Consider the following 109,008-nt stretch of genomic DNA (forward strand, 5'->3'; position numbering starts at 1 on the left):
CAATATATCCATTGGTGATCTAAATCATATATTTCTAGAATGTTCTCTGAACTCTCAGTCTTCTTCAATTCTGTATCAAGAACTAATTAATCACGAGTGTCCCTTGCCACTAAATATTACAGCTCTCCTTTCTTCCTCAGATAAAGCGGTACTAGATTCCATCATTAATTTTATCAGAAATTCAAAAATAGCGGTATAGTTTAGAAATAGACAATATGAAATCATTTAATGTAATTAAGAATTTACATGTTTTGTGGCAAATAGATTTTGTCTGATGCCAGGATCTCTCACACACACACACAAAGAAAAGAAAAGAAAAGAAAAGAAAAGAAAAGAAAAGAAAAGAAAAGAAAAGAAAAGAAAAGAAAAGAAAAGAAAAGAAAAGAAAAGAAAAGAAAAGAAAAGAAAAGAAAAGAAAAGAAAAGAAAAGAAAAGAAAAGAAAAGAAAAGAAAAGAAAAGAAAAGAAAAGAAAAGAAAAGAAAAGAAAAGAAAAGAAAAGAAAAGAAAAGAAAAGAAAAGAAAAGAAAAGAAAAGAAAAGAAAAGAAAAGAAAAGAAAAGAAAAGAAAAGAAAAGAAAAGAAAAGAAAAGAAAAGAAAAGAAATGAAAAGAAAAGAAAAGAAAATAAAAGAAAAGAAAAGAAAAGAAAAGAAAAGAAGAGCGGAATCAACACATAACCAAGATGTGTGAATCAAGGATAGTAAGAATAGCCTGGAACAAGTCACCGTTAGGCAAAAGAAGTATAGGACGCCCAAGGAAAAAACGAAAAGACAATTTAGGGACAGAATAAAAGGCCCCGTTGAAAAAAACAGGCAGTACTGCCTATATAAAAGCAAAAAAAGAAGGAGAAAAAGAAGATGTTACAAACTATGATATTTAACATAACTGGGTTCTCTCCCAAAAACACCCGTATCATATCGAAATTTAAACCCTTTAAACTTCACACACCTTTTTTATCCACCCCGTATGCATCTAAATTGTTCACCGGGATACACATATGTTTATCAGTAAGATACAGTTGTGGTATACCTTTATCTGATATCATAACAATACATTCATACATAGCTGTACTATAAACTACAAAAAGAAGTATTGAACGTAACCGCACGAAAGAAAGTTCTAATTATTACGATAAATTTTTGGAATTACTTTTCAGAGTATCTACGAAATGTATTTTAAATATTCTGAAATCATTGGTTAAGTTAATAGTTTTGTACCAAATAATTAAAGGTGAGTGAATTAACATTACTAAAACTGTTATTTTTGTATATAATGTAACTATAATAAAAACTGTACTTACATAACTGTATATTTGAGGGGCTTAAAGCAAAACGCAATAAATCCAGAGTTGCAGCTTTTTTTAAATTCTTATACCTGGTTGCACCAACAGTTCTTAAGCTTAAGAAAAGAATAAGATAAAAATTAATATAATATAATATAATAAGAATCTCTTATAGCCCAGTAAATGAACGGGAAATACGGCGATACCGTGTAGTTTTCAGGGGCAACTCCGAATTGCATGAAAATTTGGATTTAGGTTCTACTTACCCTCCACTTCAAAGTTGAAATTGTGCCGTTGGTTGCTTTTACTTGTGGGGTGGCAGTCACCCCTTCTCGGGGGTGAAAAAACATACGTTCGATAATACCGGAAGTGGATAAATTGATTGATTTTAAGCAACTTTCGTTTTATAAAGTTTTTTATGTAAGTCAATACTTTTTGAGTTATTTGCGATTGAACATGTTTATTTTTCAACAAAAAAAACTACGTTTTCAGACGGTTTTTCGCAAATAAATCAAAAAGAAAATATTTTATCGAAAAAAAATCTTTAGAAAAAGTATAGCTTATAAAAAACCGGAAAAAATGGTGTATCAGTAAAGTCTATCAATCGAGTAAAAACAAAGTTGTAGCTCATGAAAAATGCGTTCTTATTCATCTAATTCCAAATCGAATATTTCAAGGTAAAATCACTGCAAAATTAAGCACTTTTCAAAAAAAACTATTTAAACTTTTTTAGTGTTTAAGAAAAGCTTTATTTTAATTGTTTAAAAAAAGTTTCTAGCATTAAAAATGAGCGAGTTACGCTCAAAATAAAGTTGGCCCCGTTTTTTTTTTGTAAAAAAGTCATATAAGTCTCCCCATGTTTAGCTCCCTAAAATGAAATTAATCGTTAGCGCTTTACAACCAATTTACTTACTTATCTATTTTTTATATGATCCTTCGCCGGTAAAGTGCTTATTTCTGAAAGGGGTATAGTTGAAAAAACTTGAATGGGTCACTAATCACGAGTGCATGCAAATTTTGAACAGCGAACAGTGATATCTGAACCAATTTTGTCTTATGGAAAAACAAAATTAAACTAGCATATTTATAATACCAAAACCTACATTTTTTTATTCTATAAGATTTTTCTTATCACTAATACTTTTTAAGTTATTTTGAAAAAAGGAAATTTTTCAAAAATTTTTAGAAAATTTTTTTACCATAAAACCAAATTTTTTCAAAAGTAAACACTTCATTCAAACCAATCAAACTTACACATATATAAACAATACACATACACTTAAAGTAAATGGTAAAGCGGTAACGATTAATTTTATTTAGGTTGCTAAATATAGGGAGATTTTTACCATTTTTTGGGAAAAAAAGGGACCAACTTGTTTTTGCAGTGTAACTCGTTTATTTTTGATGCTAGAAACTTTATTAAAAAGCAAATGTGAAGCTTTTTTAAACACTTTAAAAATATTAATCAGCTTTTCCCGAAAAGTGCTTAATTTTTCGGTGATTTCACGTTGAATTATTCGATTTCGAATTAGACGAATAAGAACGTATTTTTTATGAGTTACAACTTAGCTTTTACTCAATTTATAGACTTTACTGAAACAAAATTTTTTTTGTTTTTTTTTTATAAGCTACACTTTTACTAAGAATACTTTTTTCGATCAAATATTTACTTTTTGAGTTATATGTGAAGAACCGTCTGAAAAGTTAGTTTTTTTGTCAAAAAATCAACATTTTTAATTGCGAATAACTCTAAAAGTATTGGCTTACATAAGAAACTTCATAGAACAAAAGTTGCTTATAATCTGCCAATTTATCCATTTCCGGGCTTATTTTAAACACATGTTTTTACCCCCCGAGAAGGGTTCACTGTCACCCCCCCCTTAAGTAAAAGCAACCAACGTCACAAATTTAACTTTAAAATGGAGGGTAAGTAGAACCTAAATCCAAATTTTCATGCAATTCGCAGTTGCCCCTGAAAATTATACTCCAAAACGGTCATTTATTGGGCTATTAGAGCAGCTGAAGATAGAGACCAATGGAGAAACATTGTTAGGAATATTGGAAGAAATCACGATCCTCAGTAATGGGGAAACAACAAGAGAGAGAAAGAGAGAGAGAGAGAGAGAGAGAGAGAGAGAGAGAGAGAGAGAGAATGAGAATATTATAATATAAAATAGATACAATTGGTGATAAGGTAAGAATCGAAAATTATGGTACAACGTAAGTGATACGCAAGGCGGCCCTATCTATAAGTTGAGCTGGGCTAAACTGGTGCTTGAGAATTGTTGGTGCAACCAGGCATTAGTGTGTCATATCTGTGCATGCTTTTTGTTAGATTTTTTGCCTTTTTCAATAGGTTTATGTTGCTTTCTTTTTTTATTATTTTCCATTTTCAAATGCTCTTCGGTCCTGGCCTGCCGCTTAGTCGTAGGCCTGTTTAAAATCAATAAAAAGCATATGTAAACCTAGATTTTGTTCATACTTTTTGTTTGGTAATTATTTTAATATAAAAATTTGACTGGTTGTTGTTCTTCTCTGTTTGAAATCAGCCTGGTATTCTCTTATTATCTCTGTTTCATAGGTTTTTATTCTAGTTCTTATAATTTTTGCCAATACCTTATATACTACTTCAAAGAGTGCGATTCCTCTGTAATTTTCACACAGTTTTACCCCATTTCTTGTCTCTTCTTCTTCTTCGTGCGGCTAGGATTACTCCTGTTTATCTGCCTCTTATTCTCTTTCGGTTGTTGTTGACTACATTTTCTTTCCACCTTTTCGGCGGCCTTCCAACGGGTCTTCTGCTATACATCTTGTTGTTTTTACAGATATTCGCTAATCTATCTGGTCCCATTCGGTTTACATGTTCGTTCCAGTTTTTTTTTCTTGTTTTTATCCACCTGTTAATATTTTGAATTTTTTGTCTTTGTCTGTCTCTTATTGAGTTGCCTGCTACTGATCTTAATCCTTTCATTTCGATATTGTTGATTTGTTTTTTCGTCTTTTTTTATCGGTCCTTGTCTCCATTGCATATGTTAGGATTTTCTCTTACTGTTGTATTGTATACTTTTATTTTGCGTTCCGTGGTCAGATATTTGTTTCGCCATATGGTTTCTCGGAGGTAACCATTTACTCTTGCTGCTTTTGCTGCTTGCCTTGTGGTCTCTGTTCTTATATTCCTGTCACTAGTGTTTTCTACTCCTAGGTAACTGAATTTTATTACTTGTTCTACAATTTTGCCGTATATTTCTAGTTTGCATTTACGCGGCTCTTTACTGATAACTATACATTTAGTTTTTTTCTACTGATATTCTCATATTAAGTTTGATTGCTGTGATATTGAAGGTGTGGAGATGCCTTTGTAGGTCATCCTCGTTACCAGCAATTAGTACTGCATCATCGGCATAGCATAATATCGTGATTTTATGTGCTCCCATGTAGTATCCATACTTCGTGAATTATTTGATTCGTCACCATATTGAATAACAATAGACTGAGCGAGTCTCATTGGCGCATTCCTGCTTTTATTTCTATGTAGTCTGTTTCTCCTGTTGACATTATAACTCTGGTCTTGTTGTTCTTGTTAATTTCATTAATTATTATCCTTATTATCTGATGGTCCATTTGTTCAGCTTGTAATAAATTTAAGATGTCATTTCGCCTCACCCAGTCAAGAGCAATTTTAAATCTACAAAGCACATGTATGCTGGTTTTCCATATTCAATATACTTTTCTATTATTTGTCTGATAATAAAAATTGCGTCTATTGTGCTGCGGATCTTCCGCAAGCCTTGTTGTTCATCTGCCATGTTCGCTTTTTCCTCGATTTTATCTTTACATTTCATTACATTTCTTGTGGATTAGAAGAATTATGAATAAAATATTAAATTCGGAACGATAACAAAACACATTTATGCGTACAAAAGTAAACTTCCTTAAACTAAAAAATTTTCATTTGTGCATAAATACATACATTTAGTTATCTAGTTGTTTTCGGCTTATTAAATTTAAATTATCATTACATGCAGCAATTACAATGAAGTCAACAATAGTTATTTTCCTAACAAGTGCAGAAAGTCATGCTTTTCCGCACGCTACTGCAGTTTGCCAAACGACGCGAAGCGGAAGTTCGGCAAGCAGTCGAGTGCGGAAAAGAGACTTTCTGCAAGCGTTAGGAACAATATCTTTTCTACGAGTCTTTAAAATATGACCACATCTTAATCAACTAATCTAATTAATATGATTATTTCATTCATAGGAGATTCTGACCAATAGAAAGCTACAGAAATCTAAATTATATCGATAATTTTTGATAATTTCCCGTCGTCAAATATATTACGTCAGATGCCCTTCGTTGCTACGAAAAAATACATTCAGTGACATTAATGACAATTAATGTTTTAAAAATTATAAAAGTGATGACTTTCAAGCGTCAAATTAATATTTATAGCAACTGTGTGTTTAATTGTACTAATTTGTACTTACATAAATAAATTACAATAAAATTTTGGTGTTGAACAGTTTTATTCATGAAATAATCGCAACAAATTGCACTCGATCTCTAAAATTAATATAGAATTTTAGAGCTCTTGTGCAATTATTAGTGAAAATACATACACAAATTATTTCTTTGACAAGGTTTTCAAAACCAAAATTTCAGCATAATTGGTTATCATGACGACGATCTTGGTTTCCATGACGACGATTCAAAACCACTCTTATTGTCTACCAATTTGACTTTCAATATTATGTCAAAATTATTTTATTTCATCGAATTCTCGCGTTAATTTTTTAAAACATGAACACAATAAGATATATTTGAAATAAATTAGTAAATAATATCTAAATATTAGTTTATTGCATGTATTATAATTACTTTAAGGCCATATTAACATATCTAAATTAACACGCGTGCGGAAAAGTAAAACGCGTGCGGAAAAGTAAAACGCGTGCGGAAAAGTAAAACTTTCTAAACTAAAATGCGTGCGCGAAAGTAGACATTTTTGCACGCTCGTAGAAAAAATAATTTCTGAAATATTATTTTGCACATACATAGGTACCATATTTAGCCAGAGTCGCCAAAAATTTTGTGAAATTTACTTCTGTAGTTTTTAGTACAGTGTGATTTTTACAAGCTTTTGGGCATATTCAACGAGGTTTTTATTTGATTCAGAGTTAGACAACCATCTCCAGATAGCTATTTCTGCCTCTCAAGCGTTATCAATGGAGCTATGCAGTCACAACTCTGAACCAAACACCAACAGACTACCTTATTTAAGGGAAATTACCGCGAATGCAATAATTCCACCTTTGAGACGCAAATCAGCGACATCTCTCGTAAAACGAGAAAGACGAAAAGTCTCAGATACAAAGTTTACTGCAATTAAACAATTAAAATAATTGAAATAAAAATAATAAACAATATTTTAAATCTAAGACTTTTCGTTAAAAGAAACTGCTTTCTGGCTGCATCCTCAATCTCCGGCTTTTACAATTTATAAGCACGGAGACGACGAATATAGAAGAAAGCTGAAAGGACAGGGTCACGCATCTACTTTCTTTTCGTCTAGAAAAAGGGTCTAAAGACAGTTTCAACAGTTTTCGGCCCTTTTCCTAGACGAAAAGAAAGTAGATACGTGACCGTGTCCTATATGCTTTCTTCTATATTCATCGCCTCCGTGCTTATAAGTTGTAAGAGCCGGAGATTCAGGATGCAGACAGAAAGCAGTTTCTTTTAACGAAAAGTCTTAGATTTAAAATATTGTTTATTATTTTTCCACCTACCTCTACCGAAAGTATACTTTTCCGGACCTGATTGTAGGGAGCAAAGTTGTACTTTTCCTCCCTAGGGAGGAAAAGTAAAAGTGACGTCATGGTATTTCATTCATGAAATATAACTTATTGACGCCCTGTACAATATCTATTTTCTATTACGTAAGTATCTATACATTTTAACGTTTATTTATAAAACAGCCTGTATTTTGTAGAATGGTAAAAAACAGTAAATTGTTATTTGGATTTAACAATGTTTACATTAATAATTTGACTTATATTTGACAGTTATATTGTACCTACTTGTTAGTTTTAGTTCTAATAAATGTTGTTGGCTAGTTACATAAATAAATTAATAAAAATGAAAAATTGACTTGTTATTTGAGGAAGATGGAAAAACCATATGTGTAACATGGGATTAAAGTGCCTTTTCCTCCCTTAAATGCCTCCCTACGCGTCGGGCAGTAAACTTCATTCTCGGGAGGAAATGTAGCACTTTCCTCCCTTGTTATACAAATAGCTATTTCTTTCAATTATTTTAATTGTTTAATTGTAGTGAACTTTGTATCTGAGACTTTTCGTCTTCCTCATTTTAAAACTATTTATCGGCTTTTCTTGTTCTTCTTGATATGCCTATTTGTGACGAATCTTGGTGATCATCATGGCAATCTTTTTATATTTATAGCAACGCGGAAAAGCTTCACAGATGTGTTAAATCTGGTTCTGATGTTCTTTAACCAGAATGTTCTTTTTCTTTCTGGACTTCGCGTTCCAAATATTTAACCTTGCAAGATGGGTTTGTGGGAAAGCATATCTGGATTCATTTGGCATAATGTGTCCGAAGTACTGTAACTTTCTAGATTTGATGGTGATCAGTACCTCTTGGTTCTTCTTCATTTTTTGAAGACCCCCTCATTTGTGACTCAGTCAGTCCCTGGGATTTTAAGTAGTCTTTTATAAAGCCACATCTCAAATGCTTTCTATCCACGATTTAACACCATAAAAAAGGACAGAGAATACGTAGCGTCGCAGTGTTCTTACTTTTGTAGCAAGAGAGAGATTGCTATAAAACTAAGGTTGGTATAGCTAAATAGCCCCAAAATCAAACAGTAGTTAGATTTAATATGAAATTTAAATTATTTTGTAAAGATAATAAGACTTAAAGCCGTTGAACCTGGATAACTTTCAGGAAACCTGAGATTTCTGTACTCTGAAATTGTGTCCCGTACTCTGTGGTCTACATTCGTCTGCCAACTGAGTCTGAGTTCACTGAGGATGGACTGATATGTCCGAAACTGTTCTGAACGACTAATGTAATCCATTTAAATATTTTAGAATTTTAAATTGTGGATTAAATTATACCAATGATATAAAGGAGTTTTTAATTCATGTTAAAAGTTATTTAACTATATGTATGATATACAGCCCACTCCCAGGGACTATCCAGTTTTAATTTATGTTTTAGTAACACTTTTTTTATCAGGAAAAAATCTGTATTACAAACTTTTTTATTTTTATTTTTAGATCTTCAGAAAAATTTATGTGGGGTATTACTCAGTATGCTTCTCTACCGACATGGCCGTCTGTTGTTATGCACGTTTGTAGCAATACTATTTGTAACAGCTAGCATGATGCTAATTTCTTTTAACTATACCAACAGTTATCTAATTAAAAAATTTGAGTCCATATGTACGCTAAATTCGTTTATAAAAACAGCAGAACTCGTAGAAACTACTATTAAAACGACAAGTTCAACTACCATTAAAACTACAACTTCAGCTTCTCCAGAGAATCATATTCATTGTTATCGAGAAAACGTAGAATCTCTACCTGATATCTCAGACTTTAATCCAAGACCAGGAAAATCTATATTCTTCCATGAAACATCGTGCCACTCATTTGACCACGGCAAAATAGTCATTAATTCACGACAAGCCTGTGCTGTGGAAAGTGCAGCCAAGATGAATCCAGATCTTGATGTATATTTACTGTATGCTTCGCCAGGGATATTTAGATTTGAAGGAGATGAATCAGATCATTTTTTAAGAAGTTTATTAAGTTATAAAAATGTTCATATTCTACATTTGAATTACGAAAACTACGTTAAAGGTTCGCCAGTGGAGACATTGTGGACTTCCGGAAAGATTGAGAAATCTAAGTATGTTGTGTCACATGCAAGTGACGTATTGAGGTAAGATATTACTTTCTTATTGTCATAAAAAACGAATAAGCTGTAAACTTGTATCTCCCTATTTCTCCGCTGAAACATCCTCCCTCTTTCTCTCTGTCTTTCTCTATCTTTCTCCCTGTCTTTCTCTCTCTTTCTCTCTCTTTCTATATCATTCTCTCTCTTTCCTTCACTCTTTCTCTCCCTCTTCCCTACAAATGTATGGAGACGGTGCTCAGCCACAGGGCAGTCGCAGACTTGTACTGCCTATATTTCCATAGCGCACTCCAGGCTGGTGCCGCGTACTCCAGATTGAACATTTCCATCAAACACCATTCCATCTCTCTTTCTCGAGTCAGCTTTTAAGGTAGTGTTGCCCAAAATCGGTCTTGGTCTTGCAGTCTTGGTCTTGTTCTTGCGTTTTAGCAAGACCAAGATCAAGACCAAGACCGCCTTATTTTAGCAAGACCAAGACCAAGACTGACCGTGCAAGACTTGAGCAAGAACAAGACTAAGCCTGCGAGACTCTTTCGTCTTGCAGTTTGAGTGTCGTTTTATGGAATAATACAGGGTGTAACAAAAATACAGGTCATAAATTTAATCACATATTCTTGGACCAAAAATAGTTCGATTGAACCTAACTTACCTCAGTACAAATGTATGGTATATGCTTAGAGACTATGAGATACAAAAAAAATATGTAACAAAAATTTGGAAAATTGGATTTATTCGCATTATGAACAATACGAGAACATACATACATACCGAATTTAAAATATGAACACGTATTTATTGGATACGTACTCAGAGGTCATAATAAATTATTATACAATGTAAAAATAAAATATTTCATTCTTTCCTAATATCAGACGACGCCTTCGCTCCGAAATTAATTACAATTGAGCAATTGTCTAGATTTTGAGAATAGCAACCTTTCATAGAATAATCTTCTTGTGTTGTGTGTATAATAATATCGCATTGAAACTGAAGTATGTCGCCTATAAGGTGATAAAAATGTAATACGAATACCATATCCAATATCCACTGTTACAGTTACGGACAACCACTCAAATGTTTTTCCTTATTCATATCGTAAAGACTAAACGTCTACTTATAAACGGTTTGCAAGGTGTGCAATTAGATATTAGATCAATCGGCCAAACAAAATTTTTTGCTGAAAAAGCACTAGATAAGATAATACCTGGCTACCCTGTATAGTCCATTCGCGCACGGTAAAATGTTACAAAACCTTAAAATTTCAAAAAAAAAGAGATATTTGTTATTATATTATAAAAAGAGATATTGGCCGATGTGTGATTTTGCCATTGTTTTTTATTGTTAATGAAGAACTTATGAGAGGATGGGCGATGAGCATTAAAAACTAAAAAACAATGTTTTTTAAAGTGAAATAAACAAACTACTTATCGACAACTGATAAATAAAGTTTAAACTTCAGTTTAGGCACTTCGAGATTTCGAAAATAATATTTTTTACTTGTGTTTTTGAGCCATGAAAATCGTCATTTTTCAATTTTTTTCAGTTTTAAATTGTTTATAACTCGGAAACGAATAACTTTAGACAAAAACTACAAAAGACCTTTTTTGTTCCATATGATTCAAAGAACCTAAAATAAGTCAACCAGGGCTGAAACAATTGATTTTTATAATTTGTTTAATTTTTTTTAAATAAATATAGAAATAACTCAGAAATTACGGCATTTCGGTATAGGAAATATTACATGAAAATTAATTAGTAGTTATTATATGGTTCAAAAGGCAAAAATATACAGGGTGTTCTATTCGAAATACGAAAGTTCATTATATTTTCAAAAAAACGCAAGATCTGGCAACAATCTGTAATTACCACTATAATATCGGCCGCATTAGGAGACCATTAAGAAACATACTGACTACCGTGGGACATGGTAGATAGCCCAGTTAGTTAGAGTATAGGCAGGGATAGTTTAGTTAGATCGTGGGTTAAAACCCACCTTAATTTTCATTTTGCCTTTGATTGATAATTTGAAAACACAATAGTATATATGAGATTGTGAATACAATCTTAGAGTTGGGCTGTATGAGGATTTACTGGTTCAAATTTAAGTGGGAGAATAAGGTATAAGGTTTTATACAGACAATATTAATATGTGTATAAAGTCTTACCAAACTGTGAGGCCTTGTCTGGAACACTGAAGCCGGTCACATACGAGTTGATTGTTTCCGTACCACGTGCCTCGCGTTTTGACCGTTGCGAAATCGTGTATGGCGTCACTCCCGAATTACTGTTTATGATTACTGTTCGTGCACGTAACTTAAAACGTACTGCTATTTCGTTTCAGCCCAAAAGAAAGGCTGAGAAGGCCGAGAGGAGGTTGGCTCACCCTACGGTGGTGTCGGAGAAGAAAGTTACTTCTTGATCGTAGAACGGCTAATGAGATAGAGGATGATTTCTCCTGTCCCGAATCCAAAATTGTCTGTCGTCTGTCTGTAGGGGTTGAGGAGAGAGGGTAAAAATAGGAGATATGGAACAGGGCTGGCTTGAGACTTATTTAAATTAAGGGTTATAATAAGAGATTTAATGCAGTAAAAAATATAAAAATTATTTCTTGCATGTGAAAATTGAACACTTGCTATGATATCAATGTAGTCTGCATACGCTAGTATTTTTACCCTCCTATTAATAATGGCCCTCTTGTTGTTATTCCAGATTCTCTCATAGCATTCTCTAGGACTATGTTGAATAGAAGACACGATAGGCTATCTGTCGAAGACATGTATGTGCTTGGAAAATTCTTGATATTCCAATCTGCACTCTAACCTTACACTCGACTGTTGAGAGGGTTGCTTTCACCAACCTCACTACATGTATTGGGATATTGAATTCTACCTTGGCTTTAAATAATGCGCTTTCTGTCTATACTGTCGGAGGCACATATATAATCCTCAAACAAACAAAAAAATAGCTCACACAACGAAAAACAGGAAGATCTCAGAACCAAGAGATGAGATAACTCAATATCTGGATCTTCCCATTAGGTCTTCTCAAACTGGATCTTCCAGTTAAAAAAATCGACTTTTTTAGAGGGTTTTTTGAGAATACTTCGAAAAATATGCATTTAATAAAAAAAAATGTGGTTATTAAAATTATATCTTTTGGTAACACAAACCAAATTCTTTTCCTATAATATCTTTAAGACCAATACAAACCGAGATAAGGCATGTTAAAAGTTATCTTTTTTCGTCAAATGCATAATTTGGAATATTCAAAGCCAAATAATGGGAAAAATTTGCATTTTTTCGAGGAAAACTTAAATAATATTTTTTCAAGTATACCATTATACCTTTCAAAAAAAATAATAAAAAGTTTCTAGCGTAAAATTTAGCGACTTATAATAAAAAAAATGTCGGTACCTGATTTTCTCTACGAAAAAATCAGTGAAAACAACCCCCTAACTACCTTCATAATTCAAAATTGGTAACCTTTTTGTAGTTCCTTTTATATTTATATTATCAATACACTCAAGGAGTTTGACCTATTTAAAATGCCTAATTTTGAAAAAATTGGAGTTTAAAGAAAAATTGATTTTTTGCAATTTGGTATTTTTCACCATTTACTTCAAAATATCTCCGAAAATACTGAAGATATGAAAAAAATTATAAATTACTAAATTGTAGCTTTTTTAATGGCTAAAATTTCTCTGTACATAGATTTTCATTACAGTCAATGGTTAGCCAGATATAGCTGTTTAAATCCTCTATTTACCAGCAAACACGCCCTTATTCGAGCCCTTTAAACCCGCCCCAAAACTAAGGGATCTTACGGAATTTAATTTACACAGTCTTATAGCTCTTTAAAAATCCTACAAAATTATTTTTAAAGAAACTTTTTATCGCCAAAAATATATAGAATATTTTTCGAGGAATTCTCAAAAACCCTCTAAAAAAGTCGATTTATTCGTCGAAAAACTGTTATTTTCAAGCGCGAATAACTCGAAAAATATTAGTTTTACGAAGAAGATGTAAAAAACATTTTTTTCTTAGAATCATTTTTTCCATCGAATTCCATGGTTAAAATGTAATAAAAAATTCCCACCCCCGAGATGGGGTGGCAACCACCCCCAAGGTTTTAGTGTATGATACCGGCATAATATAGAAAATGATCCTTGGACTATTCCCTACCTCCTGTGAAAGTTTCAAGTAAATCTATGCTGGACGAAAAAATGATTCATTTCCTCAATCGACTATTGGGGCCGACCGACCGGCTCTGTCGCGTCATACAGCTGACCGACTATAATAACTTTTATTTATATTTAATTTAGAATGTGTGTACTGATTTTCAGCCTTAGTAAATGGATTTAATTACCTTCGTGGGAAAGCAACTTTGATACCCTCTCAGTAACCCCTGTTCTACGTTTCGCTTGACCGACCGCAGTATGTTTCTCTACACTCTACACACTCACAGTAATCAACTGTGAAAAATCTAGCTTTAGTAAATTCAAAGAGATTTTTCAGCGCTGCCTCTTGTCTATAAGCTAAACTATTGCTCCCTGCTTCTAATTCCTGCCTAAAGTTTTTAGGAAATAATGAAAAGTGTTTTTTTCAGGTATCTAACACTGTGGAAATATGGTGGTATTTATTTGGATTTGGATGTGGTAGTGATAAAATCCTTACAGGATCTACCGTTGAATTATGCAGGTCTACAGAGTCCGAACGAAGTAGCAGCAGGTGTTGTCAGCTTTGAAGCCGATGGTTTTGGACATAGTTTGGCTGATAATTGCGTGAATAGATTAAAAAATAAATTCAATGGTCAAGTTTGGGGAAGTAATGGACCAGTTATAGTTTCTTCGTAAGTAGAAAAATGTACAGATCTGTTTGTATAGTGGTTATATGTTTAAATATACAGGGACAAAATACAGTCGAAATACAGGTAACAAAAATGCAGGTCATAAATTAAATCAGATATTCCGGGACCACAAATATAGGCTATTGATTATATTCAAAATAAGATAGCTAAAAGGAACTACAACGTTAACGGGGTTTTATTATTTCATATGGTCAATGGACATCTATATATGAAAAAACCGCGGAGTGCTACCATTTAAAGGGGTGCGTTTTTGAGAAATGGGTGAATTAGTCCCTGGGCACAGGTTACATTAGGGTGAGTTCTATGCACTTTTGGTATAAACATACCTACATAAAAATTGTTCCTGGTTAAATTTCCTATCTAAATATCGCTTTTTAAAGTCAATGATACTTTTTTTTACAAAAATATATTCAAAAGAAAAAGCACAAAGAAACCCAAAAGAAAGAAATTTTGTTTTTTGTCCCATAACTTTTGTCCACGAGGATATAGGTATAGACATTGCTTTACAGAAAAAAAATCTACATATTTCTTCTTTAAAATGTTGTGTAGTAGAGGTAATTAGGATTTATAGTTTTCGAAATATGATTTTTCAAAGTTCGCCACTCACAGCAATTTTGGGCAATTTTCCTTGTAATTTCGCAAATATTGTTCTGTAACTTTTTTCCACGTAACTTTAGGTATATGAAATGGTACACGTAATAGAAATAGAAATCAATTAGCTTTAAAATGGTCTACTGTCTAACGTTGTACGACTTTTTTTTAAAGAGATTATGGTTTTTCAAAGTTTTATACTTTTAACGATTTTTTATAATATAATATAAAAATAAAATTATATTATTATATGATATATTGTATATTATATATTATTATATTATATATAGTATATATAATATAATATTATGTTATATAATATATAATACCTAATATAAAAAAAATATTATTTTTTACATTTTTTACGATTATTTTTGAAATTTCTCATTATAACTTTTTTTTTCTTGTACATTAATATACTATATATTGCTGAATAAAGAGGGCTTACTTTCTGTTCTTTAAAATGGTGTATCATCTATATTTAAATAATGGAAACCGAGTGATTCTTTGATATTTTTTTACCTGTATTATTTAAAATTATTTCTTTTACAAAAATTACATAAACATTAGTCTTAGAAAACATCACTTTAGTTAAAATTATTTAAACGTTGACATTTAAAAAATTTCAAAATCAAAGACCATCTCTTCGTTAGCATTAGCTTCAATATCTTCCTCTGACACCTCAGTTATCTTAGAGTCCCACAATTAGTACCCATTCACATGCACCCTTTGCAGAATATTGAAAAACTAATTCCTATCTTCCTACAACCGCAGTTTTTTGTACATCCTTTGGTACATTTACATGCTATTTTTTCAAGCAAAGCTTGTGGTGCAGGAGCTTTGACAGTAAATATTGGAATTAATCCATATTTTGAAGTTTGCCCGGCCGAGTCAAGTGGATCCAAAGTATTACCTATAAAAAATAAGATTCAATCATAACACACAATCACATAAAAAAGTTATAAGGAGAAATTTAAAAAATAATCCTAAAATCAAAAATCGTTGCAAGTACTTATTACATTTTGAAAAAGCATATCTTATTCAAAAATAATCCTAGAATTTTTTATAATACACCATTTTAAAGTAAACAGAATAAGCTTTAGTTTTTTATTATATAATATATACCTAAATGTAGAAGAAAAAAAGTTATAATGGGAAATTTAAAAAATAATCGTAAAAAATATAAAAACTTGTTAAAAGTATAAAATCTTGAAAAAGATAACCTCTTTAAAAGAAGTCGTACAACATTATACAGTAGAACATTTTAAAGGTAATTGATTTCCATTCCTTTTACGTGTACCATTGCATATGCCTAAAGTTGCGTAGAAAAAAGTTACAGAAAAATATTTGCGAAAAAACAAGGAAAATTGCCCAAAATTGCTGTGAGTGGCGAACTTTGAAAAATCATATTGCGAAAACTGTAAATCCTAACGACCTCTACTAAGCATCATTTTAAAGAGAAAATATGTAAGTTTTTTTTCTGTGAAGCAATGTCTATACCTATATCCCCGTGGACAAAAGTTATGGGACAAAAAACAAAATTTCTTTCTTTTGGGTTTCTTTGGGCTTTTTCTTTTGAATATATTTTTGTAAAAAAAAGTATCTTTGACTTTAAAAAGTTATATTTAGATAGGAAATTTAACCAGGTACAATTTTTATGTAGACGTGTTTGTACCAAAAGTGCATAGAACTCACCCTAATGTAACCTGTGCCCAGGGACTAATTCACCCATTTCTCAAAAACGCACCCCTTTAAATGGTAGCATATCCGCGCACCATATGAAGTAATAAAACCCCGTTAACGTTGTAGTTCCTTTCTATAGTACATAATCAATAGCCTAATAGTTCAATTGAAACTAACTTACCTTAGTACAAATGTGCACATAAAAAAAGTTACAGCCCTATGAAGTTACAAAATGAAAATCGATTTTTTCCAATCTATCGAAAACTATTAGAGATTTTTTATTGAAAATGGACATGTGGCAGTCTTCTGGGAGAAACATCTTAAAGAAAAATAACAGTGAAATTTGTACACCACATCAAAATTTTATGGCGTTTCGTTCCTTTAAACCCCCCAAACTTTTGTGTACGTTCTAGTTAAATTACCATTGTGGTACCATTAGTTAAACACAATGTTTATAAAACTTTTTGCTTCTAATATTCTTTCGATAAGCCAGTTTTTATCGAAATGCATCTTCGTTTTCAATATGTTTACATAAAAATTTGACGGGGGGTGTTCTTCCTTTAAACCCCCCAAATGTTTGTATACTTTCCAATTAAACTAATATTGTGGTACCATTAGTTAAACACATTGTTTTAATATTTTTGCTTCTTAGTATTTTTTCGATAACCCACCTTTTATCGAGATGTGGCTTATTTTTTAATATGTTTCAAAATATACCTAAAAATGTAAATTAATTTTTCAGATTATTATTAACAGGTCTCTATAATTGTACTTAACACGTTCAGTGCCACATGTATCCAACATGGATACACGCGTCACACTAATTTAGTGGCCGCGTGTATTCAATGTGGATGCACATGTATTTTTGTATTTTGAGCCGTGCACACACCGTCTGTCTAAATATCTTTATGGGTGCTTGTAAGTAGTTGCCTACGAAATCCAAAACTCTGGTTGGACTGCAGGTACTGAGATGATTTTTGCCTAGACATATTTTGAAACAAAATAAAGGGAAATGAAACAATTTATTTATTTTATACAGAAAAAAAATGTATATAATAAAACATTTGTGGGTTAAAAAACAAATTAAAAGATAGTATTTTTCGATAAAGTGAACGAAATGAAACTGTTTCTAGATACATAAAATCGTGTAGCCGGATACATGTGGCGGCGTGTATCCAATGCGGATACATACTAAAAATGACGTCATGTAACAATCAAATCATGTTCTTACAGGTTTTTTTTAAACTAGCATATTAAGACCATGTTTTATATTTGTTTTCTTCATTTTGACAACTTCAGCCTGTGGAACCCTATTTTTGTGTTACCATCGTGGCACTCAATGTGTTAACCATTATATACAAACATGTGGTGGATTCGACAAATATTTCAAATATCTCCATAAACACTGGCTTATCGAAAAAGTACTAAGAGGCAAAAAAGTTTTAAAAACATTGGATTTAACTAGTGGTAACACAACAATAATTTAATTGGAACGTACACAAAAGTTTGGAGGGGAGTTTAAGGGAACAAAACCCATTTTTATGGGGTGCACAAATTTCACTATTGTATATTTTTTAAGATGTTCCTGCCATAAGAATGTTACATGTCCATTTTTAATAAAGTATCTATAATAGTTTTTGATGTATTGGAAAAATCGATTTTCATTTTGTAACTTTTTTATGTGCATATGTATACTAAATAAGGTAAGTTAGGTTCAATGCAAGTATTTTTGGTCCCAGAATACGTGAAGAGTACAGGGGAAAAACAAGGAATGTCACATTTTATACATATTGAGATAAACACCAAAAAATGTTTAATTCTTATGATATCTACAAACTACTTAGGATAATCTTAGCAGAATTCTAGCAATTATTGGTATATAATCTTAATATAATATTAATCTATATTAAGTTATTAATTTAATAATGCACCAAAAAACTGCTAACATTCCTTATTTTTGTCCAGTGGCGTGCGGAAAATCCTGGTCCTTCGCCTGGATACAAATCTTAAATAATTTATATAAACTGATCTTTCTGGTTATTGTTCTGAATCGATAGTCTAGTCGACAGTACTCAGTTATTGCTACCCCATGGCGAGAAAAGCCAAAATTCATGAAAAAGTGATATTATTTGTTTTTCCCCTGTACTCTTCATGTGATTTAATTTACGACCTGTATTTTTGTTACACCCTGTATATTCTAGATATTATGTTTTGTCCTAGTTGTAACCCTTTTTCTTCAGACCTCTGCTGAATTCTGAATTCAGTAGACCTCTAAAGAATTCAGAACTCTTCCTCCATCTGAGACCGGTCACGGTCTCAACTTTCTTAGTATACTATACAGGGTGTTTCATTAATAATTGTCAATATAGTAACTGGAGAAACCTTAGCACAAAATACGAAGATTTAACCTAAAACACTTAAATAAAATGTGGTTCCTTTCTAAAAGCTACAATCCGTAAAAGTTTCAAGTTTCTACATTGTAAAAAAAAAGAGAATTTAAGCATTTTCCATTAAAATCGTTTTTTTTTTATTTAAACAATTAATAAATATAAAAAAAAAATTAATGACTATTCGTGTATTGTTCCCGCGAATACATATGCTTGCAAATTTTCATTCATTTGCATTGAAGAAAAGTCAGTCAAATTAACGTCTAAAGATTTGATGCAAACTATTGAACTAAAGAAAAGCGTTTAAAAATTATTTGTAGCCAGTACTTTAAAACTATTTTACATATCCTTATCATACTTGGCAGAAAATGTAGGTACTGTACACCCTACTAAACTAAGATAAATAAACGTTTCTAGCTACTACCAGAGGCGTACTACAGGGGATAGTGGCTGGTTGACCCTTCCCAAATTCTACGCCACTGACGAAATTGCTATTTTAGTGTAATTTTTGATTTTGCAATACTTTTTATGTAGATAATATACTCTTCATTCGTAACGATAAAATGATTAGTTTTCGAGATATTTGAAATTAAAAATGAAGCGACACAATACACTGATCAAAATAACCGTGTCGTTTCATTTTTCACTTCAAAGATCTCGAAATCTAATGACTTTATCGTTACGAATGAAGAGTATATTATTTCATAGAAAATATTGGAGAATCGAAAAAATTGAACTAAAATATCAATTTCGCCAGTGGCGTAGAATTTAGAAAGGGTCAACCATTCACTTTCCCCCGTTGTGCGCCTCTAGTAATAGCCAGAAACGTTTGTTGGACATAATTTAGTAGTTTGTACAGTACCTATACTTCCTGTCAAGTATGAAAAGGATACGTCGAATAGTTTTAAAATGCTGAGCAAAAATAGTTTTTAAAGTTTTAGATAAAACACCCTGTAACTCAATAAGGAACCACATTTTATTTAAGTGTTTTAGGTTAAATCTTCGTATTTTGTGCTAAGGTTTCGCCAGTTACTATATGGACAATTATTAATGAAACATCCTGTATACGTATATACAGGGTGTCCAGAAACTCTAGCTCCCTTAGGAAGCATTTTAGGACTAGGTGAAATGGGTTAAATTGTCTTAAAATTATCTGAGGAATCCCCTGTCTTCGTTTGTCGTTAGAGATTCCTGGACACCCTGTATATCTAACACTGTTAATCCATTATTTCTAAATAATAAAATGAAAACCTTGGTTCAACAAGACAGAAAGGAAATTATTGACTTCTGAACTAATATCAGAAACTTCAAATAAGGTTATTATTTATTTTAAAACTATGATTCTTTCCCTACGAAATTTTTAAAAAGAAAATCTATTTTTTTTTTAGAGTAATGAAGGAAAGCTGCAATGTAACAATAGCATCCGAAATGCTAACGAAAAATTGTACTGGACTTACAATGTATCCAATGGAGACATTTTACCCCATACCTTACTCGCTGTGGCGGAAATATTTTAGGGAAGAGGATTTTAATGAAGTTATCAACAAAACAAAAAATACTTACGTATTGCATACGTGGAACAAGCTCAGTGAAGGTGAAAGAATACCTCTTAATAAAAACCCGGCCTATTTGCATTTTGCTAAATTGCGTTGTCCAAAGGTTGTTGAGGCTTGTAAGACATATTTTTAATGAGTTGATATGCTGGTGTGTGAAGTTTTCCTGAGATTTTATCATTTACGAATCTGGATGGGACACGATCTTGGTGATCTAATTTGGTATTACTAATTTATTTATTACTGTCTTGATCTATCTATATTAAGGTTTTTACGGCTGTCGCCGCCTTCCTTCTTTCAGCCAACGTTTTCAGTCCTTTCTGTTCTGCTATTCTCCGTCTCTAAGGTCTCATCTTTCCATGGCCTCATCCACTTCATCCCTCGATGATCTTCGGGGTATATCTCTTCTTTCGGGGTATATCTCTTCTTCTCTTTCCTATTGGGATCCAATCCGAAATCTTTGATATCCACCTTGTACGACCTGCTCTTCTCACATGCCCATACCAAATTAAACGTTTTTCTTCGATGTAGCTGAATGTCTTGTTCTACTACCAATCTTCGTTTTATCTACTCATTTCTAATACGATCTATTCTTGTCACTCTACAGCTTCTTCTCATGAACTCTATTGTGATGGTACACGACGACCCTCGCGGAATTTTTCTAAATTATTTGTTATAAAAATAAGGTCATAATATTATAATTGCAATTTGTATAATTTACTACCATAGTAGCAAAGTTCAAAGTATTGAACTCTCTTTGAAAGACTGCAAAGAAAGCACACGTCATTTTTAATGTACGTATAGTACCTCACCATATATGGTCATACAAATTGGCACTGTTTTGAACTATAACAGATATAAATAGGAAGGTCGAGTACCTGAGACATCGTTGTTGTCGTTGCACTCTCTAGCGCGTAGTCAGGGGATATAGTTACCGAGAAATGGGTTATCCCCGACCTATCTCAAGGTCAACGTAATGTCCACTTAATTATATAAAGAATAAAGTTTCTGTAAAAAGTTTAAGTTTGTTTGTTCGGGGTAGTGTCTTCGTCTAGCAACCCCCAACTTAACATGGCGATCCTGCCTTGAGTTAAAGAATGGAGTTTTCTGGTTCGCATATAGATTGCGGTATACAGCTCTACACTTAAGATGGGAAACAACCAGAACAAAGAAAAAGAGGAACAGATCTTTATAAACCAAACAGGCAACAGCGGAGGTGTGACAGCTGAAACCGGCGAAAACGAGAAGCTATCAATCCCTGGAATTTTGGGAATTGTGTCGTTCAGCCTGGCCCTAATCATCGTTGGATGGATACTGTATCGACGATGGAAGAAGAAGCTTCGACGCCACATCCGACAGAAAATATCTAAGTCGATGAAGATGCTGAGGTTAGACGTCCAGAATCTAGGACCAGACGCATAGACACATGTGCCCATATTCGTGAGTAATTTTTCTTTTTATACAATACAGTTTAACTACTTATGAAGTAAGTTTGATGACTACTTTTTTTTTAATTTTCATATTGAAATTTTGATTTTTTTAATTTTCTTACTAATTTACTGACATTTTAAATATTGACGGTTATCCAATATTATTGATCCTTTTATTTTACTTACATTTATGTTTTATTGTAATATTTTATATGCTATATTTTGTTATATTTGATATACTTAACGGCAATGATAAGCTTTACGAAGTAATTGCAACTTCGAGACACTACGCCATATACAATTGAGTAACGTAGTCAGGCCAAGCCGAATTTATGTTTGAGGAAAGATTTCAACGTATTCTGGAAGATATAATTATATTAAATAGGAATCTCACAAACGACACCATAGAACGAAGGAAAAATAAGCTAATCACAAAAAAATGGGTGGAAAAACTCAGGACTGTCACGAAACAGTTTAGGACGGTGCATAAAGTATACAAAGTTGACAGCTGTAAGGCAGCTGTGTTGACATCACAAAGGAGGCCAGAGAAAAACTAACACAGAAAAAACACAGCAGAAAATAAGTATATGATGCCAAAACGAGTAAAATAACTTATAAACCAGGAGATAAGGTATTAATAAAAAACGAGCCAAACTCAAAACTTAACTCTTTGTTTTCGGGTCCATATACCGTAATTAAAGATGAAATACCTAACGTAATTATTGAGAAAAAGGGTAATCAAGTAGTCATACATAAGAATAACGTTAAGCTGTATGATATTTAAAAAGAATAAGTACTGACAAGTGTTATAGTGTAAAAGTGTAATAATAGCCCACCATAAGACTTTTACTAGTACTTAAGAGTCAGTGTAAAATTTACATATCTCATTTTTTTCTTATCGGGTAGTAATTAATATTAAGGTGATTTATGAACTTAAAAATTATTGTATGTTTGCTTAATTTTGTTATAAAGGAGAGACGTCAGTCAATATAAATAATATAAAATAGAGATGAAAGGAAATTGTTGCTGAAATTTCCTTTCATCTTCTCCCCGCCCAGAGAGATGTGATTGTACACGACAACCCTCAAGGAATTTTCCTAATTTATTGGTTATAAAAATAAGTTCATAATATTATAATTGCAATTTGTATAATTTATTACGATAGTAGCAAAGTTCAAAGCATTGAACTCATTTGAAAGACTGCAAAGAAAGCACACGTCATTCTTAATGTACGTATAGTACCTCACCATATGGTCATACATATTGGCACTGTTTTTAACTATAACAGATATAAATAGGAAAGTCGAGTACCTGAGACGTCGTTGTTGTCGTTGCACTTTCTAGCGCGTAGTCAGGGGATATAGTTACCGAGAAATGGGTTATCCCCGACCTATCTCAAAGTCAACGTAATGTCCATTTAATTATATAAAGAATAAAGTTTTTGTAAAAAGTTTAAGTTTGTTTGTTTGGGGTAGTGTCTTCGTTTAGCAACCCCCAACTTCACACTATTTCAGTTGCTGTAATTTTGGACCTGTTTTGTTTGTTTATTGCCCAATTCTCTGATCCATAGGTCATTACACTACGTACCAAGGTGTTATATATTCTGTTGTTTGTATTGCTGGTTATCTGTCTATGCCACAGTACCCCGTTCATTTGTTTAATACATGTTCTTGTCTGTGCTAATCTGCTGGTTACCTCTTGCTCGGTAGTTCCATTCTTTGAGAGTATAAATCCTAAGTATTTGAATTTTTCAGTGCCGTTAATTTCCCTACCATTAGTAGGTTATTTAAAGGTAATATATTGCAAAACCTCTAAATTTTAAAGAACTGCTTGGATTGACATGAAATTTGGCATACACATGGCAATAAGTCAAAGAAAATAAGTGATATTGTGCCAATGTGTGGTTTTGCCCTAGGGGTGAGTTTCACCCCCTTTTGGGGGTGAAAAATATATGTTCCAAATAAGTCAGGAGATGGATAAAATGACTAATTCTAAGCAACTTTTGTTCTATAAAGTTTTTCACCAAGTTAATATTTTTCGAGTTATTTGCGAGTGAATATGTTAATTTTTTTACAAAATAACCACGTTTTCAGACGGTTTTTCGCAAATAGCTCAAAAAGTAAATATTTGGTCGAAAAATATTCTTATCAAAAATATAGCACGTAAAAAAGTGAAAAACATGGTGTATATATTAAGTGACTATACCTAGTAGAAGCAGAGTTATAGCTAATGAAAAATAGGTTCATATTCGTCAAATTCCAAATCGAATATTTTAACGTGCCATAACCAAAAAACGAAGCACTTTTTTGGGCAAAACTCATTTTAACTTTTTAATGTGTTTAAAAAATGCTTATTTTTGTTTTTTAAAAAAAATTTTTAGCGTCAAAAGTAAACAAGTTGCGCTCAAAATAAAGTTGGTCCCTTTTCTTTGGTAAGATATCGGGAAAGTCACCCCCTAATTAGCATTTTAAATGAACTTAATTGTTACCACCTCAAAAGTTTTTTACTCGCGTATACTATATTCATAATATGATCTGTTTCATCGGTTGAAAGTCCTTATTTTTGAAAGAGCTGTAGTTAAAAGGGCTTGAACGAATCACTTATCACGAGTGTATGCAAATTTAGAAACACCGAATCTTAACCAATTTTTGTCTTACAGAAAAACAAAAAAATACAAAATATTCAGAAAAGTAGAGCCGATTTTTTTTATTGTTTAAGATTTTTGGTATCTCTAACAATTTTTAAGTTATTTTTAAAAAAAGCATTTTTTTCAAAATTAAAATTTTCAAAAATTTTACTTTAAAACTAAATTTTTTCAAAAATAAGCACTTTGAATCGATGAAACTTACAGATAATATAAACACAACATAAGTAAAGTAACTTATGAAGCGGTAACGATTAATTTCATTTAAGTTGCTAATTGGTGGGTGATCTTTTTGATTTTTTTTGCCAAAACAAAAGGTACCAACTTTATTTTGAGAGTAACTTGGTTACATTTGATGCTAGAAAAATTTTTTTATAAAAACAGAAATAAAGCTTTTTTTAAACACTTGTAAAAAGTTGTAATGTGTTTTCCCCAAAAATGCTTCATTATTTGAATATTTCACATTGAATTATTCTATTTGGAATTTTTCGAATATGAACCTATTTTTAATTAGCTATAACTCTGCTTTTGATAGGTATAGGGACCTAATATATGCACCGTTTTTTTCACTTTTTTATTTGCTATAGTTTTGGTAAGAATACTTTTTTCGACAAAATGCCTACGTTTATAGTTATTTGCGAAAAACCGTCTAAAAACGTGGTTATTTTGTTGAAAAATGAACATATAACTCTGCTTTTGATAGGTATAGGGACCTAATATATACCTACACCGTTTTTTTCACTTTTTTATATGCTATAGTTTTGGTAAGAATATTTTTTTCGACAAAATGCCTACGTTTAGAGTTATTTGCGAAAAACTGTCTAAAAACGTGGTTATTTTGTTGAAAAATGAACATATTCACTTGCAAATAACTCGAAAAGTATTGATTTGGTGAAAAAACTCTATAGAACAAAAGTTGCTTAAAACAAGTCAGTTTATCCATTTCGGCACTTATCTTGGACATATATTTTTTCACCCCCGAGATGGGGCGAAACTCACCCCTAGGGCAAAAGTACACATCGGCACCATATCACCTTTTTTCTTTGACATGTTAGCTATGCATATGCCAAATGTCATGTCAATCCAAGTGGTTCTTTAAAATTTACAGCAAAAACCGTGAAAGAATGTACTACATCGTATATTTCCAAGTTTCTCACTGGTTCTTGTTCTGTTGTTAAGTATTCGGTCTTCTCTAGGTTTATCTTCCAGTCCATTTTTTGTGTATTCCTCTTCTAATTTTCGGAGCATATAGGACAGATCGTCTTCATCTTGAGCCGTTACCACTTGGCCATCTGCAAAACTTAATGTGTACAAGAAGTTGTCCCGGATTGGTATTTCCATCCCTTCACATTTCCTTTTCCATGGTTTTAATATTTGTTTCAGGATTATCTTGAACAACGTCGGAGATGTAGAGCATCCCTGCAATAATCCTTTTATGGTCTTAAGTTCGTTGGAGTATTTATTGCCGGTTTTAACTCTTACCCTGTTGTTGTTGTAAAGGTTTTTTACGGCTTCTATTAACTTCTGAGTTATTCCGATTTCCTTTATCGTGTTCCATAATTGTTTTCTGGGAGCCGTGTCATATGTCTTTTTTAAATCGATAAATTCCATGTGTACTGGTCTATTTTTGCCATTTTTTCTCAATTATATGTTAAAGTGCATATAATATATGCACCACATATATAATATATGTGGTCTACCTTCCCGCCGTGAATCCCGCCTGATTTTCGACTCTTATTGGAGTCATCATCGGAGAGGCCTAGGCCTGCTGCTCTGTACTCGAAGTGACCAACCATGAAAGCTTATCCACACATTGCAGCTGACGTGTATGGATTAGGTGACTAGCGTCATCTGGCAATTAAAAGGTAAAGTTTTCAATCCTAATAGCAACATTAATAATATTGAAAAATATTAAAAACATTACTAAAAGATTATTAAATTGAAAACTTATTGGTCCATTTCCCTGGTGACACCTTAAAGGCTTCTAAATTTGCAAGCCAAATGGATGCTGCAGTAAAGACAAAAGGAAGGAATTCTAAACGTTGCAATTCACAACCCCCGTCTGCAGCTTGGTAAAGTTCCAACGGAACCTTTACCTTTTTTCTTAATAGTAGTCTTCCCACTCTTTTTCTGATACGTATTGTATTTGGACCTTTTCGTTGTTATTTTTCCTTAAAGATTTCAGTATTTTCCAAGGTTCCGATTTCCTTTTTCCTCCTATGTATTGTTCAATTTGTGCACATGTTCCTTCCCATTCTTCATTATTTTCTTTTGACATTCTTCGTTTTACTTCTCTGTTTTTCTCTTTGTACTTCTGTATGTCTTCTGGGGATCTGTCGGAAGAGCCATCAGCTCACAAGTTTTTGAATTTTTTCTGGAATCTGTATGATTTAAATTAGTCGGATTGTTCAATTGGCTTAGTGTACATTTTATTTAAAATATTTTATCTAGAATTCTGGAGCCTTGTACCAGCTTCTTCCAGGCTAAGTGGATTGAACAAGGCATTACCAGAAATTAGATAACTTACATTAGGTAACTTCACGTCTTATACCACTGCGAAAACGTACGCAGAGTCCACTGCAGGCGACCACTCAAGGATGTGAAAGTTTGAGCTAGATGAAGAGATTTAACGATGAAGGGAAGTACAATAGATCTGTAAAAGTTGTATATATATTTAAAAAATATATATAATATATATATAAACAATCTAGTTTTTTTCAAATGCTGAATATCCGAAAAATTACGCACGAAGTAATTTTCATAAAAAAAGGTTTTCTAATAAAAATCATAGAAAAAAGGGACTTACGAATGATAACAAACCTTTACTGGAATCAAAGAGCACAAATTGTAACGAACCCAATCCAGAAATTTAAATCAGGAGAGGAGTTAGGCAGGGATGTTATATGTCTCCATTACTAATTACTATTTAATGTTTATAGTGAAGCCATTTTTGATGAAGCATTACTATCTCAAAGTGAAAAAATAATAATTAACGGAAGATTTGTTAACAACATACGATATGCAGATGATAGGCAGATAAGATAAACATCCATTTAAGAAATGTACCGATAGAAAGACCTTGGATTAGAACTGAGAATAAGGGCTTTTAGTACGGGATCCGAATAGGAGGACGAAATGTACCCATCTGCTTGCCGGATAAAACATTTTTTTATTAAATTTCATACATAGACAAATATTTCTAGCTTAGGTTGCCTATCAAAATCGTGGCATAGCTATCCTTAAGGGGGCCGTAGGGGTTGAAATCAACATTTTAAGCACAGTTTTATGAACTTTTTTTGAAAGTATGAGAGAATAATTTTATTTTTAAATTAAATAAACATATTAAGTATAATTCAAAGAATATTCAAAAAAAAATCAAGAAAAAATATTGAAAAATAAGCTAACGATGGCAGATTTTTAAAGACACCTCAAAAAACAATGAATTTTGCGGTGGACATCATAATTGATCATTGGATCATGGTAGACAGAAAATTCAAAAATATTTTATTAGCTTATGAGTTTCTCGAGGTAACGCTGTCAAGTTTCTTTTAGTTTTATTGATCTTTGACTTTTTAGTATCACTCAGAAGTGAAAGCAACGAAATTTTTACAGAAAAAAGGGTGAAAATCAACATATTTATTATTGTTAAACAAAATATAAGTGTAAAACAAAAAATATCTCGACAGTGTTACCTCAAGGAATATATAAAGAAAATATGTACAAAATTCCAGGTGAGTTGGTCAAGTAGTTATTGAGCTACAATGTATACAGGCTTTAAAAAAACAGTTTTGAGAAAAACGCTTTTAAAGTATTGTAAACTTTTATTTTCAGTTTTTTTTTGTCTGCCAAATCGTAAAGTGATGCACACCGAAATATGGTTTGGAATCGCGGGGTAATTTACAAAAGAAAATGAGAACAGCTGTTGACCGTTTCTCACTACGCTCAAGCACGCTGGCGCGAAGATGCTGCAAAGCGAGTCGAAGGTAGGGAGATAGTGTTGAATATCCCTACTCGCTTTGCAGCAGGTTCGCGTCAGCACGCTTTAATAATAAACAACGGTCAACAGCTGTTCTCATTTTCTTTTGTAAATTACTCCGCGATTCAAAAAAATATTCCGGTGTGCATAATTTTACGATTTGACAGACAAACCGCAAATGAAACAGAAATTAAAAATAAAAGTTGATAATACTTTAAACGCTTTTTCCTCAAAACTGCTTTTTTCAAAGTAACTCAAAACTACTTGACCGACCCACCTGGAATTTTGTAAATATTTTCTTTAGACATTCCTTGAGGTAACGCTGTCGATATATTTTTTGTTTTATGCTTATTTTTTATTTAACAATAATAAATATGTTGATTTTCGCCCTTTTTTGTGCAAAAAATTTCGTTGTTTTGATTTCTGAGTGATACCAAAAAGTCAAAAATCGTTATAACTAAAAAACTCGACAGATTTATCTCGATAACCATATAAGCTAATAAAATATTTTTGAATTTTTTGGTTACCATGACCCAATGATAAGTTCGAATGTCCACCGCAAAATCCATTTTTTTTTTGAGGTCTCTTTAAAAATTTGCCACCGTTGGCTTATTTTTCAATATTTTTACTTAAATTTTTTTTGAGTATTCTTTGAATTATACTGAATACGCTTATTTAATTTAAAAATAAAATTATTTTTATCATGCTTTCAAAAAAAATTCACAAAAATGTGCTTGAAATGTTGATTTCAAACCCTACGGCCCCCCCTTAGGGATAGCTGGTCGTGTTTGTCTATGTATGAAATTTAATAAAAAAAAATGTTTTATCCGGCAAGCAGATGGGTACATTTCGTCCTCCTATTCGGATCTTAGACTATTTGAGATGCTACGTGTTTCCGATACTGCAAATGTGGAATTGAAAGCTGGACATTGAAGCAAGAACACATAAATAAGCTACAGTTCTTTGCAATGCCGTGTTACAGGAGGATGTTTAAAATAGCATGGACACAGAACAAAACTAACACGGAAGTTTTGCGAGAAATGAGTAATGAATACAAAATAATGAACACAATAAAAATAAGAAAGTTACAATATCTAGAACACGTAATGAGGGAACAGCGATATGAAATGCTAATGCATTCTTCTATACATGGTGTCCAGAAACTCTCCCGACAAACGAAGACCGGAGATTCTTCAGATAATTTTAAGACAATTTAACCCAATTCATATAGTGCGAAAATGCTTCCTGAGGGAGCTAGAGCTCTTTAAAGATGGCGTCTTGGAATTAGTTTTTCTTAAATATCTCCAGAACGCTTCTATTTAGAAAACCGAAAACTGGTACGATTATTTATCTTCCACAAATAAATCGATTCCATCAATTACGAATTTTTATTACCGGTCATAGGTGCCCGTTTTGGGTAGGGGAACGGGTATTTTATCGCATAACTTTTATGTCTTTAAGTTCTAAGCATTTTTGATACAGAATTATTAAATTGTGAGGTATTATAGTACTAAAAGGTACTCTTACTTTAAGTCGGTAGAATGCACCGTTTTCTAGAAAAATCGATTTGAAAATTTTTCGTTTATTGAATTTAAAAAAAAAATTGAATTTTTTTCAAAAAAAGACGGTGTATTTTACCGACTAAAAGCAAGAGTAACTTTTAATACTAGAATACCTCATAATTAATGAGGTGACATCATAAAGTGTCAAAAATGCTTAAAAATTAAAGACAAAAATTATTAATATATATTAATAATTATATTGGCACAATGGGCACAGACCAACCTGGTTGAATTGGCAAGTACCTAGCATCTTCGAGCAGGGAACCATGGCACCCTTTTAGCATGTGTTCCACTTTATCTATCAACATCGACTTGTAGTCATAACATTTTAATATATTACATTATGTAAACCATATACGATGATGTTAACACTATTTACAGTGTGCTAGTTTCAAAATACTCGGCAGGATGCACTGAAGATGTTCTGATTAGAACGAAAACGTTCTGCAATCCATGACATTTTATAGTTTTAAATAAACGATTTTATACCAGAATACATCTCGAAGTTTTTACTTCTGTATTGGTTTTTTAAACTATGGTATACAGCCAACTATTGGGATTTTCCCATTGATTTTTTAACAATACAATACTTGGGCCATGTGTTGAGAGGGGAGAGATATGAACTACTTCAAGATCATATTGGAAGGTAAAGTACAGGGCAAAAGATCAGTAGAAAGACGCCAGAACTCGTGGCTGAAAGACCTGAAAAGATGGTTTGCCGCTCAATTGTCATATGGATCGCCAACATTCGAAAGGAGACGGCGCAATAAGAAGACAGTGGCGTACTGAACATGGCTCCGCGGGTTCCGCGAAACCAGGGCGCGGGCACCGCAGGGGCCCGCTCAAACATGCTTTTTGATTCTTTTTATTTCTAATTTGATGGGGACATTTTGAACTACACAAGTAAAAACTAGAAAATAGAACTGCTTAATAAATTTTTATTTTTGCGTAATTACTTATAAATAGAGCCTGGATTATATGCAAAAATGCAAGTGCATAAACATGCAGCATATTTTTGTGAGTTTCTTTATAAATGCATATGCTATTCATATTTACTTGATTAAGGCCATATTGCGGCATGTTTTGACGTATTGGAAAATACTGCATAAATAAAATAGTTTCCTATATACAGTGCTAGTCAAAAGTCCGTACCCCCCCTCGTATCTTTTGAACGGTTATACTTATAATAGTGAAATTTGGAGGGAGGAAATAAACGGATGTAGGCGTCTTAACTAGTCATGGCAGGTGACGTAATAGTGACAGATGACGTTGCAGCGCCACCATGACAGATAATTTTAAATAGGACCTTATGGCAAGTGATACCTCGTTTGAAAGGTATTGAAAATACCTATTCAGTCATACTAATTTTTTTGGATATAAATTGATTTTGATTTTAATGAATAAATGAAATAAATATAAAATTGTAGTTTCGCATTTAATTAATAAAAATTCAAATGTCCGCCTATGGTTTTTTTTGTTAAAAAAGTTCACGTTTTTCAGTTCTCTAATAGTTTTTACGTCAACGTCAACCCTTTTGACAAGTAATCATAGGCGGAGGTTTGAATTTTTATTAATTAAATGCGAAACTACAATTTTCTATTATTTCATTTATTCATCAAAATTAGCTTAAACTCAAACAAAATTAGTATGACTGAATAGGTATTTTCAATACCTTTCAAACGAGGTATCACTTGCCATAAGGTCTCATTTAAAAGTATCTGTTATGGTGGCGCTGCAACGTCATCTGTCATTATTACGTCACCTGTCATAACTAGTTAAGACGCCTAAATGCGTTTATTTCCTCCCTCCAAATTTCACTATTATAAGTATAACCGTTCAAAAGATACGAGGGGGGGTACGGACTTTTGACTAGCACTGTATATTTAGATAATACTTTCTTAAAATTATTCATAGCAGGTATATTCTTGGGGTAACTACTAAATAACTTTATTACTTTATTTCAAGTATCTATCTACTAAATGGCTTTATTATAAATTTTATTGTTTGGGAAAACCCATCTGAAACTGTTTATCAGTAGAATAGGGCCAACAGGTAGCTAGGTATAGTATATTCGATTTTAAATCCTCTTTACGGCAAAAGGTCCTTTAAATGTCAACAAATTTTTAGTGAGAATTCTGTTTAGAATGAAGTGTCCTATATAAAATCGAATTTTGACATATGTAATTGTAAATTCTATTACAAAACTAGAGATTCAAAGATACAAAAATAGAAGGAGAACCTCAGAGATAGCATTTGCAAATAATAATATCAAATATGTCAAAGAAAGAATAATAAATCTTGCAGGGTCAGTTGTCTTGTAAGGTTCTAGGAGGTGGCAAACGCTGTCGTAGTCTTCTGCCAACTATGTCCCAGAAATGTTCGATTGGGTTAAGATCTGGACTATGCGGTGGCCAACTCAAAATCCGAAGATTTACCTGTTGTAAATTTTCGGTTACAGTTCGTGCAAAGTCAGGTCTTGCAGTATCGTGCATTAGCAAAAAATTGTTACCAATATAAGAAGCCGATAGCATGGTAGCTAAGTTCTTCGCTATGTAAGGTGACTGCTTGAAGGCACTCATTGCGGGTCAAATTGCTTGTAGCGCGTTCCATTTCCACCAAACAACAAAAAAAATTACGGACATAAATATTAAATCTACTAATTTTTACAACAAACCAGACACTTTTTGACTGTTAACAATTTGACATTTATCAAATTGTTAATTTATCATAGCCTACTTTGGGCTTGCTTATTAAACTAAGAAAAAATAAGGATTTATTGACGAAAAACATGGCTAGTTCTTAAAATACCTAACTTTTTTATTTTTCAATAAAAGCGAATGAATTAAAAAACAAAATGTTAAGAAAACGTGAAGCTATAGTTGGGTTTTAATGTTAGTATTTTATAAATGCTAGAATTCTCCACAGGGTGTTGCGAATTTTGAGAAAAAAAACACCATTTTGATTTATACGCCCGATATACAATGACGATTCACCTGTCTAGCAACAGTATTATTACAGCGATATGGTTAAAAAAATAACTCTATAACATATCAAAATCACTTAAATCGGACAACTTTAGGAAAAACGAGACATCAAAAAGTCCCATTTTTAAGGTGGTGCGTTAATTTTGCTACTGTGTATGATTTTACTGTGTATGTACCGTGACACATAAATGATGATTTTTTATATTTAATGTTTATTAAAAATTTTTGATATACGTGTGTTTTCATTGGACGGGAGGGGCAGCATCCCAACTGGAACCAGGGCCCGCGGATCTATGAGTACGCTACTGGAAGAAGATTTTTTTAAAAGCTGTCTGTTTCTGAAATATGTAATGAATTGATTCCATACTTTTGCATCATACTGTATATTATCTACAGTTCTCCAGGATACACAAACTTTTATAAGTCCGATACCAATTTGCTAAACCTTTATCTGATGTCGTAAAAGTACATGCTTATTTGTATTATAAACTTCATAACGAAGTAGTGTGGGTAACCGCACGAAATAAAGTTTTAGTTTTAATTGTTACGATGAGTTCTTAGAATTAGTTTTCAGAATACGAATTTTTTTAATATTCTGAAATCATATAATAAGTTAAGGTAATAGTTTTTTACCGAACAATTGGAGGGTGAGTAATTAACATTATTAGAACTGTCATTTTTCTGTAGGTATAAATACAGTGCTTTTCAGATAAAACTATCCACCTTAAATAACTTTTGAACCACTGATTTTTAGACAAGACGCAAAAACAAGTCAAATAATACTTAAAGGAGAGATTTAAATATGGCATTATGCCATATTTAAATGGAAAAGGCACCCTCTTACCCCCCCGTATCATCTCTTAATTTTTTTTTTAATTTCTTCAACCTTCTTTTAATTGATATTTGGATTCTTCTCTTTGTACTGATTTCACAAATGTATAACACTTGATGCTTAAAGTGATTAGTTTATGAGAAAAATAAATACAAAGGCAAGAAAACTGGATTGAATAAAAATTATGTTTTAATAATTTTATAACATTTATAATGAACATTTCACTACCAAAAATTTTAACAATAATTATTCAAAATTTTAACAATAATTATTCAAAATTTCAAAAGTCATTTTGAATAATTATTGTTAAAATTTTTGGTAGTGAAAAAATGTTCATTCTAAATGTTTGTACCTATCTAATAAAATTGTTAAATAGTATACTGTGCAACAAGTGAGAAAAAGACATATTTCTCACAAGCGCAAAAGTTTGTTGGCACGAGCTGAGGCACGAGGCGACGCGACGGCCGCAAATCAAGCGAGGGAGAAATATGTCATTTTCTCATGTGTTGTACACTGTACTTTTTTATGGATGCGGTTTTGTCAAGAGTTCAAACTTAAGTTCAAAATTAAATAATTTAGGTGCTTTTAGGTATATTATATGCCTAAATTGAAACACAATACATATCTATACATGTAGGTATTTAATATTCTTAAAATGTATGTACAGTCGGACAAATGAAAGAATACCCATGAACGAACATATAAAACACGCGGTATTTTCCTGTCACCGTGTCACGAAGAAAATTGCCCAACGCAAGTACATGTAATAATAATTATTACATGTACTTGCGCTGGCCAATTTTTTGTATGACACGGTGACAGGGAAATAAAGCGTGTTTAATATGTTCGTTCTTGGGTATTCTTTCATTTTTCCTACTGTATGTTATTTATTTAAAATTCTAATTAACAGTTATTTTTAAACAGTTTTGAAAGGTTATTCCTGGTAAGATTTGCTTCAACACATTTTTTGGCAGGATTAATTGGATTGAGATGTTTTAGAATCACTTTCGAGGGAGATCTTTCAGATTGGTTTCAGATCTTTCAGATATTGTTCCTTGGGAATTGGGAAAATATGAAGATATGAAGGTTTATTTAGAGAAAATGCAGTAAGAGGTAAACCAGATTGCTGAGAAGACACAGAAAATTGAAAAGGTGGAAGATAATTTCGAAAATGGATAAAATTCGATATGGAAAAAATGGAAGAAAAATTGAAGGAGATAGGAAAATGTCAAAAAGGAGGAGACCGTCGGGAAGAAGTTGTATACAGCTCTAATGAGAGCAGAATCCAATTTGGCGGGGATATTAGAAAGCAACATGCAGCACCTTTCATTAAAATCTTCAAAAACAAATTCCAACATATTATGCAGAACTTCGAAAACTGCAAGAAAATTATAAGAAGTCATCTAAAAGACAGAGCTGCTTTGTAGCTTATGACTTCATGGAGAGATTTTGAGACAAATTTTTTATAATGGTGCAATAAAACAGGTTAAAGTCAATCATTGTATTTGTTAGAATTAATATGCCTATTACAATCGGGCAACTTGAAGTAGAACTTGACTGAAAGTACTTTAAAAAGTTTATTTGACCTCGTTACAATCTATGCACGGCCAACCAAACAGGGGCCCTATTGGCCGGGGGCCCTGGGGCATGCCCCAATGGTAGTTACGGCCCTGCTGCTGCTCTGAATAAACCTGTTAAGAAACATACATAAGGAATTTGGGATAATTAAAGAGAAACAAGTCAAAAAAAAGGAATTTTGGTACCATTATTTTTAAAAAAGATAATAATAATAAAACATGAAGAGTAACTAAGTAGGGAACAAAAATAAAAAGAGAATTATGGATAAAATATTGGCCTTACAACGACACGTACTGTATGTTAAACAAATATAGTATAAAAATAAACTTCCTTAAACCAAATAATTATTATTTTTGCGTAAATAAATGCATTTAGTTATCCAATTTTTTTCGACTTATCTTGACATGCAACAATTACAATAAACTCATCAACAACATTATTTCTGACAGTGTTTTCCATAATCATATCATATTTAGTCAGAGTCAGCAAAGATCTTGTGATTAAAATTATCTTTGCAGTTTTCACTACAGCGTGATTTTTATAATAAAAAAAAAATACGTTTTGAACGTAATCCGTTTACTTCATGTTAATTTTATTTTTATAATACTTTAGCTGCTTAAAGAGAGATGATTCTTTTTAAAACTGTTTATCGGCTATTACTGATGGAAATTAATGTTAAAAAAATACTGACAATATGTTAAACAATCTACATTGCCTTCGAACAGTGTATTCTGTAACAAAATTAGAATGAAAATTAGATACGAGTACAAGATTTCTAAAGTGAGCATTAGCTGGAGTCGGCGTGAGCAAAATTGTATTTTTTCCACGATCGGAACCAATCAGAGGACCAATATAAATTCTTGTTCATTATCCTCTTTCAGACATTGTGACCGCTCTGAATATTTTGCGCAGTACCTTTCTTTCAAAAATCGATAGAGAAGATCTTTTGGTTATTGATCATGTCTCTGATTATGTATACATATTAGGCGTCAACGCTCTTCCGTTAGGGATCTATGGAGGAGTACGACTGAGCCGCAAACCCTTATCCCTTGCCTTACTGCTCCCCCATAGACCGATCAGACACCAGCATATTCCAGTCTAAACCGTAGATACATATTTTAGAATTGTAAACTACTACGTTAGAATTTTTATTTTTCTGTTCACAAGTGATCATATCTATGTATATGTATCTTGTGGGACAGTCCAACAATAGTTGAACATAAATTGGAAGAAGATCTTCAACAGAAGATCTACAAAAGACTTGGCGGCTTGGCCTAGCGGAGTTTTCAAATTTATAAGGCAGATTATTACTTATGTATTTTAAAAAGCGAATTTACAAATTGTTAAATATTTTAAGTACTTTTTAATTATTTATTCACTCGTTTACACAATGATATAATTTCTTATTAATTCAGTTAATAAATAAATTATCTTTTGAAATAAAATTTACATTATTTTTATGTTAATATAAAAAACAATAGTTTAATTAATATTTGATAAAATACTGCAGATCATTTTTTGGGTGAGGAAAATTGCTGTTTTTATTTAAAAATAATGCACAAAAATTATAGCGTTCCGCTATAATTTTAAATTAAATTCAGCGCAACATACATAGTCTTTCTACAGTAGATAAGAAATATTTTATTGGCTTAATAGAGTGACGGCGACAATTGTTATAATATATTATGTAAATTATTTTTTTGAGAAAAAGGCGGTTTTAGAGAACAATCCCAAAACAGGGTAAGTTTTTAGAGCGACAGTGTATATTTTCTCATATTTAAATTCCTCTAATTATTTCTGCTCTTACAATATAAATACTCTGAGCCAATTAAAAAAAAAAACAAGGAAAACTTATTTACCAGCAATTTTATTGCTGGAATCGAATCTTAAGATTGTATACAGTCAGAAAAATGAAAGAATACCCATGAACGAACATATAAAACACACTGTGTATCCCTGTCCCCGTGTCACAAAGAAAATTGCCGAGCGCAAGTAGGTACATGTAAAAATTATTATTATTCCAACAAAATTCCAACAGAAAATGGACTTAGTTACTCAAAGAAGTATCGACCAATATAAAAATAAAATAAAAATTCCATTTTTATTCAGTTACAATGCGAAGACAAAACAATCTTATTTTTCACTTAAAATACGGAGCGCAGTCCAGCCCTCTGAATCGACGATTTTCGACTCTTGTTGGAGTCTCATCGGAGAGAACGTAGGCCTGCTTCTCCATACTTCAAATGATCAACACAGAGAGTTCAACCCCCACACCGCAACTGACGTGAATGGACTAGGTGACTAGCGTCATCTGGCAATTGAAAGATGAAATAGTTTTCAACCCTTTTTTTTTGGGAGGTGAGAATCTTCAAAAGACCGTCTGGGAAGGTGTCCCAGGTGTGTCGGATTCGATCCGTCACGCTTCACCGAACCGCCTACCGACTAAACTCACCTCCTCTTCCTCCAGCCGACAGGTCTGGAACCGCTCTTGGCGAGCATGTCTGACCCGTCGACCTTACTCATAACTCCCCCCGGGCACCCTCTGCGTGCACTCCGTAGATTAAGCGGCCACCCAGCCGCCTCGTCCCGCACACACCCCGCACAAAGACCGGTCGGTGAAGACGACCGTCCCGTGCAGCCCATGTGCGGGTGGGGCGACCGGGGTGCCCCCAATCAAACATGAACTAGCAAAAGGATACCAGTCGACAGTTACGAGCAACTCCAAACATTCGTGCTTTCATCAATTCGCACTCACACTCATACCCATTCATTCTACAGTTAAAAAGGAAACAGTCAGTGAGGTTGGGTGTAAAAATCCTCCCCCACTACCTGATACAAAACAAAAAACAGACTAAAAAAACAAGACAAAACAGAAAGTAAACAAAACAATAAAAAGGCGGTCAGCATGGGTTAGATGTAAAAGGTCCTCCCCCTGCTGACTACCGCTTACAACACGCAACACATTTGAGTAATAAAATTGATTTAAAATGATAAATATTGTATAAATAAGATTGAAGAAGCAAACAAGGAGATAAAACAAGATAAAATAAATAAATAAGTAAAACTAGTTAAAATAAGACAGACAGCGCAGGTTGGATGTAAAGGATCCTCCCCCCACTGGCTGCCATCTGCGACACAAAAATAAAAACGTTAAAAAATAAATAAATAGACGGTCATCCCGCTTGCAGTCGCCTCTCTTTCTCCTCTTTGTGCTTCATTGTCTTCGTGACAAAAGCAATGATCAGGTCGAAGTCTCTCTTGCTATTGATAGCTTTATCAATTAGCTCGTGAGGCTCGCCTAGAGGGGATCCCAGTCCCAGCTGCAGCTCGGTACGTCCCGCCTGGTATGCAGGGCACACGAAGACGACATGCTGCGCGTCATCCACTACTCCACACTCAGGGCATAGATCGTCCACGGTTTTCCCTATACGATGAGTAAACTTCCTGAACGATCCATGTCCCGTCAAAAATTGTGTGAAATAGTAGCTGACGCGCCGATGCCGGCACTCGTACCACCTCACCACATCTGGAATCAGGGATCTCGTCCAGGCCGTCTTCTCGACTTCGGCTGCCCATTCCCTCTGCCACATCTCTAGACTTCTTTTCCTTTCTTGTGGACCTGAACCTATTGCCCCGTTGCCCCTCTGGTACATTCGGACTCTTTCTCTGGCCAGGATGTGCACCGGTACAGACCCAGCCACCACCTGTAAGGCAATGGTTGATACGGTTCTGTACGCGCTGCACACCCTGATTAGAGGTTTCCTTTATGTCCTAAGAAGCACGTGTTTATACTTTTTCATTCGAAGGACCTCGTGCCACACTGGGGCTCCGTATAAAACTATGGATAAGATGGATTGTGCCATCACTATTCTCTTCTGGGATCCAGGACCCCCTATATTTGGCATAAATTTATTTAGTATAGAGGTCCTTTCTTCTGCCTTCCGACATGCTTCTTGTACGTGTTGTCCGAATTTAAGCTTGTCGTCGAAAATAATTCCGAGGTACTTAACCGTCTTTTGGGGTCTTATTACAGAGCCTTTATATCCAAATATTATGTCATCTCTCTTTCTTGGTCCCCTCAAGATAATGGATTCTGTCTTCTCTACTGCTAACTTTAGATCATTTCTCTCTATCCAATCTGCGGTCTTCTGTATTGCTTCGTTTACTTTTTGTATTATTCCCCTATTCATGTCGTCTTCGACCAGTAAGGCTAGGTCGTCCGCGTATGCAATCGCTCTCACTCCTCTCTGCCTGTTTACTTCTAGTACCCCGTTGTATATTATATTCCAAAGTAAGGGTCCCAGGACTGACCCCTGGGGTACACCCGCGGTCATTTCTTTCTTCTTTTTCTTCGATATGCATACGGTTCTTGCAGATAGGTAGTCCTTTATTATGTTGGACACATACTCTGGAGCCCCAAATTCGACTATTTGGTCTACTATGTGACCCCAGTTTGCTGAATTTTCAACCCTAATATCAATATTATTAATATTTAAAAATATTAAAATATTACTAAAAGATTTTTAAATTGAGAACTTATTGGTCCATTTCCTTGGTAACACATCCATGGCTTCTAAAATTTGCAAGCCAGATGGATGCTGAAGCGAAGAAGACAAGGGGGAATTCAAAAAACTTACAATTCACGACCCCGTCTGTTCAGCTGGTAAATTCCAACAGAAAATGGACCTAGTTACTCAAAGAAGTAACGACCAATATAAAAATAAAAATCAAATAAAAATGTCATCTTTATTCAGTTACAATGCGAAAGCAAAACAATCTTATTTTTCACTTAAAATACGGAGCGCAGTCCATCCCTCTGAATCGACGATTTTCGACTCTTGTTGGAGTCTCATCGGAGAGAACGTAGGCCTGCTTCTTCATACTTCAAGTGATCAACACCGAGAGTTCTCAATATTTTTAAAAATCTTTTAGTAATATTTTAATATTATTAAATATTAATAATATTGCTATTAGGATTGAAAACTACTTCATTTTTCAATTGCCAGATGACGCTAGTCACCTAGTACATTCACGTCAGTTGCGGTGTGGGGGATGAACTCTCGGGGTTCAAATGGGGTAGTGAAGCGCAATACAAGATGCTGTCTCCAGTTAGCATCTCTAGCCTCTCCTACTCAATTCCTATCCTCACCTCCACGAAGTGCGGCTTGGGCTGCACGGGTGAACCCTGGAGAACCTGAGCAACCTTACCGGAGATTGGGTAACCAACCCCAGTAGAAAGTAGGGTCAGGGCTGACGAGGAAGGGAGAAATGGTCCTCCGAAAAGGGGGTTGGGCGATAGGCCAGTAACCTATTCTTGTAAAAAAGTACTACTACGAAACCTTCAGATAGGCCTCGGAATGGACGGATATCAAGACGACGACTTTGGCAACGGAATATGGAATTTATGCTGGGAACATGGAATGTCAGAACGCTAAATAGACCAGGAGCACAGAAGATCCTTCTACACGAACTGAAAAGATATAAAATAGGAATCACTGCAGTACAAGAAACTAAATGGTTGGGAAAAGGTATCCGGGACACTAAAACACACACTATACTGTATAGCGGTAAAGATGAAGGAAATAAAGAATTTGGAGTAGCCTTTATCGTAGATAATAAAATGAAGCACCTGATAACAGATTTTCAAGCCATCAATGAAAGAATCTGCAAGCTTAGGATAAAAACGCATTTCTTTAACATAACCCTTATAAATGTACACTGTCCCACAAATGAACAGGAAGAAGACACTAAGGTAGCCTTTTATCAAGATCTAAAACGAATCTATGACTCAATACCAAGAAACGACATTAAAATGGTGATAGGCGACACAAACGACAAGATCGGAAAAGAAGAAGACTACATAGGGGTAATAGGGAAACATAGTTTGCATAGAGACACACATGAGAATGGTCAGTTTCTAATAGATTTCGCAGCTGGAAAGAATACGATTATCAGTTCGACATGCTTCCCACATCGGGACATACATAAGGGCACTTGGATATCACCTGACGGAAACACAATAAATCAAATAGACCATATACTGACTGAAAAAAGAATGGCGACGAGTATATTAGATGTAAAAAGCAGACGTGGCGCAAGCTGTAACTCAGACCATCTACTAGTGCAGACACGGTTTAGATGCAAAATCAGTCGACAGGTAAAGGAAAAATATCCAAAACAAGAAAAACTAAACTTAGATAACCTAAAAGTCCCTGAGGTACAAGAAAGATTTGAGAGAACAGAAAAATTACTAGAAGGAAACAGAGCAGACTCCACAATAGAAAATCAATGGAACACCATAAGCAGTATCATACTAAACACAGCGAAAGAAGTCATAGGAACAAAGACACAACGGAGAGAAGAAGCATGGTTCGATGAAGAATGCAAACAAGCTATACAGGAAAGAAATGAAGCACATAAGAATTACATACTCAGACGTACTAGAGAGAGAAAAACAGAATTTGAGAACAAAAGACGAAGAGCAGATAAACTGTGCAGGCAGAAAAAGAGAAAGTACGAAAACCAACGGATACTAAACATAGAGAGGGAGTTTAAGGAAAACGAAACACGTAGTGCATACCAACTTATTAAACATTTAAGACAGGGATACAAACCGAAGCCTAGCCTCTGCAAAAATAAGAAGGGTGAAATCATTAGCGATATGAACGAAATTAAGATATCCTGGATGACATATTTTAAGGAAGTATTAAACAAAGGGGCACAACCACCATCACAACAACAGAGACAGCAGCAGGCACGGCAGGAGGTACAACAACAAGAGCTGGGGGAAGATGGAGAAGAAAATGAATTAACTAGACCCCCAACGCTAGAGGAGGTCCAAACGGCAATCCACATACAAAAAAGCCATAAAGCACCGGGAATAGATAAAATACCGGCAGAACTACTCAAGCAAGGAGGAAGGAATTTGACACAACAGATGTATCAGCTAATACGAGAGATATGGATAGAAGAAGAAATCCCCCAACAATGGAAGAAAAGTATAATCTGCCCTATTCATAAAAAAGGAGACAAACTGTTGTGTCAGAATTATAGAGGCATCTCTTTACTTTGTTCGGGATACAAAATATTCACAAACATCCTTAATCGAAGACTTCAACCTCTCACGGAAAAAATCATCGGGGAATATCAAGCAGGGTTTAGGCAAAATAGATCTACCATTGACCAACTATTTACAGTTAAACAAATACTAGCCAAAGCGTGGGAATATGATATGGACGTTTACAATCTCTTTGTAGATTTTAAACAAGCCTATGATTCAATAGATAGAACAATTCTACCTAATATATTGGAAGAATTTGGCATACCATCAAAATCAATACGACTAGTGCAAATGGCAATGACAGAAACAGAAGCACAAGTATGTATTCAAGGACAGATCACTGATGCGTTTACGATAACGCAAGGACTGAAGCAAGGCGACTGACTGGCTCCAACGCTTTTTAATCTTGTTCTTGAATATGTAATTAGACGGTTGACGGTAAGCGGAAATAACATACTTACAAACAAATCTACCCAATTAGCAGCATACGCGGATGATATAAACATAATGAGCAGAACAAAGAATGCAGCGAATGAAACCTACTTTGAGTTGAAACAAAGTGCAGAAGCAGTAGGGCTAGCAATAAATACAAATAAAACAAAACTACTCATACAAACCAGATCAAATAGACCGGCGCAACAACACTTTATTGACGATATAGAACATGTGAATAGATTCACGTACCTAGGAATGGATCTGGTTGCAAGCAGTAAAGAAGAACCGGAAATAAATAGAAGGCTTGTGCTGGCAAATAAAGCCTATTTCGCGATGGGCCACATATTCAAATCGCGAGACGTACACCGAAAAACAAAACTCCGGGTATATAAAACAATAATCAGGCCCATAGTAAGTTATGGCTGCGAAACATGGGTGGTGACACAGAAATCTGCCAATGCATTAGATGTGTTTGAAAGAAAAGTATTACGTAGGATACTGGGCCCAATAAGGGAAAATAACAACTGGCGAATTAGGTATAATAGAGAAATATACGAGCAATATAGCGAACCAACTCTAGCACAACACACTAAACTGCAGAGATTACGGTGGGCAGGGCACGTGGTCCGCATGCATGAGAATAGAATCCCCAGAAAATTGCTGAATGCAAGAATGCAGGGAAGAAGACCGGTTGGAAGACCTAAAAAGAGATGGGAAGACGAGGTCGATGAGGATGCCAGGAACTTCCTGGGAACGCGTTCATGGAAAAGAACAGCGGTAAATCGAAATGATTGGAGAAGCTTATTGAAGGAGGCCAAGGCTCGATTTGGGCTGTAGTGCCATTGGATGGATGGATGGATGGATGAACTCTCGGTGTTGATCACTTGAAGTATGGAGAAGCACGCCTACGTTCTCTCCGATGAGACTCCAACAAGAGTCGAAAGTCGAAAAAATGGAATTTTCATTTTATTTTTAATTTTATTGTTAATTAAGAATTTACGGTCGCAATAATAACCATAATAATTAAGATACATCAGAATAACTATTATTTTCATATAAAGGGCACTATACCTATCGTACTTTACAGAATTGAAATTGGACTATTTAAGTGGTCTCAGAAATGTTTTAAATTTATAAACAATTTTTTGGCTTGTAAACAATTTAGTCCTGTCGCCAGGAGGGGTACAACGGCCTCCTTAATTCAAATGGACTTACCCAAGTTGTTTTTATGTATTTTGACCCGTAGACCACGAATTTTTTTGGGTAACAGTTGATCCGGATGTCGATAAGATTTTTATAAACAAAAAACTTGAGGAATTACATAACAGCGATTTTTCGTAAAACAAAACATTTTTTTGTATTTTTTGAGTCATTCTAAGCATAACATGTTTTTACAAGTTTTACAAGAAGAACTTTCAAAAAATCGAAAAACTGCAATTTTTGAACCCGAATAACTTTTGATTAAAAAATAAAATAGCAATTCTGCTTACCGCATTTGAAAGCTCAAGTCAAATTCTATCGACTTTGATTATTTTCATTGCTAAAAATTAATTTTTTTATTGTTAAACAAAGCTACAAACACATAGTACTTAAATGATGTTTTCAATGCATTTATCGTTTAAAATCGAACGAGTAGGCGGGCATACAGACAATTTCTACGTAGATTACGTACATTAAAACGCATGCATTGGGCACGGGAAACAATATGTGTTTATAGCTTTGTTTAACAATAAAAAAATTAATTTTTAGCAATGCAAATAATCAAAACCAATAGAATTTGACTTATACTTTCAAATGCAGTAAGCAAAAATTGCAATTTTTCGATTTTTTGAAAGTAGAAATAAAGAAAACTTGGGTAAGCCCATCTGAATTAAGGAGGCCGTTGTACTCCCCTGGCGACAGGACTAATTAGAATATCGCTGTAACTACTACATTAAATTAAATTAAAAAACTGTATTGGAAAGGACGCAGCATAACGCTTTTTAAAAAAAATTGTTTAATTGCGATGAGTGCTTCTTGAGATACAATCGGTCAAAATTGAATGGCATGTGCGACGGAGTTATAAACAATAGGATGGTAACTTTCGGACCATTGTCTTTTTCTTTGGGCCTCTTTCTACACGCACATTTTCATATCTTCAAGAGACTCATAACATAATTATGTTATACCTATGTTATATATATAGTTGTTTCATTTTATCTTTGCACATGCGTCATGATTCATTTTCAAACAAGTTAAATCAAAACATAAAGCGAAGCATACGTCGATGTGTAGTAACATTGATTCATACTGTCAGTGGTAATAATTGAGCCGCGGAGAGTAAAAAGTAGTGTAAGTTAAAAAATCAAGTTCTCGGCAAGCAAGTGCTTTAGTAGAAATTCTGTACACATGAAGGTGTTTATGGAATTTGTTTTTTGTTTGGACAATTTTTTTATGTAATTATGTTTATTTACAATCTACATCATTAAAAGAGTATTAAGTAAATTTGTTCCATGTTTTTGGGCATGAAGAAGAGACTTCCAATGATGTCGAAGCGATCGTAGTATTATGAGACTCTGGTATATCGGCTGTGTAGAGTGAGAAAAGCAGCGGCCCGAGAACACTACCTTGCGGAACTCCGGAGTTAATAGTACAGAGGCTGGATTTTTGGTCTTTGAATTTTACTGAGAAATATCTATTTGATAAGTAGGATTTGATTAGGAGGAAATAGTTACTAGATAGTGCTAATTTTACTTTGTAAAGCAGACCTCTGTGCCAAACTTTGTATTTGGACAAATAAATATAATATATTCTTTTATCTTTATCAGCTCTTACAAGTTACAAAAATACTTCATCCACAGTTTCATACAATATTTTATCTACCATAAACAAATAAAACAACTGCAACTCCTCGTCACTGGAATACATTTTTTCTATTCTACAATTTTTAGAACTTTGACATTTAGAAATTCAAACTTGTTTCAAACCATAAAACTGTCAAAACTTTTGTTGTAATTTATTACTCACATGTCATCACTATGAGAACGGGAAAGTTAAGGATATTTTATTATAATATCGCTGATTTGCAAAAAGGTGCCAAGTGACATTTTACTCAAAAGAGGAGTTATGTGCAAAAATGATAGGTACAGAGGTTCTACCTATTCTGTAAAAAGGTGTCATGTGTATTACTTATTGTTGTTGAAATAGTCTCATAATTTTTTGGTGCCAAGTAACATTTTTTTTAAACTGGCTGTGTAAAAAGGAGCCAAGTTCCACATAGTAAAAATATAAAAATGTTACTTGGCCCATTTTTGTAAATCAGCGACGATATGAAAGTGTGCCAAAAAACAGTGCGAAAAAGTAAATCCCATTTAAAATACATTGTTACTTCACACAATTTAAACCCTTCACGCAATGCTATCTATAATGACAGTTTTCACAAACTAAAAACTTACACATAATATGAGTTAAAATGAGATATACAGTAAAACCTGTGTTAACGGCCACCTGTCAAAACCGGCCACCTGAACTAACCCGCCAGTTTCAAAGTTCCCCAAACCAAAATTTGTGGACTACAAAACCTGGTATTAGCGGCCACCTTTTTATTCCGGCCAATAGTTCTGTCATTTTTAGTGACCGTTATAGAGAGGTTTTACTGTAGTAGATAAAATTTTTTAATATACTTATAATTTTTCTTTTTAATTGTAGTTACTTAGACAAGTTAATGTGGAATATTACTCAGTATGCTTATCTACCGACACAGACGAATGATACTACGAGTATGCACGCTTGTAGCAATACTGGTTGTAACAGTTAGCATGATGCTAGTTATTTTCAACAACACCAACACTTATTTACTTAAAAAATTTAACTCCCTATGTACAGCAGAACTCATTGGAACTTCAACTCCAACTACAACAAAGGCCTCTAAAAAGACTCCTATTTATTGTTATCGAGAAAACGGAGAATCTCTACCTGATATCTCAGACTTTAAACCAAGACCAGGAAAATCTATATTCTTCCATGAAACATCATGCCACTCATTTGACCACGGCAAAATAGTCATTAATTCACGACAAGCCTGTGCTGTGGAAAGCGCAGCCAAAATGAATCCAGATCTGGATGTATATTTACTGTATGCTTCGCCAGGGATATTTAGATTTGAAGGAAATGAATCAGATCATTTTTTAAGAAGTTTATTAAGTTATAAAAATATTCATATCCTACATTTGAATTACGGAAACTACGTTAAAGGTACGCCAGTGGAGACATTGTGGACTTCCGGAAAGATTGAGAAATCTTCATTTGTTGTGTCACATGCAAGTGACGTATTGAGGTAAGCAAATTTCAAGTTCCTCTGTTAAGTCCACTTTACATCAACAATAATTGAACAAGAAATTGACAACAAGTTATTCAAGGTCAAATTTGACTTATACAAAACACAATTCTACATCCAATTTTGCCGTGAATAAAAAGAAAATAAAGAAATTTGACAAAATAAAACATATCCAATTGTTCTATTTCATCAAATTCCTTCATTTTCTTTTACAAACCATACATTTTGTACTCGTCAAATTTGGCCTTGAATAACTTTGTCAATTTCTTGTTCAATTTATTGTTGATGTAAAGTGGACATTAGTCTAGTCGCAACATAGGGGTCCGGTGGACACTTTTAGTTCGCCTCGATTTGATGGTGGTATTATAGGTTTTTTGGGTCGCTGAATCCAATGGAAGTGGTCTGAAAGCCCAAATGTGGTGGGTTTAATTGTTATTAACAAATTGTGGTAAAATTACGTATTTTTCAGGAATTATTAGAAGCCCTGTAAATAAATTGATAGTGTTAAGGTCTTCTCTGGTGTATTTTTGGTCGCTGAATCGAGTGCGACTAGTGGCGATTACTCAATATATGTTATTATTTTGTTAATAGCAAATTATTTGTTTATTCGCCGAAAAGCTTAGTCTTTTTCATAGTATTTTTATACGCTAAATCGATTGCCACTAGTCGTGATAGCTTAAACCACGTTCCGACTTTGTTATTAATAAATAACTGCAAAAATAACGGTTTATACAGGGTGATTGATTAGTGTGAGGAAGCTCAGTAGATCTGTTATAGTAAAAATTACAAAAAAAAGTTATTGACAAAAATTGTAGGCAACTTTAAACTCCACATTTTAAAATTAGTTACAATCTTACAGGGTGTTCCATAAGATGGTGGCAGACCAAACTTATGTTTTTTTAAATGGAACACCCTGTATTTTATTTTAAATTTGAAATTTGCTTCACTTCCACATCACAACAATGTAAAGTTTTATTATGTTATACCGGGTACTTAAAAAGTTATAGCCAATATTACCTGAAAATCGTATCAAGTTTAACTCCCTGTATAATTAAAAAGGAGTACAGGAACATTGATCTATTGCAACCATAGTTTTTTAATAATTGTTAAAAATTATAAAACATATTCGTTTTCATAATATTCCTTAAATCAAATACAGGGTAAGTCAAAATGCAAGTACATTATTTCCTTGGTAATTTTAAATAGAACACCCTGTATTTTATATCACTATCGAAAAGTACTAATATCGTACTTTAAATTTTATAAAGTACTCCGTATACCTTAAGTTATCAGTTTTCTAGATATTTTTATTTTTCCATCGAAGTATTAATTTGGTAGATATTTTAACGTTTACCAATAATTATTGTGAGTTGGCCATGATTGATTTGTCAGAAACTGACAGTTTGACATTATTGTTTATTAATTCAGTATTGGGGTACACCGTAAATTAGCAACAATTATTATTTAGTAATTCAGTAATTAATTCAATTTAAATTAGCAATAACGAATTTTACTACTGATGAAATGGTAGATATGATCTGGATTTTGGGGGAATGCAATAAAAATTCATTACTATCAGCTAGAATTTATCAAGAACGGTTTCCAGATAGGCGGCAACCGAGACAAGATACATTTGAAAAATTGAAAGATCGATTTAACGGCACTGGTTCAGTGAATTATGAAAAACATGAACGAACAAAAACTAGTGTGACAGAGGAAAACGAAATTAGTGTGTTGATGGCAGTTACAGAAAACCCACACACAAGTATAAGGAGTATTTCCAATGAACAAGAACTTAGTTACTACTCCGTTCAAAACATTCTATCTAAAAACAAGATGCACCCTTATCATATTCAAAAGCACCAAGAATTAAATAATGATGATTTTCGGAAACGAATAGTATTTTGTGAATGGGCCTTAGAAAAAATTAATGAGCAGAGAGATTTTTTTGATTATGTCTTATTTGGTGATAAAGGTGGCCCCCAAGGTCACCAGAGCTCAATAAAATGGACTCATTTTTTTGGGGTTACGTTAAGAACGAAGTATATAAAATACCTCCAACAACAAGAGATGATATGAAAAATAGAATCCGAATTGTATTTCAAAATATTTCCTTACAAATGCTTAGTAATGTAAGCAACTCTTTCAATGACCGCTTTCAAGTATGCATAGATGTTTTGGAAGGTCATTTAGAACACCTTACTTAAGTAAGATAAGTTAAAATTACTGTTGTTTTTATTTTTTTGTGTTGTTATTTTTTTTAATTTTCCGTCGGTTATTTGTTATAAATTTTATTTAAAATAAATTACTTTCTTTTCTGTGTCGTTATTTCTTTACTGAATTAATAAACAATAATGTCAAACTGTCAGTTTCTGACAAATCAATCATGGCCAACTCACAATAATTATTGGTAAACGTTAAAATATCTACCAAATTAATACTTTGATGGAAAAATAAAAATATCTAGAAAACTGATAACTTTAGGTATAGGGAGTACTTAATAAAATTTGAAGTAAGATATTAGTACTTTTCGATAGTGATATAAAATACAGGGTGTTCTATTTAAAATTACCAAGAAAATAATGTACTTGCATTTTGACTTACCCTGTATTTGATTTAACGAATATTATGAAAACGAATATGTTTTATAATTTTTAATAATTATTAAAAAACTATGGTTTCAATAGATCAATGTTCCTATACTCCTTTTTAATTATACAGGGAGTTAAACTTGATACGATTTTCAGGTAATATTGGCTATAACTTTTTAAGTACCCGGTATAACATAATAAAACTTTACATTGTTGTGATGTGGAAGTGAAGCAGATTTCAAATTTAAAATAAAATACAGGGTGTTCCATTTAAAAAAACATAAGTTTGGTCTGCCACCATCTTATGGAACACCCTGTAAGATTGTAACTAATTTTAAAATGTGGAGTTTAAAGCTGCCTACAATTTTTGTTAATAACTTTTTTTTGTAATTTTTACTATAACAGATCTACTGAGCTTCCTCACACTAATCAATCAACCTGTAGTACGTTCACTCACGGTTTTTGCTCTAAATTTTAAAAAACCACTTGGATTGACATAAAATTTGGCATACACCCAAAAATGGGTGCGTTTTTGAGAAATGGGTGAATTAGTCCCTGGGCACAGGTTACATTAGGGTGAGTTCTATGCACTTTTGGTACAAATACGTCTACATAAAGATTGTTCCTGGTTAAATTTCCTATCTAAATATAACTTTTTAAAGTCAAAGATACCTTTTTTACAAAAATATATTCAAAAGAAAAAGCACAAAGAAACCCAAAAGAAAGAAATTTTGTTTTTTGTCCCATAACTTTTGTCCACGGGGATATAGGTATAGATATTGCTTCACAGAAAAAAAACTTACATATTTTCTCTTTAAAATGATGTTTGGTAGAGGTTATTAGGATTTACAGTTTTCGAAATATGATTTTTCAAATTTCGCCACTCACAGCAATTTTAGGCAATTTTCCTTGTTATTTCGCAAATATTGTTCTGTAACTTTTTTCTACGTAACTTTAGGTATATGCAATGGTACACGTAATAGGAATAAAAATCAATTACCTTTAAAATGGTCTACTGTATAACGTTGTACGACTTTTTTTAAAGAGATTATGGTTTTTCAAGTTTTTATATTTTTAACGATTTCTTTTATAATATAATGTAAAAATAAAATAAAATTATTATATAATATATTATATATTATATATTATATATTATATATTATATATTATATATTATATATTATATATTATATATTATATATTATATATTATATATTATATATTATATATTATATATTATATATTATATATTATATATTATATAATACCTAATATAAAAAAATATTATTTTTTACATTTTTACGATTATTTTTGAAATTTCTCATTATAACTTTTTTTTTTTTGTACATGAATATACTATCTATATAGATATTGCGCAACAAAGAGGGCTTACTTTCTTTTCTTTAAAATGGCGTATCATCTATATTTAAATACATAATGGAAACCGAGTGATTCTTTAATATTTTTTTACCTGTATTATTAAAAATTATTTCTTTTACAAAAATTACATAAACATTAGTCTTAAAAAACATCACTTTAGTTAAAATTATTTAAACGTTGACATTTAAAAATTTTCAAAATCAAAGTCCATCTCTTCGTTAGCATTAGCTTCAATATCTTCCTCTGACACCTCAGTTATCTTAGAGTTCCCACAATTAGTACCCATGCACATGCACCCTTTGCAGAATATTAAACAACTAATTCCTATCGGTAAGACCCCATTTTAACAGTCCCCGTTTCAGCGGTTCTCGATTCCACCGACCCTTTTCAGCAGTCCCCGGTTCAGCGGTACCCATTTCAGCAGTCCCCGTTTCGGCGGTTCTCGATTCCACCGACCCGTTTCAGCGGCGCGGCGTTTGGTTCTGCAGCATGCCGTTTGAGAGGCATCGTTCAGGAAAATGAGTAAAAACAGGACCCTCTTGGGGACAGTAGTTTTGACAATAAAAAATGAATTTTATAAAATAAACAATAAATTGTCCCAAAATCACCCTATATATAGCTTTGCAATTGCATAAAAAGTAGGGAAATATAGTAAATAATTTGCAAAAAATTTTTTAGATTAATTCATGCAATAGTTTTTGTAAAATTGTAAAAGTTTATCCTAGAGACTAAATATTTAGAACATTATTCTACATAAACCAATTTACTTAGGATGATTCTGCGGGTACCTATCGAAAGAGGGAGAGCGGGTTTATCAAATCAATTTGTTAGAAGTAAAAAAACATATTTTTTCTACTAGCACGCGGAAAATCACATTTTCCGCACCAAAAAAAAGTGAGTAAAATTCATTTTTTTTTACAACCACTACTCAAAAAGAGCTTTTTCTACGCCCCATTTTTAAAGTTCCTAATATTACACCGGTTTGTTGCACTTAAAACGGCTGTTTATAGTTAGAGTGACAAGATGTAAAAAGGCATTAAAAAAAATGCCACAGCGTTAACTTTATTTCACGGTTTCCATATGCGAACACAATTATTGATTAGTCCAGTTAGTCCACAACATACCGAAAATAAATTGTCAAGTCACCTTTGACTTTGACAGCATATGAACTACACATGTTTTTACGTGTGTAAGTTACTTACAAAATAATAATAATTGTAAAATTCAATAACTTTTATAATAAATGTAATCAATTTAGTTTTCAGGGATTTTCCATTATTTTAAAGGGTCCTTACTTTTTATTATTTCACTGCATATACAATCCATAAATTGGATTATAAAATGTAGATTCTTATATAAAATCTTTTCAATTTTCACCTATTAATATTTGTAAACAATTGAAATATGATTTATTAAAAAACATGATTTATTAAAACACTTGATTTCTACTGGTCATATAAAACTATTTTTTTCTTTTTTAATGTGTATTTTTTATTATATATTTATCTTAATAATATACTTTATTTAATAAAATTTACAGAATCCTTACGAAATAATTGTAAAATTCAATAATTAAAAAAAATGTAATCAATTGATTTTTCCATGAATTTCCATCATTTTAAAGGGTCACAACTTTTTATTATTTCACTGCATAGGCAGTTCATAAACTGGATCATAAAATGTAGATTCTCATATACAATCTGTTCAATTTTCAGCTCTTAGTTTGTATGAACAACGGAAATATGATTTATTAAATAATAAATGCTAACTTGATTTCTGTTTGTCATATAAAATTATTTTTTCTTTTTTTATATGCATGTTTTCATCAGTTTTTCATTGAGCCTACATGCAAGCACGGAACATAAAAAATATCTAAGTTATTCTAATAGTTTATAAGCTAAAAAGTCAGGTCTTTTTCAAACAGTTTTTTTAATACCAATTTCAATAAAATGTTTTTAATACGTCTTAAAATTAAAGTCTCAAATAATCGACTGCGATCTGCTAAATATCTCACAGAGTCACTGTAGGGCAAGAACAGTTGTATACACAATTGCTCTCTGGGATAAACAAATTGAATAACTTATAAACTATTTGGTCGATCTGGTTGAAATTTAGCACACTTAAATAACTCAGTAAATTGACATAATTTAAAGTCATTAAATTTTACGTCATTGTGCAAAAAATAAAGTTATTAATATTTATAATTTACTGCAAAAATGAGGGTTTTTTGCAATTATCTCGGTCAATTGTTTATATATTACAATATGCTTACCACCAAATTAAAGAACTTTTTAAGATCTACATATTTATTTGAAACATTTTTCTCTAAAATGTACAAGAAACGTTTTATAGTCAAAAAACTGCTTTTTTAATTCTTAACAATTGTTTAAAAAAAAGCAAAATCAGCTGTACGTCTTCACGGAATTATCATCAGTTATCCCTCATCTACCGTTTAAAACTCTGAAAACCCTGTAGAACATTTTTACGTGAAATCGATGATTTTTTGCCTATTAACTGGGGTATATACCAGATACTTAAGATATTACCTGTATATTTTCAAACAAGAATAGGTTAAAATAATATCCTACAATCAGTGCCGCACCAGCACGTGGTAGCGCTTGTGCAAAACATTTAATGGCGCCCAAAATGAACAATTATTTATTGTAACCAAAAAAAAATAACTAAAAATTATTACACATGCAACAGGAAAATAAAGTAAGTTAAAATAATTAAGTAAAAATATATCTTTGGCGTAACAGCATAAAAAAAATTAAAGATATAGGTAGGTAGGAAACATGAAATACTTAGCTATTTTATAAAAAATTAACTTTTCGCGTTTTCAGTTTGAAAAATCTGTTTATAATATGGTGAATATCAAGTTGACGACTCTATAAAGATGGAAGATAAATTTATCAGCCGCCCTTGACTGATGGTCGATCTCAAATATTTTTTAAGTTTGTTTCAGTTTATAAAACGATCACTCAGCAGTGGTATCAGATATGGGCAGAGTGAACTGAATGCGAAGAGCTATTGCTAAATTTGTGTAAACTGCAGTAAATTCGTTTAAAAATATATTTTAAAACTTTACAAACATTATTTAATTCTTTTAACAAAGGCTGAAGCTGTATAATTTCTTCAATTAAATCGTCTCCCGTTATTATCTTATTTTTTTACAAATTTATACACAAAAATTTTAATGTGAGTTTTCTGTACTGTCGTTTAAACTATATAAAAATTTGAAAGAATTAACACGATTTTCCAATATGGAAAATCTATCTTTCATTGACTGAAATTAATGATTGGTTGAGAACACAATAAAAAAATGAACTTTGTATGACATTTTAGGATACAAAATCGGTTCGTCTTTGTGCTCGTAATCGAACTGTTTGCTTTTTTTCCGACGCCGAACTGTGTGTCTGGTTGAAAACTGGGCTACACATCCAGTTTCTCTGCAGGTTCATTTGCTGTAGTAATAACATCATTAAATTTGCTATCAATCTGAAACTAGAGCAAGAATTGTTTTAAGGGCGTAGGCCCAAAATTTCGCTCCAATGTGTTAATTCAATGTGTTAAATCAATGAATTAATTTTTTTCGAATTCTGAGAAAACTAATAAGAATTTTTAAAAACTTTAAACGCAGAATGGAAGATTACATTATTACCGAGTGCAGAAAGTCCCTTAGAATAACCAAAAAGTTTGAGATATTTGAAATTAAAAATCAGACTAATTTTTTTTTACCCCTGTAACCTAATAAAATAAACATTATAGAAGTTTTCAGGGACTTTCGGCCCTCGGTAATAATGTAATCTTTCATTCTAGGTTTAAGTTTTTCAAAAACACCCATTAGTTTTCTCAGAATTAAAAAAAATGAATTTAACACACATTGGCGCTAAATTTTGAGCCTAAGCCCTTAACTCTTGTAAAGCATTTAAGGTAGGCTGCATATTCATTGTTTTTGATTGTAAAACTTTGCTAACGAAGTTAACTTTCATCAGAACTTCACACCATACCTACATGTGGACTAAGCTTATGAATGTAAATGTTGATATTTTATCTCCTAAATATCTAGGTTGATATTGTAAATTAAGATCAAATTTATCCGGATATGTTATTATGTTATATCACATAAAGCATCTTACATTTCTATCAAATTTTTGTGCAATGGCTTTAAAGCATAAATGTTGCTGGACCGGATTTTCCTTGTTTATGCAGATTGTATAAATCAATACGTAATTTACCTGCCTTTGAAGTTGAGATATGCAAGGTGGTTAAATGGGTAAGTGTTGTTTTGACCTGCGTAAAATTTTTGTAACAACTCTAGTGGCGCTCCTTAATTGCTGGCGCCTGTGTGCGCCGCACACATTGCACACGTGGACGGCGCGGCCCTGCCTACAATAAAACTAATTACTTATCATTGTCATTTATTTTCTTATTGAGACCGCTCTATTGGGGACCGCGTTTATGGGGACCGCTGAATCGGGCACCGCTGAATCGGGGTACCGCTGAAACGGGGACCGCTGTATTGAGACCGCTCAATCGGGGACCGCGCTTATGGGGACCGCTGAATAGGGGTGAAACCTTCCTATCTTCCTACAACCGCAGTTTTTTGTACATCGTTTGGTACATTTACATGCTATTTTTTCAAGCAAAGTTTGTGGTGCAGGAGCTTTGACAGTAAATATTGGAATTAATCCATATTTTGCAGTTTGCAAGGCAGAGTCAAGTGGATCCAAAGTATTACCTATATAAAATAAGATTCAATCATAAGACACAATCACATAAAAAAGTTATAATGAGAAATTTAAAAAATAATCCTAAAATCAAAAATCGTTGCAAGTACTTATTACAATTTGAAAAAGCATATCTTATTCAAAAATAACCCTAGAATTTTTTATAATACACCATTTTAAAGTAAACATAATAAACTTTCTTTTTTATTATATAATATATACCATATAGAAAAAAAGGTATAATGGGAAATTTAAAAAATAATCGTAAAAAATATAAAAACTCGTTAAAAGTATAAAGTCTTGAAAAAGATAACCTCTTTAAAAGAAGTCGTACAACATTATACAGTACACCATTTTAAAGGTAATTGATTTCTATTCCTCTTACATGTACCATTGCATATGCCTAAAGTTACGTAGAAAAAAGTTACAGAACAATATTTGCAAAATAACAAGGAAAATTGCCCAAAATTGCTGAGAGTGGCGAACTTTGAAAAATCATATTTCAATAACTCTAAATCCTAATGACCTCTACTAAACATCATTTTAAAGATAAAATGTGTAATTTTTTTTTTCTGTGAAGCAATGTCTATACCTATATCCCCGTGGACAAAAGTTATGGGACAAAAAACAAAATTTCTTTCTTTTGGGTTTCTTTGTGCTTTTTCTTTTGAATATATTTTTGTAAAAAAAGGTATCTTTGACTTTAAAAAGTTATATTTAGATAGGAAATTTAACCAGGAACAATTTTTATGTAGACGTGTTTGTACCAAAAGTGCATAGAACTCACCCTAATGTAACCTGTGCCCAGGGACTAATTCGCCCATTTCTCAAAAACGCACCCCTTTAAATGGTAGCACTCCGCAGTTTTTTCATATATAGAGATTCATTGACCATATGAAATAATAAAACTCCGTTAACGTTGTAGTTCCTTTCTATAGTACATAATCAATAGCCTATTGGTTGTTTTGTTGAAAAATGAACATATTCACTCGCAAATAACTCGAAAAGTATTGACTTAGTGAAAAAACTGTATAGAGCAAAAGTTGTTTAGAATTAATCAGTTTATCCAATTCCGGACTTATTTTAAAGGTTTCTTCTTTCACCCCCAAAACGAGGTGAAACTCATCCCCAGGGTAAAAGCACATATCGGCACAATATAACTTGTTTTGTTTGACATGTTAGCTACGTGCATGCCAAATTTCATGTCATTCCAAGTGGTTTTTTTTAATTTAGAGCAAAAAACCGTGAGTAAACGTACTATAAACCGATATTTTTGCAATAATTTATTAATAACAAAGTAGGAACGTGGTTTAAGCTATCACGACTGCGACAATCGATTTAGCGTATAAAAATTCTATGAAAAAGTCTACAAACTTGCTGTAGATAGCGCATTTCGAGCTTTTCGGCGAATAAACAATTATTTTGTTATTAACAAAATAAGAACACATTTTGAGTAATCGCCACTAGTCGCACTCGATTCAGCGACCAAAAATACACCAGAGAAGACCTTGACACTATCAATTTATTTACAGGGCTTCTAATAATTCCTGAGAAATACGTAATTTTACCATAATTTGTTAATAACAATTAAACGCACCACATTTGGACTTCCAGACTACTTTCATCGGATTCAGCGATCCAAAAAACCCATATTACCATCATCAAATCGCGGCAAACTAAAAGTGTCCACGGAACCCCCTATGTTGCGACTAGACTATGTGTTTGTTGATTTTGTTCAGCTTTTGCTTTTTGACTCCAATGGAGATTCTGGATAACTCTTATATCTTATACTATTCTATTGTTATTAAAACATGATTAATACAAGCTCTCTGATTCGCTTATTGCTGTGAATCACTCCGCATTCCACTTGTGTGTTGTCAAAGTTTGTTGTATGACTTGGCTTTCGTTTCAATTTTCTTTAACTCATTTCGATATGTGCATAGTTCCCTCCAGTGTCTCACTTCCAGAACTTTGATATTTCTCATGACCTGGTCTTTCCATCTCTCTCTGGGTTTTCCCCTTGGTCCCTCAGTTTCTGGTTTCCATCTGGTGATCCTATTAATCAGAATGTCGTTTTTCCTTCTCTCTATGTGTCCCAGCCATCTCAGTGTCTGTGCTTTATAGTCGAAGCAATAAAGCACTAAACCTCCGAAAAAAAAAGGACAAGACGGATCTTAATAATTATTTTTGCATTCGATTCGTGAATGCGCCAGGAAACTTTGTCACCCGGAGCCATGATATAATGTTGCAAAACTGTATACAAAAAATGCATTATTAAAGTGCATCTCAAACAGACAATAAAAAAAATTCAGGACTCGTCAATTATCGGCGGAAAAGAGCTCAATTTTGTTACTCGGAGGTTTTTGGGGTCGCTGAAAACGAATATGACGTCAAAAGTGATCTCCGGAGTACCTGGTGTCCAGGGTACCTACTGTTTACCTCGTCTTGTGGAGTTTTCGGCAAATTCATTAAAAATTAATCAAAAATCATTACTCGGGGGGTTTTTGGAGCCGCTAACGACGAATATGACATCGGAAGTTATTTCCGGAGTACCTGGTGCCCAGGGTTCCTACTGTTTACCTCTCTTGTGGGGTTTTCCGCAAAAAATTTATTAAAAAATTAGTCACAAATAATTACTTGGGGGTTTTTGGGGACGCTAACGACGAATATGACATCAGAAGCGATCTCCGGAATACCTGGTGCCCAGGGTACCTACTTCCTGTGAAGTTTTCGGCAAATTCAGTAAAAAATTAGCCAAAAATCATTACTTGGGGTTTTCGGGTCGCTGATGACGAATATGAGATCGGAAGTGCTCTACGGAGTACTTGGTACCCAGGGTACCTACTGTTTACCTCGTTTCCTGAAGTTTTTGGCAAATTCATTAAAAAATTAGTCAAAATTCATTACTCAGGGGTTTTTGGGGTCTCTGACGACGAATATGAGATCGGAAGTGATCTCCGGTGTACCTGGTGCCAAGGGTAGCTACTGTTTATTTCGTGACTAATGATTTTTGACTAATTTTTGAATGTATTTGCCGAAAACTCCAGAAAACGAGGTAAACAGTAGGTACCCTGGGTACCAGGTACTCCGTAGATCACTTCCGATGTCATATTCAGCGACCCAAAAACCCACCGAATAATGATTTTTGGCTAATTTTTTAATGAATTTGCAGAAAACTCCATAAGTAGTAGGTACTCTGGGCACCAGGTATTCTGAAGATCGTTTCCGATGTCATATTCGTCGTTAGCGACCCCAAAAACCCCCGAGTAATTATTTTTTACTTATTTTTTAATGAATTTGCTGAAAACTTCACAAGACGAGGTAAACAGTAGGTACCCTGAACACCAGGTACTCCGGAGATCACTTTTGACGTCATATTCGTTTTCATCGACCCCAAAAACCTCCGAGTAACAAAATTGAGCTCTTTTCCGCCGATAATTGACAAGTCCTGAATTTTTTTTATTGTCTGTTTGAGATGCACCTTAACAATGCATTTTTTGTATGCAGTTTTTCAATATTATATCATGGCTCTTGGTCACAAAGTTTCCTGGCGCATTCACGAATCGAATGCAAAGTAATTATTAAGATCCGTCTTGTCCTTTTTTTCGGAGGTAAGGCCGATTTTAGTCCTTTATTGCTTCGTTTATTAATAAATCTAACTATATTTGCTTCTTCATGGATCACTCTTCTTCTCATTTCTCCGTTGTCCATTCTTATCGGGCCCATAATTTGTCTGAGGATTTTCCTTTCGAATATTTTCAATTTTTCTTCATCTTTTTCCTTGAGGAACATTTTCTCAGCTGCGTACGTAACTCCTGGTCTGATTGCAACTCTGTATATTTTGAGTTTTGTATTTCTGGATTAGTTCTTATCCTTCATTAGCCTATGATATTTTCAGTATGTTTTGTTGCCTGCTAGTATTCGCTCCATTACTTCTTCACTTCTCTTATTTTGGCCATTCATTATTACTCCCAAATATTTAAATTTTGATATTTTGATTTCTCTCGTCATGTTATCTTCTCTTCTAGACCAGAGTAGATATTTTGTTTCTCTTTCGTTATTTACTAGACCTCTTTTCCGTGCTTCCTTTGCCAGGAGTGTTACTGCTTCTTTTAATATTTCCTTTTCTCTTCCCATAAGAACTATATTATCATCTGCATCTGCAATTACTTGTGTTCAGGAGTGGGCTATAGTTCCTTTAATTTTGCTGGTCTTGACTGTTCCTTATGTTATCAAAATATATACTACGTTATTTTTCATTTTCTCTCAGCAATTATATTACATAATTCCATTCCTAGGGTTCCTTTTCCCCTCATAGTACAATTTCTATGCTTCACCTAGACTATTGCACCCTGCTTCCAGTTCTTGCATAAAGTATTCATAGGAAATAATAGAAAATGATTTTTCAGGTATCTAACACTCTGGAAATATGGTGGCATTTATTTAGATTTGGATGTGGTAGTGTTAAAATCCTTACAGAATCTACCATTGAATTATGCAGGTCTACAGACTGAGGAACAAGTAGCAGCAGGGGTTATTAGCTTTGAGGCGGATGGTTTCGGACATAGTTTGGCTGATAAGTGCGTGAATAGATTAAAAAAAAACTTCAATGGTCAAATATGGGGAAGAAATGGACCATATATAGTTTCTGCGTAAGTAGAAAAATGTAGATTTGATTGCCTAGTGGTTCCAAACTTAAATAATATTCTATATATTGTATTTTGTCCTGCTAGCGAAATTACGTACACACACCGATTTTGGACAGCCGACTTTATATCGGCCGACCAAATTCCAATAGTGAACCACATGTGAGAACGGGAGAGAGCATGGTGCATTTTGCTCTCTCCCATGCACACACATTGCACACACGCCGACCGCTTATCGTAGCCGTCTGCTACCGTATCGCCGGCACGACCAGGAAATAGTGGCGTAGATGACTCAATACAGCATTACACACATGTATTCTTATCGGCAAATTCTAGTCGACAGATCGGTGAAATTGTAGGTAGGCAAAGAGGTGAGCTATATAAGAACTATATAAGGTAGGTGGCGACCACCTAGCAAGTCACATCCACGCGCTCATCAAAGACGTATGGCAAGAAGAGAAAATACCCGACGACTGGAAGAAAAGTATAGTATGCCCGATCTATAAAAAAGGAGACAAACTCCAGTGCAAAAACTACCGTGGAATCTCTCTACTATGTACAGCATATAAAGTCCTCACGTATATGTATTATAAACCAGCGGCTCCAACCACTAGCAGAAAATATTATTGGAGAGTATCAGACGGGCTTCCGACAAGGAAGATCGACACTGGATCAAATATTTACAGTCAAACAGATCTTGAGCAAAGCAAGGGAACACGATGTTGATGTTTACAACGTGTTTGTAGACTTCAAACAGGCATACGACTCAGTCAAAAGGAACAAACTATACTATATATTGGCTGAATTGGCAATACCACACAAGCTAATAAGACTCATTAAAGCCACAATGTATGAAACTCAGGCATGTGTACGAATACAAAACCACCGGACAGACTTTTTCAACATTTCGCAGGGACTAAAGCAGGGAGATTGGCTGGCCCCAACATTGTTTAACCTGGCACTGGAGTATGGGGTTAGGCAAATGCAAACTGGACGAGGAAATCTACTGACCAACCGAACGGTTCAACTGGCCGCTTATGCTGATGATATTAATATTATGAGTAAAACTTCAACAGGAGCACAGGAAACATTTGCAGAGTTAAAAACACAAACAAAAATGCTAGGTCTGCAAATTAACACAGAAAAAACAAAAATAATGACTCAGACGAGAAGAAATAGACTCCCAGAAAACATTATACATGAAGATGACATTGAAACGGTTGAAAAGTTTACATACCTGGTAGTAGATATATATGCCGACGGATCAGAAGATGGAGAAATACAGAAGAGAATAAGGCCCGGCGCATATTGAACCTAAGCGAGTCACAACCTGCGCCGGTGGGACGGGTGACCTGTGCAGTTATTTTTCTAGCGTGCCGCATATTGAACACAAGCTAACCCGACCGTCGGCTGTCGCCGTAACGAATAGAGACGGGCAAAATAAGTGCAAACGTGTAACAGTTACTATTGATACCGGTTCTCAGTGGTACTGAGTACAAATACTGATTACAAAATACTGATGTATCTGATCCTTGTACTGAATTGAGTAGGCAACTAAAAAACGGTAGTTCCGTACATGTAACTAGTAACGTTTTAAAAATATCTTACACGTCCCTAGTAGTCGTAGCGGTATGACTTTCGAAAACATCGAATTTGATCACAAGCGGGTGCATAAAAAGATATCTTACACTGAGTATTCTATTTCTACATACCTTTATAATAACAAGCATAAGTTAAACACTGCATTGATTGTGATTGCAAAAACGGTTCGCATGTTTTAAATAAGATTTTTGCTGATTATGTTTTTGCTAAAATATTAAATAACACAAAAAATACAATTCACAACCATCATTTAATTTTTAACGATAAACAAAAGTCTAATAAATATATGATGACAAGTTTAAAATTGATCGACTTGATCGACAATGATTGTGTGGATTTAGAAATACATACTAAACAATTTTTTGATCTGTATAAAGGGGATTATAATTATGACACAATATGGTACTCCTTATTTTTCAAATAATATGCTCTTGTAAACGCATAACTTTGATTTATTGGCTAAAGCCACACTAACTAGATCAGGGGTTCTCAATCTGTGGTACATGTACCACTGGTGGTACATTTCATTAGGTGCGGTGGTACACAAAACGCAAAACCACAGCCAATTCAGTATACTTGTAGTTAATTAGATTATCTACCTCCATAGATACTTCAGTTAGGTGGTACCAAATATAATTATAAGAATTTTGGTGGTACATGGCTCAAAAACATTGAAAACCGCTGAACTAGATACTTCACAAGAAAGTAAAAATAATTAACATGTAAAAAATTCACTGTTTTAATCAGATATACCTCGTCCAATTTACTTACCGTTGCACGTCATCCGCGCCATAGCCTGTGACACGATACCAACACGAAATATTTAGGCGGTGGGTGTGTTCTTTTTTAGAATCAAAATGATTCTAAAGGTGAACACACCTACCGCCTAGATATTTCGTGTTGGTATCGTGTCACAGGCTATGGCGCGGATGACGTGCAACGGTAAGTAAATTGGACGAGGTATATATTATATTCCCTACTATTGCAATAAAATATTACAACGAATAAACGAAAACTTGTAGAGTAGTGCTGATTGATACAACAGAGTAATAAAATATTATTCATTCAAGATAGTGTAAAATATATCGCCGCTTATTCATTTCAGATATTTCCATCCCGCAAACAAAAACACGTAAAAATATACATCTGGCGGTGAGTCACCCGTCCCAAGGCCCAGAAAACTGTACGTTGACGACAGGCCTTCCCAAGCTCGACCTGCGAACGCATGGACTGATAGTAGGATGCGCAGAACGGTCTACGCAGTCCACCGACGCAGGTTCTGTCTGGCTTAGGATCAACTTGCGCCTGGGCTAACGCAGGCAAACAGAGCTTATTTTGCCCTCTCCCATATATTTCGGTCTAAAAGTGTCCACCGAAATACAAAGATGAGAATCTATAAAACCTTAATTCGACCAATAACATGCTATGGCAGTGAAGCCTGGGTCCTGAAAGAAACATCCAAAAACAAACATACTTTTCGGGAAAGTACTTAGGAGAATACTAGGACCTGTGAGGGAAAACGGAATCTTCAGAAGTCGATACAACAACGAGCTTTATCAACTTTATAAAGAAACGCCCCTGTCAGACTTCATTAGAATACAAAGATTGGAATGGGCCGGACATGTGATAAGAATGGGAGAGGATAGGCTACCAAAACGAGCACTGAATGCTAGATTGCAAGGAAAGAGACCGGTTGGGAAGCCACGAAAGCTCTGGGAAGACACAGTAAACAGCGACGAACAAGCCCTTTTAGGAGTCCGCGTATGGAGAAGAGCAGCCACAGACAAGCAAGGGTGGAGGCAAAAAATAAAGGAGACCAAGGCTCAATTTGGGCTGTAGTGCCGTAGAAGAGAAGAAGAAGCAGGTGAGCATCTGAAACATCTTAATGACCTTCGACTGTGGAGATCGACTTCACGGAGACGATTTGTTACACAGTGGCGGCTCGTCAGAGGAGGCAACGGAGGCTTGACCTCCCCATAAATTTTTTACACATTTTATGTCATCTCTGGGACATAATATTTCTATAATGATTGATGAAATGTCACTGTTTCGTTTATTTTGAATCACGAGAAACAACAAGCGCTCGTACTAATACAAAGTGTAAATTATTGCACACTTGTAACTAACGCATCTAGAACGCATCTATATACCCAGCTATACGCTGTGAGCAGCTCCCCATATCCCTACCAAGGGAGGCAGAAACCAGACTCGACTCCGTTGTGTTCTAAGTTACGACACACTTCTCGAAACCAGCAATATAGTTTCCTATGCGTACAATAATACACGATAGAGAAATGTAATATTATATCGCTTCACGTCATACTACCCAGAAATATAAAGCAAGGGAGGCTAAACCAGAATTAGGCTCACTTGTGTTTTTACTTATATTCTAAAAGGAAGTTATATTCTAATAGTCAGGGTATTTCTTGGTGTGATTTTATGATTTTATTTTTTTTAATCTAGTGTTTGGTGAATTTTTGTAATTCATATATTTTTATTTGTGTTGTTATTGGCTTGGTAAGGTTATTTTTACAATTTATGTACCGTTGTTTGTTTATATAAAATGGATAAGTTAAACGAAATCAAAATATCTGAAGATATAATTGACTGGCTGCTCAGGAATAATTTTAATACTTTAAGTATATACATATAATAAAGCTTATATTATTAGAACCTTAGGAAGACCACAGCCAAATTTAACTATTATTAAATCCTCAGGTAATCGTCAAAATCGTGCATTTAATATTAATTGGTATAATAAATGGGACTGGTTAACCGGGTCTATTAAGAGGGAAAAAGTTTTTTGCTATCCTTGTATCTTATTTCCAACACAAACGGAACATACAACGTGGTCTAAAATAGGATATTCAGATCTAAAAAATTTACCTCGTTCAACTGAAAGACATTCCAAATCTAAAGATCACATATTTTCGTCGTGTAAATTAAAACTTTTTGCTAAACAAAATATAGTAACTGCTTTAGATACAGCTCAAAAAGAGGCCATACTTACTTACAATAATCAGGTTTTGGGGAATGGAATGAATTTAAAAAGGCTTATCGATATAACAATCTATTGGGCTTCGCAAGAATTAGCTTTTCGCGGACACGATGAAAGTGATGATTCCATTAATCGCGGCAATTACAAGGAACTTCAATCGTTGTGGGGTAAATATAACTCAAAATTCGAAAAATTTCGTTAATTTTAGATTTAATCCTGTTTTTATAAAGTTCTTTTAGTGTCAATAATTCTAACAATATTATTATTATTAATTACAAAAGCTATTCTTCATCTCAGTTATCAATGCAAGCATGCGGTAAGAGGGAGGGTCCCCGTAAGGTGAAATGTAAATAAAAATGGTCAACAACAAATGGAGCCTTAAATTACATTTTTGGTGCATTTTTTTGCTAATGCAAATGTGTCTAGATTTTTTATATTAGAGCCTCCCCCATTGTAAAACTCACGAGCCGCCACTGTTGTTACAGTATCATCACCTGGTGTGCCTGCTGCATGTTGCTAACCAATTCAGGTGCTGTAATTGTTGGTTGTCTTCTAGCGGTTACCACTAAACATCGGTCTTGAGCTACAGTTGTAGGGCGCTCACGTCCAAGCTCACGCGCCAAGATGACGTTTGGCTGAACTTCCAATGTTACAAAAATGTCTTCACAATTATTGACTTATAACACTTTGGGATACCACCATGTCTTCTTCTTTAAGTACCGTGCCCAAATTTTTAGGCGTGGGTAGCTTCCATAACAATTTGCCGATATCGTTCTCGATCTTGTGCGGCATGTAATAATTGATCTGCTAATAAGCCAGTCCATTGACGAAGGTTTCGGAGCCATGAATATTTCTTCCGACCAATTCCTCTTTTTCCGTCGATCTTTCCATTGAGTATTAACTGCAGCATCCTGTATCTGCTACCTCTAATTATATGCCCCAGATATTCAAGGTTTGTCTTTTTTTATCATCTTGATTAAATCACCTTCGCCTTGACCTACTCTGTTTAAGACTTCTCTGTTTGAAATGCGTTGAACCCAAGATATTCTGAGCATTATACGATACGACCACATCTCAAAGGCTTCTAATTTGTTCATCATGTTAACCTTCATGATCCAGGTTTCACATCCATATAGTAATACAGGATACATATAACATTTTAGGAACTTGATTCTTAGTTGTAAGTTCAGCTGAGAGTTGCTCAGAATAGATCTAAGTTTCATAAATGCTCCTCTTGCAATTTATATACGAGTTTCTTCATCCGGATTTAGTGTCTCGTTTATCCAACATCCTAGGTATTTAAAATGGTTAACTTTTGTTATTGGTTCATCACTGACAATTAGTTGCATAGGGCCGACCGTCTTGTTTACTTAACTAAAGTAACTTTGTCTTTGTTGTATTTATGTTAAGTCCGTTATTGGAGCATTCTCTAGTGACTGGATCTTTAAGAAATTGAAGATCTTCGATATTTTCAGCCATGATCGCGGTGTCGTCTGCATATCTGATGTTGTTAATAGTTTCTCCCCCGATTCGAACTCCACATTGTCCTTCCAAGGCTTCGTTAAAAATTATTTCTGAGTATACGTTAAACAAAGTTGGGGATAACACACAACCCTGTCTGACACCTCTTTGAATGCAAATTTTGTCTCTTTCTTTGCCGTCTACCAGAATAGAAGCTTCTTGATTCCAATAAAGATGTTGTAAAAGTCTCAGATCTTTATCATCTATTCCAATCATTTCTAGATATTCAAACAACCTATCATGTTGAACTCTATCAAACGCCTTCTCAAAATCTATAAAGCAGACGTAAATTGGTTTCTGTACTTCCCATGATCGTTGAAGTAATGTTAACATTGAGAACAAAGCTTCCCTTGTTCCCAATTCTTCTCTGAAACCGAATTGTTTGTTTCCCATTGTCTCTTCACATTTCTGCTTGATTCTATTAAGAATTATCTTAAGAAGTAGCTTGAGAGAGTGGCTCATGAGACTATGAGACTAATTAGTCTAAAGTCTTTACATGATGATGTATTAAGTTTTTTGGGAGTGGAATAAATGTAGACTCTAACCATATCTGTGGCATCATTCCAGTCTCGTATATACCTCCATGTCACTGCAGTTTAAAACCTATAGTTTTTTCCTCTCCTGTAAAAAGCTTTGTCAAATATTCGTATCACTTTTGCCGTTACGTTTTACTCACAAAAATCTCCAGGACGAGCAACTTTACCAATTCAATTGAAATTAAATGACCACGTGAATTTATTTTTATTAATTCTTATATATTATGTTATAAAAATATCCCTAAACTTTTCCGATGTGATTATGAATTGAATTGAAGTTAGTTTTGTGTTCAAGGTTTTCCACCTGATTCTACCGACAGTATACTTTTTCTGACCTGATTGTAGGGAGCAAAGTCGTACTTTTCCTCTCTAGGGAGAGAAAGTACTTTTCCTCCCTAGGGAGTCAGCAATCGGCGACTGCTACCCCTAGGGAGGAAAAGTAAAAGTGACGTCATGGTATATCATTGATGAAATAACTTACTGACGCCCTATACAATATTCTATTATTTATTACGTAAGTATCTATACATTTTAACATTTATCATTAACTATTTTTATGGGAAATAAGCCACAATTAAATTGAAAAAAATAATTTTATTAACGTTTCGATGCCCAAATCGAGTGTCGTTGTCAAAATACAAAATACTACTAAAATAAACAAAAATGGTGTTACTAAGTAAATGACAACAACACCCGATTTGGGCGTCGAAACGTTAATAAAATTATTTTTTTCAATTTAATTGTGGCTTATTTCCCATATAAATAGTTAATCATAAAAATGCCACAACGCCACAAGGAAATACCTTCAGAACAACATTAACGTTTATTTATAGAGCACCCTGTATTTTGCAGAATGGTAAAAACAGTAAATTGTTATTTTGATTTAACAATGTTTACATTAATAATTTTACTTATCTTTGACAGTTGACAGATATACTGTACCTACTTGTTAGTTTTAGTGCTCAAATCAATTTTGTCAGTTATTTACATAAATAAATTATTTAAAAAGTGAAAAAATTACTTGATATTTGAGGAAGGTGGAAAAATCATATGTATAACATGGGAATAAAGTGCCTTTTCCTTCCTCGAATGTAAACTTCATTCTCGGGAGAAAAAGTAGCACTTTCCTCCCTTGTTATACAAATAGCTATTATATAATTTTCTTTGTTTTAAGTAAATTTAAAATTTTGCAATGGAATTGCAGATCTGTCGCTAACAAAAATAGTTTAACACAGTTTCTAATTGCAAATGAAATTCACATTGTCTCATGAAGTGAGACTTAAACCCAGTTTAAGTACAGTACTTATCATTTTAAGGATTATAAGATTAGTGTCAATAGCGATTAAAGTAAGCTGTAAACCTAAGCTAATAAAGCTATCGAGCGAGGTTAGGAATATTATAATCCACAATTATCCACATCTACAATTTACTTATATAAATCACCATCATTTTGTACTTTTTTCGTCACAAAAGATGTAATACAGGGTGTTTCATTAATAATTGTCCATACAGTAACTGGAGAAACCTTAGTACAAAATACGAGGATTTAACCTAAAACACCTAAATAAAATGTGGTTCCTTACTGAGTTACAGGGTGTTTTATCTAAAAATTTAAAAACTATTTTTGCTCAGCATTTTAATACTATTCGACGTAACCTTTTCATACTTGGCAGGAAGTATAGGTACTCTACAAACTATTAAATTATGTTAAACAAACGTTACTGGCTATTACCAGAGGCGTACAACGGGGGAAAGTGAATGATTGACCCTTTACAAATTCTACGCCACTGACGAAATTTCTATTTTAGTTCCATTTTTGGATTCTCCAATACTTTCTATGAAAATAATATACTCTTCATTTGTAACGATAAAGTCATTCGTTTTCGAGATCTTTAAAGTTAAAAATGAAACGACACGGTTATTTTGATCAGTGTATTGTGTCGCTTCATTTTTAATTTCAAATATCTCAAAAACTAATCATTTTATCGTTACGAATGAAGAGTATATTATCTATATAAAAAGTATTGCAAAATCAAAAAATTACACTAAAATAGCAATTTCGTCAGTGGCGTAGAATTTGGGAAGGGTCAACCATTCACTTTCCCCTATCGTACGCCTCTGGTATTAGCTAGAAACGTTTTTTTATCTTAATTTAGTAGGGTGTACAGTACCTACACTTTCTGCCAACTATGATATGGATACGCCAAATAGTTTTAAAGTACTGGGTACAAATAATTTTTAAATTTTAAGCATATGAATCATACCATGAATTAATCAAAATAACTGTGCCGTTTCATATTTAACTTCAAATATCTCAAAAACTAATGACTTTATCGTTACCAATGAAGAGTATATTATTTACGTAGAAAGAACTGGGGAATCTAAAAATGGCACTAAAAATCACCTGTCGTACGCCTTTGGTAGTAGCTAGAAACGTTTGTTTTCCTTAATTTAGTAGGATGTCTAGCAGTCGCACTTTCTGTTAAGTATGAAAAGGATATGTCGAATAGTTTTAAAATGCTGAGCAAAAATAATTTTAAAATTTTTAGATAAAACACCCTGTAACTCAGTAAGGAACCACATTTTATTTAAGTGTTTTAGGTTTAATCTTCGTATTTTGTTCTAAAGTTTCTCCAGTTACTATATGGACAATTATTAATGAAACACCCTGTATAATGGGTTGTGTTGTTGTTATCAAATATGAAGAAAGTAGGTCACACCTTTTTTTGTATTATTATAAAGATTGCTTTTTCTTTCAATTTTAAAGTGTTGGTAAATCGCCAAAAGACTGACTACTATCAATATTCATTCCACTTCCCAAAAAAGCCAACTCTAGAAAATGTGAAGAACATAGATTAATTAGTTTGATGAACCATGTACTTAATTATTATCCTCCTTATTATCATTCACTCGCGTATAACACCAAATTAGAAGAACAGCTGAGTGAAGTTCAATTTGGATTCAGAGGGGGACTCGAAACGAGGGAAGCACTTTTCAGCTTGCAAGTTCTAATACAGAGAGCCAGGGATGTCAACTGCGATGTGTATGCATGTTTCATAGATTTCGAGAAGACATTTGATAAAGTCCTACATGGAAAACTAATCGATATCCTAAAAACATCAGGACTCGATGGTAAGGATGTAAGACTCATTTCAAACTTATATCACCACCAAAAACCAACAGTACGATTCGAAAATGAACTGTCCGAAATCTTCACAGTTGAAAAAGGAATTAGACAGGGTTGCATACTGTCATCAGCATTATTTAACATCATGAAAAGATCTTTAGAGGGGCTTTGGACGAATCCGAAGATGGTATTGCAGTAAATGGACAACTTATAAAAAATATATAATATTAGATATGCAGACGATACAGTATTGCTGGCAGATAGTGCGCAGTGGTTCCAAAAGATCATGGATAATGTTGTAGAAGCATGTAACAAATATGGCCTAAAACTAAATTGTAAGAAGACAAAAATAATGATCGTTAGTAAGAACACCAACATAAACGCCCAAATTACCGTAAACAATACACCCCTAGAAAATATGCTATCTGGGCTGCAACATTAAGGATACTTGGGATCATAGCTACGAAATAAAAACTTGTATTGAAAAAGCCAGAAGCTCTTTTAACAGTCTTAGGAAGATTATCTGCAACTTGTCTTTAAGTATCAATATACGCATAAAAATTCTTATATGTCTTTAGTGTCCTCCTCTACAGAGTTGAAAGCTGGAATCTTACAGAAGATGTCATAAAACGGTTAGAGGCGTTTGAAATGTGGTGCTACCGACGTATGTTGAGGGTCTCATATATACACCACACAACTAACATAACTATTCTCCAGAGACTAAGAAAAGACAAAGAAATAATTGACACCGGAAAGAACACAAAATTGGCTTACTTCGGCCACATTATGCGTAATGACAAATACCGACTACTATAGTTGATTCTACAAGGCAAGATTGAGGGCAAGAGAGGCCCTGGACGTAGACGTATATCCTGGCTGGCCAATCTTAGGAAGTGGACTGGTCTAACGTCAACTGGTCTATTTCGAGCTGCTGTAAATAGAATTTGCTGCTGTAAATAGAGACCCATTTTCAACAGTCGAGACATATGATTAAAAACAAAATACCGTCTATTGAAATACTACATATTCACAGTTCTGCTCTACGTAATGGAAGCGTGGACACTAACTGTTGCATCTATGAATCGACTCGAAGCTTTCAAAATGTGGTGTTATAGGTGCATCTTACGTATATCCTGGGTTGACCGAATTACTAATGTGGAAGTCCTGCGTAGAATGGGGAAATGCGTAGAGTGTGAAATTCTCATAACCAACAAAACAAAAAATTAGAATATCTCGGATATGTAATGAGAAATTAAGAACGTTACGGCCTTCTCCAACTGATTCTCCAAGGGAAGGTAAACGGTAAAAAAGGACCGGGAAGAAGACGCATTTCCTGGCTTCAAAATTTACGAAAGTGGTATAACACGACTACCACTGAACTGTTCCGCGATGCGGTAAACAAAGTCAAGATAGCCATGATGATCGCCAAGATCCGGAACGGATAGGCATTTTAAGAAGAAGAATTAAATAGAATAAGATGGGTCAATGTGGTCGCCAACATCTCCAGAAGATAGGCACATTTAGAAGAAGAAGGTAAATTTGCCCTGTTTTAAAGGCATTATAATCCATATATTTTTTACCAGCTTAATTTTTGCGTTTTTATCTTGTCCACAGAACATGAGTTATCACGTTCGTGGACAGTTACATCTTAAACAACATATTAGAAATAACAAAACAAATAGTACAGGAACCGAAGCTATTCACCTCGCAATTTTTACAGAATGGATCGATTTGCATGAAAATTTGAGAATAAGTAGTGGATAGTCCAAGGATAAAAATCTATATGATGCCGAAAGGCGCTTTTACCATGGGGATGGTTGACACGCCATCTTGGGGGTGGAAATTTTTTATTATATTTTGACCGCAAAAGTTAAGAAAAACCCCAAGAAAACCTAAGTTTTCCTCATCAAAAATTCCCAAACTCCTGTTATGTCCATCTCTTTTGTGTGCGTTCGAGAATCTGTTATGTGTTATTTATCGACTTTAAAACAAAAAAATTTTTCAAAACTTTTTTAACTTTACAAAGAAACCATATAACTCAGCTCAACCAGGTAACTTTTTCAAAGATCTTTTGAGATTAACTTTCAATCTACTCAACTATTTATTACATTCAACAGATATTAACATAATTGAATGATTTTTTCATATTTGCCTTTTCTAACTTTTTCTAACTTTTTTAGTAAGTAATATCTCATACAATCTCATTGCTGCACAAATAATCATAACTTTATATTACTATAAATTTAATTTCATGTACAGTTACCTTTACACTTGACTTTAATTCTGAATTATTTATTAATGATTTTATTGTTTGACACTTTTAATATTACAAAAAAAAATTTTAGCAAATTTTACCTAATTACTATTGTTCAATTTAATTTCAATATCCCCAACAAAACAAATTAAAATATTTTCACAATCACACCACAACTAATACACAACTGACCAATTCTGGTTTAGGAAAATTGCACAACCAATCTTACATCTATTAGTTCTTGAACATCCAGAACAACATCTAATAATCCCAACTAAATTAAAATATACACTATTAATTAAAAATATAAAAATAACATCACTTTATATATAACTAACAATTTTTTGGTTTCACGGTTTAATGTCGTGTTTCCTTACTAATCCCCTCAAGATCCTGCCAATTATTTTGGTTTTGTTAATGCATTATTTTGTTATTCAAATCTGTCCCTCTACCGTCTCTCCCTTTAACATAATATAGAGAAAAAGTACTATATTCTTCCCTTATACCGGAAAGTAAGTGTATATTTTATACTTATACTTAACATACTTTTGTTGCCACTACATTTGAATGCGTGCATGTATGTGAGTGTGAGGGTTGTAAACCATATTTACGTACATGTTAATATTTATATGTATGCATAAATATATATACTTTAATATTGGCTTGATCATTACCCTTTTGATTTCAACCAGACCACTTAACTAACTCTGGTTTTTTGTTATTTGTAGCATTTAATTTTACTTTTACCGTGATCTGAAGATGCTGTGAATATTGTAGACAGCGAAACCGGTCGTCAGTTGTAAAATAAATTGTTTGTGAGAACGTCTCTCTTTTCTTTACTACAATAGTATGGACTCACACATGCAACCCATTCATTTTTTAAGAAAAACATTCATTCTAAGCAAAACATGTTCTATACATTTTTTTGATAAAATTAACAGTTTTCGATTTAATCGCTATCGAAAGTGTTAGTTTTTTATCGAAAAAATCAATGTTTTTCGATATTATACTCATTTACGATTCACTCAAAATTTTTTCAAACCAAGGTATTGTGAATTAAATAACCTACAATTTCATATTTAAACATTTTTTCGTATCTCTGATGCTAATCTTTCTATTCTGAAGAAAATGGCATTTTTTACCAAACTACAAAAATTCTTTAGGTACTCAATTTTAACTCCAGTTTTTTAAAAACTAATCATTCTAATCCAGTCAAATTTCTAGAATGTACATATTAACAATACATAACTAAAGAAGAATTAATAAGGCTAATGACTAAAAACACCGCCAACTTACATTATTATTCTTCCAATTGGATTTCTCCTTTTTTTTTCAAAAAAATATATTGATTTTTTAACCGTAACTATTTTATTTTTTGCCAGAAAGTTTGGTAAACAAGAATTTTATAGGTTTTTACAAGATCTATAAGGCTATTAATAATAAATCCTTTTAAAATTCTCGGTCGCAAAAAGAGGTGACTTTGAAAGGGTTGGTAAAGGTGGTTTTTGTATGTTATTACAAAATTGTCAATAGCTCACTCAATTTTTCCATAGAAAAAATCGTTGGCAAATCAACTGCTTATGAATTAAATATCTCTGATGCTAATCTTTTTATTCTGAAAAAAAATGGCATTTTTTACCAAATTAAAAAAAATTGTTATTCGCTTTTAACTCCATTTTTTTTAAATAATCGTTCTAAGCCGGTCAAACTTCTAGAACCTATTAACAATACATAAATAAAGAAAACCATATAATAAGGTCCATGACTAATTTAAATTAGGGTGTTGATTAGGGGATAGTGTCGGATCACTTTTTCGCTGAAAAAAATAGGGCTGACATTCTTTTCATTATAATTCACTTAATTTTTGAGCTAGAGACTTTTTTTATTTCTGGAGATAGATATTTTTAAATACTTAAATTAGTTTAAACAAGTTACTCTCGAAAAATGCATATATTTCTCGTCTTTTGACTTTGAAACTACAATGTTTAGCATTTGACCAAGAAGAGCTACCATATAATAAAGTATAGCTCGATTACTATCAGTCTTAAAGAAAATTAGAGAAATAGCCCAGTAAATGAACGGGAAATTCGGCGATACCGTGTAATTTTCAGGGGCAACTCCGAATTGCATGAAAATTTGGATTTAGGTTCTACTTACCCTCCACTTCAAAGTTGAAATAGTGCCGTTGGTTGCTTTTACTTGGGGGGTGACAGTCACCCCTTCTTGGGGGTGAAAAAACATACGTTCAAGATAAGACCGGAAATGGATAAATTGACTGATTTTAAGCAACTTTTGTTTTATAGAGTTTTTTACTTAAGTCAATACTTTTCGAGTTATTTGCCATTGAAAATGTTGATTTTTCGACAAAAAAACTACGTTTTCAGACGGTTTTTCGCAAATAACCCAAAAAGTAAATATTTTATCGAAAAAAATATCCTTAGCGAAAGGGTAGCTTATACAAAAACCCAAAAAAAATGGTGTATCAGTAAAGTCTATCAATAAAATAAAAACAAAGTTATAGCTCATGAAAAATACGTTATTATTCGTCTAATTCCAAATCGAATATTTCAAGGTGAAATCACCGAAAAATTAAGCACTTTTCGAGAAAAACCCATTTAAACTTTTTTAAAGTGTTGATAAAAAGCTTTGTTTTAATTGTTAACAAAAGTTTTAGCATTAAAAATAAGCGAGTTACGCTCAAAATAAAGTTGGCCCTCTATTTTATTTTGTAAAAAATCATGAAAATCTCGCCGTGTTTAGCTCCCCAAATGAAATTAATCGCTACCGCTTTACAAACAATTTGCTTACATATCTATTTTTTATATGATCTGTCAGTCTCACCGGTTTAAACTTTTATTTATGAAAAACTATCATATTTATAATAGCAAAACCTACATTTTTTTACTCTTTAAGATTTTTCTTATCACTAATACTTTTTAAATTATTTTGAAAAAATGAAATTTTTCAAAAATTTTTAGAAAATTTTTTTTTACTATAAAACCAAATGTTTTCAAAAATAAGCACTTCAAACCAATCAAACTTACAGATTATATAAACAATACACATACAATTAAAATAGATGGTAAAGCCAAACGATTAATTTCATTTAGGGTGCTAAATAGAGGGAGGTTTTCACGATTTTTTTTTCCAAAAAAAAAAAGGCGCCAACTTTTTTTTCAGTGTAAATCGTTTATTTTTGATGCTGTAAACTTTTGTACAAAACAAATAATAAGCTTTGTTTCGATGCTTTAAAAATGTTAATAAAGTTTTCCCGAAAAACGTTTCTTTCTTCGGTGATTTCGAGTTGAATTATTCCATTTGGAATTAGACGAATAAGAACTTATTTTTCATGAGCTAAAACTTTGCTTCTACTCAATTTGTAGACTTTACTGGTACACCACTTTTTTTCGTTTTTTTATAGGCTACACTTTTGCTAAAAATGTTTTGTCGATAAAATATTTACTTTTTGAGTTAGTTGGGAAAAACGGTCTGAAAACGTAGTTTTTTTGTCGAAAAATCAACATTTTAAATCGTGAATAACTCGAAAAGTATTGACTTACGTAAAAAACTTTATAGAGCAAAAGGTGCTTAAAATAAGTCAATTTATCCATTTCCGGTCTTATTTTAAACACGCGTTTTTCACCCCCCGAGAAGGGCTAAATGTCACCCCCCAAGTAAAAGCAACCAACGGCACAAATTCAACTTTGAAGTGGAGGGTAAGTAGAACCTAAATCCAAATTTTCGTGCAATTCGGAGTTGCCCCTGGAAATTACACTCCAAAACGGTCATTTATTGGGCTAAAAAAGGTTTTGTTTATTTTTTCAAAAGGTACATTTTGTTAAGCAAAGTTGTTTTGATAAAACGAAAACTTTTTGAGTTATTAGCTGAAAACTGATTAAAAACATTGATTTTTTCGATATAAAACTAACATTTTCAATAGCGAATAAATAGAAAACTATTAATTTTATCAAAAAAAATGAATTGGACATTTTTTGCTTAGAATAAACGTCTTTATTAATTTTAGCGGTCAAAATATATTAAAAAATTTCCACCCACGAGATGGGGTGGCAACCACCCCATAGTAAAAGCGCCTTTCGGCATCATATAGATTTTGATCCTTGGACTATCCACTACTTATTCTTAAATTTTCAAGCAAATCTATCCATTCTGTAGAAATTGCGCGGTTTTGTCCTATTTAAGCTTCATTGCTTGGACTAAAATTGTAGATAAACGATTTGTTTTATGTTCTATTATCTGTCCTAGATATAAAATTCTACATGATCTAGATTCCTAGATATATCTGATCCTAGACATAAACTTTAAAATCCTGCTTTGAAAATCCCTCTTTCTTTATCGAAAATTATTCAAGCGAAAACGTTTAAAACTATGGTTCTTACCCAACGAGATGTAGGTACCGGGTGTCCACTTATATTTTCCCCAATTTTAACTGCCTATAACTTCTAAACGTCTCAAGATAGAAATATGCGGTTTTCGCTGAAATGTTTTATTTTAGTAAAAGTTTTGTCTGAATGGATTGAATTTTTTATATCGCTTTCAAATATGAAAATAAAAATGGCGGATTTTTGAAAAAAACGTTGTTGACTTTTTTTAATGGAACACCCAGTATATTTTTTTGTAAATTGAAAGAAATGCCATTCACCTATCAAGCGATATAAAGTTTTTCAAAATCGGTTGTGAAATCACTGAGTAATTAATTTTTAAAATGAGAGGTGCAACGTGGATATCACATACCTAAATACCATAACGAAGCAAATTGATATTATGTTATATGATTTCCACATTGCATCTCTCATTTTAAAAATTAATTGCTCAGTCATTTGACAACCGATTTTGAAAAATTTTATATCGCTGGATAGGTAAATGATCGATTTTTCAAGTTTTTAGGTAAATTTCTATTTTTTATATTGCTTTTAAGTAAAAAATGGCGGATATAAAAGAAAATGTTGTTGACTTTTTTTTATTAAAACACCCAGTATATTTTTTGTAACTTGAACAAAAAAACGGTCATTTACCTATCCAGCGATATAAATATTTTTAAAATCGGTTGTCAAATGACTGAACAATTAATTTTTAAACGAGAGATGCAATGTGGAAATCACATAACATAATATCAATTTGCTTCGTTATGGTATTTAGGTATGTGATATCCACGTTGCACCTCTCATTTTAAAAATTAATTACTCAGTGATTTGACAACCGATTTTGAAAAACTTTATATCGCTTGATAGGTGAATGGCATTTCTTTCAATTTACAAAAGAATATACTGGGTGTTCCATTAAAAAAAAGTCAACAACGTTTTTTTCAAAAATCCGCCATTTTTATTTTCATATTTGAAAGCGATATAAAAAATTCAATCCATTCTGACAAAACTTTTACTAAAATAAAACATTTCAGCGAAAACCGCATATTTCTATCTAGAGACGTTTAGAAGTTATAGGCAGTTAAAATTGTGGAAAATATAAGTGGACGCCCGGTATTACAAAGAAATTAAGATCTTTTTTTTTTGTTTTAGAGTAATGAAGGAAAACTGCAATGTAAAAGTAGCATCCCAACTGCTAACGAAAAATTGTCCTGGACTTAAAATGTATCCAATCGAGACATTTTACCCCATACCTTACTGGCAATGGCAGAAATATTTTAGGGAAGGGAATTTTTTTGAAGTCATGAACAAAACCAAAAATACTTACGTATTGCATACGTGGAATAAGATGAGTGAAGCCGAAAAAATACCTCTTAATAAAAACCCACCCTATTTACATTTTGCTAAATTGTATTGTCCGAAGGTTGTTGAGGCTTGCAACAGATATTTTTAATAATAAATAATCATTTCGTTGTGAATCGAAACAAGAGCCGTCTTACTTTAGTTAGTTCAGAAAGCATACAGGGTGTTTCATTAATAATTGTCCATATAGTAACTGGAGAAACCTTAGCACAAAATACGAGGATTTACGCTGTGTCTAGGTACACGCTAACGTGTACGCAAATAAAAAAGTTAGGTACACGCGAATTAAACTTCATCAAGCCAGTGACGTCATTATTTAGCGTGCGCAGTGACTTTATATTTTGGTACACGCTATTTTGATATGTTTAGGCGCGGTACTTTATGTCTCGATTAACAGCCGGTTATCTAACTGGGGTTTAATCGGGACCACTTTAGGGTCTCTTGCGTTGTAATAAAGGCAATTACAAGTATTATTAAATATAATTATAAATAAGGATAATAATAATTAAAATTGCATTTATTACAACGCAAGAGACCCTAAAGAGGTCCCGGTTAACTAACCGGCTGTTAATCGAGACATAAAGTACCGGGCCTTAGTGTTTTTTGTTTGATAGAAAATATTTTTATTAAGGGAAGGGGAAGGGAAGCAGAACTATTTAATTCAGATGTTTCAAACTTAATTGTAATAAAACAACTGTATATAAAAGTATATATTCAGGTTAGCAAAATAAATATTAGTTAACATGATATTATAAATACAAAATACTGCTAAAGTATTATTTATACGTAAGTTAATTATACCAGTTTATATTGGTGTTTATTTTTGCTGTGGTGTTTATTTTTATTTATACAGGGAGTTGAAGTTGTTACGATTTTCATAGAAAATTGGTTATAACTTTGTAAATACCCTGTATAACATAATAAACCTTTATATTTTTGTGATATGGAAGTTAAGAAGATTTCGAACATAAAATAAAATATATGATGTTTCATTTCCATTTAAAAAACATAAGTTTGGCCTGCCACTATATTATCGAACGCCCTGTAACATTCTAACATTCTAATTTTAGTAATTTTGTAATATGAAGCTCAAAGTTTGCTAAAATTTTTGTTACTAACTTTTATTGCTATCTATTACTATAGCGGATCTACTGAGCTTTATCACGCTAATCAATCACCCCGTATATTTTGTCTTATTACTTCTGCTACCCTTAATCTCGAATTTTTGTCTCTTATCTTTTTCATACTGTTTTAGAATGCTGTTAAACTCATTAAAAGAACTAAATAATTGTCCACACTCCATACTTAATTTAAAAAAAAAAACACTAAACAATTAAAAATAAGGAAACTCTTTACAAATCAATATATTATACTGTAAACATAACGCGATTAGACAAATTCTAACCAAACTCTGACATTCGCGATACTTACATATTACAGATACTTAATACCACAGCATACACGTAGCTCAAATTAGCGTGTATGAAAAAAAAAACATACCAAAAACCCAGTCATAGTACACGCTAAATAATGACGTCACTGACTTGATGACGTTTAAGCGTGTACCTAACTTTTTTATTTGCGTACACGTTAGCGTGTACCTAGACAATGCCTAGACACAGCGGAGGATTTAACCTAAAACGCTTAAATAAAATGTGGTTCCTTACTGAGTTACAGGGTGTTTTATCTAAAAATTTAAAAACTATTTTTGCTCAGCATTTTTAAACTATTCGACGTATCCTTTTCATACTTGGCAGAAAGTGCGACTACTATAAACCCTACTAAATTATGATAAACAAACGTTTATAGCTACTACCAGAGGCGTACGGCAGGGGATAGTGAATGATTGACTCTTCTCAAATTCTACGCCACTAGAGGAATTACTATTTTATTGCCATTTTTAGATTCTCCAATACTTTCAACGTACATAATATACTCTTCATTCGTAACGATCAAGTCATTAGTTTTCGAGATATTTGAAGTTAAATATGAAACGGCCCAGTTATTTTGATTAATTTACGATATGATTCATATGATTAAAATTTTTAAAATTGTTTGTACCCAGTACTTTAAAACCATTTGGCGTATCCTTATCATCCTTGGCAGAAAGTGTAGGTACTGTACACCCTACTAAATTAAGATAAACAAACGTTTCTAGCTACTTCCAGAGGCGTACGACAGGGGATAGTGGCTGGTTGACCCTTCCCAAATTCTACGCCACTGACGAAATTGCTATTTTAGTGTAATTTTTTGATTTTCCAATACTTTTTATATAAATAATATACTCTTCATTCGTAACGATAAAATGATTAGTTTTCCAGATATTTGAAATTAAAAATGAAGCGACAATACATTAATCAAAATAACCGTGTCGTTTCATTTTTAACTTCAAATATCTCAAAAATTAATGACTTTATCGTTACGAATAAAGGGTATAATATTTTCATAGAAAGTATTGAAGAATCCAAAAATTGAACTAAAATAGCAATTTCGCCAGTGGCGTAGAATTTGGAAAGGGTCAACCATTCACTTTTCCCCGTCGTACGCCTCTGGTAATAGCCAGAAACGTTTGTTTAACATAATTTAGTAGTTTGTACAATACCTATACTTCCTGCCAAGTATGAAAAGGATACGTTGAATAGTTTTAAAATCTGAGCAAAAATAATTTTTAAATTTTTAGATAAAACACCCTGTAACTCAGTAAGGAACCACATTTTTTTTAAGTGTTTTAGGTTAAATCTTCGTATGTTGTGCTAAGGTTTCTCCAGTTATTATATGGACAATTATTAATGAAACACCCTGTATATTAATTATTCTGAATAAATATTTATATGGGAAATAAGCCACAATTAAATTAAAAAAAATAATTTTATTAAAGTTTCGACGCCCAAATCGGGTGTCGTTGTCAAAATACAAAATACTACTAAATTAAACAAAACTGTTGTTGCTAAGTAAAATATTCTTCTAATAATTTATTTAATCATCATCATCATTCTCTTTGCCTTATCCCTATGCGGGGTCGGCTTCCCTAATTGCATTTCTCCACACAATTCTATCTTGGGTCATATCAATGTTAATCCCCTTTACCAACATGTCCTGCCTTATCGTCTCCCCCCAGGTCTTCTTTGGTCTTCCTCTCCTACTCCTTCCAGGAATCTGCACTTCAGCTATTCTTCGTATTGGGTGATTAACATCTCGACGTTGAACATGACCAAACCATCTTAACCTATGCTCTCTCATTTTGGCATCAATTGGTGCCACACCTAGACTTCCCCTGATATACTCATTTCTAATTTTATCCTTCTTTGTCACTCCACTCATCCATCTAAGCATTCTCATTTCCGCCACATGCATTCGTTGTTCCTCTTTCTTTTTCACTGCCCAACATTCAGTTCCGTGCATCATAGCCGGTCTTATGGCTGTTTTATAGAATTTTCCCTTCAACTTCATTGGAATTTTTCTGTCACACAACACACCACTCGCTTCTTTCCACTTCATCCATCCAGCCCTAATTCTACTGCATGCATCTCCATCTATTTCTCCATTACTCTGTAATACCGATCCTAGGTACTTAAAACTATTGCTTTTCACAATCATTTCACAATCCAAAGATACCATTTTATTTGTAGTAACTCCATCTTTAAATGAACATTCCAAATACTCTGTTTTTGTCCTACTAAGTTTTAAACCTTTTTCCTCCAGAGCTTGTCTCCACTGTTCCAGTTTTTCTTCTAAGTCAATTTCACTATTTCCTATTAACACTACATCATCAGCATACATTAGGCACCATGGAATACTACCCTGTAGTTTCGATGTTATCTGGTCCAAAACTAATGAGAATAAATAAGGACTAAGCACCGAGCCTTGGTGCAATCCTACTTTCACCTGAAATTTATCAGTATCTCCCACACCTGTCCTAACACTAGTCGTTACTCCCTCATACATATCTCTCACAATCTTTACATATTCGCCAGGGATTCCTTTCTTATTGAGAGCCCACCACAGAATCTCTCGAGGAACTCTATCATATGCTTTCTCAAGATCAATGAATACCATATGAGCGTTGGTCTCTTTATTCCTGTATTTTTCCATCAGCTGCCTTACAATGAAAATTGCATCTGTTGTTGATCTGCCCTGCATAAAGCCAAATTGATTCTCGGATATTTCGGTTTCTTCACGTATTCGTCTATCAATTACTCTCTCCCATATTTTCATGGTGTGGCTAAGTAGTTTTATAGCCCTGTAGTTTGTGCATTGTTGTATGTCTCCCTTGTTTTTGTAGACAGGTACTAATATACTGCTTCTCCATTCGTCTGGCATTTGTCCAACTTCCATAATTCTGTTAAATAGACCTGCTAGCCAACTTATTCCTATCTCTCCCAATGCTCTCCATACTTCCCCAGGAATATCATCTGGTCCTACTGCTTTTCCTTTCTTTATTTTTTGAAGCGCTTGAGCCACTTCCTTGTTTGTTATTCTGGTAACCATTGCTGTTACTGTCTCCGTTAACTCGACAGGCTGTCTGTCAAATTCTTCATTTAATAAACTGTCAAAATACTTTCTCCATCTCTTTTTGACATCCTTTTCGTGAATTAGTATTTTATTATTTTCATCTCGGATAGATCTAATCTGATTAAAATCTCTTGCTTTCTTTGCTCTCTGTTTGGCTATTTTATATATCTTTGCTTCGCCTTCCCTGGTATCAAGTTGATCGTATAGGTTTGAATACGCTTCTGCTTTAGCTTTTGCTACTGCTACTTTCGCTTCCTTTTTGGCGACCATATAGATTTGAAGATCTATATCCGATCTGATTTCTTGCCAATTTTTATATAATTTTCCCTTCTCTTTTATGTTTCCTTGTACTTCATTTGACCACCACCAAGTCTCTTTATCCTCAAACTTCTTTCCTGACGTTTTCCAAAGTATTTCAATGGCCGTCTCTCTAATAATATTGGCCATTTTTCTCCAAATTGTGTTAGGGCTTCCTTTCGTGTTCCAACATATTTTTTCTACTATTCTTTTCCTGAATAGACCTTCCTTCTCATCTTTTAGCATCCACCACTTGATTTTTTGTGGTCCTCTCCGATATTTTTGTCATTTATTTACGCTGATGATACAGCTGTGGCAGCTCAGGGAAGAACCTTCAATGAAGTCGAAGTGAAACTGACAGATGACCTGGGAGACTTAGCTCTATACTACGATAAAAACCACCTGAAACCCAATCCCACAAAAACCCAGGTATGTGCTTTCCACCTAAGAAACAAGCATGCCCGAAGGCCGCTGGAGGTGTAATAGCGTGGTCAGATGCTGGAACACAACGAGACGCTAAAATACCTTGGCGTCCATCTAGATATAACTCTGTCTTACCGATACCACTGTCAAGATGTCAAGAAGAAAGTAAGTGCCAGAAATAATATCATCCGCAAGCTATCTAATACAAAATGGGGAGCACAACTACACACACTCCGCACTTCTGCCTTAGCATTATGTTTTTCGGCCGCGGAGTTTACAGCACCAGTATAGGGCGGAGTTTACAGCACCAGTATAGGCAAACTCTGCTCACACAAACAACGTCGAAGTGGCTCTAAATGAAACGGTTCGTATAATATCGGGTTGCCTGAAACCGACACCTATCGAAGAGGTATACCCCATAGCTGCGATTGCTCCACCACCTATCAGGAGGAAGGCCACGTCAGAGGTAGAACGAAAAAAACAGGAGACGGACCGAAGACACCCCTTATATGAACACCAAACTCAGCCAAGCAGACTAAGATCTCGGAAAAGCTTCCTGAAATCATCAAGATCCATCCCCGAAGCGCCAGAGATGCGCCGAATACACAATGGCAAGTGTCAGCTACCGCGACACATTTTCCTCCCTCAGAGGAAATGGCTGCTGGACACAATTTACCGTATCCGACTTGGAAAGCGCTAAATAGACTAAGAACCGGCGTTTCACGTTGTGCTAGTAACCTGAAAAAGTGGGGATACCAGGAGGACGATACCTGCGACTGTGGCGCGGTTCAGACCAGCCGGCATCTACTATCATGCACAGAGACAGTGTTCTCAGACCTCCTGAAATTTCAGGAGACCTACTGATGGCGACCCTCGCCTACTGATCTACTGATGGCGTCCTTAAACCTCCTGATGAAGTGATAAAATTCTGAAAATCATCTGGTTTTGTTCCAACTCGATACAAAACCGTTCTTGAATGATTACGAGGATGCGCAGTAACGAAAAATGTGTTACTGCGCAGCATTATTCGTCATTGCGCATGCGCGTAACGATTCAAGAACGGTTTTGTATGGAGTTTGAATTTTTCAGAATTTTATCCTATTTCATTTTTTTTTATTTTTATGCTTTAGCCGCCATCTAGCGTTGCCACAGCCGTCCCTTACAGATTTTATAGAGTTGCATGCCTACCTATAAACGTAAAAATACTCCACCAACTGATTCTACTGATTTTTCGTGGCGACATCTAGTTGCCTATCTATAAACGTAAAGACTGAAACTACAGAATTCTACCAATTTTTGAGGCGAGCGAGTCTCCTGAAATCTCCTGATCGTTCGTGGCGACACCTCCTGATCCTCAAAAAAGTCATCTGGGAACACTGCACAGAGATGAGAGAGACCTGCACAGAAGAAGACTTAATTATAGCAAATGACAGGGCCATCTATGTTGCCAACCATTGGAAATACAGAATTTAAAGTTGTTGGTGTTCCGGACACGGAAAGTAAGTACTTAAATAAAATTGTTCGCATTCACAAGGTATTTTATAAATGCAATTATTTGTTCTTTCTTGTTCATTGTTAGGTATAGTTTTAGATAGAATAGATCTCAATTTGTTTGTTGTTTTGAATGTTGTTGAAATGTTGAATTTATTTCCTATTGTTTTAAGTTTCTCGGATAGTCCTTTTATACATATATGGTATTGATATTTTCCTCGTATTATTTCTTGTGAATGTTGTAGGATCCCGTTTTAAGTTCTATTCCATTCGATCCAATCTTGACAATTCCTTATTTATAAACGATAAAGGATAACCATTTTTTAATAAAACAGATGTTAACAATTATTGTTTTTCTTCTAAAAATGAATTTTCGTTAGAACAAGTAATTTTGGCTCTATCTAATTATTTAATGATTTCCTTTTTAACGTTGATGAGTCAAAATTAACTCATTTAATATTAATAAGTCAGATTAAATAAATTATTAGAAGAATTTTTTACTAAGCAACAACATTTTTGTTTAATTTAGTAGTATTTTGTATTTTGACAACGACACCCGATTTGGGTTTCGAAACGTTAATAAAATCATTTTTTTGGTAAAATTGTGGCTTATTTCCCATCTAAATAGTTAATCATAAAAATGCCACAAAGAAATAGCTTCAGAAAAATATTGTATTCTCTCTGAACAACTAAAATTCAGGCCGCCAGCCTCGGTCCACAGTTTTAGTTGTTCAGAGAGAATCAAATATGCGCTCTCTGAGGAAACCCTAATAAAGGTAGAAACTAGTTAGAGTAATTTTGTCGCTCTCTGAACTAACTAAAGTAAGACGGCTTTTGTTTCGATTCACAACGAAATGATTATTTATTATTTTTATTAGTTCTACTCCTATTCTGACTACTGGGAACTAATCTTTGTTGGAATTTACCGTGCTGGATAGGCGGGTAGTGAGATGCAACCTGATAGATCTCCCTCGGCCTTCTTAGCTCCGGCAAATCGTAAATATCGGCAATCGGCAATCTTTCGTAATAAAGTTTTATTTTCATTATATATTGAAAGTAAAACTTTCGTTCGTATATATTTTTAAATTGTGTTAATATGCTGGTGTATAAAGTTTTCCCGAGATTTTATCATATGCGAATCTGGATGAGACACGATCTTGGTGATTTAATGTGTTATTTCTAATTTAGTTATTTATTTATTTACTGTCTTGATAATGATGATAAACATTTAATTCCAATGTCTCGCACTCATTTTTTAGGAAGTCAATATTTACTTTTTTACTAAACACCAACCGAAACTAGTATCAGCTCTTCTGGCTAGACAGAACACTGAAGATTAGACTTCGAGATCATAAATAAGCATATCCACTTGTGACAGGCGCAGTATCGGCGAGAAGTCACAATTATCTCTGAGAGTTCCCTCAGACAGTCTGAGTCAGACTCATTCATTATACATATTTGTGAGTACAGTCTCGCGACAGTTTAGTTTGTCTCAAATGGACACTTAGCATCCTCGTTTTCCTTTGTTAGAATCACGTCACAACGGCATGTTTAAGCTATGTATTTGCTTTCAGTTGTATACTTTGTGCTCATGACTTTTATTTAGAATATTTCTTACTATGACGTATAGCAAATCTTTCGATATAATTCTTATGTCAAGTAACCCATAGCCAAGGCCCCCCTGGTCTTTCGGGTGCTTTAAGCTACATATTGTTATCCAAAGTGTACAAAATGTAATGTGCAAAATCTTCACGTCTCCCCCCCCCCTCTGAAAATTTTTATATGGGCGCCCATGGTTGTTATTGATGTTTTCTGAGAGTCTGAATGGTCTGGATGACGATAAATTGCAATTTATTCAGTCTATGTACCAGAATGGGTAGATGGGACAAAGAGGCTGTGGAACTTCATCAAAAGAACTGAACTAGATGAAGAGATTTAACAATAAGGGGAACTGCAATTAGGTAATAGATCTGTAAAAGTTGTATATATCGTAATAAAAAATACAGTTTTAAATCAATCTAGTTTTATTATCAAATGATGAATATCCGAAAAATTACACACCGAGTAATTTTGAAAAAAAAAACAGGTTTTTTAATAAAAGTGACACATTTTAATTTTTATACAGTACTACGGATGTAAGGGGTAATACTAAATACTCCCAATACAGATGTCAGCATCTCTTCTCAGATAGTGATTTTGATCATGTACTTTTTCGTGACTTTAATTTTGAAATTATTTCGAAAGTACCCCGCACAAACATTATGGAAATTAGGTCCCAGTGGATTTAGTTCATACTTTGGGAAATACTCTTTGAAGCATTGTGATGAAAAGTTCTCATGGGCACAACTCGATCGTATGGAGAATTTTCAAGATACAGAGGTTTCCAATTCCCTTAGTTACTGGTTATCTGGCATCATGTAGAAGTTTAGATCAAAGAAAAGTACTAGTAGTCTAGGATTTTTCCTGGTTATCCAATGGCGACCTTTACTTTGACCTTGATCTTCAACGGACGTCATCTTCTAGAGTTTCGAGGGTTTTCGGCTTTAAATTGATATAAACAGATTACTCATGGATTTCTGGGATCGCTAAACACGAATATGCCATCAGAATTGACCTCTGGAGCACTTGGTGGGCAGGGCTACTGCAAGGGACGTCATCTTCTAGAGTTTCGATGGTTTTCGGCATTTAATTGATGCAAATGAATTACTGGAGGGTTTTTTGACGTCGCTAAACACGAATATGCCACCAGAATCGACTCCCAGAGCACCTGGTTTCCAAGGTAAATGAAAGGGGCTCCTGGAGTTTCAAGGGTATTCAGTAATACATTAATGCAAATGGATTATTTATAGGTTTTTGCGGTTGCTGAACACGAATACGTGATCAGCACAGACACAGGAGCACCTGGTGCATAAGACAGGTTATCTTCTTGAGTTTCGGAGGAATCAAATGGAGGAATCAAATGGATTACTCTTAGGTTTTTGGGGTTGATGAACATGCATACACTATCAGATATGACGCACGAATCACATTGTGCCTACGGCACATCATCTTCTGGAGTTTCGAGGGTTTTCGGAATTAAATTGATAAAAACGGGTTACTCATAGCTTTTGGGGTCGCTGAACGGTAATACGCCATCAGATATGACCCACGGAGCACCTGTTTCCTAAGGTTATTCATCTTCTTGAGTTTCGAGAGTTTTCGGCATTAAATTGATACGAATGGATTACTCATGGCTTTTTGGAGTTGCTGAACACGAATATGCCATCAGAACAGACACCGGAGCACCTATCGCCCTAGGCACGTCATCTTGTGGAGTTTCGAAAGTTTTCGATATTAAATTAATGCAAACGGATTGGTACACACTGAGTACTTGGGGGTTTTCTGAGTTGCTGTTCAAAGAAAGCATACAAATTGGTGAAAAGTTTGTTTTTGTTATTTGTAGAATTTATTAAAATAACTATGTTGTGCTATTCAATTGTTTTAATTATTTATAAATATAAACTCAATTTATATCTGACAATGTTTTTGCTTCATTTATTTTAAGATTGATTTACCATATTCTATTTTGATAGTGTTATTCATTCTGGTCACTAGATAGTCCAGAGTCTTTTATCTAAGTCATATTCGTGTTCACCAACCCCAAAAACACAGGAGCAATCCGATTGTATCAATTTAGTACCGAAAACTCTGAAAACCCCAAAAGAAGACCTGCCTTAGGCATCAGGTGCTTCGTGGGTCGGATCTGATGGCGTATTCACGTTAAGCAGTCCCAAAAACCTGTTAATCAGTGCACATTAATTTAGTACCGAAATCTCTTGAATCTCCAAAGCATGATGTGCCTTAGGCACGAGGTACTCCGATGTCTGTTCTTCTGGGGTATTCGTGTTCAGCAACTCCAAAAACCTATGAGTAATCCGTTTGCATCAATGTAGTACCGAAGACCCTCGAAACTCCAGTAGCCCCTTTCTTTGACCTTGGAAACCAGGTGCTCCGGAAGTCGGTTCTGGTAGCATATTCGTGTTTAGCTACCTCAAATAACCCTCCAGTAATTCATTTGCATCAATTAAATGCCGAAAACTATCTAAAATCCAGAAGATGACGTCCTTTGCAGTGGCCCTGGCCACCACGTCCTCCGGAGGTCAATTCTGATGGCATATTCGTGTTCGGCGATCCAAAACCCATGAGTAAACTGTTTGTATCAATTTAATACCGAAAACCCTCGAAACTCTAGAAGATGACGTAAGTTGAAGGTCAAGGTAAAAGTAAAAATCGCCATTGGATAACCAGGAAAAAATCCTAGACTCTTAGCATACTACTAGTACTTTTATTTAATCCAAACTTCTACATGTTGCCAGACAACCAGTAACTCAGGGAATTGGAATACCCAGTAAATCTTATAATTTTCCGAGTTTGTGCCTCTATATCTTGAAAATGCTTCATACGATTGAGTTGTGCCCGAGTATTTTCCCAAAGTATGAACGAAATCCACTGGGACCTAATTTCCATAAGGTTTGTGCTGGGTACTTTTTAAGAACTCCAACAAAAATTTCGATATTAGTCATTAAATTGTATGCGCAAAAAATTGAAGCGACCCATTTAGTTTTTTGTGCTCTTCAAATGTGCAAATAGATTTTGAAAATTTCAATATACAGGGTGTTGTTTCAAGGTCACAATTGCTTTATTATTTTTGTGTTAATCCAGACCCGGATTTTTCTTGTGACTAGTAAGTGATTAAATATATTACAAATGTATGCCCCCACGAGCGATAAACCAGAAGAAGATCTAGAGCAATTCTATGAGTTGTTGATAAAGTCACTTAAACGACTTAAAAAAGAAGATATAACTATTATTATGGGTGACTTCAATGCGAAAATTGGTGAAGGGAGAAGAGGTGAATTCATAGGTGCTTTTGGTCTAGGACAGAGAAATGAAAGGGGAGACAGATTAAAACTGTTTGTAGAAGAAGAAGAAGAATTTGCAATACTAAACACATTCTTCAAACTACCACCAAGACGCTTGTACACCTGGGTCTCCCGCAAGATCAACCAGGAAACGTAATACGGAATCAAATTGACTATATAATGGTGAACAAGAGATTCCGTAATGGATGCCTATCGGTTATGGGTTACCCCGGTGCTGACGTAACATCAGATCATGTTCCTGTTGTTGGTAAATTTAGGTTTAGATTCAAGAAGGTTGCAAAAATGAACTGCAACAAAAAGTGCGATATAAGAATACTAAAAGATAAGAAAACAAAAGAGACAGTCGCACAGATTTTTTCAGAGAAGCTAATTAATATGGAGCAAACATATAATGCCGAAGAATCACTCCAAAATATATGTGAAACCTTTAACAACATCAGAGAACAACATCTAATAGAAAAGAAAGAGATGAGAAAAAGTTGGATGAACGACAATATACTACAACTTATGGAAGAAAGAAGAAAATCAAAAAACAACAAAATAATGTACAACACGATTCAGAGACAAATAAAAACTGAAATAAGAAAGGCCAAAGAAAATTGGTTAAAATCACAGTGTGAAGAGATAGAGTCGTTAGAGCAAAAATATGATACGTTAAACATGCATATAAACGTGAAACAGGCAGCTGGTCTTCAGAAATCCAACACAGCTAGCAAATTGCGAGACCAACAGGGGAATATCATCACAGACAGAAATCAAGAAATCAGCATATGGACAAAATACATACAGGAACTCTTTGATGATACTAGATCCGAGCAACCTCCATCCTACATATGTGATGACCACTTACCAATCACATCAGATGAAGTGGAAAGAGCAATATCACAACTAAAAGATGGCAAAGCTCCTGGACCTGACAATGCATATGCTGAACTCATAAAACTATTTAACACCGTCGGTACTCAACGCCTAACCAAAATATTTAACGACATATATTTAAGCGGAGTAATACCAAAAACATGGTTGAAGTCGACGTTTGTTGCTTTACCAAAGAAAATAAAGTCCGTATCCTGCAGTGATTTCCGAACCATTAGCTTAATGAGCCATATTTTAAAACTATTTCTAAAAATTATACATCAAAGGATATATAGACTGTGCGAAGAAAAAATCAGCCGAACACAGTTTGGTTTTCGAAATGCAGTGTTTCATGTTATGCATGTTTCATTGATTACCATAAAGCGTTCGATACAGTAAAGCACGACAAGCTGATGGAGATATTAACCAATATTGGAATTAACACCTGTGATTTAAGGATTATCAGCAATCTGTACTGGAATCAAACATCCTCTATTCGGACAGAGGCAGGAGAATCCGACGATATCAAAATCAAACGTGGGGTCCGTCAGGGATGTATACTATCCCCACTGCTGTTTAACATCTACTCTGAGGAAATCTTTCAAGAAGCAGTGGATGATGTTGAGGCCGGAATTCGAATTAACGGAGAATGTATCAATAACATAAGATACGCAGATGACACTGTGGTATTCGCTGACAGTTCTGAAGCCCTGCAGGAGTTAATGAACAGAATCGCGGAGGTCAGTCAGAGATACGGACTTTCACTAAACACTAAGAAAACAAAATGTATGATTATCTCTAAGAACAAACAGCAATTTGGACGAATCAGTGTGAATGGTCAACAAATAGAAAGAGTAAAAACATATACCTACCTTGGTACGAACGTCAATGAAAATTGGGACCATTCTATAGAAATCAAATGTAGGATAGAGAAAGCAAGATCTGCATTTCAAAAAATGTCAAAGTTGTTCAAATGTCATGATTTGTCGATACCCATAAAAGTCAGATTACTACGATGTTATATCTTTCCTATACTGTTGTACGGAGTTGAGTCGTGGACTCTCACAGACGCCACCTGCAAGAAAATTGACGCTTTTGAGATGTGGCTTTATCGTCGAATCCTGAAGATATCTTATACCGACCACATTACTAATGAGGGTGTTTTGCTGAGAATGCAAAAAGAAAAAGAGCTGTTAATCAGAATAAAAACAGCCAAAATCGAATACCTCGATCATATCATGAGGAACAGTGAAAGATATGGACTGCTGCAACTGGTCTTACAGGGAAAAGTAGAGGGAAAGCGAGGACCAGGAAGGCGAAGGATTTCGTAGCTGAAAAATCTACGTACGTGGTTCAACACAACCACTACAAATATTTTCAGAGCAGCAGTGTGCAAAGTACAGATTGCCATGATGGTCGCCAACATCCGAAACGGATAGGCACTACAAGAAGAAGAAGTAAGTGAGCCGTTCCAATGTAGTAAATGATTATTGATTATTTTTAAAATGAGTATTTATTTATTAACTATAATAATTTATTATTAAAAGTGGTTGCTTTTTAATTTCAGAATTCTTAATAATTTTAAATATATTTAATTTCAAAATTGTCATTAAATTTTGTGCGCAAAAGTTAAAGCAAAGTTATTAATTCAGTTTTTTGCTATTTTCAAATGTGCAAACGGATTTTAAAAATTTCAATATACAGGGGGTTGTTTCAAGGTCACAATGAATTTATAATTTTTTGTATTCCGGGCCTATATTTTTCTTGTGATTAGTAGTTTGGTGATTTGGATTCTAAATGACATACTATGTGTAATAAATATCAAAAAATATACACAAGGTGGTTCTAAAGTTATGGGTCCAGAAATAAATGAGCAAAATCAATAAAACACCCTGTAATTCGGTTATACAAACCTATTTGGTATCATTCGAGAGACTTTTGAAAAAACTTTTAGGACTTTTTAACCCTTCTCATTGCTTTTGGGCTTCTGTCATATGTCATATCATCCCTCGTATAATCCCTGTATAATATTAATATACGACATATGACAGAAGCTCGAAACAAACGACAAGCGTTGAAAAGACCTATGCATGGTCACATGCATGGTGTTGTTGGCAGCTTAAATTAATCGTTTCAGTTTATGTGAGTATTAAAGAGATGTAAGTAATTTAAAAAGAATTCGTGAATAATGTCATACCTACATACATGATAGTTTAAATATACAAATGACGTTCCAAAACGTCGTGTTCGTTAGATGCAAACCTATTATGACATTCATGAACGTCATGCTCAGCAAAAGTGTTAAAACTATTGGACAAAATTTATAGCGTTCCACTTAAGTTGGCCGCAGTACCTATTTCTAAGTTTTCTACCTAAGTTTTTCTACGGTAGATAAGAAATATTACATCGGCTAAATATAGAGAGAGGGGCAAAATTATAGAAAAATTCATTTTTTCGAGAAGAGGCGACTTTGAAGACAAATCCAGAAATATTGTAAGTTATGAATTTTAGGACTTACAGAGTGAGTTTTTAGTACGACCTTGGTCGATAAGTCCATTATGGTAGAGAATATAATATAAAAAAGTTGTTTTTTATTAATACCGAATGGTTTAAAAATTAATTTGATCCCTAAATTTTGATAAAAAATCAAAAATACGAAAAAAACACGTCAAATTTATTTGTGAGGGGGACATTTTGTAGACCAGTTTTTAACTAAATTACATCAACCCTCCAGCGGGGGCGAACGCAACCACCAAAGTCTTTAATGGAAAGGGGGTTTGAGTGATAACTCATTTTAAAGGTCGTTCAACTACCTTTTCAAAAATATTACATACATTTATTTTCAGTACGTTTGAAAAAATCTTGGCCTCAATATCCCAAAAAAATTTTGAAGTTCTGAACTCATCGGTTAATATCCTGTCGGTTTTACTACAATACCTACTTCAAAAAAAACTTTTGGAGTTTTGAACTGGATACTTATTAGCTTTACGATTTCACTTGATCTTTCAAAAAGTAATAAAAATATAATAGTATAAGAGCTGTGAGACATTTTTGAGTATGTATTTTAGGTAACCTAAAAATTTTTCAGGTGACTTTTTCATGATAGCCTAATACAAAAATGTCGGTCTGGCTGGAGGGTAGCGGTTATTTTCCCCAAAAATCCCCCCCAAACTTAAAAAAGGGTAAAAATTGTTATTACAAAAAATATCATTGACGTGACTTTAAAGTAAATTTAAATATTCAAATATAAAGAAAATAAACAGGCCAGGTGATTTGAGGGCGATTTTAACTCTGCAAGATACTTGCATGGGCGTCCCAGCATTATTTTCAGGGGATGCATCTAAACTTCAGAAGATTTTATCTGAATCTGTACATACTATTAACGAGTATAAAATATACAATCAATGGAAAAATCCCAATAGTTGGCTGTATACCATAGTTTAAAAAACCTATACAGAAGTAAAAACTTCAAATTGTATTTTGGTATAAAATAGTTTATTTAAAACTTCTAAAAGTCATCCACATGGATTGCAAAACGTTTTCGTTCTGAACAGAACATCTTCAGTGCCTGGAATGAAGTATTTCCACGTTAGATTAAGGCAAAAAGGTTAAAATTGTGACTGTTAATGAGAAAATTATGTGGAGAATACTTACATTCCGCAAAGTAGTTGTAACTAGCACACCAATGAAGGTGGTAACTTCAAAATATATGGCTTACATTGTACCTTATGATAAAATATTATGACTACAAGTCGATGTTACTAGATTAAAATATGTATGTGCCTAAAGAGCAACATGCTTCCCTGCTCGAAAAAACTAGGTACTTGCCATTTGAATTAGCACCGACCAACTGATGTAAAATGAAAAGGAATGACAAAGAGTGAAATGACAAGACAAGGTAAAGTCAATTTTTGGTTACGAACTTCAAAAAGTGTAGTTTTAATTTTTTGGATTTTAATAAAATGTAAAGGTAGGTAAAAGCTGATTGAAAATATAATTAAAAATGTTTAGAAAATAAGTTGAGAATCTATTGTAAAGTCTAAATAGCAACTCTCTAATCCAGAAAAAACTTTAGGTTTGTTGGAAATAAGATCGGTATAAGTCATGGTTAGAAGCTTGACGTCATCGATTGTTAAATTTAAAGGTGAAAGTTTAATTTGGTGTAATAGAATGAGATTTATACTATATGTAAACAATAAATGACCTGAAGTGGAGAGATTGGATGGTAAATAAAGCGGATTTTAATGTAAATGTTATAGATATATGTAATGTTGGTTGCCTAACATGGTGAGGAATGTTTAAATTTGGCTGTATACTGTTGTAATGATGATTCTGTCTATAAAATATACAACTATACATGCATAGCTAACGAGCGATCATGGAGCGATCCACAATTATTGGTATCAAAGCTATCCGTGCAAAACATTACGTATGTCTCGCTTTAATCTGAAAGATCGCCGGAGTGTGACGTCACGGCCAACTGCGGCTATATTCAGTGTTGTTATGATCACTATTCCAAACAAAGAATAAAGATTGAAAGCACGTTGAAAAGATACCCAATCTCAAAACTTTTCAATTCGTATAAAGTTAAAATTTTGCTTCCTCTGCTACTTTTTATGTTCAATTAGTGTTTTTTAAGTTGACGTACGTACACTGACAAGTATCTGTCAAAGTTGACGTAAAATGGAAAGTATATCTGAATTAATAATAGACATGCACTGTATAGCTATCTCTGTCGTTCAGAGCCACCTATGGTGACAATAATTTTGGATCACACGTTATGTACATTCCTTCCTGACAGGGAGTTGCAATTGTTATTTTGACAGGGTATTTTTTAATATTAAAAATAAATATTCTAAAAAAGACAGGTTTTTTTTGGTGAAATTTCCAACTGCCATGTGATCAAACAAATTACGCGTGCATATAAATAAAAAGCGCTATAGGTAAGCACCAGTGTGAGAAAGAGCTTATACCCATAGCTGTTTGCGTCCTCTGTTGTAACTGAGCGAGTCCGTTCGCTCGAGAAAAATCACGTGATCTGGCGATACCCATGTTGTTGTAAGTAACTTTTTTTTAATTAAAGGAAAATAATACGGACTATACAATATATTTTGCAAATATGATAGAAAAAGACAAATTTATTATTATAAATATATAGGTAGAAAAGTATAAAACTATAAACTAAATTAATTCTGTGTCTGAATCTTATACTTCTTCTTCAAACTCCTCATCTGAGCTTAAATATTCATTCCCTTTTTCCTCGTCAGACTCCCCTCGAGACTCAGATTCCTCTTCTACCTGATCTGTAAATAGTTGTAATATGTATTTAGAGTTAATTAAAAATTAATTAGTGATTAATTAATTGAGTTGCTACGTATTCTTACTTATATAACCAATACTTAATAATTTTTCTTACAAAAACCAATCACATCAGGTTTTTTATTTCTTAGTATATGACCAAAGCAGCTTATTTTTTTCCTTCATAGTGTTGAGTATTACTTTTCCTTTTTCAGCTTTCTTAATGTTTCCGTGTTTACTACGTGTTGTGTCCATGATTTTTTTTTACATTATTCGATAACACCACATCTCAACAATGGCAAGTCTTTCTTCAGATGCGCCCGTGATTGTGCAGGCTTCGACTGACGAGTCTGACGAAGAAGAAGAGAATGAATATTTAAGCTTAGATGAGGAGTTTGAAGAAGAAGTACAAGATTCGGACACGGAATTTATTTAGCTTAAAGTTTTATACTTTTCTACCTATATATTTATAATAATAAATTTGTCTTTTCTGTCATATTTGCAAAATCTATTGTATAGTACGTACTATTTTCCTTTAATTAAGAAAAAGTTACTTAAAAAACTTTAATATATAATAATTACTCTAACGTTTCGAGGCACAACAACATGGATATTACCAGGTCACGTGATTTTTCTCGAGCGAACGGACTCGCTCCGCTAGAACAGAGGACGCAAACAGCTATCGGTATACGCCCTTTCTCACACTGCTGCTTACCTATAGCGCTTTTCATTTTTATGCACGCGTAATTTGTTTGATGACATGGCAGTTGGAAAAATTCACTAAAAACCTGTCTTTTTAGAATATTTATTTTTAATATTAACAAATACCCTGTAAAAATAAAAATTGCACCTCCCTGTTCGGAAGGAATATACATAGTTATGTATGTATAGTTGTATATTTTATACTCGTTAATATGTAGTATGTACAGATTCAGATGAAATCTTCTGAAGTTCAGATGCATCCCTTGAAAATAATCCTGGGACGCCCATGCAAGTATCTTGCAGAGTTAATATCGCCCTCAAATGGTCTGGCTTGTTTATTTTCTTTATATTTGAATATTTAAATTTACTTTAAAGTCAAGTCAATGATATTTTTTGTAATAACAATTTTTACCCTTTTTTTAACTTTGGGGGGATTTTTGGGGAAAATAACCGCTACCCTCCAGCCAGACCGGCATTTTGTATTAGGCTATCATGGAAGAGTCACCTGAAAAATTTTCAGGTTGCCTAAAATACCTACTCAAAAATGTCTTACAGCTCTTGGACCATAATGTATGTGTTATTTTTGAAAAGATTTTTGATCGACCTTTAAAATGAGACATCACTCAACCCCCTTTCTCATTAAAGATTTTGTGGGTTGTGTCCGCCCCCGCTAGATGGTTGATATAATTTAGTTGAAAACTGGTCTACAAAATGTCCCCCTCACAAAGAAATTTGACGTGTTTTTACATATTATTAGATTATCTATAGGGACCAATTTATAGAGGGCGGTACTTCTTCAAATTGATACACTGTATACTTATAAATTGTTCTTTTTAATTGTAGATATCTAGAGAAGTTAATGTGGAATATTACTTAGAATGCTACTACGCAGGATACTAGTTGTAGTATTGCTAGAAGCTAGCATTATGATAGTTACTTTCAGCAATATCAGCACTTTTTTTGTTAAACAATTTGAGTCCCTTCTAAAGACACGTATTCATTGCTATCGAGAAAACGTAGAATCTCTACCTAATATCTTACACTTTAATCCAAGACCAGGAAAATCTATATTTTTCCATGAAACATCATGCAACTCATTTGAGCACGGCAAAATAGTCATTAATTCACGACAAGCCTGTGCTGTGGAAAGCGCAGCCAAAATGAATCCAGATCTGGATGTATATTTACTGTATGCCTCGCCAGGGATATTTAGATTTGAAGGAAATGAATCAGATCATTTTTTAAAAAGTTTATTAAGTTATAAAAATGTTCGTATTTTACATTTGAATTACGGAAACTACGTTAAAGGTACGCCACTGGAGACATTGTGGACTTCCGGAGAGATTGAGAACTCTAAGTATGCTGTGTCACATGCAAGTGACGTATTGAGGTAAGATATTACAATAATTTCTATTATTATTATTATCCCGGTTATTTATAGCGTTCTTCGGCTTCCGGTTCCCAGTTTCCAGCTTCGTCGGTCGTTCCATTCGCCACGGTGAAGATTCCTTTCCGACAATGCCTTCTGAATAGGGATGGGAAAAACCTACCGGTTTAAACCTAAAACCGGTTTTTTTATTTCGCAATAACCGGTTTTACCGGTTGTTTTTTTGTCCCGGTTATAACCGGTTTTTTCTTTTTAAAGCAAAAACCGGTTATTAGGTTTTTACGGTGTTTAGGATTAGGTTAGGTATTATGTTGGATCACAATCATAATTATTATTCTCAAGTAATTATTCCAAACAAAACCATTTTTCAAATTTTATTTTATTTTATAAAATACGGAAGCAAACTGAAAGTGCCATCTCACATCAGCCAGAAACAATTATTAAGTTTTATTATAATATTTCCTTGAAAAGGTATTTGTAATCATAATATTTACATAAGAAGTGATCTGGTTGAAATAGACGCAAACATCATCAATTTTTCACACTTAACTCTTGACATTGAAAGTGGGTGAATGACTTTTTCTGATTACCAAAAATAATGCTCTGACTATGAATATCGAATTACTGATTACGAATACGAATCTCCAAGAATTTCGCTACGTTTTCAAAACGATACACTCATACAGGAAGTATTAAATGAGTTAAAATGTACCTATTCTACAAACATACAAACGTGTTAAAAGTAAATAATACATGTTCTTTCGATAGTACTAATCTTGATCATATTGATATCGAGTCGAATGGAGTATCGCAAACTAAAGTGTATTGTAAATGTAACTTTGTAACCTATTGGATTAAAAAAACCGAAAACCGGTTTTTCCAAAAACCGTTTGTTTTGGCCGGTTATAACCGCCAGGTTAAACCGTAAGCAAAAAAACCGGTATAACCGAAAACCGGTGTTTTGTCAAAAACCGCCATCCCTACTTCTGAATTCCGCCTAGCCAGGATTGTTTTGGCCTTCCTCTCTTCCTTCTTTCCCTTGGCGTCCCTTTTAAAAATTTTTTCGGCAGCCTCTCGTCGTTCATTCTCTCTACATGACCAAAACAGATCAGTTGTCTCCTTTGAGTTTCGTCTATGATGGTTGACTTGACTCCCAATATATTTCTGATTTGGTCATTTTCCATTCTTTCAAGCCTTGCTTTCTAGCCAACCTTCTCCAAAAGTTTCAATGCAAGTAGGCGTCGCTCCAGGGATTTGGTAAAGTTGTCATGTTTCGCATCCATAGAATTAAAGATGGAGTTTAATGATAGAAGCATATAATTTGGACCACATATACTACACGTATAAAGGTTCAATATTTGATAGGACATCTCAGATTTTGCCTTTTACAAAAATGCCGGGGATTCAAAATGGCGACTATACATATGTGACTAATAGCACGATAACTTTTGAACGAGACTTCGGATTTCAACCAAATTTGGTGTATAGGTTCTTTTTTTGATGTATAAGATCGAGGTCTTGAACCGGAAGAATCGGTTTACCAGAAGTTGTGTTTTTCCTTGTTTTTATGTAAAAATATGTTGTTTTTTTTCAATTATTTCACACTGTATGTATTAATTTTTCAAATAGTTAATACGGCCATTAAAAAGAGCGTAAAAATATGTTTTAGGAAATATTTATAACTTTTTAGTTATGTTAATTTACCATTTATTAAGTGCAAAACGTATCTTCACATGTACCCATATGCGGAAGATTCGTGCAAATATAAGAATTATTGTGCATTTAATGGTAGAAGCATATAATTTGGACCACATATACTACACATATAGTGGTAGGGGAGCAAAGTATGCTAAATGTGCAGTCACTCGAGCGCTTTGGAGATCTATTGGGTTGTGAAGAGTAGGTCCTAAAACCAAAAAAAGTTAAGTAACATTTTCCATTTTGGTGGGCGCTTGCCATTTTTTTATTTAATTTTCCATTTCCAACAATCGTTTTTTCCGATTTTAACTCCATCTATGCATAATTCGAAAAAATGTTTCGAATAAAAGTTACTTATTTTTCGTAAGGAATCCAAATCTGCAATAAAAAATGGGTGCTCCTATTTAAGATTTTAAAGTAACCCCCCACCCCACCTCCGTGAGTGGTAGCGTTTGGTGCCATTCGATAGATTTTTTAAAAATATTAAATAAGTGTATTTTACAGTTTTTCGATCTGATGTTCATTTCGCGAAATATCGCGGGATTCGTATTTAAAATATTAAATTTACCCCCACCCCTCTCCGTGGGAAGTCGTGTTTGGTATCATTCGATAAATTTTTAAAAAATATTGAGCACTTATTTTTTAGTTTTTCGATCTGTCATTCATTTTGCGAAATATTCGTTTTTTTTTTCTTGTGAAAATTTGGGACTCACCCATTTCCTTACGCCCTGCTCAAATCGTCTGATTTTTAAAATATACACTCTTTTGTATGTATTTAACTTACCTTATCTTAATCTGACAATTTCGAGTTTTTTTAAGGATAGATTTTTTTTTCGAGCCCCCCTTAACGAACTCCCCTGTGTTAAGAGCCAATATATGGTAGAGGTACATCTGCAGGGTACCAGGTTTCTCTCCATATGATAATCTGACGCGCTCGAGTAACTGCAAAAATCCCCGCTTGGATTCCCCTACCATAGAGGTTCAAATTTAGATACGAGGTAATCTCAGTTTTTGTTCCTTTTACAAAAATGGCGGGCATTCAAAATGGCGACTATACATATGTGACTAATAGCACGATAACTTTTGAACGAGATGTCAGATTTCAACCAAATTTGGTAAATAGGTTCTTTTTTTGATTAATAATATTGAGGTCTTGAACCGGAATAATCGGTTTACCAGATTTTCTGTTTTTTTTTTATGTAAGAATATGTTGTTTCTTTTTCAATTCTTTCACCCTGTATATATTAATTTTTCAAAAAGGTGATGCCGGCGTTGAAAAGGGCGTAAAAATATTTTTTGGAAATATTTTGAACTCTTTAGTTATATCGCCATTTTGAATTCCCGCCATTTTTGTAAAAGGCAAAATCTGAGATGTCCTCCTATCTAATTTTGAACCTTTATACGTGTAGTATATGTGGTCCAAATTATATGCTTCTATCATTAAATTATTAAATGCACAATTCTTATAATATTTGCACGAATCTGCCGCACTAGAAGTCCTTCTTCGTCCTGGACTGCGTTTGCCTGCTATTTTCTCTTGCATACTATTTTGTAGAAAACTATATTTGGGACCTCTCATCACATGTCCTAAATACTCAAGCTTTCTCTTCTTAATGCTTTTTTATAATCAGCATAGTATTGCTCCGACGTTCTGCTATTATGGAGTTTCGAGTCTTCTCCGCCCAAAAAACTTTTCAAATTCTTCTATAACACCACATTTCGAAAGCCTCAAGGCGATTTAAATCAATTTTATTCACAGTCAAAGGCTCGAAACCATAAAGTAAGACCGAGCAGTGAACACGTAGCAGCGAATAGACGGATCCTCAGTGGAAATGTTTGGTCTCTGTTACATAATACCTTGAACATCCTTCTAAAATTAGCTCTGGCCTGCTCTATTCTGGATCTAATTTCACCGTGGCTCTCTGCGTCACAATTAGCGTTACAATAGTGAATCTTAAGTAAAAAAATATTCTGTGAAAGGGATATTACAATTTATTTAAAGATAAGACTTCTGAAATGCTACGTGTTCTCCGTATTATTTTATGGGTTGGAGGCTTGGACATTAAAGAATATGTTTCGGACAGATTAGAAGCATTCGAAGTATGGGCCTGCAGGAGGATATTAAGAATAAGTTGGGTGAATATAGTCACGAATGTCGAGGTCTTGAGAAGAATGGGATTATAAAGAGAGGTTTTAAATACAATTAAAGGTAGAAAACTGCAATATATGGGATATGTCATGAGGGGCGAGCGGTACAACTTGTTGCATTTAATAAAACAAGGAAGAATACAGTGTAAAAGGGTCGTGGAAGAAGGCGCATCTCCTAGTTAAACAATTTGATAGCTAGGTTTAACTGCGCTTCTGCTGATATCTTTAAAGCAGCGGTATCGAAAGTGCGAATTTAAACCTTCTTAAAGGAGATGGCACATGAAGAACAAGAAGTGAATCTTGCAGGAAGATAAATGCTGATTAATTGAGATATAGGGGAGAGCTGCGTAACACCAGTTTTCCTTTTCCACTCATAGCACAATTTCTATGCTTCACCTAGACCAGCGATTCTCAATTTGTGGTACATGTACCACTGGTGATACATATTAATATTTTTGGGGGGGTACGCAAAACGCAAAAACTTAGCCAAAATCAGCACTATTATAGTTTATTAGATGTCCTAGCTAGAAAGTCTCTTTTCCGCACTCGACTGCTTGCCGAACTCCCGCTTCGCGTCGTTCAGCAAACTGCAGTCGCATGCGGAAAAGTATGACTTTCTGCACTTGTTAGGAAAATAACTATATCGTATCTCCTTCCAATTTTTTTCTGACACCCTCCATTTTTTCTGATTCCCTCAATTTTTTCTGGCACCCTCCAATATTATCTGATACCCTCCATTTTTTCGGACTCTTATTTTTTTGTACTTTTTTATTTTATAACTCGAGCAGGACTGGATTGATTGAAAATTCAAGTTTTTGCATTAATGTAACACTTTTTATTAATTGTAAATTTAATGAAACAATTCTAAATATTATACCACGTTTAGATCAATCAAAGTGTCAAAAGCATAAATTTCACGAGAAACGTAAAAAAGTAAAAAGACAAGAAGTTAGCCGCGTTTTAGTGACGTAACTCTAAAGGAGTATAATATAACTGTGTGTATATGACAATAACATTGTTGTTTTTAGTATTTTCTTTAAATTGAAAATTCAAATAGCTTTTGAAATTAGCTAATTCAATTCAGTCATTCTGGAGCCGTTATAACAAAATAAAATACCGTTTATTAAACGTCATTCAATGTTTACATATCAAAACCGTGCCGGACAGACTGCGCGACTTTTCACATTAGGATTATAAAGGGTGTCCCAAAAGTAGCGGAACGTGGGGGTGGGGGTAACTTTAAAATATTAAATATGAACCCCCATTTTCTATTGCATATTTGGATTTCTTATAAAAAAATAAGTAACATTTATTCGAAACATTTTTTAGAATTGTTGATAGATGGCGCTAATAAATCGCATTTTTCCGATTATAACGCCATCTATCAACAATTCTTAAAAATGTTTCGAATAAATGTTACTTATTTTTTTATGAGAAATCCAAATCTGCAATAAAAATGGGGGTTCCTATTTAATTTTTTTAAGTTACCCCCACTCTCACCTCCAGGGTGTGGAGTCGGGGGTCGTGTTTGAGGTCGTTCGAAAGGTTTTTGAAAAATATTAAAAACATGTTTTTTGGTTTTTCATTTTGAAGTGTATTTCTTGAGATATTAGACCGTTTCTGTAATTTACCTATGGTATGACGATAAATGGTTTTTACCGATTATAACGCCATCTATCCATAATTCGAAAAAATGTCGTTAATAAAAGTTACTTACTTTTACGTAAGGAATCTAAATCTGCAATAAAAAATGGAGGTTTATATTTAAAATTTTAAAGTTACCCCCCACCTCATTTCCAGGGGGTGGAGATAGGGTCGTGTTTAGTGTTATTTGATAGATTTTTGAAAATCATTGAACACGTATTTTTCAGCTTTTCGATCCGATGTTCATTTCTCGAAATGTTCGACCGTTTCGCTACTTTTGGGACACCTTGTATAAGATTAGATAATGAAAAATGTTTTACAGGTATCTAACACTCTGGAAATATGGTGGTATTTATTTAGATTTGGATGTGGTAGTGATAAAATCCTTACAGGATCTACCATTGAATTATGCAGGTCTACAGACTAAGAAACAAGTAGCAGCAGGAGTTGTTAGCTTTGAGGCGGATGGTTTCGGACATAGTCTGGCTGAGAAGTGCGTGAATAAACTAAAACATAACTTCTACGGTAGAAAATGGGGAAGAAATGGACCAGGTATAGTTACTTCGTAAGTAGAAAATTATTATATTTTTCACTGTATCAAATCCTAAATTCTTAACCTCAATATTAAAAATTATTCCTTAATCCAACACTTAGTAACAATTTCTTCTTCTAACAAGTGATGGTGGACGTATAAAACTACATTACAATACATACTATCATACTCGAGAGGGTATCCAGAAACTTCGTTACGTTTTGATCTGTAGTCGCTAGGGGCGGGGCTAGCGCGGTTATCTTAGCATAGAATAGAAATATGCTTTATTGTCACTGAAAATTATACAATTTTATGGACAAAGCTTAACATAGATTCACGAAAAAGATATACATAACAATAACAATAACAAATACAATTTTATAAAATTAGATAAATCGTCAATAAAAAAAAATATATAAACAAGTTAAAAAAAAGTGAAGTAAAAAAACAAAAACCAATATATTGCAAAATTACTATAAATTGCAAAATTGAACCTACAACATAATATAATAAAACACAAACAAAGGAACTAATAAGTTTAAGCTGCTGTATGTGACACCCAAATATAGATAAATACACTTTAGTTACTTGTACATTACTGTGATTTCTTAGTTAGTCATTAAGAAACTCTTCTACTGAATAATATGGTCTTTTAGATAAATGAGCTTTTGTCATTTTACGGAACCTGAGAAAGGATGTTGCAGATTTAAGTTGTAAAGGGAGATGGTTGTATAGTTTTTTTGCGGAATATAGTATAGCATCGTGGCATTCCTCCGTCCAGTAGATGTCCAGCTGTACTAGAGCGAATTCACTGTATGTTCTAGTTATTTTACAACAGCTGTTGAAAATGTGTGCCACAATCGAAAACCCCGCCAGTTGTGAGGTTGGATAATACGGTTCTTCTTGGCTAAAAACAACAAACCAATTGAAATTTATCGCGAAATTTGTGCTGTTTATAGGAACAATATGATCACTGAAGGTGGAATGCGTCAATGATACATTAAATTCAAAAATGGCCGAACCAATGTGCACTAAGAAGAAAGAATTGGATGGTTAAGCATTGTGACTGATAAACTTGTCTCTTCTATTCAAGTGGAAGGTGTTTCCTCATCCGCCACATAGTCCAGATCTTGCACCTAGTAACTACCGCCTGTTTCAAGCAATGAAGATCTGGCTTGAAGTGCAGCGCTTTTATGACGATGTGGAGCTACGGGACAGGGTTGAACACCTGCTTGAATTCTCAGGCAGCAGACATTTTGCCAATTTTGTGACAATTTTATTTCAAAGCTTGTTCACCGCTATGGATAAGTGCCTGAATCTGTTGGGAGATATGTAGAAAAATAGTATTTAAGTGTGTCTTTAAAATGTATAAAATTGAATATTTTTCTTTTACCTACCTCTTTTTTTTTTCATTGCAAAACGTAACGTACTTTCTGGATAGCCTGATATTGTTCGTCCGCTATAACTTTTCCTATGCGTCAAGATTCATTTTCAAACAAATTAAGTCAAAACATAAAGTGAAACGAACGTCGATGTGTACCTATAGGTATACATTTTGTATACTGTATACTATTCAGTGATGAGCGCGCTAATAACCGGCAAAATAGCTCAAAAGATGAAAAACATAATACATTGCGAAACAAAAAGAGATGAAACTAGTGGAGGTAGAAATGATCGTTATAAACGTATAAATTAACATTAAATTACATAGTTTCCCACCTATAGACGTATCAGAGGAGTATGACAACTGTGACTGTGACAGTAGAATTTTATAAAATACTCCTGTCACAGACGTCTAAAGGTGGGAAACTATGTAATGTATTGTTAATTTATACGTTTATAACGATCATTTCCACCTCCACTAGTTTCATCTCTTTTTTGTTTTCGCAATGTATTATGTTTTCCATCTTTTCCGCTATTTTGCCGGTTATTAGCGCGCTCATCACTGTTTACTACACACCTCGGCGTACGTTTCACTTTATGTTTTGACTTAATTATTTTGAAAATAAGTCGTGACGCATGGGAAAAGTTATAGCGGACGAACAATATATTACGTAAGTATACAGGGTGTTTGGTAAAGAATGGGCCATAGCTTAACCTTAGATTTCTGAGCTTAAAAGAGGTCGATATAAGCTAACTTATTTTAGTACAAAAGTTGATAACAACCTAAATACAGGGTGTCAAAGTTAAACTTTTGTTTTATTCATTTTTGAATATTTCCTGACACGCATGGGACAACACGAAATTTGGTAAGTGGGGCTGGTATTGTACAATCCACTAAATTATGTTAAACAAACGTTTCTGATTACTACCAGAGGCGTACGACAGGGGAAAGTGAATGGTTGACCCTTCCCACATTCTACGCCACTGATGAGACTGCCCTTTTAGCATAATTTTTAGATTCTCCAATACTTTCTTTTCAATTAATATACTCTTCATTCGTAACGATAAAGTCATGAGTTTTCGAGATATTTGAAGCTAAAAACAAAGAAGCGTAATACATTAATCAAAATAAGTGTGCCTTTTCATTTTTAACTTCAAATATCTCGAAAACTCATGACTTTCTCGTTACGAATGAAGAGTATATTATTTGCATAGAAAGTATTGGAGAATCTAAAAATTATGCTAAAATGGCAGTTTCATCAATGGCGTAGAATCTGGGAAGGGTCAACCATTCACTTTCCCCTGTCGTACGCCTCTGGTATTAACCACAAACGATTATTTAACATCATTTAGTAGGATGTACAGTACCTACACAGTACCATAAGTATATATCAAATAGTTTTATAGTATCGGGCACACGTAGTTCTTAAAGTTTTAAATAAAGAATAAATTGTTTAAAAAAAAAAGAATACTGTAAAATAATTTGACATATCCGTGTGATACTTGGCAGAAAGTGTAGGCACTGTACACCCTACTAAATTATGTTGAATAATCGTTTCCGGCTACTACCAGATCTGGATACATAATTTTTAGATTCTCCAATACTTTCTATGCAAATAATACACTCTTCATTCGTAACGAGAAAGTCATGAGTTTTCGAGATATTTGAAGTTAAAAATGAAAAGGCACACTTATTTTGATTAATGTATTATGCTCCTTCGTTTTTAGCTTCAAATATCTCGAAAACTAATGGCTTTATCGTTACGAATGAAGAGTATATTTTTTACGTAGAAAGTATTGGAGAATCAAAAAATTGCACTAAAATATCAATTCCGCCAGTGGCGTAGAATTTGGGGTCAACCATTCACGTTCTCCCGTCGTACGCCTCTGGTAGTAGCCAGAAATGTTTGTTTAACATATGTAATTTAGTATATTGTACAATACCAGCAGCACTTACCAAATTTCGTGTTGTTCTTCCATGCCTGTCAGGAAATATTCAAAAATAAATAAAATAAAAGTTAAACTTTGACACCCTGTATTTTGGTTATCAACTTTTGTACTAAGGTAAGTTAACTTAAATCGACCTATTTTAAGCTCAGGAATCTAAGGTTGAGCTATGGCCCATTCTTTACCAAACACCCTGTATATGTGCCAAATAACTCGACAAATATTCAAAATTAAAGCTTCAATCTTGGAACGCGCTTTCCGCGCGTTGATGTAGCCCATTAAAAAGAAATTAAGATATTTTTTTGTTTTAGAGTAATGATGGAAAGCTGTAATGTCACAATAGCATCCGAAATGCTAACGAAAAATTGTACTGGACTTAAAATGTATCCAATGGAGACATTTTACCCCATACCTTACTGGCTCTGGGATAAATATTTTAAGGAAGAGAATTTTAATGAAGTTATTGATTCTACCAAAAATAGTTACGTATTGCATACATGGAACCAGCTAAGTGAGGGTGAAAGAATACCTCTTAATAAAAACCCAGCATATTTGCATTTTGCTAAATTGCATTGTCCCAAGGTTGTTGAGGCTTGTAAGACACATTTTTAAATGAGTTAAATGTTGGTGTGTGAAATTTTCCTGAGAATTTATCTTATACGAATCTGGATGAGACACGATCTTGGTGATCTAGTTTGTTATTTATAATTTACTTATTACTGTCTTGATAATGATGATAAACATTTTAATATTATAGCTATTTTTATTTAAGTCCATGTTTGACGGATTAAGTTAGTGACGATAATATAATTTTATCGTCTAGAGTACGCCAATGAATTAAGTAAAACGTGTTTTTGTACCGTCTCGGACGATATAAAAGTCGGAACGAAAAGCCTAGTTGATTATTATTCTTGGAGCGTTGATCGAAGAATAATAAACAACAACGAGGTATAAGAGGTGAGTTATCCCGACCATTTTCTGCCGTCGTTTTGGTGTGTTGAACGAATCCGACGGTTTTCCTTTTACCTATCATTTTACGAGCGTTGATCGTATTTCCCTACATGTCTTTTCCGCTGGCGAGCTGAGCGAGATTTCCTCTCCTTATATGTCCGTTTCATATTAATAAATGTAATTCCTAAATCCACGCGATCGTCGGTAGTATTCATTCATGTACCAGATATCGTCACATCAATCTGAACCTAATGTTCGATACGTAGGTTATAAATATATTTTATTAACGAAATGAACGAGTAGTAATTAAGTAAAATAAATGTCCTAAAAAAGCGAACATTCTGTCTTCGGCTGAATTTTTGTTACCTGGAGCAACAAACGCAACGACCACGTTACAAGCTCGGATCAGTTAACCTGACCTGCTCAGTTTAGATCTGTAACCTACGTTTTCTAAGGATGTCCTATATTATTACCAGTTTTATTTTAATCTTATCTTATGCCCAAAATGTCCAAAGAGCCATCAGCTACCAGAGGTGGCTCTAGCCCATGTAGCGCCCGTGTGCAGTTGATGCCCTGGCG

The 109,008-nt window shown here is 33.7% G+C and overlaps 2 protein-coding genes across 3 annotated transcripts; both read left to right on the top strand.

The window, feature by feature from the left end:
* The first annotated feature begins 1,033 nt into the window (after window positions 1-1,033).
* LOC114332530 (lactosylceramide 4-alpha-galactosyltransferase) lies at window positions 1,034-108,232 on the top strand. Its single transcript, XM_028282346.2, has 5 exons — window positions 1,034-1,229; window positions 8,575-9,241; window positions 13,820-14,062; window positions 20,130-20,400; window positions 108,061-108,232. Exons 2-5 carry the CDS (start codon window positions 8,610-8,612, stop codon window positions 108,088-108,090), a joined length of 1,176 nt encoding a protein of 391 aa, XP_028138147.2. The 5' UTR covers window positions 1,034-1,229; window positions 8,575-8,609; the 3' UTR covers window positions 108,091-108,232.
* Window positions 33,331-86,975, top strand: LOC114332540 (lactosylceramide 4-alpha-galactosyltransferase-like). 2 transcript variants are annotated; one of them, XM_028282355.2, is made up of 4 exons: window positions 33,331-33,537; window positions 46,483-47,110; window positions 60,221-60,463; window positions 78,030-86,975. In XM_028282355.2, exons 2-4 carry the CDS (start codon window positions 46,518-46,520, stop codon window positions 78,328-78,330), a joined length of 1,137 nt encoding a protein of 378 aa, XP_028138156.1. In that variant the 5' UTR covers window positions 33,331-33,537; window positions 46,483-46,517; the 3' UTR covers window positions 78,331-86,975. The 2 variants fall into 2 exon arrangements, with proteins under 2 accessions (XP_028138156.1, XP_028138167.1); XM_028282366.2 differs by lacking the exon at window positions 33,331-33,537 and adding an exon at window positions 36,874-37,040.
* Window positions 108,233-109,008: the final 776 nt, after the last annotated feature.

This window comes from Diabrotica virgifera, chromosome 5, assembly GCF_917563875.1.
Source record: "Diabrotica virgifera virgifera chromosome 5, PGI_DIABVI_V3a".
Classification (NCBI taxonomy): Eukaryota; Metazoa; Arthropoda; class Insecta; order Coleoptera; family Chrysomelidae; genus Diabrotica; species Diabrotica virgifera.

Bases quoted from the DNA above. Each gene is read 5' to 3' on its own strand.
- LOC114332530 (XM_028282346.2), top strand. From the start codon at position 8,610: ATGCTTCTCTACCGACATGGCCGTCTGTTGTTATGCACGTTTGTAGCA. The intron at 9,242-13,819 runs GTAAGATATTAC...TGTTTTTTTCAG, and splicing joins CATGCAAGTGACGTATTGAG to GTATCTAACACTGTGGAAAT. The intron at 14,063-20,129 runs GTAAGTAGAAAA...TTTTTTTTTTAG, and splicing joins GGACCAGTTATAGTTTCTTC to AGTAATGAAGGAAAGCTGCA.
- LOC114332540 (XM_028282355.2), top strand. From the start codon at position 46,518: ATGCTTATCTACCGACACAGACGAATGATACTACGAGTATGCACGCTT. The intron at 47,111-60,220 runs GTAAGCAAATTT...ATGATTTTTCAG, and splicing joins CATGCAAGTGACGTATTGAG to GTATCTAACACTCTGGAAAT. The intron at 60,464-78,029 runs GTAAGTAGAAAA...TTTTTGTTTTAG, and splicing joins GGACCATATATAGTTTCTGC to AGTAATGAAGGAAAACTGCA.